The following is a 144179-nucleotide window of genomic DNA, read 5'->3' as shown; positions in this document are numbered from 1 at the left end:
GATCATAAGAATCTGATCTATCTTGATGCTGCCAAGCGCTTGAATGCCCGTCAAGCTAGGTGGGCACTTTTTTTTTCGCGGTTTAATTTTTCTGTTACTTACATCCCGGGTACCAAGAATGTAAAAGCTGATGCTTTATCTCGCAGTTTTTCTCCCATGGTTGGTACCGAGGAGGAGGAGAGCATTTTACAGGAAGGTGTTGTGATAGCAGCATTGGACTCCGTTTTGGAAGATGGGATTCTGAAAGCCCAGGAGGATGCCCCATCTAACACTCCCCATGGGAGGTTGTTTGTGCCTAGGAACTTTAGGAGAGATTTGTTTGTGGAGTGTCATGAGTCTCGGTTGGCAGGTCATCCAGGTATTTCGGAGACTAAGAGACTTGTAGGTCGCAGTTTTTGGTGGCCTGGGTGGCAGAAGGAAGTCATTAAGTGGGTGCGTCAATGTACTGTGTGTGCTAGATCTAAGTTTTCACATGCTCCTGCTGCGGGGTTGCTTTGCCCTCTGGAGGTTCCTAGTGCTCCTAGGATGCATCTTGCTATGGATTTTATTACTGACCTTCCTGCCTCTGAGGGTTTCACTGTTATCTGTGTGGTTGTGGACCGTTTTAGCAAGATGTGTCACTTGGTTCCCTTCATCAAACTGCCCTGCGCCAGGACACTCGCTAAGGCTTTTGTTAAAGAAATTGTCAGGCTCCATGGTGTTCCTACCGACATTGTTTCCGATAGAGGACCTCAGTTTGTGGCTCGTTTTTGGCGTGCCTTTTGTGACAGGTTGGGAGTCCATTTGTAATTTTCGTCTGGTTATCATCCTGAGTCTAATGGACAGACAGAAAGAAAGAACCAGGATGTTGAACAGTTTTTGCATTGTTTTGTGGCTGACAATCAAGAGGGGTGGTCTGAGTTTCTGCCACTGGCTGAATTTGCTCTTAACAACCATACATCCTCTTCTGCTGGGTGTTTCCTTTTTTTTGTTGTACTGGGAGACATCCGTCGTTTGGGTCATTCTCCAAATTGGTATCGGCTGTGCCAGAGGAGGAGAATTTTTCCGGTGATTTGGAGAGAGTTTGGACTGATGTACGTCGTAACCTTCAAGAGGATAACAAAAAAATCCAAGAGCTAATTTGACAGGAAACGTCAAGAGGTTTTTTTTACTGTTGGTGACATGGTTTGGTTGTCCTCTAGGAATCTGTGGTTGAGGATTCCTTCTAAGAAATTGGGCCCGAAGTTTGTAGGTCCGTTTAAGGTGCTTCAGGTAGTTAACCAATCTGCTGTTAGGTTGGAGGTTCCTACCTCCTGGAAGATTAATCCGGTGTTTCATGTTTCCTTATTGAAAAAAGCTGATGTTTCTGATAGGGACGCCACTGTCGCTGTTCCTCCGGTGGAGGAAGACGGTGAATATGAAATTTCTCGCATTCTTAATTCTAGATGGCATAGAGGGAGATTGCAGTATCTCGTCGCTTGGAAAGGTTTCGGTCCCGAGGATAACTCCTGGGTAAGGACGGATGATGTCTCTGCTCCTAGACTTGTAGGAGCGTTTAACAGGAGGTTTCTTGATAGACCTGGGCCTGGAGGATCCGGAGGATCCTCATAGAAGAGGGGGTACTGTTAGAACCCTCCTGTTAGTTTTTTCTATTTTGCTGGTCACATGACTTTTTGCCTATATAATCCAGCTCCGCCCTCCTGGCCTTGCTGGACTTCAGTGTTACATTTACTCTTAAGCTAGCCAGGTGCCTTGTACCTAACTCTGTAGTTTGCTTGGTCTTTTGACCATTAGTACTTCTGTTTGTTTGTTTGTTTGTTTGTTTGTCTTTGCTCTGCTACATTTTCTGCTAGGAGGTGTCCAACTATATCCCAGTCCTTAGTTCTTGTAGGGACCCCTCCCTTATATCTATAGGTCTGCGTTCAGACTAGCCGAGGACTTAGGCGGGTCTGTTCACAAGGAACAGGTCCCCCGCTGCATCGTAGGGAATCAGCTTAGTCCTATTGTAGGGACAGTTTTCCTTTCTTTCCTTAGTGTTTGTAGCAGTTCATAACAGTAAGTCCAGCCAAAAAATAAAACACTCTAAGGAAAAAAAAAATCCTGATTTCAGTATGGTGTCGGTTCAGGAGTTGGCTCAACGTCTGCAGGGACTGTCTTTGGAGGTGGCCGAGCTCCAGCAACACGTGAGTAGCTGTCCTGGAGCGCATTTTGTCGAACCGAAGGTAGGACTTCCAGATTTTTTTTATGGTAAACGGCAAGATTTTTTTTCCTTTAACAACGCTTGTTTATTATATTTTCGTTTAAGACCCAGATCCTCGGGGAATGAATCACAGCGCATTGGGTTTATAATGTCACTTTTGCGCAAAGAACCATAGGGATGGGCCTTTTCTCTACAACCTAATGATCCAGGCTTTAGATCTGTGGAAGATTTTTTTTCTGCTATGGGGTTGTTGTATGATGATCCTGATTGAGTCTCATATGCTGAAACTGAATTAAGATGTTTGAAGCAGGGATCAGGTGATGTGGAAAAGTATTGTACATACTTCAGAAGATGGTTGGCTGAAGTGGAATGGAATGACTCAGCATTAAAATGTTTGTTTCTTGATGGTCTAGGTGAAAGGGTTAAGGATCTGCTGATTGCCTTCCCAAAACCTGGAACCTTGCAGGAGGCAGTGCAATTAGCTATACGTGTGGACAGGAGACTGCATGCTAGGATTAATGAAGAGAAATCTACTGATATGGCGGCTTCTAGCTTTCAGAGAGTCTGTTCGGAGGGTGGAGAACCGATGGAGATTGGGGCGATGTCACCCCACTCTCAGGAAAAAGACCGCAGATTTGCTAAAGGATTGTGTTTTTATTGCGGTAAATCTGACCACTTTATTAAGAACTGTGTGCTTCGTTTGAACAAAGAAAAAAAAAAGAGGTCAGTTACGCCCGCATAGCGTGTTTAAACTCAAAAGGAGTATTTCTTTCTGGAAGCACCTCATTCCAGGAGGAGTTGATTGAATTTCGGGTATTTGTGGATTGTGGTTCTACACTCAATGTGATTGATGAGGGTTTTTTGGAAAAATTTAAATTAGAATCCAAACTTTTGTCATCTCCTATTTCTGTGGTTGCTGTTGATGGCTCTCCCTTGAAAGGTATTACTCACAAGGTTTTTGAATTTCCCCTCACCATTAATGGTATCCACCAAGAGAATTTGGATTTGGCGGTATTAAATAATTTGCCTGCTCCAGTGGTTTTGGGGTTACCTTGGTTAAAATTGCACAATCCTGTACTGGACTGGTCTACCAATGAAATTAAGTCTTGGAGTCCTAAGTGTTATGATAGATGTTGTAACGGTCGCATTGCTGCTGTGGAAAGAGGGGAATTACCTGTACCTATTCAGGATTTTTGGAAGGTTTTTTCTGAGGAGGAGTCGCAAGTTTTGCCTCCTCATAGGGACTATGATTGTACTATTGAGTTTGTCCCTGGAGCAACTCTTCCCAAGAGTTGCTTATTTAATCTTACTATCCCTGAGAGAAAGGCCTTGGAGGAATACATACAGACAAGCTTGGCCGCCGGTCACATTAGACCTTCTAAGTCACCTGTGGCTGTTGGATTTTTTTTTGTAAAAAAAAAGGACGGCGGTTTACGTCCATGTCTGGACTTTCGCGAAATTAATAAAATTACAGTACGCAATTCCTACCCACTGCCATTAATTCCTGACTTGTTCAACCAGTTAGTGGGGGCCAAGTGGTTCTCTAAGATTGATCTCCGGGGGGCATACAATTTGTTACGTATGAAGGAAGGTGATGAGTGGAAAACTGCTTTTAACACTCCAGTGGGTCTTTTTGAGAATCTGGTTATGCCCTTTGGTCTTACCAACGCACCAGCGTTTTTTCAGAACCTTATTAATGACATCCTAAGACCGTTGATCGGTAAGAATGTGGTGGTGTATTTGGATGACATTTTGATTTTTGCGCCGGATCTGGAGTCTCATTGGCAGAGCGTACGTGAGGTATTGCAGTTGTTAATCGACAATTCACTTTTTGCTAAGCTGGAGAAATGTGAGTTCGCTGTGCAGAGAATTAGTTTTTTGGGCTACATTATCTCCAGCGAGGGCTTTGAGATGGACGTGGTGAAGGTTCAGGCGGTGCAGAAATGGCCTAGGCCTATTGGTTTGAAACCAATACAGAGATTTTTGGGTTTCGCCAATTATTACAGAAAATTCATTAAGAATTTTTCTATAATTGTTAAGCCGCTGACCGATCTCACCAGGAAAGGTACGAATACGGTTCAGTGGACTGCTGAGGCTATTGAAGCTTTTGTGTATCTCAAGGAGAGGTTCAGTTCTGCCCCCATCCTTATGCAGCCTGATGAGACCAAGCCTTTTTTGGTCGAGGTTGATGCTTCTTCGGTGGGGGTCGGTGCTGTTTTGTCTCAGGAAAACAAGGATGGAGTACATCCCTGTGCTTTTTTTTCAAAAAAATTTTCTGAGACCGAACTTAATTACGATGTCGGTAATCGGGAATTGCTGGCGATTAAACTTGCATTTGAACATTGGCGTCATCTCTTGGAAGGTGCTAAATTTCCCATTCAGGTTTTTACTGATCATAAGAATCTGATCTATCTTGATGCTGCCAAGCGCTTGAATGCCCGTCAAGCTAGGTGGGCACTTTTTTTTTCGCGGTTTAATTTTTCTGTTACTTACATCCCGGGTACCAAGAATGTAAAAGCTGATGCTTTATCTCGCAGTTTTTCTCCCATGGTTGGTACCGAGGAGGAGGAGAGCATTTTACAGGAAGGTGTTGTGATAGCAGCATTGGACTCCGTTTTGGAAGATGGGATTCTGAAAGCCCAGGAGGATGCCCCATCTAACACTCCCCATGGGAGGTTGTTTGTGCCTAGGAACTTTAGGAGAGATTTGTTTGTGGAGTGTCATGAGTCTCGGTTGGCAGGTCATCCAGGTATTTCGGAGACTAAGAGACTTGTAGGTCGCAGTTTTTGGTGGCCTGGGTGGCAGAAGGAAGTCATTAAGTGGGTGCGTCAATGTACTGTGTGTGCTAGATCTAAGTTTTCACATGCTCCTGCTGCGGGGTTGCTTTGCCCTCTGGAGGTTCCTAGTGCTCCTAGGATGCATCGTGCTATGGATTTTATTACTGACCTTCCTGCCTCTGAGGGTTTCACTGTTATCTGTGTGGTTGTGGACCGTTTTAGCAAGATGTGTCACTTGGTTCCCTTCATCAAACTGCCCTGCGCCAGGACACTCGCTAAGGCTTTTGTTAAAGAAATTGTCAGGCTCCATGGTGTTCCTACCGACATTGTTTCCGATAGAGGACCTCAGTTTGTGGCTCGTTTTTGGCGTGCCTTTTGTGACAGGTTGGGAGTCCATTTGTAATTTTCGTCTGGTTATCATCCTGAGTCTAATGGACAGACAGAAAGAAAGAACCAGGATGTTGAACAGTTTTTGCATTGTTTTGTGGCTGACAATCAAGAGGGGTGGTCTGAGTTTCTGCCACTGGCTGAATTTGCTCTTAACAACCATACATCCTCTTCTGCTGGGTGTTTCCTTTTTTTTGTTGTACTGGGAGACATCCGTCGTTTGAGTCATTCTCCAAATTGGTATCGGCTGTGCCAGAGGAGGAGAATTTTTCCGGTGATTTGGAGAGAGTTTGGACTGATGTACGTCGTAACCTTCAAGAGGATAACAAAAAAATCCAAGAGCTAATTTGACAGGAAACGTCAAGAGGTTTTTTTTTACTGTTGGTGACATGGTTTGGTTGTCCTCTAGGAATCTGTGGTTGAGGATTCCTTCTAAGAAATTGGGCCCGAAGTTTGTAGGTCCGTTTAAGGTGCTTCAGGTAGTTAACCAATCTGCTGTTAGGTTGGAGGTTCCTACCTCCTGGAAGATTAATCCGGTGTTTCATGTTTCCTTATTGAAAAAAGCTGATGTTTCTGATAGGGACGCCACTGTCGCTGTTCCTCCGGTGGAGGAAGACGGTGAATATGAAATTTCTCGCATTCTTAATTCTAGATGGCATAGAGGGAGATTGCAGTATCTCGTCGCTTGGAAAGGTTTCGGTCCCGAGGATAACTCCTGGGTAAGGACGGATGATGTCTCTGCTCCTAGACTTGTAGGAGCGTTTAACAGGAGGTTTCTTGATAGACCTGGGCCTGGAGGATCCGGAGGATCCTCATAGAAGAGGGGGTACTGTTAGAACCCTCCTGTTAGTTTTTTCTATTTTGCTGGTCACATGACTTTTTGCCTATATAATCCAGCTCCGCCCTCCTGGCCTTGCTGGACTTCAGTGTTACATTTACTCTTAAGCTAGCCAGGTGCCTTGTACCTAACTCTGTAGTTTGCTTGGTCTTTTGACCATTAGTACTTCTGTTTGTTTGTTTGTTTGTTTGTCTTTGCTCTGCTACATTTTCTGCTAGGAGGTGTCCAACTATATCCCAGTCCTTAGTTCTTGTAGGGACCCCTCCCTTATATCTATAGGTCTGCGTTCAGACTAGCCGAGGACTTAGGCGGGTCTGTTCACAAGGAACAGGTCCCCCGCTGCATCGTAGGGAATCAGCTTAGTCCTATTGTAGGGACAGTTTTCCTTTCTTTCCTTAGTGTTTGTAGCAGTTCATAACAGTAAGTCCAGCCAAAAAATAAAACACTCTAAGGAAAAAAAAAATCCTGATTTCAGCATGGTGTCGGTTCAGGAGTTGGCTCAACGTCTGCAGGGACTGTCTTTGGAGGTGGCCGAGCTCCAGCAACACGTGAGTAGCTGTCCTGGAGCGCATTTTGTCGAACCGAAGGTAGGACTACCAGATTTTTTTTATGGTAAACGGCAAGATTTTTTTTCCTTTAACAGCGCTTGTTTATTATATTTTCGTTTAAGACCCAGATCCTCGGGGAATGAATCACAGCGCATTGGGTTTATAATGTCACTTTTGCGCAAAGAACCATAGGGATGGGCCTTTTCTCTACAACCTAATGATCCATGTTTTAGATCTGTGGAAGATTTTTTTTCTGCTATGGGGTTGTTGTATGATGATCCTGATTGAGTCTCATCTGCTGAAACTGAATTAAGATGTTTGAAGCAGGGATCAGGTGATGTGGAAAAGTATTGTACATACTTCAGAAGATGGTCGGCTGAAGTGGAATGGAATGACTCAGCATTAAAATGTTTGTTTCTTGATGGTCTAGGTGAAAGGGTTAAGGATCTGCTGATTGCCTTCCCAAAACCTGGAACCTTGCAGGAGGCAGTGCAATTAGCTATACGTGTGGACAGGAGACTGCATGCTAGGATTAATGAAGAGAAATCTACTGATATGGCAGCTCCTAGCTTTCAGAGGGTCTGTTCGGAGGGTGGAGAACCGATGGAGATTGGGGCGATGTCACCCCACTCTCAGGAAAAAGATCGCAGATTTGCTAAAGGATTGTGTTTTTATTGCGGTAAATCTGACCACTTTTTTAAGAACTGTGTGCTTCGTTTGAACAAAGAAAAAAAAGAGGTCAGTTACGCCCGCATAGCGTGTTTAAACTCAAAAGGAGTATTTCTTTCTGGAAGCACCTCATTCCAGGAGGAGTTGATTGAATTTCGGGTATTTGTGGATTGTGGTTCTACACTCAATGTGATTGATGAGGGTTTTTTGGAAAAATTTAAATTAGAATCCAAACTTTTGTCATCTCCTATTTCTGTGGTTGCTGTTGATGGCTCTCCCTTGAAAGGTATTACTCACAAGGTTTTTGAATTTCCCCTCACCATTAATGGTATCCACCAAGAGAATTTGGATTTGGCGGTATTAAATAATTTGCCTGCTCCAGTGGTTTTGGGGTTACCTTGGTTAAAATTGCACAATCCTGTACTGGACTGGTCTACCAATGAAATTAAGTCTTGGAGTCCTAAGTGTTATGATAGATGTTGTAACGGTCGCATTGCTGCTGTGGAAAGAGGGGAATTACCTGTACCTATTCAGGATTTTTGGAAGGTTTTTTCTGAGGAGGAGTCGCAAGTTTTGCCTCCTCATAGGGACTATGATTGTACTATTGAGTTTGTCCCTGGAGCAACTCTTCCCAAGAGTTGCTTATTTAATCTTACTATCCCTGAGAGAAAGGCCTTGGAGGAATACATACAGACAAGCTTGGCCGCCGGTCACATTAGACCTTCTAAGTCACCTGTGGCTGTTGGATTTTTTTTTGTAAAAAAAAAGGACGGCGGTTTACGTCCATGTCTGGACTTTCGCGAAATTAATAAAATTACAGTACGCAATTCCTACCCACTGCCATTAATTCCTGACTTGTTCAACCAGTTAGTGGGGGCCAAGTGGTTCTCTAAGATTGATCTCCGGGGGGCATACAATTTGTTACGTATGAAGGAAGGTGATGAGTGGAAAACTGCTTTTAACACTCCAGTGGGTCTTTTTGAGAATCTGGTTATGCCCTTTGGTCTTACCAACGCACCAGCGTTTTTTCAGAACCTTATTAATGACATCTTAAGACCATTGATCGGTAAGAATGTGGTGGTGTATTTGGATGACATTTTGATTTTTGCGCCGGATCTGGAGTCTCATTGGCAGAGCGTACGTGAGGTATTGCAGTTGTTAAGCGACAATTCACTTTTTGCTAAGCTGGAGAAATGTGAGTTCGCTGTGCAGAGAATTAGTTTTTTGGGCTACATTATCTCCAGCGAGGGCTTTGAGATGGACCCGGTGAAGATTCAGGCGGTGCAGGAATGGCCTAGGCCTATTGGTTTGAAACCAATACAGAGATTTTTGGGTTTCGCCAATTATTACAGAAAATTCATTAAGAATTTTTCTATAATTGTTAAGCCGCTGACCGATCTCACCAGGAAAGGTACAAATACGGTTCAGTGGACTGCTGAGGCTATTGAAGCTTTTGTGTATCTCAAGGAGAGGTTCAGTTCTGCCCCCATCCTTATGCAGCCTGATGAGACCAAGCCTTTTTTGGTCGAGGTTGATGCTTCTTCGGTGGGGGTCGGTGCTGTTTTGTCTCAGGAAAACAAGGATGGAGTACATCCCTGTGCTTTTTTTTCAAAAAAATTTTCTGAGACCGAACTTAATTACGATGTCGGTAATCGGGAATTGCTGGCGATTAAACTTGCATTTGAACATTGGCGTCATCTCTTGGAAGGTGCTAAATTTCCCATTCAGGTTTTTACTGATCATAAGAATCTGATCTATCTTGATGCTGCCAAGCGCTTGAATGCCCGTCAAGCTAGGTGGGCACTTTTTTTTTCGCGGTTTAATTTTTCTGTTACTTACATCCCGGGTACCAAGAATGTAAAAGCTGATGCTTTATCTCGCAGTTTTTCTCCCATGGTTGGTACCGAGGAGGAGGAGAGCATTTTACAGGAAGGTGTTGTGATAGCAGCATTGGACTCCGTTTTGGAAGATGGGATTCTGAAAGCCCAGGAGGATGCCCCATCTAACACTCCCCATGGGAGGTTGTTTGTGCCTTGGAACTTTAGGAGAGATTTGTTTGTGGTGTGACACCCCAGGGGTCTGGTTGCCACAGTGATAGAGATATTACGTCTGAGAGCAGGTGGGAGGTCCTTTGGTCAGGGATCCTGTGCATGCCACACCTCCTGCCCAGTCTTGGGAGGGGAAGGACTTCCCCTATATAAACCTGGGGCTGAGGCAGGGTGGGGGGTTCTGAGAGGAGAAGACAGGGAGCAGAGCTGCTCTATGGGCTCTGCTCCACAGGCAGGCCCTGTCCAGGGGCCTGAGCCTGGAGTCAAGGAGAGTAGAGACAAGAAACAGTCACAGGAAGAAACAGCAGAAGCTCAGTGGGAGCAATACTACTACAAGTCAGGGGCTGGCAGCTGCAGAGCTCGCCCTGACTGAGAAGCTTTCTTACCGGACCCGGCGTCCGAGGCTCTGGGGACTAACTCTTACCCAGCAGCAGAAGCCGACCGGCAGGGGATTTCAGGTCCTCTGGCCAAGAAGCCCGAAGGCACGGTCACACGCGTGGGACCAGCACCGCCATCGTGGAGTGGAAGCCATTAGAAGGCCCCGAGTCACCGGCCATACAGGTGAGCACCACACGGTACACTCAGGGACGTGGGCTACTTATATCCGCTTCTAGCAAGGTAGCCAGAAGAGTACAGTCAGTTTGGGAGGCCTACAACTCCGCCTGGCCAGGGGCGATCCCATCTGCTCAAGGACCGACCAGGCCCCGTTCGCTAGCAAGTACTCCGGGAGGGTCTATCGTTGTTACCAGTAAAGACCCTGAATTACACCGCACCGTCTCTGAGTGGTTCCTGCTACCCCCATCATCCACGTCGGCTGCCCTGAGGCCATACCCCTCCCGTTGGGGGTTATACCATCCCCGCTGCACCATCCATCCACCGGCCTCAGCGGACTGTCCTGCAGCGGCAGCTCCATAAGCTGCATTCAACGGGTGGCGTAGTCGTACTACATCTACTGACGTCCAGTTTGACTCCCTGGGCACGGACCGGGTCACCGCCACGAGACTACAACCCTCAAGAGATCCGGCTCCGGGTAAGCTCCCGCGTGCGCAACGCAGCGCGACACAGGCCCAGGGGCGCGTCAATTTTGGCGTAGTCGGCAGGATTTCGTGCCCGCAACCACCGGGTACTGTGTGCCTGAAAAAGAGACTTTTCAAACTTACCTGTGGTGAAGATTCCCGCCATCCGCCGCCATCTTCAGCCTTCTTTCCGCCATCGGTGAAGTTTCCCGCCATCCGGCGCCATCTTCTGCCTTCTTCCCGCCATCCGTGGAGTTTTCCCGCCATTGGACGCCATCTTGAGGACGCCGCGCGGGAAGAAGAGGGGCGTGGACTCTGAAAGCGCGCGAGAACTGAAGCCCCGCCTCACGTCCGGACGTTGCGTAGGGTCCTGGAAGGAGCCCAGCAGACGCCGACGTCACAGGAGCGCGACGGAAGGTCCTCAACCCTGACGATCCACTGCGGAGCCGCGGCCTACGGAACAGGATCATCGCAAGGTAGGCCACGGTCCACTAGGGGGGAGGAGGACACCAGGAACGGACAGCAAGATGGCGAACCGGCAGCAGACTAAGCTGCCCAGCATCGGCAGCGCCCCAGCCGTCGCGGGCCCCGACCAGCACCAGGAGAAGACGCGTGACGCAGGAGCGGTCGCGGGAGCAGGTAAGAGGAGTCTCTCTGTCCCGGACGCTGCCAGCGTCAGCCTGCTCCCGGGCCCCCTGGTGGAGCCGCTGACCCCGGGCGCTGCGAACACCGACCTGCTCCAGCCCCCGCAACAAGCCCTGCGGCCGAGCCCTCCAGCCCTGGGCACCGCCACCACCAGCCCGCGCCCAGGCCCAAAGTCGCACTCTCTGACCCCGGGCGTCATCAACGGCGACCCTCTCCAGGCCCGGTCGCAAGGCCTAGTGAACCAGGGCGCCGCTGTTCCAACAGTGCCCTCTACTTCCAAAGCACCCCCGGCCTGGTCGCAAGGCCGAGTACCCCCGGGCGCTGCCGCCCCTACGGCGCCCTCAACCTCCACAGTGCCACCCCTGGGCGCAGATCTTTTCGCACAACATGCCAGCCCGGACGGGCACCGCGGACGTGATCTCTATCCGGGTGATGTGGTTACCTTCACCCGGCATAAGGGTGCCAAAGGACTGTACGCCCTCCATGTACACCGTCTGACTGAGGAGGAGCTGCAGTACTACCAATACGAGGAAGGCCAAGAGGACCCGGACGGGTCTGAAGCCTACACACAAGAAGGAGCAGGAGGATGCCGTTACTGAAGTACGGTAAAGTGGAACTGTACATAGTTACCCGTAGGGGTACTTGTGTTGCTAATTAAAATATGGTCCCCGTTGGGACAAGTGTGAACTGTTCCCGTGTGTCCCCTATCCTTAACCAGGCTGAGGACTGTGAGCAGCCATCCCATCTCCCCACAGGCTGAGGACTGTGAGCAGCCAATCCTTATCCCCACTGGCCGAGGACTGAGAGCGGCCATATCTTGTAAATATTATGTGTTTCCAGTTATTTATAGGAGTCCTTGGTGGATTTACCGGGAATCCTTTGTACAGTTAGTGGAGCGTAACCCAGGATGGACTAAAAGACTGTTAAGGACTCGGGGTAGGACAGACCCCTACCTGGTTACGTCTCCCTGTTTTGGTGAAATGGACACCTTGCTTTTCAAAACTGCACCCGGTTGCGGACACGCCGTAACCATCTTATGTGTTTTTCTTATTGTATTGTTATTGTTATACCTTGTTATGTTTTTCTAAAAAAATATGTTTAGTCCCGGAGTACTAAATTTCACTAGGGGGGATGTGACACCCCAGGGGTCTGGTTGCCACAGTGATAGAGATATTACGTCTGAGAGCAGGTGGGAGGTCCTTTGGTCAGGGATCCTGTGCATGCCACACCTCCTGCCCAGTCTTGGGAGGGGAAGGACTTCCCCTATATAAACCTGGGGCTGAGGCAGGGTGGGGGGTTCTGAGAGGAGAAGACAGGGAGCAGAGCTGCTCTATGGGCTCTGCTCCACAGGCAGGCCCTGTCCAGGGGCCTGAGCCTGGAGTCAAGGAGAGTAGAGACAAGAAACAGTCACAGGAAGAAACAGCAGAAGCTCAGTGGGAGCAATACTACTACAAGTCAGGGGCTGGCAGCTGCAGAGCTCGCCCTGACTGAGAAGCTTTCTTACCGGACCCGGCGTCCGAGGCTCTGGGGACTAACTCTTACCCAGCAGCAGAAGCCGACCGGCAGGGGATTTCAGGTCCTCTGGCCAAGAAGCCCGAAGGCACGGTCACACGCGTGGGACCAGCACCGCCATCGTGGAGCGGAAGCCATTAGAAGGCCCCGAGTCACCGGCCATACGGGTGAGCACCACACGGTACACTCAGGGATGTGGGCTACTTATATCCGCTTCTAGCAAGGTAGCCAGAAGAGTACAGTCAGTTTGGGAGGCCTACAACTCCGCCTGGCCAGGGGAGATCCCATCTGCTCAAGGACCGACCAGGCCCCGTTCGCTAGCAAGTACTCCGGGAGGGTCTATCGTTGTTACCAGTAAAGACCCTGAATTACACCGCACCGTCTCTGAGTGGTTCCTGCTACCCCCATCATCCACGTCGGCTGCCCTGAGGCCATACCCCTCCCGTTGGGGGTTATACCATCCCCGCTGCACCATCCATCCACCGGCCTCAGCGGACTGTCCTACAGCGGCAGCTCCATAAGCTGCATTCAACGGGTGGCGTAGTCGTACTACATCTACTGCCGTCCAGTTTGACTCCCTGGGCACGGACCGGGTCACCGCCACGAGACTACAACCCTCAAGAGATCCGGCTCCGGGTAAGCTCCCGCGTGCGCAACGCAGCGCGACACAGGCCCAGGGGCGCGTCAGTGGAGTGTCATGAGTCTTGGTTGGCAGGTCATCCAGGTATTTCGGAGACTAAGAGACTTGTAGGTCGCAGTTTTTGGTGGCCTGGGTGGCAGAAGGAAGTCATTAAGTGGGTGCGTCAATGTACTGTGTGTGCTAGATCTAAGTTTTCACATGCTCCTGCTGCAGGGTTGCTTTGCCCTCTGGAGGTTCCTAGTGCTCCTTGGACGCATCTTGCTATGGATTTTATTACTGACCTTCCTGCCTCTGAGGGTTTCACTGTTATCTGTGTGGTTGTGGACCGTTTTAGCAAGATGTGTCACTTGGTTCCCTTCATCAAACTGCCCTGCGCCAGGACACTCGCTAAGGCTTTTGTTAAAGAAATTGTCTGGCTCCATGGTGTTCCTACCGACATTGTTTCCGATAGAGGACCTCAGTTTGTGGCTCGTTTTTGGCGTGCCTTTTGTGACAGGTTGGGAGTCCATTTGTAATTTTCGTCTGGTTATCATCCTGAGTCTAATGGACAGACAGAAAGAAATAACCATGATGTTGTACTGGGAGACATCCGTCGTTTGGGTCATTCTCCAAATTGGTGTCGGCTGTGCCAGAGGAGGAGAATTTTTCCGGTGATTTGGAGAGAGTTTGGACTGATGTACGTCGTAACCTTCAAGAGGATAACAAAAAAATCCAAGAGGTAATTTGACAGGAAACGTCAAGAGGTTTTTTTTACTGTTGGTGACATGGTTTGGTTGTCCTCTAGGAATCTGCAGTTGAGGATTCCTTCTAAGAAATTGGGCCCGAAGTTTGTAGGTCCGTTTAAGGTGCTTCAGGTAGTTAACCAATCTGCTGTTAGGTTGGAGGTTCCTACCTCCTGGAAGATTAATCCGGTGTTTCATGTTTCCTTATTGAAAAAAGCTGATGTTTCTGATAGGGACGCCACTGTCGCTGTTCCTCCGGTGGAGGAAGACGGTGAATATGAAATTTCTCGCATTCTTAATTCTAGATGGCATAGAGGGAGATTGCAGTATCTCGTCGCTTGGAAAGGTTTCGGTCCCGAGGATAACTCCTGGGTAAGGACGGATGATGTCTCTGCTCCTAGACTTGTAGGAGCGTTTCACAGGAGGTTTCCTGATAGACCTGGGCCTGGAGGATCCGGAGGATCCTCATAGAAGAGGGGGTACTGTTAGAACCTTCCTGTTAGTTTTTTCTATTTTGCTGGTCACATGACTTTTTGCCTATATAATCCAGCTCCGCCCTCCTGGCCTTGCTGGACTTCAGTGTTACATTTACTCTTAAGCTAGCCAGGTGCCTTGTACCTAACTCTGTAGTTTGCTTGGTCTTTTGACCATTAGTACTTCTGTTTGTTTGTTTGTTTGTCTTTGCTCTGCTACATTTTCTGCTAGGAGGTGTCCAACTATATGCCACTCCTTAGTTCTTGTAGGGACCCCTCCTTTATATCTATAGGTCTGCTTTCAGACTAGCCGAGGACTTAGGCGGGTCTGTTCACAAGGAACAGGTCCCCCGCTGCATCGTAGGGAATCAGCTAAGTCCTATTGTAGTGCCAGTTTTCCTTCCTTTCCTTAGTGTTTGTAGCAGTTCATAACAGTTATGATGGAACGGCTCCCCACAGGTGGAGCAGGCCTCAGGGCAGTGTAGAGGTGTAGAAAGATGGTGGAAACAGGAGAGAGACAGCAGGACGGTCCCAGAGGAAGTACAGGCACACACACAAGGGAAAACTTCAATACCTTTACTGGTGGCGATGCAATTACGGTCCAGGGCACTCAGAGCGAAGGGTACATTTCTGGACTCTCCCCAGTGAGCGGGTGTAAGGCCTCCTGATCTGTGTCTTTTACTCTCTAAGCTTCGAGCCTGCCTGGAGCTAGGCCTGGCTTTCTTACTGCTTGCTTCTTGTACCTACTGACCTGGCGGTAGGGTTTTCTCCTGGTTCCCACTATTCCTGGTCGCTGGAGCCTTAGTGGTACCTAACCCTGTTTCTGTGGTCAGCGGTTGGTTAACCTGGGACTTGTAGTTTTCCAGGGATTCCGGTTGTTCCTACGGGTCATAAAGATCCCTGTAGGCGTGGACCCGGTGTCCGGTATAGAAATCGGGGTGAGCTTACTATGCTCCTCTGCCCCCTTAGTTCCACTTGCCTTCGGCCGCTCGGGGCCCTCACTAGGCTTCAGGACTGCTGGAGGCCTAGCTTGCCTCACACAGCAGCCTGCGTGCAGCTACATCCTGTCTCTCTGCAGACTGAACACTGACTGAGCTGCCTGGCCCCACCTTCCCTTTATTTATCCCTATCAGGGCTCCCTCTGCTGGTATGAGGTGGAAGGTGGAGGTGTTTGCATGTAGTGAGGGCCTCTTGTGGAGAAATCCATCTATGCACCCTTCTAGGTTCTGTGGCACCAATGCGCAGCAGGGGCACCACATTATCTAAATGCCACTGTCAGTGATTGCCAAGGTAAATACTTAAAACAGCAGCAATCAAGGCGAGCTCTGATCACTGCTGTTACAGGCAGACTCCGGCGATGAATCACAGCCGACATCTGCCCGGTAAGGTGAAGGCCCAGCTCCTGATCCCGCTCCATAAAAGCACAACCCTAAGGTGACAGTTAAGGTTAGCAAATTTCACTTGTCTGTTCCTAAATATGGAAAGACAAATGGAATTCCCTAACACATGTGAAAGAGCCGTAATAGATTTAGTAAATGTGCCCCAAGTATGTGAATGTTATTACACACCACAATGCACCATTACATACACGCATCTTACAAAATTACATATAATTTCAGATACGCAAACATGCACAAACACGCAGACGCGCACAAACACGCCAGTACATGAATACATCATCTGAACCACCATCTGTATCTGGTACATCAATTGTAATGTGAAGTCAACCCCATATACCTTTGTATAGTATGAACCTACAACTGCCAGAATGTAATTAACAATAGAGATACTGGGAGTTGTTGATACCAGTCATCATCAGGCTGTGGACCATACAAGAACCACAGTACTGATCAGATGCAGGCAGGATGACAAACATTTACACCCAGGTATCTTACCTGAGAACTATTCTCTGATTAGAGTCGTTCTCTTTCTTTTCGTCTCCATCTTGTCCAGTCTCCAAGATGACTTTTCCCATCTACAGCTCGTCTCTGCAGACTTCCATCTTGTCCAGTCTTCTGCAACACATCCCCACACGATGCCCTTAAAGATAACAGTGTCATTATAATGCTCCTGAATAAAAATATCAGCCCTACACTGAGCCCCTGAATAAACTTAACTCTCACAATGCTCGCTGCACAAAATATGTCCCACACTCTACTCCTCTTATGGTACATGCCCTCCACACAGCCCCCTCCTTACCATACTGGGCCACCTCTTCATACTGTCCTCTCACACGGTGACTCCCCCTATACTGCCAAGTCTCTATACTGTGCCCCTTCATCACACTCCCCCTCCTCAGCATACTGTTCCCTCCTTGCTGTGCCCTCACACTGTCCCCACCATACTGCCACATCTCTATACCTTCCCTCACACTACCTAGTCTCTGTTCTGTGTCACCTCACAATTTTCTCCCTCCATACTGTCTCCTCACACCATTCCCCTACTCTCCATACTGTTTGCTCATACATCCCCCTTCCCCATTCTGTTCCCGCACCCATTCCCACCCCTCTCCTCGTTCACCATACTGTTTCTTCACTCATCTCCTCATACTGTCTCCTAAAATTTCTCTCCCATCTTTCCCCAAATATAATAAATCTCACACTACCTAGTCTCTGTCCTGTGTCAGGTCACAATTTTTTCCCTCCATACTGTCTCCTCACACCATTCCCCTACTCTTCATACTGTTTCCTCATACATCCCCCTTCCCCATTCTGTTCCTGCACGTATTCCCACCCCTCTCCTCGTTCACCATACTGTTTCTTCACACATCTCCTCATACTGTCTCCTAAAATTTCTCTCCCATCTTTCCCCAAAATATAATAAATCTTCGGAAGAGCACACAGACATGCACAAAGACACACACAAACATGCAGAAATGTGCTTACACACACAAAAACATTCACACATACAGACACACACTAAGGCCTCTTTCACACGTCAGTATGTCCGGTACGTCTGATGACAGTTTCCACACATACCGTAGACACTGACACATGTAGACCCATTCAAGTGAACTATGTCATTCCAATGTGTTTCCATGGACCGTGTGTCAATGGGCAAAACACACTGACATGTCTGTGTTTTACCTGCTGCATGGTCCACAAAATGTCCCACACTAATGACACAAGAATGAGATCAGTACCGGCGCCTGGGAATCAGTGTACAGGTAGCGCTGTTCCCAAGCGCCGGGTGCCAATGCTGCCCTCATCATTGTTCCCTGCCATCGCTGCAATCAGCACTATCAGGGACAATGATGAGAGTAGTTGTGCCTGCTACTGCAGTGTCCAACTGTAAAAATAAAATAAAAAAAATCCTTATACTCACCTAAGTCTCTCTCGCTGTAATCCATGCGACCAATCACACCGAGGAGTCGGGGAGAAAGAAGCGCTGCAGCGAGCGGGCGAGCTGCTCTCAGTGAGTGACAGGACACTGCTCACTTAGCGCAGCTCCGGGGCTCAGTCACTGCTGGAGTCATTCTCCCCGGCTCCTCTGCTGAGCGGTCGCATGGATTGAAGCGGGGGACACTTACGACAGGTGAGTATAAGGATTTTTTTATTTTATTCTTATTTTTACACCAGGACACTGCGGGAGCAGACACTACTACTCTCATCATGGTCCCTGTTAAAGCTGATTGCAGCTCTGGCAGGGAACCATGATGAGGGCAGTGTTTAGCACCTGGCGCTTGGGAACAGCATGAACTGTACACTGATTCCAAGGCGCCGGTACGTGTACGTGTACTCCCGATGCAGTACACGGGCGGCATATGGTTGTCACACAGGTGCACACGGACATCTCCGATACTGGTTTCTCCAGTACTGGAAATATCAGGATGTGTGAAAGAGCCCTAATATACACACACGCAGATACACACACTCACAGAAATGGGGACACGTATACATACCTGTATACACTCATGTATACACAATCAGCCAAGCGCACACAGAAATGCACATGCAGTCATGTACTCTGAGACAATCACATACACAAAAATGACACATGCACACACGCAGGGAAGCACGCACACATGTGTGAAGATATATACACATGTAGACACGCACACGTAGACACACAGACAAGCAGACACTCAAAGACATACATGCGCAGAAATGCACATGCTAACACGGATGCATGTGCAGAAATGCTGTGCAGACACGCAAAGACATACACACACAGAAATGCACACGTAAACACAGACACATGCATGCAGACACATGCACAGAAATACATAAGCAGACACACACAGGTACATACATAAAAATTCATACAAACACACACAAATATTACCCTACCTTGGCTTGTCTCCAGTGCGGCCCATATACTTTGTTGAAGTGCTCCTACAGCGGGAGACTGCAGCGCTGCGTGGTGAGTGACGTCACTTTTATCAGACGTGGCTGCGCCCGCGGCTGCTAAGTGTGACGCTGCCGTGCAGCCGCTGCTCTCCGGCTCTCCTGCTCCCTGGCCCCGCCCGCCACTGTCCTGGGCATCGTGGTGGTTAAAGGGCCCGCCGCCACTATGTTCCCACCCACCCTTTTTTTTTTAATTCGACACTTACTCCTACTCTCCTCTTCAAGGTCCCACCGGGGATTTCCCCGGCACCCCGCTAGGCCAGTCCGGCCCTGGTATGATGTTCCCCACAGCTCACCCACACTCAGTATGATGTCCCTCAAAGCCCACTCCCCACTCAGTATAATGTTCCCCACTACCTCCCACTCAGCAAGATGTTCTCCACAGCACAGCCCTCAGTCCCCACTGCTACTGACGTTAAAAAAAAAAACATTACTCACCTTGCTCCCATTCTCCCCGGCATACTGCTTTGTTCTAAGCAGTGCAAGTACTGAGGCACTGATCTTGTGAAGTCATCGCACGTGCAGTGCACTGCAGCTAAGCCAGTTATGCAGACAACATCAAATACTAATATATACAGTTGAAACCAGAAGTTTAAATACACTATATAAGAAGACACATATGCACGTTTTTCTCAATATCTGACATGACATCAGAATAAATCTTTCACGTTTTAGGTCAATTAGGAATACCATTATTTTTAATATTTGCCAGATGCCAAAATAATGAGAGAGAGAATGTTTTAAGGCATTTTTATTACTTACTGCAAATTCAAAAGTTTACATACATTTCATTAGTATTTGGTACCATTGCCCTTAAACTGAAAGACTTGGGTCAAACGTTTGGGATACCCTTCCACAAGCTTCTCACAATAGTTGGTCGTAATTTGGGCCCATTCCTCCTGACAAAACTGGTGTAACTGATCCAGGTTTGTAGGTCGCCTTGTTCGCACTACTCTTAACTTAAGTTCTGCGGTAGAGCAGGGAGCTTGCTGTTCTGTAGATTGCAGGTCGGCCTATAGAACGGCAGGGTGATTCAGTGGGTAAGACTCTGACGTCCTGTGAGTACCCCAATGCAATGACATCAGCAGGTTGTTCCACCCACGCTTTGGTGGTGGATTCATCAGGATCCTGGATTAGGTGAGTATATGATGTTTTTATTTTCATTTTAATTAGTGCTTGAAGTGTCGGGAAATCATATCATAAAGTATGGGGGAGCTGTATACTATGTGGGGACTACTGTGGTGGGCCCTCATACAGTGTGGGAGCTATTGTGAGGACCAGGATCAGCGTCAGCACCCGGCACCCCCGGGCAAAGGCCGAGGCCCTGAGCAAGTGTGGGGGGGGGGCACTCGCAGTCGGGAACCCCGGTGCTTGATGGGGCCTGTGAATCGAGAGAGCGCGATGCTCCCCTGCTGTGCTCAGGGCCCCCGCACTTATACTTACCTCTCCTCGATCCTCCACAGGTCCAGTGTCTTCTGACACTGTGACATGTCAGGGACAGAGGGAGCGATGACATCAGTCAAGTGCGCTCTCTGCTCTGACAGTGCACAGAGCCGGAAGACGCTGAGGAGTCCTGGCCTGCCACCAGCAAGGAGAGGTGAGTATTTGATTTTTTTTTTAAATGTATAGATTCTGTATGGAGCATAATATGGGGCCCATTCTGTATGGAGCATAATATGGGGCCTATTCTGTATTGAGCATAATATGCAGCCCATTCTCTATGGAGCATAATATGGGGCCCATTCTCTATGGAGCATTATATGGAGCCCATTCTATATGGAGCATAATATGGGGCCCTTTCTCTATGGAGCATAATATGGAGCCCATTCTCTATGGAGCATTATATGGGTCCCATACTATATGGAGTAATATATGGGGCCCATACTGTATGGAGCTATATATGGGGCCCATTCTCTATGGAGCATTATATGGGGTCCATTATTCTGTATGGAGCATTATATGGGGCCCATTATTCTGTATGGGGCATTATATGGGGCCCATTATTCTGTATGGAGTATTATATGGGGTCCATTATTCTGTATGGAGCATTATATGGGGTTCATTATACTGTATGGAGCAATATATGGGGCCCATTATATACTATATGGGGCTCATTATTCTGTATGGAGCATTATGTTGGGTCCATTATCCTGTATGGAGCATTATATAGGGTTCATTACTCTGTATGGAGCATTAAATGGGGCACATTATACTGTATGAAGGACTATGTGGTGCCCATAATACTGTATGGAGGTCGATGTTGTGCCCAAAATACTATATGGAGGACTATACTGTCCGGTCTAAAATGAAAACATTTGAATCGCCGGTTTCTGAGCTGTTGTAGAATTTACAATAGATATCACTCATGTAAGAAGTAAATGAAATCTTTGGTATTGTACTATCCAGGGCCGCTCCAGGTTTTGGTGGGCCCTGGGCGAAAGAGTCTCAGTGGGCCACTTTAACACAAACCACGATTCATAATGCACAGATACCGCAGAGAAATATATCTATAGTACAAGGCCAAAGATTTCACTTCTTACATTACATGAGTGATATCTATTGTAGATTCTACAATAGCTAAGAAACCAGAGAATCCTCGCAACGCACAGTGCAAACCGGACAGTATAGTCCTCCATACCGTATTATGGGCCCCATATATTGCTCCATACAGAATAATGGACCCCATATAACACTCCATGCAGAATACTGGTCCCCATATAATGCTCCATACAGGATACTGACCCCCATATAACGCTCCATAGAGGATACTGGCCCCCTTATAATGCCCCATACAGAATACTGGCCCCCACATAATGCCCCATGCAGGCTGTGCCCCCACATAATGCCCCATGCAGGATGTCACTTCCCCCCATATAATGCCCCATGCAGGCTGTGCCCCCACATAATGCCCCATGCAGGATGTCACTTCCCCCCCATATAATGCCCCCTGCAGGATGTCACCCCACCCCCCATATAATGCCCCATGCAGAATGTCACCTATCTCCCCCATATAATGCCCCATGCAGGATGTCACTCCCCCCCATATAATGCCACATGCAGGATGTCACTTCCCCCCCATATAATGCCCCCTGCAGGATGTCACCTCTTCCCCCATATAATGCCCCATGCTGGATGTCACTCCCCGCCCCTATATAATTCCCCATGCAGGATGTCACTTGTTCCCCCCCTCCCCATATAATGCCCCATGCAGGATGTCACTTGTTCCACCCTCCTCCCCATATAATGCCCCATGCAGGATGTCACTTGTGCCCCCCTCCCCATATAATGCCCCATGCAGGATCTCACTTGTTCCACCCTCCTCCCCATATAATGCCCTATGCCTCCATGCATATAAAAAAAAATCAAATACTCACCTCACTTCTCACATGCTGCCACTGCTCCGGACTCCTCAGCCGCGTCGCCGGCATCTTCCCACTCTGCGATTTGATGGCTCAGGAGAGAGCGCTGTGTAAAGACTTCACCGCGCCTTCTGACCTGAGACGTCACAGTGCAGCAGCCGCGGAAAACACCGGACCTGCTGAGGAGGCATGGGGAGAGGTAAGTATTGTGCCGGGGCCGTGAGCAAGCGGGGGAGGGGGACGCTGGCATCGACGCCGCAACGCTCACGGGTCCCATATCGTGGCGGGGTGCCCAATGGTGAGTGGGCCCCCTGCCTGCTCAGGGCCCCGACACTTGCCCGGGTGCGCCGGGTGCCGACGCTGGGCCTGGTACTATCCCTATATTTCTCTGTCATCTGTGCATAATGAATCGTGGTATGTGTTAAAGGGGCTCACTGAAACACTTTCGCCCAGGGCCCACAAAAACCTGGAGCCGGCAATGGTGGGGACCCTCATACAGTGTGAACATATGACTGCAGTTACTTTTTAAGTGCAGAATCAAAGCTTTTCTGTACTATAAAAAAACACATTAAAAACGCTCCTTCAAATCTGCACCAAAAAATAATCAAATAAAGGCATAAAATGCCGTAACAGTGCAATAACCAGAGAAGATTATTATTATTATTGTGTAGATTGGTGCGGGCACCTGAAGAAAAGAAAAAAACACAGTATTTATGCAACGTGTGAACACAGCCTTACAGACACCAAAAAGCAACATGTCATATAGTGAAGCTTACATAAAAATGTGAAAGTTCTGGCTGCTACGTCTATGAATAAATAACCAAAAAATAAATCCAAAAGGTCCCAACTAGAGATGAGCATTACGCAATGATGACATCGCACCGGCGCTGGATAATCCTGCTCTTCTTTCTTGACATGAGTACACTGCAATAACACATCTGCAATCGTGCACACTCCTGCAGCCTACTCACATTGCACATATCAGACCCTCACACTCAGACACTAATCTGCCCCCTATCTCACCTGTGACAACCGTTTTCAAGCCCGTCTGCCACCCTTTGTAGTGGCAATCCTTGCCCTTTCTTCAGTGGTAGACACAGACAAAATATAGTCCCTATACAAGAACAGTATATGGGATGGGGACCCTTTGTTGTCCAATTGTTCATCCTAATGCACAATTCCACTTGTTTTGGAGGTGGAAGTGGCCCCTTTACTTCTTGGGTCAATATGTAGCTGCACAGGTTGCACCAATGGGATGTCCACCCCTGCCTCTCTATGTGACAGCACCACTCTCTTCCAGGTGTGTTAGTGTTCCCCACCTGGGAAAACTACAATAACAGAAGTACAAGATGGAGCTTTCTTCTGATTTCCTTTGGCCCATACTATAGCTCAGTATGGGTATGTTAATCTCTTTTTTTTCAATGTAAAATTCTGCACACCCCTTTAAGCCTTTATGCACAGGTTGATCGATGAGCATGGTAGCATGGATCAGACACAGTATAGGCACAGAGTGGGTATGACAGGATTGGGCAGGAAGGTGTCAATAATATTATGCTCAAGGAAAGAAAGGTCTGGATAGGTGGAGGATATAGTCTGTGGGTCAGGTAGTAGAACAGAATATATATATATGTATATATATATATATATATATTACAGTTGTGCTCAAAAGTTTACATACCCCGGCAGAATTTTTCCTTTTTTGGCCTTGTTTCAGATAATATCAATGATAACAAAAAAACTTTTTCTCCACTCATGGTTATTGGTTGGGTGAAGCCATTTATTGCCAAACTACTGTGTTTTCTCTTTTTAAATCTTAATGGCAACCAAAAATATCTAAATGACCCTGATCAAAAGTTCACATACCCTGGTGATTTTGGCCTGATAACATGCACAGAATTTGACACAAATGGGTTTGAATGGCTACTAAAGGTAACATCCTCACCTGTGACCTGTTTGCTTGTATTTAGAGTGTGTGCATAAAAGCTGAGTGAGTTACTGGGATCCAAACAGACTCTTGCATCTTTCATCCAGCCACTGACATTTCTGGATTGTGAGTCATGGGGAAAGCAAAAGAATTGTCAACGAATCTACGGGAAAAGGTAGGTGAACTGTGTAACACAGGAAAGGGATACAAAAAAATATCCAAGGAATTGATAATGCCAGTCAGCAGCGTTCAAACTGTGATTAACAAATGGAAAATCAGGGGCTCTGTAAAAACAAAAACCACGGTCAGGTAGACCAACAAAGATTTTGGCCACAACTGCCAGGAAAATTGTTTGGGATGCAAAGAAAAACCCACAAATAACATCAGCTGAAATTCAGGACTCTCTGAAAATTAATGGTGTGGCTGTTTCAAGATGCACAATAAGGAAGGACTTAAAGAAAAATGAGCTGCATGGTCGAGTCGCCAGAAGAAAGCCATTACTGCACAAATGCCAGAAAGTATCTCGCCTACAATACGCCAAACAGTACAGAGACAAGCCTCAAAATTTCTGGAACAAGGTAATTTGAAGTGATGACACCAAAATTTTACTTTTTGGCGACAATCATAAACGTTACATTTGGAGAGAGGTCAACAAGGCCTATGATGAAAGGAACACCATTCCTATAGTAAAGCATGGAGGTGGATCGCTGATGTTTTGGGGATGTGTGAGCTACAAAGACACAGGAAACTTGGTAAATGTTAAAGGAAAGATTAATGCAGCACGTTATCAGCAAATACTGGAGGCAAATTTGCACTCATCAGCCCGGAAGCTGCGCAAGGGATGTACTTGGAGGTTCCAACATGACAACGATCCAAACCACAAGGCCAAGTCAACCTGTCATTGGCTACAGCAGAACAAAGTGAAGGTTCTGGAGTGGCCATCTCAGTCTGCTGACCTCAATATCATTGAGCCACTCTGGGGAGATCTCAAGCACGCAGTTCATGCTAGACAGCCCAGGAATTTACAGGAACTGGAGGCTTTTTTCCAAGAAGAATGGGCAGCTTTACCATCTGAGAAAATAAAGAACCTCATCCACAACTACGACGAAAGACTTCAATATGTCAGTGATGTTAGAGGGGGACTATATACGGTATTAAGAACTGGGGTATGTGAACTTTTGATCAGGGTCATTTGGATGTTTTTGGTTGTCATTAAGATTTAAAAAGAGAAAACAGAGTAGTTTGACAATAAATAGCTTCACCCAACCATTAGCCATGAATGGAGAAGAAGTTTTTTTGTTATCATTCATATTCTCTGAAACAAGGCCAAGAAAGGAAAAATTCTGCCGGGGTATGTAAACTTTTGAGCACAACTGTATATGTTTGGTGTGAGATGTTCCAGTTCTCAGTTGTAAAGAAAAGTGTGTCCCACCTCCGCTCCCTCACTTGTAAAATCTGAGGGATTATATGGGTGGTGAGACTTTAGGAGTCCTTGGGGAGTTATTTAGTTATGTTTGGAAAAAAATAATTACATTATAAAGATATAAAAATAAATAAATAAATGATAAGCGGCATGTGGATATATATGATGTCTTCTCTAGGTTTCGAGAATTGTAACACGGGTACAGGAAGGCGCTCCTTTACATAATATCTCACTTACCAATTTGATCAATTAATTACATTATGGTTAAAACCTGATGGGTGATGTTCTGGTGCTGTGGAACAGGAGCCATTGTCCGCCTCTGAAGCTCTGAAGCTAGTTGGTGCTTTTACCGGGTACTGGTGGAGGCTAATATTGCATTTATCTGAGTATGTTGTCTGTATATGTAGAAATGTACACCTGATTTTTCGGATTGTGGCATTGATGGCGGTGCTGTCATTGGCAAGGAATCTACATACAGGGTACTGTTAGAACCTATATAAAAATATCCGACAAATAGGACTTTGATGTAAATAAAAGAGACCTTTATTATAACAAGTAGGGTACATGATGATACAAAAAAGGAGCACACACACATAATACTGACATGATAAAACAAACGGTTGATAGTAGTATACAATCAGGATATCAGAGCTCAATGTCAATGGAAACACTATAATGACGGGATCCTTGGTAACTACCACTAAAACCTGCTACATTGGCAGGGTATCAATCCCGAATAACTACCACTGAAACCTGCTATGCTAACAGGGTATTAGTCTCAGATACTGTACACTTATAGCCAATTAGGCACAACCAGGGATATAGCCAGTAGTCTCTGTCTCTATCAGGAATAAGTACCATTTAAAAATAGAACTAATTATTGATACGTTGCATTAATTGCTTGTAATATCCATAAACCTAATTGTACAAGATTATATAATATTCAAATGGTTCATACCTGGTTTATGAATCATATGCGTTGTCTAGTTGTTCTAAGATCACTGGTCTAAGGATGTGACTCGCCCCCTGGGCCTAGCATACACGTGTGTGGGATACCCGGAGTCAGGTCTCTGGGGGTTGTAGTCTCCGTGGCGGTGACCCGGTCCCGTGGCTCAGGGTGGTCAGGCCAATGGCGGTATTTTGTGGGGGTTTTAGGTTAATTGTCCGACTACGCCACCCGTGGATTGCGGTCAGTGCGGACCGCCGCTGCAAGGCAGACCGCTGGGGCTAATGGTGTATGCAGCTGAGGTAGTGTGATTCCCCATGGGAAGAGTGCAGCCCCAGGGCAGTGTAGTTGATGGTGGGGGTGATAGTGCACGGGAGTCCCAGCACTAGTAGTGCTGGTGCGGCGATGAGCAGGAACGACTCAGAGTCTTTGCAGTGCAGTCCAGGGTCTTTACTGGTGATATGAAGGCAGACCCTCCCGGGAGTACTGGCTAGCATAAGGGGCCTGGTCAGTCTGCGAGCAAACAGGAGTTCCCCTGGCCAGGTGGAGTTGTAGACCTCCCCGTCTATCTGCACTCTTTCTGGCTACCTTGCTGTAAGCGGGTAGAAGTAGCCCATGTCCCTGAGTATACCGTGTGGTGCTCACCCGTATGGCTGGTGACTTGGGGCCTTCTGTTAGCCTCCGCTCCTGGATGGCGGTGCTGGTCCCTTCCTTGTGACTGAGCCTCCGGGCTTCTATGGCCAGAGGACCTGGAATCCCCTGCCGGCTGGTTTCTGCTGCTGGGTGGATATCAGTCCCCACAGCCTCGGACTCCGGTGTCCAGTTATCAGATTCTTCTGCCAGGGCGAGCTATATCTCTGCTTAGCTTCCAGCCCCTGTTCTTCTGCTCCTAGCTCCTACAGAGCTCCTGCTGTAACTTTCCCTCTCCAGGCTCTGACTCTACTAATCCCGCCCCAGACCGAGTTTATAAGGGCAGATCCCTCCCCTCCCAGGTCTGGGCAAGAAGGTGTTGCATTCTTAAGGGCTCCTGACCAGAGAAACCTCCCACTTGCTCTCAGACGTAATATTTCTATTACTGTGGTAACCAGACCCCTGGGGTGCCACATTCCCCCCTAGTAAATTTTAGTACTCCGGGACTAAACACATTTTTAAGAAAACACAAATACAGGGTATGCACAATAATACAATAACATATTTACAAGAAGCTTTAGTCTTTAGAGGTCATTGTTAGAACCTTGCTCTTAGGTTTTTTCCTTTGCTGGTCACATGACCTTGTTGGCCTATTTAATCCTGCTCCGTCCTTCTGGCTTTGCTGGACTTCATTGTATAACTACTTTCTAGCTAGCCTGTGCTCTGTATCTAACTCTGTTAGTTTGCTTGGTCTACGGACCTCTGTGTTCTATATATTTTGTTTGTTCGTCTGTCTGCTACTATTTCTGTTAGGAGGTGTCCATTTTCCTCCCAGTCCTTAGTACTTGTAGGGATTCCTTCCCCACATCTATAGGTCTCCGTACAGACTAGCTTAGGACTTTAGCAGGTCTGATCGCAGGATCAGGTCCCCTGTTACATCGTAGGGATAAAGCTGAGTTCTATCGTAGGGACAGATCTCCTCTCTTTCCTTAGCTCTGGTAGCAGAACATAACAGTAAGTCCAGGCCGCAAATTCTCTAAGGAAAGATTTTTCTGTTCCATCATGGTGTCGGTTCTGGATTTGGCTAAACACCTGCAGGGACTCTCTCTGGAGGTGACCGAGCTCCGTCAGCACGTGAGTAACTGTCCTGGAGCACATTTCTTGGAGCCTAAGGTACGTTTGCCGGATTTATTTTTTGGTGAACACCGAGAATTTTTTTCATTTAAAAATGCTTGCTTATTGTATTTTCGTTTGAGACCCAAGTCCTCTGGGGATGAATCCCAGCGCATAGGGTTCATAATGTCACTTTTGCGCAAAGAACCTCAGGAGTGGGCCTTTTCTTTGCAACCTAGTGATTCATGCTTCAGATCAGTGGATAGTTTTTTTTCTGCTTTGGGGCTATTATATGATGATCCTGACCGTGTCTCATCAGCTGAGACTGAGTTAAGACGTTTGAGACAGGGATCATGTAATGTGGAAAAATATTGTACTCATTTCCGTCGATGGTCTACTCAAACAGGGTGGAACGATTCTGCTCTGAAAAGTCTGTTTCTTGCTGGGCTCAGTGAAAGGGTTAAAGACCTGCTAATTGCTTATCCTACACCTGAAGATTTGCAACAGGCTATGCAATTAGCTATACGGGTGGATAGGAGACTGCGTGCAAGGGTTAATGAGAGCAAATCCTCTGCTATGTCAGTTTCTGGTTATGAGAATGTGTGTACTAACAGTGGTGAACCGATGGAGATTGGATCGGTGGCACTTCGCTCTCAAGAAAAAGACCGTAGATTTTCTGAAGGCTTGTGCTTCTATTGCGGAAAATCTGGTCATTTGATTAAAGGCTGTGAGCTTCGTATGAAGAAAGAAAAAAAAATGGTCAGTCATGCCCGTATTGCCTGTTTAAATTCCAAGGGTGTATTTTTAGCTGCTTCCACGATTGCTCAGGAAAAATTAATGGAATTTCGGGTGTTTGTTGATTGTGGGTCTACTCTGAATGTAATTGATGGGGGATTCTTGGAAAGACTCAATTTAAAACCCGAACCTTTATCATCCCCCATTGCTGTGGTTTCTGTGGATGGTTCCCCTTTGAAGAATATTACTCTCAAGGTCTGTGAATTTCCTCTCACTATTAATGGTGTTCACGATGAGAAATTGGATTTGGTAGTTTTGAATAACTTGCCTTCTCCAGTAATATTGATATTGCCCTGGTTAAAATTTCACAATCCTGTACTGGATTGGTCTACCAGTGAAATTAAATCCTGGAGCCATAAATGTTATGACAAGTGTTGTAACGGGCGTATTGCAGCTTTGGATAGGGGAGAATTGCCTGTTCCTATTCAGGATTTTTGGAGAGTTTTTTCTGAGAAGTAATCGCAGGTTTTGCCTCCCCATAGAGACTATGATTGTTCTATTGAATTTGTCCCTGGAGCGACTCTTCCTAAAAGTCGTTTATTTAACCTTACTATTCCTGAGAGGAAGGCTTTGGAGGAATACATACAGACAAGCTTGGCCGCCGGTCACATTAGGCCCTCTAAGTCTCCTGTGGCGGTTGGATTTTTTTTTGTAAAAAAAAAGGACAGCGGTTTACGTCCTTGTCTGGATTTTCGTGAGATTAACAAAATTACTGTACGCAATCCTTACCGACTGCCATTCATTCCTGATCTGTTTAACCAGTTAATGGGGGCCAAGTGGTTCTCTAAAATTGACCTTAAGGGGGCATACAATCTGTTGCGCATGAAGGAGGGTGACGAATGGAAGACTGCTTTTAACACTCCTGTGGGTCATTTTGAGAATCTGGTTATGCCTTTTGGTCTTACTAATGCTCCTGCATTTTTTCTGAATCTTATTAATGACATCCTTAGACCTTTGATAGGCAAAAATGTGGTTGTGTATTTGGATGACATTTTGATTTATTCGCCGGATCTGGAGTCTCATTGGCGGAGCGTACGTGAGGTATTACAGTTATTAATGGACAATTCGCTTTTTGCTAAGCTGGAGAAATGTGAGTTCGCTGTACAGAGAATTAGTTTTTTGGGTTACATTATCTCCAGCGAAGGTTTTGAGATGGACCCGGTTAAAGTTCAAGCTGTACAGGAATGGCCTAGGCCTATTGGTTTGAAATCGATACAGAGGTTTTTAGGTTTCGCCAATTATTACAGAAAATTCATAAAAATTTTTTCTAGTATTGTCAAACCTCTGACCGATCTCACCAGGAAAGGTGCTGATGCGGTTCAGTGGTCTTCTGAGGCCATTGAAGCTTTTGTGTATCTCAAGGAGAGGTTCACCTCTGCTCCCATCCTTATGCAGCCTGATGTGACTAAGCCGTTTTTGGTTGAGGTGGATGCTTCCTCTGTGGGGGTTGGCGCAGTATTGTCTCAGGATAACGGGGATGGATTACATCCCTGTGCCTTTTTTTCAAAAAAATTTTCGGAGACTGAACTGAATTACGATATTGGTAATCGGGAATTATTGGCTATTAAACTCGCATTTGAACACTGGCGCCACTTCTTGGAAGGTGCGGAATTTCCCGTTCAGGTTCTTACGGATCATAAAAATCTGATATATCTTGATGCTGCCAAGCGCCTGAATGCCCGTCAGGCTAGGTGGGCACTGTTTTTCTCGCGGTTTAATTTCTCCGTTACTTACATCCCTGGTACTAAGAATGTTAAGGCGGATGCCTTGTCTCGCAGTTTTTCTCCCATAGTCGGTGCTGAGAAAGAGGAGAACATTTTACAAGAAGGTGTTGTGATAGCTGCTTTGGACTCCGTTTTGGAAGATGAGATTCTTAAAGCACAGGAGAATGCCCCATCTAACACTCCTCATGGGAGGTTGGTTGTGCCTGGGACCTTTAGGAGAGATTTGTTTGTTGAGTGTCACGAATCTCAGTTGGCAGGTCATCCCGGAATCTCTGAGACCAAGAGACTGGTGGGTCGCAGTTTTTGGTGGCCTGGATGGCAGAAGGAAGTCATTAAGTGGGTGCGTCAATGTACTATATGTGCTAGATCTAAGTCCTCACATACTCCTGCTGCGGGGTTGCTTTGTCCTTTGGAGGTTCCCAGTGCTCCTTGGACACATTTGGCTATGGACTTTATAACTGACCTTCCCCCCTCTGAGGGTTTTACTGTCATCTGGGTGGTCGTGGACCGTTTTAGCAAGATGTGTCACTTGGTTCCCTTCATCAAACTGCCCTGCGCTAAAACTCTCGCTAAGGCCTTTGTCAAGGAAATTGTCAGACTTCATGGCGTTCCTACTGACATTGTTTCTGATAGGGGTCCTCAGTTCGTGGCTCGTTTTTGGCGTGCCTTTTGTGACAGGTTGGGAGTTCATTTGTCGTTCTCGTCCGGATATCATCCTGAATCTAATGGCCAGACAGAAAGGAAAAACCAGGATGTTGAGCAGTTCTTGCGTTGTTTTGTGCCAGACAATCAAGAGGGGTGGTCTGAGTTTCTGCCACTTGCTGAATTTGCTCTGAACAATCATACATCTTCTTCTGCTGGTTGTTCGCTTTTTTTTTGTTGTTCTGGGAGACATCCGTCGTTTGGGTCGTTCTCCAAGTTGGGATCTGCCGTGCCTGAGGAGGAGAATTTTTCCGGTGATTTGGAGAGAGTTTGGACGGATGTGCGTGGTAATCTTCAGGAGGCCAACAGAAAATCTAAAGACTACTTTGATAGGAAACGACAGGAGGTTTTGTTCGCTGTTGGTGACATGGTTTGGTTGTCCTCTAGGAATCTGCGGTTGAGGATTCCTTCTAAGAAATTGGGTCCCAAGTTTGTAGGGCCCTTTAAGGTGCTTCAGGTTGTCAACCAATCTGCTGTTAGGTTGGAGGTTCCTGCCTCCTGGAGAATTAATCCGGTATTTCATGTCTCTCTGTTGAAAAAAGCTGTTGTATCGGATTGTGACGCCTCTGCCTCTGTTCCTCCGGTGGTGGAGGACGGGGAATATGAAATTTCTCGCATCCTTAACTCTAGACGGTATAGAGGTAGTTTGCAGTATCTTGTGGCCTGGAAAGGTTTCGGACCCGAGGATAACTCTTGGGTGAGGTCGGATGATGTTTCCGCGTCCAGACTTATCAGAGCGTTTCACAGGAGATTTCCTGATAAGCCTGGTCCTAGGGGATCCGGAGGATCCTCTTAGAAGGGGGGGTACTGTTAGAACCTTGCTCTTAGGTTTTTTCCTTTGCTGGTCACATGACCTTGTTGGCCTATTTAATCCTGCTCCGCCCTTCTGGCTTTGCTGGACTTCATTGTATAACTACTTTCTAGCTAGCCTGTGCTCTGTATCTAACTCTGTTAGTTTGCTTGGTCTACGGACCTCTGTGTTCTATATATTTTGTTTGTTCGTCTGTCTGCTACTATTTCTGTTAGGAGGTGTCCATTTTCCTCCCAGTCCTTAGTACTTGTAGGGATTCCTTCCCCACATCTATAGGTCTCCGTACAGACTAGCTTAGGACTTTAGCAGGTCTGATCGCAGGATCAGGTCCCCTGTTACATCGTAGGGATAAAGCTGAGTTCTATCGTAGGGACAGATCTCCTCTCTTTCCTTAGCTCTGGTAGCAGAACATAACAGTCACGGCGTGTCCGTAACCGGGTGTCCATGTCACCCAACAAGGTGAAGTTTTGGCACAGAGTAGGGGACCTGTCCAAAGCAAACCCCAAGCGTTGGCCCTGGGCGTGGCTGCAAGGCTGAGGCTAGCTACTTTGGGCCACAAGGAGGCCACACCAGACAGGTTTTTTCTTCCGCGGCCATCTTCGCAAGAGGCACCAAGGTGCAACTATCTACAATGTAGTTCCGGTTACTCAGCGTCCATAACCTGTCAGTCCAAATAAACCTGCAGGGTAACTAGAGAAACATAATCAATGAACAGGCAACAAAAACATAAACCTTTTTCAACATTGGCAATTTACAAGTATTACAGTTTAGATTCTCCAGCGAGTGGGCATCTGTCCTCTAGTGCTCCTGGTGGACCTACGTAACCCACTATCTGGTTCTGCACTACAGGGTGTTTGAGGTGTCACGGGTAAGCTGGGCAGCTGTCTGCGTACTTTGTGGCTCACTAGGGGCACGGCAGGCTCACTACTAGCAGAGGATTGATTCTCCTGGGCTGCTGGTGTGGATTCTTCTGCCTCCTGGGCCGGCTGCTCTTCCAGCTCTACCTGTTCCTCTGTAGGCCCTTGAGGGGCTGGCTGGAGAAAGGTGAGGACAGGTACCACGATAGCGTTGTTTACTTGTGTCCAATACCGGCGAAAGTCTCCGAGTACGGTGCTGATCATTTCTTCCCTTTCCTCTGCGGGTTGGGGATTTTCTTGATCTTCTTCAGGGCTTTGCAGCTACTCGGGACACTTCTTCAGGTGGTCTCTGGAGACAATGACTGTGGTCTCTCCTCCATACTTACTGATGACACAGACTTTTGGGTTCTCATGGCTTGAGGGCAGTACGTGTATGGGTCCTTCTCCCACTGGTCGTCCAACTTATGGAGCCGCCTCTTTCTCTTCAAGACCCCCTCTCCAGGTACCAGGGGAACAGCGGGAGCATACTGGTTATAAGCCTTCTCTTGCCTTTCTCTTGCTTGAGGCAGACTTCGCTCGACGCTCTCCTGTACTTTCCGATACTGCTGCTGCCATTCTGTATCCCAGTCTGCCTCTGGCGAGGTGTCCTCAGGTGTCAGGACTCCCATATCCAGGTCAATAGGCAGCTTACCAGGTCTTGCTCTCATTAGGTAAGCTGGGGTACAGTTGGTGGTTGCCTATGGGGATGTGATTGTACAAGTCCACCAAATCAGGCAGTTTTTCAGGCCACAGACTGCGTTCTTCCAGGGGCAACGTTTTTAGCAAGTCTATCACCACCTGGTTCATTTTCTCACATAGTTCGTTGGTCTGAGGGTGATAGGGCGTTGTTCTTATCTTCTTGCAGCCATACAGGTTGCAGAACTCCTGGAAGACCTCCGCTTCAAAGGCTGGTCCTTGGTCCGTCAACACTTGCTCCGGATACCCGTGTGGATGGCAGAAATGCTACTGGAAGGCTCTAGCTGCTGTTTGAGCCATTAAGTCCTTGACAGGGACCACCACCAGGAACCGGGAGTAGTGATCTACGATTGTGAGGGCGTAGACATACCCAGATTTGCTTGGAGACAGTTTCACATGGTCCAGGGCTACCAGTTCCAGTGGCTGCCTGGTGATGATGGGCTGCAGGGGAGTCTTCTGGCTGGCACGGTCCTTTCTTCTTAGGTTGCACGGGCCACAGTCTCTGCACCACCTCTCGATGGCTCCTCTCATGCCTACCCAGTAGAACCGTTCACGCAACAAGAACTCCAGCTTCTTCCATCCGAAGTGTCCTGCTCCGTTGTGGTATGCCTCCAGAACCATAGCCGCATCTCGTCTTGGGACCACTACCTGCCAGGTCAGCTCATGTGTTCGAGAGTTGACCATTCTCTGGCACAGCTTCTCCCTGTAGAGAAACAGCTTACTTTTCTCCTTCCACAGTTGCTTGGTCTCCTCCGGAGCGTCTGGATCAAGACGGGCATCAGCCTGTGTCAGCATTTCCTTCACCAGACGGACTGCGGGATCACTGTCTTGTGTCTCTGCCCAGCTGTAGTGGGGTAAGGGATTGAACGTAGCAGAGCGCCTGTCCCTCACACGGTGGGAATACAGGGTAATCCCATGACTGTGGAACGCAGGGAGTTCGATTTCTTCCAGTTCTTCTGGATCTTCCCCGACGTCCGGTAAGTTTAGCATTCTGGACAGGGCATCCGCGTTGGCATTTGAGCGTCCCGCCCGATATTTGATGGTGAATTCATAGTTGGACAGGCGGGCCATCCATCTCTGCTCCAGGGCACCAAGTTTTGCAGTGTCCAGGTGTGTCAACGGGTTGTTATCCGTGTACACGGTGAACTTGGAAGAGACAAGGTAATGCTTGAAACATTCGGTCACTGCCCACACCACTGCCAGGAACTCTAGCTTTAATGAGCTGTAATTCTCAGGGTTTCTCTCTGTGGGCCTTAGTTTTCGGCTGGCATAAGCGATTACCCATTCTTTCCCCTGCTGGATCTGGGACAGTACGGCTCCTAGCCCGATGTTGCTCCCGTCCGTGTGGAGGATAAAGGGCTGGCTGTAGTCAGGGTACGCCAGGATTTCATCCCCCGTGAGGGCCATCTTCAGCTGGCAGAAGGACTCCTCTTCCAGCTTTTCCCATCTGAAGGGCTGCTTCTGGTTTTTGGCCTTCCTGGATTGGCCTATCAGGAGGTCCTGCATAGGGGCTGCCATTTTGGTGAAACCGGGAATGAATCTTCGGTAGTAGCCTACCAACCCGAGGAACTGCCGCACTTCCTTTATGCTGTAGAGTCTTGGCCAGTCCTTAATCATGGTGATCTTATCGGGGTCAGGAGCCACTCCGTCAGCACTCACCACGTGTCCCAGGAACTGCACCTTTGGTTTCAGGAGGTGAAACTTGGAGGGTTTCACCTTTAGGCCGTAGCTTGTCAGGGCGTCAAACACTTCTGCCAGGTGTTTCAGATGGTCCTCGTAGGTTTTGGAATAAACGATGACATCGTCCAGGTATAACAGGACCGTCTCGAAATTCCGGTGTCCCAGAGAGCATTTCATCAACCTCTGGAAGGTTCCTGGTGCTTTGCAGAGCCCAAACGGCATACAGTTGAATTCGCTGAGACCCATCAGGGTGGTGAATGCAGTCTTCTCCTTGTCCGCCTCTGCTACAGGAACCTGCCAGTACCCGCTAGTAAGATCCAAAGTGGAGAAGAAGTTAGCAGATTTTAATGCAGCTAAAGATTCTTCTATTCTAGGTAACGGGTACGCATCTTTGTGTGTGATACGGTTGACCTTTCTGTAGTCTACACACATTCTCATGGTGTTGTCCTTCTTTTTCACTAGAACTAGTGGAGCTGCCCAGGGGCTACAGCTGTCCCTGATTACCCCAGCCTCCTTCATGTCCCGTAACATCCCCTTTGCATGCTGATAGTGTGCAGGGGGTACAGGTCGGTATCTTTCCTTTATGGGTGGATGGTCTCCTGTGGGGATGTGATGTTCTACCCCCTTTACTCGCCCGAAGTCTAGCGGGTGTTTACTAAAGACCCTCTCGTACTCCTGAATCACCCGGTAGACTCCCTGTTTTTGGTGTGAGGGAGTGGAGTCAGTACCCAAATGCAGTTGCTGACACCAGTCCTCCATTTGTTTCTTAGAGCCGTTACCTTCCTCTGGTTGAGATGGAGGCAAGGGTTCTACGGCCTTTACAGAATTTTGGTTTATGGTGAACAATTTGGCTAGCGTGGCATACCGGGGCAGGTATACTTCTCTCTCCCTGATATTTATGATGCGGACGGGCACCCTCCCATGGCGTACATCGACCACCCCCCGTGCTGTCAAAATGGTGGGCCTACTGTCTGAGTAGACGGGTTCTACCATTGCTTGGTAGTCTCTACCTCTTAGACCAATAGCTGCCTGGCACCAGATCATCATCTCACTTTTCGGGGGCATGGCAATAGGGAACGGGTCACACATTCTCACGCTACCTATCTCACCACCAGATACTTCCACTTGTTGCCGCTTCATCAGTGCCCGGATCTCTTTTTGGAGCACACGCTGCTGGCTGGAGCTGGCGTTCTTGGCCACCTGCTGTAAAATGAGAATCACCTCTGCAAGACAATTTTCAATCACGTTAGTTCCCAAGGTTATTTTAGGGTGACTCTCATGATGGTCAATGTCCACAATGATCAGTCCTTGTGCCGCCAGTTCGACTTTACCGATCTTAATGGTCACCTCCTTGAATCCCACCTGTGGCACGGGCTGACCATTGCTGGCGATGATACTCAAGTTGTCATCTGGGTAGCGGGTTATGTTCGAGTCATTCCAGTACCGCTTAAAGAGCACGTACGGGATGGTAGTCACCTGTGACCCAGTGTCCAGTAGGGCACTCATAGGAATGCCATCCAGTACCACAGACAAGACCGGACGTCCCCCTACGTATTTATCACGCCAGTTCGATGGGCCTTATGATCTTATGCCTGGGGGTTGGCCCTCTACCCCAGGTTGTGCCCGTTTAAATGACAGTACCTTGCCATATGTCCGGGTTGATTGCAGCGGCGGCAGATGGGTTGTCCGTCCTCGTTGTATCTGTCGCTGGGTCTTCCTCTGGACGATGGTATCCTCCTCTGTCGGTGCCACGGGACGTCCTCCGGACTGGTGGTCAGCTTGATCCTTCCTGGAGGAGAGACCTGTAAAGACTGCACAGTTCGGGTTAGCGCGGCTACGCTTTTGGTTAACTCTTGGACCTGATGGTGCAGGTCTGTAGCCGGGTTGTTATCCAAAGCCTGCGCACCAGCTCCTACAGACTCTGTAGACAAGGGCGCCGCGTCCTGGTGATAGGTAATAGCAGGGCGCCGGTGGGTTACAGCGCTACCCGGTGCCGTTTGTCGGAGCACCCGGATGGCCCTGTCTTTGAACTTTGCAAAGTCCAAACCAGGGTTCTGCAAGGCCATTGCACGTAACTGGGTTCGGTGGGCATTGGACAGCAGACCCTTAATGAATTGCTCAGTTAACAGTTCATCTGCATTCCGCACACTGTCAGGGTCTGCCTGTTTAATGGCTCCCAGGGCCTCTTGCAAGTTCAAAGCATAGTCTCTTATACTGTTTTGGGCCCGCTGCTTGCACCCATAAAATTTCATTTTGATCTCTGCTGAGGTGCGGGTATCAAAAGTGTCTCTCAGACGGGTTAAGATTTCTTTTAGAGTCTCCTTGTCCCGGACTGACCAGGACTTTACTTCATGTTGGGCTGCCCCGGTTAGCTGGCCTACCAATATGCTCACTTTTTGTTCTTCTGTCAGGGGTTATACCTTAAACAGGCTGTACAGTCTCTCTTTAAAGTCGCTTAGGGTATGCGACTCCCCTGAGTACTGGGGCAGCCAGGCCGCTCCGGGGATATAGGGCATTGTAAATGGCATTACTGCGGCAGCGGCCGCGCTGGTGGTAGAGGGTCCCTCCGTGTCCGTCATCTTCCTCCCCCCTAGTTAAGTGTGGCCTACCTTCTGCTGCTTCTTCTCCGTAGGCCGCGGCTCCGCAGACGATCGTCAGGGTGGAGGACCTTGCGTCGCGCTCTGGTGACGTCAGCGTCGCTCTCTCTCCCTTCCAGGACCTTGCGCAGCGTCGATGCATGGGGCGGAGCTTCAGGTCTCGCGCGCTTTAGGCGTCCATGCCCCTCTTCGTCCCGCGCGGCGTCCTGAACATGGCATCCGATGGCGGGAAAACGAATTCGGATGGCGGGAAAACAGCCGAAGATGGCGGGAACCGACTGAAGATGGCGGGAAACGGCTCCGGATGGCGGGAACCGACTGAAGATGGCGGGAGACGACTCCGGATGGCGGGAACCGACTGAAGATGGCGGGAGACCGCTCCGGATGGCGGGGACCTTCACCACGGCAGGTATGACAGTCTTTTGAAGGCGCGCAGTACCCGGTGGTTGCGGGCACGAAATCCTGCCGACTACGCCAATGCTGACTCGCCCCCCTGGGCCGAGGGGCACCCGGAACCGGGCTTCTGGGGGTTGTAGTATCCGTGGCAGTGACCCGGTCCCGTGGCTCAGGGTAGTCAGGCCAATGGCGGTATTTTGTGGGGGGTTTTAGGTTAATTGTCCGACTACGCCACCCGTGGATTGCGGTCAGTGCGGACCGCCGCTGCAATGCAGACCGCTGGGGCTAATGGTGTATGCAGCTGAGGTAGTGTGACTCCCCACGGGAAGAGTGCAGCCCCAGGGCAGTGTAGTTGATGGTGGGGGTGATAGTGCACGGGAGTCCCAGCACTAGTAGTGCTGGTGCGGCGATGAAGCAGGAACGACTCAGAGTCTTTGCAGTGCAGTTCAGGGTCTTTACTGGTGATATTAAGGCAGACCCTCCTGGGACTACTGGCTAGCATAAGGGGCCTGGTCAGTCTGCGAGCAAACAGGAGTTCCCCTGGCCAGGTGGAGTTGTAGGCCTCCCCGTCTATCCGCACTCTTTCTGGCTACCTTGCTGTAAGCGGGTAGAAGTAGCCCACGTCCCTGAGTATACCGTGTGGTGCTCACCCGTATGGCTGGTGACTTGGGGCCTTCTGTTAGCCTCCGCTCCTGGATGGCGGTGCTGGTCCCTTCCTTGTGACTGAGCCTCCGGGCTTCTATGGCCAGAGGACCTGGAATCCCCTGCCGGCTGGTTTCTGCTGCTGGGTGAATATCAGTCCCCACAGCCTCGGACTCCGGTGTCCGGTTATCAGATTCTTCTGCCAGGGCGAGCTATATCTCTGCTTAGCTTCCAGCCCCTGGTCTTCTGCTCCTAGCTCCTACAGAGCTCCTGCTGTAACTTTCCCTCTCCAGGCTCTGACTCTCTAATCCCGCCCCAGACCCAGTTTATAAGGGCAGATTCCTCCCCTCCCAGGTCTGGACAGGAAGGTGTTGCATGCTTAAGGGCTCCTGACCAGAGAAACCTCCCACTTGCTCTCAGACGTAATATTTCTATTACTGTGGCAACCAGACCCCTGGGGTGCCACAGATGCACTAAAATGCGCGTCGGGGAGAGCACCACACCAACAACAGGACCATTGAATCCAGAGCCACTCTCAATATATGCATGACCTTAGACTAGTGATCTTAGAACAACTAGACAACGCATATGTTTCATAAACCAGGTATAAACCATTTGAATATTATATAATCGTGTACAATTAGGTTTATGGATATTACAAGCAATTAATGCAATGTATCAATAATTAGTTCTATTTTTACATGGTACTTATTCCTGATAGAGACAGAGACTACTGGCTATATCCCTGGTTGTGCCTAATTGGCTATAAGTGTACAGTATCTGAGACTAATACCCTGTTAGCATAGCAGGTTTCAGTGGTAGTTATTCGGGATTGATACCCTGCCAATGTAGCAGGTTTTAGTGGTAGTTACCAAGGATCCCGTCATTAGAGTGTTTCCATTGACATTGAGCTCTGATATCCTGTTTGTATACTACTATCAACCGTATGTTTTAGCATGTCAGTATCATGTGTGTGTGCTCCTTTTTTGTATCACCATGTACACTACTTGTTATAATAAAGGTCTCTTTTATTTACATCAAAGACCTATTTGCCGGATATTTTTATATAGGTTCTAATTCTGTTCCGATTGGTCGATCCAATCTAGTTAGCAGATATACATATTTCCACTATGTTGATGTTTATGACTATTAAGACTGTATGTAAATGGAAATGTATATCATCTGCGTGCCCTCTGCAATTTTTTCGTAATCACTACAGGGTACTGTATTTTATACTTTTTTTTTAATTAATTCTCATATTTTACATGTTGAATACATCATTCAATAAAGCTCTGATCAGACACCTTTCCAATTAAGAAGCTGTATGTAGTAAAGTATTGTTATTTTAAGGGAAGGTGGGTGGTTAGGTGGGTTTTAGTAACCCCTAAATATCTGTCCTTATAATGTCTTGAGCATTCTCCATCTTTGTGACACTTAATGTGATCATCCAATGTCCTTTCCTGCATCCTTTGCTTGTATTCACTGATGATGTCATAGAGAGGTGATGACACAATTGCTTAGAACATTCAGCTCTCTACATTCCAATTACTTGTGCAGTTGATGTCATTGTGGTAAAGCATAAAGATGTGGAAGAGGTGACAGGGCACAGGTAATTACTATCATTAATTTATTAATTAGAATACATACTAATTCTAGGCCAGCAAGTTAAACTAATGTAATTGTAACATACCTGGCGGCGTCCTTGCATAGTGGTCCATCTCCCACTGTGCAAGAGCGCGCACTTGATCTCCAGTCCAGAATGTCTCTCTGGCTTCCCTCCATGCTGTCTGTTTGTGTCTGTTTCTGCTGCTTAAGGGCGGCGCCCGATCACTTCCTGCTTTTTGTACCTGCTGTGGGTCACACCCCTTGTGCGTCCTCAGCCTATTGCTGTCTGTCACCTGGTATATAACCCAGCTGCGGCAATCAATCCCTGCCTGAGCATAGTGTTTCATTCAGTGTGTGCTTGCACTCTGTAGGTGCCAGGTCCCGTTCTTTGTCTCCTGCCTTGCGGTATCAGTTCCCGTGTCTGAACTGAGTCCTGTCTATGTCTCCTGCCTTGCGGTATCAGTTCCCGTGTCTGAACTGAGTCCTGTCTATGTCTCCTGCCTTGCGGTATCAGTTCCCGTGTCTGAACTGAGTCCTGTCTGTGTTCTCTTGTCTGCCTATCCTGGAGGCTGTATTTCCAGGCCTGTCTGAACACGCTCCTAGCCTGTTCCTCCCGCCTTCTAGGGGCCGATTACCTAGACCCGTTCCTGTATCTTGTCTGTCCTGTCTGAACACGCTCCTAGCCTGTTCCTCCCGCCTTCTAGGGGCTGATTACCTAGACCCGCTCCTGTATCTTGTCTGTCCTGTCTGAACACGCTCCTTGCCTGTTCGTCCCGCCTCTCTGGGGGCCGTATTCCCAGACCCGCTCCTGTATTCCGCTGCAGTGTCGGTCTCCTCCGTACACTCAGTTCCAGTCTGAACTCTCTCCTATCCTTTACCTGTTTTGCCTCTATGTCCGTTCCCTTCCTTTTTCTGCAGAGTCTGAACTCGTACCTAACTCCTGCTTGTTGTCTCTGTACTCCCGTTTGTGAGTTTTTGGTCCACTCGCTACTTCACTGCAAGTATCCTGTGGGTATCTGGCTCTGCCTTTCTCTTCCTGTCTGTTCCGTGTGAACAGAGCCCTGTCCCCTCTGCTCTGCCTTGCTTACCGCTCCGGCGGTTCTTGTCTGCTCCTACTCCTTTGTTCACCGCTCCGGCGGTTCTAGCCTGCTCTGACTCCTTTGCTCACCGCTCCGGCGGTTCTAGCCTGCTCTGACTCCTTTGCTCACCGCTCCGGCGGTTCTAGCCTGCTCTGACTCCTTTGCTCACCGCTCCGGCGGTTCTAGCCTGCTCTGACTCCTTTTCTCGCTGCTCCGGCAGCCTTGCTCCGCTCTGACCCTTTTGCTCGCTGCTCCGGCAGTCTCGCTCCGCTCTTATCCTTTTGCTCACTGCTCCGGCAGTCTTGCTCCACTCTTGCTCACCGCTCCAGACGGCCTCGTCCTGCTTTACTCTTGCTCACTGCTCCGGCAGTCTCGCTCAGCTCTGACCCTTTGTTCACCGCTCCTGGCGGCCTTGTCCTGCTCTACTCTTGCTCACCGCTCCAGGCGGCCTTGTCCTGCCCTGTTCTCGCTCACCTCTCTGGGAGGTCTCACTCTGCTGTGTTTGTCCGCCACATCTGTGGTTCTGTTCCTGAGTCCCAGTGTGTACTGGGTCCTATCCCGCCTGTGTTCCTACCTGCTAGTGCCTCCCTGTCTGCACTCTAGCTGTGCTTGCCTGTACCCCCCTGCCTGCATACCCGCCTGCCTGCATACCAGTCGTGCCTGCCTATACCCACCAGTCTGTGTGCCAGCCTACCAGTCTGTTCCTGTATTCCCCTGTGTGGGTCAACAGCTGTGTCCGGGGTCTGTCCTGGAGTAGCACCTGGTCCCTCTGCTCGGTTCCTCCTTGGTGCACTGGCGTCGTATGCCGTCGTGCGACCCTGGTCGGATCGGGTGAATACCTAGTTACGCCCCTCCAGGCATTCACTCTCCGGCACGGTCCAGTGGAATCACTACAATCACACGCACACGCCGCTCAGCCCGGGCGTGTGCATTACAGTAATTAGCGACACATATCCCCCAAAATGGCCTTGGGTCAGATTACACCCAAATATCATAATTCATTTTATACCATAGAAAAGGTGATAACTTCCTGATTGCTGGGGATCCAACCACTAGGACCCTCATCGATCAATAACGCAAAGCGGAGGTCCAGCATGTAAACCTCTGCTCCATTCATTGTCTACGGGACTGCCTGAGATACCGTTGAATTAATTTATCTCCAGCAGTCCCTTAGAGAATGAATGGAGCTGCGGTGCACAAGCTTGACCTCCTGTCTGTTCGGACATTGCAGAGCTGTGATGTTAAGATTAAGTGAGGGTCCCACTGACCAGGAAGTTCAAAAATCAGTACTGCCATTATCAATATGATGGTGCCACCAATAAAGTGTCCGGAGCGAGTAGACTTTTTGGTTGATTTTGAAAAAACACTACTTTTTTGTCGCAGACACATTTGATACATGGCGACCACAAGGCTTTATTCTGTGTTTCAGCAACCCACACAGTGCATGATATCATGACTGCTCCTGTGTTCCCATAGCTCCTCTAACATGTCCTGCTCTTTCTGGTATTATTATGGTGACACGAGGCCTCATCACAGCCAATCACATATTTTACCAGTGTCAGAAACGTTAAAGGTAAAATCTGACCAAATTTATGTAAAAGTACTGCCAGACCTTGGGATGATTTTTTTCTTTTAATCATTTTCTTTAAAAAATTGATAATTCTTTTTATTTTCCAAATTTACTTTAAAATTAAATAAGTTTCACTTTATTGAAAATTAAAATTTAGAGAGTTACTGGATATTAGTAAATTGCTGGTGAGGTAAAAGCAGGCTGGATGCCAGCAACATACCACATCGTCCCCAGATTCCTTTTATGATGTCATAGAGGCGTGACATCATATTATGTTAGAACGTGGTGCTGTAGAGTCACAGTTCAGATCATTGCCGTCACAGGAAGCACACACCGACAGGAGGAGGGAAAGAGGACAAGGTGACACAGAAGAGGTAATTCAATCCTATCGATCACAATAGATTTTAGTTCCAGGTCTCCATGTTCTGTAAAATCTCCATATTATAGATTACACGTGTCAAACTCCGGCCCGTGGGTCATATCTGGCCCGCAGGGTGGTTATATTTGGCCTGTAACACCAGAACCGCCACCGCTATATTGGGCCATTATTCTGTATGGAGGACTATGAGGCCCATTAGTCCGTATGGAGGACTATTTGGGGCCCATTATACTGTATACTGGTTGTTCCACGACTATGGGGGGCCCATTATTCTGTATGGAGGACTATGTGAGGCCCATTATTCTGTATGGAGGACTATGTGGGGCCCATTATACTATATGGAGGACTATGTGGGGCCCATTATACTGTATGGAGGACTATGTGAGGCCCATTATTCTGTATGGAGGACTATGTGGGGCCCATTATACTGTATACTGCTTGACCCGCGACTTTGTCCAAGTTTTTCACTTTGGCCCTCTGTGTGTTTAAGTTTGACATCCCTGTTATAAATACATCCAGTAAGATGGAAGTGGGAGGCCATTTGTCATATTTCTTTATATACAGTATAATCCCTAACTACTAAACTGGATATTTGTGTATCTGTATACATATTAGCCTTCATATTGCTAGCAATATATAATATTTTGCACAAGAACACGATTTATGAAAAAAAAGAGTCTTGCCTCATATCAAGGAATAATTTTTCCCATCAACATAGCTGTATGAGGACATAGTTTTTGCAGAATTGAAACAAGTTTAAATTGGCATAGTATGATGTGATATGAAGCAGGAAACATTTGGCTTAAGCAGGAGTACTTATGTTTTTTGTGCAGTTTCAAGATGGGTGGGGTCTTCCAATGCAAAGTGGTACTTACCATCAATACCCACCCCTGCCCTCCCGGCATCACACTTTCAACTGTATCAGCATCCTGCATGCCAATACAGTTGAATGCAATGACAGAAGAGGGAGCTGTCCGTTATATTACATGGAAGGCTACGTGGGGCCCATTATACTATATGGGAGGCTATGTGGTGCCCGATATTCTACAATACAAGGCTTTGTGGGGCCCATTATACTACATGAAATGTTATGTGGGGCCCATTATACAACATGAAAGGCTATATGGGGTCCATTATACTATATGGAGGGTTACGTGGGGGCAATATTCTATATGAAGGACTACGTTGGAGCCATTATACTATTTGTAGGGCTATGTGGGGCCCATTATACTATATGGAGGGCTATGTGGGGCCATTATAATATTTGGAGAGCTATGTGGGGGCCATTATACTATACAGAGGGCTATGTGTGGGCCATAATATTGTTTTCAGGGCTGTGAGGGGGGCAATTATACTGTTAGCAGGGCTATGTGGAGGGGATTATACTTTCTGGAGGGCTAGTGGAGGCCATTATACTGTATACGAGCGATTATACAATATGGAGGTTTGTGTAGACTGTGTTGGGGCCGGTATATTGTTTGGAGGCCTATGTGGGAGGCCATCATTCTACAGTTAGCATGGCTATTAGGGGGTCATTATACTGTCTTGAGGGCTAGTGGAGGCCATTATACTGTATATGAGCAATTAAGCAATGTGGAGGTTTGTGTGGGGTCCATCATACTGTATGGAGGGTTGTGTGGGGGCCATTATACTGTATGGAGGACTATGCGGGGCCATTATTCTGTTTGCAGGGCTATGTGAGGACCATTATACTGTGTGGGAGCCTTGTGAGGGCCATTATACTATATGGAGGGCTATGTTGGGGCCATGATACTCTATAGACGGCTATTTGTGGGCCATAATACTGTTTGCAGGGTTATGTGGGGGACCATTATAATGTTTGTATGGCTGTGTAGGGGCCAATATAATGTTTGAAGTGATAGTGGGCGCTATTATACTGTATACAAGCAATTATACAGTGTGGACCTTTGTGTGGGGTTCATCATACTGTTTTGAGGGTTGTGTGGGGGCTAAGATACTGTTTGGAGAACTATGTGATGGGCAATTATTTTGTTTGCAAGGCTATGCGAGGGCCATTATACTGTTTGGAGGGCGTTGTTGGGAATATTATACTTTTGGAGGGCTAGTATGGTCCATCATACTGTGTGGAGGGTTGTGTGGGGGTCATTATGCTGTTTAGAGGGCTGTGTGGGGGCCATCATACTGTGTGGATGGTCGTGCGTGTTGGGGCCATCATACTGTGTGGAGGGCCATTATACTGTATGGATGGCTGGGTGGGGCCCATCATATTGTGCCTAGGGCTGTGTTGGGGCCATCCTACTATGTGGAGTATTGTGTTGGGGCCATCTTACTGTGTGGAGGGGTGTGGGATCATTATTCTGTATGGAGGGCTGTGTTGGGATCACAGTTGAGGCATCATACTGTCTTGGGGGTCATCATGCTTTGTCAGGAAAGGAAGGGACAGCAGGGTTATTATACTGTGCATGAGGAGGGTACTGTGGAGGAATTCACTGTGGGGGGCGCACTCTGTATTTGGTGGGGGGCACTTTTGCTGGTTTCATACTTTATGGTGGAATCTAGGGGCTTTAATAAGAAGAAAATACATTTGGAAGGGCTGCAAAGTTGTAAGATATGCTCTTCTGTGATACCACCAATTTTTTTTTTGTGGAGTGAAGGGACTATTAAAACTTCTGCTATGGGGCTCAGTGATTAATATGTATGCCCCTGATTAATGGAATCTTACCCTTTATTATGATCTGACATAATTCCCTTTCAGCAGAGTTAATTAAATGAGGATAATTTGAAACATGAAGAAAAAAGGGGGTTGAAAAACAATTATATATAATCACTGCAGAAATAAATTGACTATGCAATGGGTCTTTAGAATAATAAAGGTAATAAATAGGAAAAGAAAGGTTAATATAGCACTTTTCTACTTTTTATTTACTTATTTTTTCACTTTTCTTTTTTTTTCTCTCTCACTCCTCATTTTTAAAAGGGTAAATTGGGGGTAGGTTGTAAACTATAATAAAAATATTAAAAATGTCACATAATACTACAAAAACTACACATAAAAAAACAATAAGAATTATATTTGAATAAATTAGAATTCACATAAACACCTACTACTGTATTGTAACAAGAGTAAAACAATATTCCTCTATTGCTTTTTTTTTCGTTTCATTTTTATTGTAAACATATTGTCACAACTACTACTTTTTACAGATTACTTTTTCCATCATACTCTTTGGTGTGTATAGCATGTAGCAGGAACATATTATCACTCTTTTGAATATTTACAGGTGACTGACGCCCTTTGACATGGTGGGATTTGAAATATTTCCCTGTGGACTCCAAGAAAAGAATGTGGAAAGTCACATAACAGGTAATTAATATTCATATTAATTACTGATAATAGTCAGTCTAGGCATAAGTTCTAGACCTGCGGAGGTGTGACAACACCTTTCTGATACATGAGAATATACTGTTAGTGGTTTACATATGTATATTTTCTATACACAACTCCTAGTATAACACAACCATATCTTAGGTAGAGACATAAGGAACATTTCTTTTCCTTATCCTCTGTCTTCTAAAGTGAGGAATCCCTTATTCTGTTTCATAGAATAGCCTTGTAATCAGCAGTGTAACAATCAATACCGCGATTACAAGAGACTGACCATAGAATTAAGACTACACTGTGGACTGAGTGACCACAGCATTTACACTAGTCTAAGGATTGACTGGATGACAGCAATCACTGGAAAAGGACATCATACTTTGAAGTATAGAAGGAAGAAAGCAAAGAGGAAGACCAGCAGCCAATCCAAAGGATTGATACAATCAAGATAACGGTGGAGAAGACCCTAGTGAACCTATGTAGTCTTTCACAAAATTGATCTTCCTAAAGATCGTTAATTCATCCAGCCGTCATGGCTCGAGTTTCAACCGAAGGCCGTTAATAATAAAAAATGGGCTGACTTACCACAGGATTCACACTAGGTGTGGACTGCCTGACTACAGCATTCACACTAGTTGTGGACTGCCTGATCGTATTTACAGTAGACTGTTGGCCAACCTCTGTCTTCTAAAGTGAGGAATGCCCTATTCTATATCATAGAATAGCCTTGTAATTAGCGGTGTAACAATCAATACCGCGATTACAAGAGATTGACCACACTATTAAAATTACACTTTGGACTGAATGACCACAACATTTAAAAGGACTGACAGTCCACAGCGTTTGAATTAGTTGTGGACTGACTGACAACAGCATTTACACTAGTCTAAGGATTGAATGGAAGACAGAAATCAATGGAAAAGGACATCATACTTTGAAGTATAGACGGAAGAAAGCAAAGAGCAAGACCAGAAACCAATCCAATGGATTGATACTATCAAGATAATGGTGAAGAAGACCCTAGTGGACCTATCTAGTCTTGCACAAGATTGATATTCCTAAAGAACGTTAATTCATCAAGTCGTCATGGCTCGAGTTTCAACCGAAGGCCATTAATAATAAAGAATGGACTGAGTGACTGACCACAGCATATACACTAGATGTGGACTGCCTGACCACATTTCTAGTAGACTGTGAACTGATTGAGCATAAAATTTAAAATAGACTGTGGATTGTTTGACTACAATTTTTATAATAAAATGCAGACCAACTGACCACAGTCTATATTTGAAATAAGTAACTTTGGCCCTAGAGTGTTATACTTTTGGTGTGTATAGCATGTAGCAGGATCATATTATCACTCTTTTGAATATTTACAGGTGACTGACGCCCATTGACATGGTGGGATTTCAAATGTTTCCTTGTGGACTCCAAGAAAAGAATGTGGAAAGTCACATAACAGGTAATTAATATTCATATTAATTACTGATAATAGTCAGTCTAGGCATAAGTTCTAGACCTGGGGAGGTTTCACAACACCTTTCTGATACATGAGAATATACTGTTAATGGTTTACATATGTATATTTTCTATACACAACTCCTAGTATAACACAACCATATCTTAGGTAGAGACATAAGGAACATTTCTTTTCCTTATCCTCTGTCTTCTAAAGTGAGGAAACCCTTATTCTGTTTCATAGAATAGCCTTGTAATCAGTGGTGTAACAATCAATACCGCGATTACAAGAGACTGACCATAGAATTAAGACTACACTGTAGACCAATTGACCACAAAATTTACGAGGACTGACAGTCCACAGCATTTAAATTGGGTGTGGACTGACTGACAACAGCATTTGCACTAATCTATGAATTGACTTGAAGACCGCAATTACTGGAAAGGTTCATCATACTCGGAAGAATACAAGGAAGAAGGCTAAGAGGAAGACCAGCAAACAATCCAATGGATTGACACTACCAAGATAATGGTGAAGAAAACCCTAGTGGACCTATCTAGTCTTGCACAAAATTGTTCTTCCCAAAGATCATTAATTCATCCAGTCGTCATGGCTATAGTTTCAACTGAAGGCCTTTAATAATAAAAAATGGACTGACTAACCACAGCATTCACACTAGTTGTCGACTGCCTGATCATTTTTACAGTAGACTGTGGGCCAACCTCTGTCTTCTAAAATGAGGAATCCCCTATTCTATTTCATAGAATAGCCTTGTATTCAGCGGTGTAACAATCAATACCGCGATTACAAAAGACTAACCACACTGTTAAGACTACACTGTGGACTGAATGACCACAGCATTTAAATGGAATGACAGTCCACAGCGTTTGTATTAGTTGTGGACTGACTTACAACAGCATCTACACTAGTCTAAGGATTGACTGATAGAGAGCAATCACTGGAAAAGAACATCATACTTTGAAGTATAGAAGAAGAAAGCAAAGAGGAAGACCATCAGCCAATCCAAAGGATTGACACTATCAAGATAATGGTGAAGAAGACCCTAGTGGACCTATTTAGTCTTTCATAAAATTGATCTTCCTAAAGATCGTTATTTCATCCAGTCGTCATGGCTCGAGTTTTAACCAAAGGCCGTTAATAATAAAAAATGGGCTGACTGCCCACAGCATTCACACTAGGTGTGGACTGCCTGACTACAGCATTCACACTAGGTGTCGACTGCTTGAGCACATTTACAGTAGACTAGACTGTGGGCCAACCTCTGTCTTCTAAAGTGAGGAATCACCTATCCTATTTCATAGAATAGCCTTGTAATCAGCGGTGCAACAATCAATACCGCGATTACAAGAAACTGACCACAGTATTAAAATTACACTGTGGACTGAATGATCACAACATTTAAAAGGACTGACAGTCCACAGCGTTTGAATTAGTTGTGGACTGACTGACAATAGCATTTACAATAGTCTAAGGATTGACTGGAAGACAGCAATCACTGGACAAGGACATCATACTTTGAAGTATAGAAGGAAGAAAGTTTGTGGCCCTCCCAGACAAATGGGGTTACTCGGAGCCGGGTCAGTGTAGGTGTCTCGGGGGTTGAAGTCGTGGCCTGGACTCAGTCCATGCCCAGGGCGGTCACATAAAAGATTTTTAATGGGCTTTCAGGGTTGAGTGGTAATTTTACGACTACGCCACCTACGGTTTCCGGTGATAGACACCAGCGCTGCTTCAGTCCACTGAGGCCGGTGTTAAAGGGGCAGCTTAGATGGGACGGCTCCCCGCAGGCGGAGCAGGCCTCAGGGCAGTGTGAGGAAGGATGGTGGGTGCAGTGCCGCGCAGGAAATAACAGGCTGAAGCGGGGTGTGAAGTCATCCAGGGTTTTTACTCACATTAAGATGTACTTTAGCTGCAAAGCTTCCCTCTGCTCCTTGCGGTGTACCGTAGCCACCAGGAAGGGGGGTCCAGCACTTTCCAGGTAGATCAGGAGCACCTGTCGAGACCCCTCTGGTATGTGTTCCTCTCCTTGGTGAGTTCTCCCACTAAGTCTTCTCCTGACTGTATGTATGGTTAGAACTAGGTGTAGGGCCAGGTCCCACTGGATAAACGCAGGTAGAGAGGTACAGGTGGCGTATGCCGCTCCGTCCGTATCCCTCCTGGGATCCACTTAGCCTCCGGGCTTTTCTGACTGAGATGTGAAGTAACAGAGTCAGATATAGGGGGCCGGTCACCCCTCTTGCAGCAGGAGTCCCTCTGACTAGGCCAGAATAAGAAATACAGGTGGTCGTGTGCCGCTCTGTTCGTATCCTCATGGGATCCTTTTGCCTGTGGAGCTTGTCTCCTCTGCTCCCCTTCAGGCCTTCTTAGGTAGGGACCTTGACCGGGTAGAGGTGGTGGTTAACTCTGACCCGCTCCTCGTCTCAAGGCCAGAGAACGAGGACCGTGTATCTTCAATAGGCTGCAGGTTCTAACAGAAGGCCACAATCAGCGATGAAGATCTCAATCAAAGACCTTGAACCTAAGATGGCTGTAGATTAAATATTGTTATGCACACGCCCGGGCTGAGCGGCGTGTGCGTGTGATTGTAGTGATTCCACTGGACCATGAACCGGAGAGTGCCTGGAGGGGCGTGACTAAGTATCTGGCCGATCCGACCAAGATGGCACGACGGCATACGACGCCAGTGCACCAGGGAGAAACCGGGCAGAGGGACCAGGTGCTACTCCAGGTCAAACTCCGGACACGGGGGTTGACCCACACAGGGATTACTGGATCAGGCTGGTTAGGCTGGCGCACAGACTGGAGGGTATAGGCAGGCACGACTGGTATGCAGGCAGGCGGGTAAAGGCAAGCGCAGCTAGAGTGCAGACAGGGAGGCACTAGCAGGTAGGAACACAGGCGGGATAGGACCCAGTACACACTGGGACTCAGGAACAATACAGGTAGAGGGGTACAGGCAAGCACAGCTAGAGTGCAGACAGGGAGGCACTAGCAGGTAGGAACACAGGCGGGATAGGACCCAGTACACACTGGGACTCTGGAACAGGCAGGTTAGGCTGGCACAGACTGGTGGATATAAGCAAACATGGCAGGTATGCAGATGGGTGGATACAGGCGAGTATGCAGGCAGGGAGGTACTGGCCGAAAGGACGGGCTGGAGCACAGAAAGGTTAAGACCCAGTACAGACTGGGTCACAGAACCGCAGATGCGGTAGACAACCACAGCAGAGAGGGAACGCCCGAAGCGGTGGGCAAGAACAGAGCAGGACGGGGCTGCAGGAGCAGCGGGCAGAAGCAGGGCAGGACAGGACTGCCGGAGCAGCGGGCAGAAGCAGGGCAGGACAGGACTGCCGGAGCAGCGGGCAGAAGCAGGGCAGGACAGGACTGCCGGAGCAGCGGGCAGAAGCAGGGCAGGACAGGACTGCCGGAGCAGCGGGCAGAAGCAGGGCAGGACAGGACTGCCGGAGCAGCGGGCAGAAGCAGGGCAGGACAGGACTGCCGGAGCAGCGGGCAGAAGCAGGGCAGGACAGGACTGCCGGAGCAGCGGGCAGAAGCAGGGCAGGACAGGACGCCAGGAGCAGTGAGCAAAGGGTCAGAGCTGAGCGAGACTGCCGGAGCAGTGAGCAAGAGTAAAGCAGGACGAGACCGCCTGGAGTAGTGAGCAAGAGTGGAGCAAGACTGCCGGAGCAGTGAGCAAAAGGATAAGAGCGGAGCGAGACTGCCGGAGCAGTGAGCAAAGGAGTCAGAGCAGGCTAGAACCGCCGGAGCGGTGAGCAAAGGAGTCAGAGCAGGCTAGGCTGAGTAGGGGGGACAGGGCTCTGTTCACACGGAACAGACAGGAAGGGAAAGGCAGAGCCAGACACCCACAGGGTACTTGCAGTGAAGTAGCGAGTGGACCACAAACTCACAAACGGGAGTACAGAGACAACAAGCAGGAGTTAGGTACGAGTTCAGACTCTGCAGAAAAAGGAAGGGAACGGACATAGAGGCAAAACAGGTAAAGGATAGGAGAGAGTTCAGACTGGAACTGAGTGTACGGAGGAGACCGACACTGCAGCGGAATACAGGAGCGGGTCTGGGAATACGGCCCCCAGAGAGGCAGGACGAACAGGCAAGGAGCGTGTTCAGACAGGACAGACAAGATACAGGAGCGGGTCTAGGTAATCGGCCCCTAGAAGGCGGGAGGAACAGGCTAGGAGCGTGTTCAGACAGGTCAAACAAGATACAGGAACGGGTCTAGGAAATCGGCCCCTAGAAGGCAGGAGGAACAGGCTAGGAGCGTGTTCAGACAGGCCTGGAAATACAGCCTCCAGGATAGGCAGACAAGAGAACACAGAACGGGACCTGGCACCTTCAGAGTGCAAGCACACACTGAATGAAACACTATGCTCAGGCAGGAATAGATGGGCGCAGCTGAGCTATATACCAGGTGACAGACAGCAATAGGCTGAGGACGCACAAGAGGTGTGACCCCCAGCAGGTACAAAAAGCAGGAAGTGATCGGGCGCCGCCCTTAAGCAGCAGAAACAGACACAAACAGACAGCATGGAGGGAAGCCAGAGAGACATTCTGGACAGGAGATCAAGTGCGCGCTCTTGCACAGTGGGAGATGGACCACCATGCAAGGACGCCGCCAGGTATGTTACAAATATGAATGAAAAAGTGTAACCTAAAGTGTGTCCTCCACCCTCACCCACTACATGGTTCCCCCTTTCATCTTTCATCCCCCTTTTCATTCACATGGTCCATCTCAAAACCCTCACTGGAGATAATGTAGCCCAAAAAACTAATTCTCTGTACAGTGAACTCACATTTCTCCAGCTTAGCAAAAAGCGAATTGTCAATCAATAACTGTAATACCTCACGTACGCTCTGCCAATGAGACTCCAGATCAGGCGAATAAATCAAAATGTCATCCAAATACACAACCACATTTTTGCCGATCAAAGGTCTAAGGATGTCATTAATAAGATTCTGAAAAAATGCTGGTGCATTGGTAAGACCAAAAGGTATCACCAGATTCTCAAAATGACCCACAGGAGTGTTAAAAGCAGTTTTCCATTCATCACCCTCCTTCATGCGCAACAAATTGTATGCCCCCCGGAGATCAATTTTAGAGAACCATTTGGCCCCCACTAACTGGTTAAACAAATCAGGAATCAATGGCAGTGGGTAGGGATTGCGTACAGTAATTTTATTAATCTCGCGAAAGTCCAGACAAGGACCTAAACCGCCGTCCTTTTTTTTAACAAAAAAAAATCCAACAGCCACAGGAGACTTAGAGGGTCTGATATGACCGGCGGCCAAGCTCGTCTGTATGTATTCCTCCAAAGCCTTTCTCTCAGGAATAGTAAGATTAAATAAACGACTTTTAGGGAGAGTCACTCCAGGGACAAATTCAATGGTACAATCATAGTCTCTATGAGGAGGCAAAATTTGCGACTTGCACGCAGTCTCCTGTCCACCCCTATAGCTAATTGCATTGCCTCCTGCAAGTTTCCAGGTGTAAGATAAGCAGTCAGCAGATCCTTAACCCTTTCACCTAGCCCTGCAAGAAACAAACTTTTCAGAGCAGAATCGTTCCACCCCACCTGAGCAGACCACCGATGGAAGTGAGTACAATAATTTTCCACATTACCTGATCCCTGCCTCAAATGTCTCAATTCCATCTCAGCTGATGAGACACGATCAGGATCATCATACAACAACCCCAAAGCAGAAAAAAAACTATCCACTGATCTAAAGCACGAATCACTTGGTTGGAGAGAAAAGGCCCATCCCTGTGGTTTCTTGCGCAAAAGTGACATTATGAACCCTATGCGCTGTGATTCATCACCAGAGGATCTGGGTCTTAAATGAAAATACAATAAACAAGCATTTTTAAAGGAAAAAAAATCTTGTTGTTCACCAAAAAATAAATCAGGCAAACGTACCTTTGGCTCTACAAAATGCGCTCCAGCACAGCTACTCACGTGTTGTTGGAGCTCGGACACCTCCAGAGAGAGTCCCTGCAAGCGTTGAGCCAAATCCTGAACCGACACCATGATGGAAACTGGAGGTCTTTCCTTAGAGAAATTTTTGGGCTGGACTTACTGTTATGATCTGCTACAAGCATTAAGGAAAGACAGGAGATCTGTCCCTGCAATAGAACTAAGCTTGATCCCTACGATGTAACGGGGAACCTGATCCTGCGATCAGACACGCTAAAGTCCTAAGCTAGTCTGTACGAAGACCTATAGATCCCTACAAGAACTAGGGACTGGGAGTAAGATGGACACCTCCTAGCAGGGTCATTATCCTCCATTTGGTCTGGGGAGGTTAAGGACTCTGCCGTGTGAATAGAGTTATTATTTACAGTGTAAAGTTTGGCAACAGTGGCATAACGTGGTAATCTGACCTCGTCTTCCCCATAGTTGAGAAGACGGACGGGCACCCTACCATTGCGTACATCTACTACCCCCCTGGCAGTTAAGAGTGTAGGTCTGTGCTCTGAGCTAAGGGGTTCTACTACCGCCTGGTAGCTCTGTCCTTTAAGACCTATTGCTGCTCTACACCTGATAAGCATTTCACTCATTGGGGGAATCACAATGGGTATGGGGTCTGTTACCCGCACATTACCAATCTCATCACCGGTCAGCTTCACTTGCTGCTGGTACATCAGGGCTTGGATCTCCTTCTGGATCGCTCTCTTCTGCCCTGGTCTGGCAATGTCAGCGAGCTGTTGGAGTAAAAACACAACCTCCTCCAAACAGTTACCAACAATGTTAGTGCCTAGTACCACCTTCAGTCCATTTTCCTAATTGACAGTCTTCACTACAATGAGTCCCTGGTCCTATAACTCCACTCTCCCCACTTTTACTGCTACATTCTTAACCCCAAGTAGGTCAAGAGGGAGGCCGTTAGAGGCATATACTGAAAAGTCTGGGTTTGGGGGTTGGAGACTGTCCATAGACCACTATTTGCTATAGAGGATATCAGGTATGATTGTTACCTGGGATCCGGTGGCAGGTATCGCAATGCCGTCCAGTATGATGGATAGGAAAGGTTTTCCTCCCACGAACCTGCGGTGCCAGTCTCAGGGGCCTGCTGAGTCTTTTCCTGGGTGTTGGCCCTCGGACCCAGGGTTTGCTTGTTTAAAGGACACTGGTGCACTGTGTGACCTGCCTTCTGGCAGCGGTGGCACACGAACTCTTGGTGAGGATGGCGCTGGTTGTTGGTCCTTCCTGGGGGCGTCGTTGTCCTCCTCCGGTGTGGCGATGTCCTCCTCCGGGGTGGCGACGTCCTCCTTCTCCTCCGGTTCATCCAGGGGACATCCTCAGGGCACTCGGCTATCAGAATCTTTCCCTCCGTCTCTGGCTCCGTCCGTAGTTGCAGGGCACTCATTACAGTGGCCAGGTTTTTGGTCAGCTGGCGCACTTCTGAGCGCAGACAGTCCAGCTCAGTAGGGGGCGCTGCCTGCACTTTGGCTTCAGCAGCCAGCAGGGAAAAGGTGGATGCTGCTGGCATTAGAGTGGCCCCACCCTGGTAACGCTGGATAGACGTATCTGCTGTCTCCAGGGGTTGCAGTCCCTTCATAGCCATATCCTTAAGGGTGTCAAAGGTAGCATCTGGATGATCCAAGGAGCACCAAAGCACAGTCCTGCTCTCCGCTTGGGACCTCAGCCCCCGGACAAATTGTTCTTTTAGCATTTTACTCTCATTAGTTATGATTGGGCTAATCTGTTTTAGAGCTCGCAGGGCCCCTTGTAAACGGCAGGCATAGTCCCGAACGCTGTCCTCCGGTTTCTGAGAGCATTGGTAGAACCTCATCCGGAGGTCTGCCTCAGTGCGGTCCTCAAAGGCAGTCTGTAACTTTTTGAAAATTGCGGACACTGATTCCTGGTCTGCGGCCGACCAAGTCTCTACTTCTCTCTCCGCAGCCCAAGTCAATTGTCCCACAACAACTGCAGCTCTTTGTTTGCCCGTCACAGAATACATGTTCAGGATGCTGCTTATTTTGCGCTTGAATCCAGACAGGGTGTCTGGCTTGCCGCTGTACTGGGGGAGCCACTTTGCTCCTGGCATGTATGGTAAAGTCAATGGTACGATAGGGGCTACAGGCCCTGGTGATGGAGCGGCTGCTCCGGCTTGCGCGGCGGCGGCCGCGGGGGCATCATCGGGGTTGTCAGCCTGGGCCACGAGGTCGGGTTGTTGCTGCAACATCTTGGTGCCCCCCTAGTGAACCGTGGCCTACCTTCCTTCTGTAGGCCGTAGCTCCGCAGGTGACGGTCTTCTGGTAGGACCTTGCGTCGCTTACATTCCACGTCAGAGCGTTCGCTGGGGCTTCCTGCCAGGACCTGACGATGCGTCAGTGCGTGGGGCGTGTCCTTGACTTTGCGCTCTTCCAGCGGTTACGCCCCTCTTCTTCCCGCGCAGCGACCCGAAAGATGGCGGCCAGTGGCGGGAAACTTCAGAAAATGGCGGGAAAAGCTTCACCACTGTGAGTTTTACAGTATCTTAAGGCGCACAGTACCCGGTGGCAACGGGCACGCAAACCTGTTCGTGATGCCAGTTAGAGAGATGTGGCACCCAGGGAATGGGGACTACTGAGCACCCGGGCCTTAATGCCTGGTTTTGGGGGATGTCGCGGTGGTCGGCTCCCGGGCCCGTACCCTGGGGTCTCTCTTAAAAAGGGGAAAATGAAATGTCAAAGTTGGTGACGCCACCTGTGGTGTCTGGTGAGGATCACCAGCGCTGCGGCAGTCCACTGAGGCCGGTGTTACGGCAGCGTTGATGGTGTAGCTCCCCAGAGGTGGAGCTAGGCCTCAGGGCAGTGATGTTTCACGAGGTGCACGATATGGCGGTGACCCAGCCGGGTCCAAGGAAGGACAGGGGACACACACACGGTTTGCTTCTGTACCTTTTACTGGTGGAAATACAGGTACCATCCGGAGCACTGTAGGGTGAGGGGTGCACTGCAAGACTCTCCCCAGTGAGCAGGTGTAGGGCCTCCTGTTTCTTCGCCGCTTAGTATTAGTCTCTGGCCTGCCTGGAGCTAGGCCCAACTTAGTCTCTGTTCTGCACCGGCTGATCCTGTGGTAGGACCTTCTGTTGGAGTACACACTCCCTGGTATATGGGGCCTCGGTAACTCCTGACCCTGGTATAACAGTCAGCGCTTGGTATTCCTGGGACGTGTAGTTCGCCAGGGGTTCTGGTTGTCTTCTGCTGGGTGTAAAGAATCCCTGCAGACTTAGACCCGGTGTCCGGTATATGGTTTCTGGGGTGAGCTGGTACAGCTCCTCTGCCCCCAATGCAACTCACTCCTCTAGCCTTTGGCCTACTCTGGGCTCTCGCTTGGCTACACACACTGGCAGTTAGCTGGCTGTCTCTTCTGCTGCTCTCTGAGCATCAGCAACGCTCCTAGCTCACTTAACTCGAGCTGCTTGAGTCTGACTGAGCTCCACTGCAGACTGACCTCTTGCTCTGTGTCTCACTCTGCAAGAACTGTCTGTGGACTCCAGACTGTTCTGTCTCCACTCACTTTCTAAGGAGAACTAACTAACAGACTGACTCTGCCTAGCTCCACCCTCCGTATTTATATCCCTATCCGGGCTCCCTCTAGTGGTCTGAGGTAGGGTGGATGTGTGTGTATGCTCTGAGGGCCTCTTGTGGAGAAATCCTGAAATGCATCCCTCCAGGATCTGTGGCTCCATGCACAGCAGGGCGTCACATAAGGATTGACTGGAAGACAGCAATCACTGGAAAAGGACATCATACTTTGAAGTATAGAAGGAAGAAAGCAAAGAGCAACACCAGCAACCAATCCAATGGATTGATACAATCAAGATAATGGTGAAGAAGACCCTAGTGGACCGATCTAGTCTTTCACAAAATTGATCTTCCTAAAGATCGTTAATTCATCCAGTCGACATGGCTCGAATTTAAACCGAAGGCCGTTTATAATAAAAAATGAGCTGACTGACCACAGCATTCACACTAGTTGTGGACTGCCTGACTACAGCATTCACACTAGGTGTGGACTGCTTGACCACATTTACAGTAGACTAGACTGTGGGCCAACCTCTGTCTTCTAAAGTGAGGAATCCCCTATCCTATTTCATAGAATAGCCTTGTAATCAGTGGTGTAACAATCAATACCGCGATTACAAGAGATTGACCACACTATTAAAATTACACTGTGGACTGAATGACCACAACATTTAAAAGGACTGACAGTCCACAGCTTTTGAATTAGTTGTGGACTGACTAACAACAGCATTTACACTAGTCTAAGGATTGAATTGAAGACAGCAATCAATGGAAAAGGACATCATACTTTGAAGTATAGAAGGAAGAATGCAAGGAGCAAGACCAGCAACCAATCTAATGGATTGATACTATCTTGGTGAAGAAGACCCTTGTGGACCTATCTAGTCTTGCACAAGATTGATCTTCCTAAAGATCATTAATTCATCAAGTCGTCATGGCTCGAGTTTCAGCCGAAGGCCATTAATTATAAAGAATGGACTGACTGACTGACCACAGCATATACACTAGATGTGGACTGCCTGACGACATTTACAGTAGACTGTGAACCGATTGAACATAAAGTTTAAAATAGACTGTGGACTGTCTGACTACAATTTTCATAATAAAATGCAGACCGACTGACCACAGTCTTTATCTTTGAAATAAGTAATTTTGGCCCTAGAGCGTTATACTTTTTGGTGTGTATAGCATGTAGCAGGAACATATTATCACTCTTTTGAATATTTACAGGTGACTGACGCCCTTTGACATGGTGGGATTTGAAATGTTTCCTTGTGGACTCCAAGAAAAGAATGTGGAAAGTCACATAACAGGTAATTAATATTCATATTAATTACTGATAATAGTCAGTCTAGGCATAAATTTTAGACCTGCGGAGGTGTGACAACACCTTTCTGATACATGAGAATATACTGTTAGTGGTTTACATATGTATATTTTCTATACACAACTCCTAGTTTAACACATCCCCTATTCTATTTTATAGAATAGCCTTGTAATCAGCAGTGTAACAATCAATACCGCGATTACAAGTGATTGACCACACTATTAAAATTACACTGTGGACTGAATGACCACAGCATTTAAAAGGACTGACAGTCCACAGCGTTTGAATTAGTTGTGGACTGACTGACAACAGCATTTACACTAGTCTATGGATTGAATGGAAGACAGCAATCATTGGAAAATGACATCATACTTTGAAGTATAGAAGGAAGAAGGAAAAGAGGAAGACCAGCAACCAATCCAAAGGATTGATACTATCAAGATAATGGTGAAGAAAACCCTAGTGGACCTATCTAGTCTTGCACAAAATTGATCTTCCCAAAGATCATTAATTCATCCAGTCGTCATTGCTAGAGTTTAAACCGAAGGCCGTTAATAATAAAAAATGGACTGTCTGACCACAGCATTCACAGTAGGTGTGGACTGACTGACAACAGCATTTACACTAGTCTATGGATTGACTTGAAGACAGCAATTACAGGAAAGGGACATCATACTCGGAAGAATAAAAGGAAGAAGGAAAAGAGGAAGACCAGCAACCAATCCAAAGGATTGACACTATCAAGATAACGGTGGAGAAGACCCTAGTGAACCTATGTAGTCTTTCACAAAATTGATCTTCCTAAAGATCGTTAATTCATCCAGTCGTCATGGCTCGAGTTTCAACTGAAGGCCGTTAATAATAAAAAATGGACTGTCTGACCACAGCATTCACATTAGGTGTGCATTGCTTGACAACATTTACAGTAGACTAGACTGTGGGCAAACCTCTGTCTTCTAAAGTGAGGAATCCTCTATTCTATTTCATAGAATAGCCTTGTAATTAGCGGTGTAACAATCAATACCACGATCACAAGAGATTGACCACACTATTAAAATTACACTGTGGACTTAGTGACCACAATATTTAAAAGGACTGACAGTCCACAGCGTTTGAATTATTTGTGGACTGACTAACAACAGCATTTACACTAGTCTAAGGATTGAATGGAAGACAGCAATCAATGGAAAAGGAAATCATACTTTGAAGTATAGAAGGAAGAAAGTGTCGCACCCCCGTGGGCCTTACTGTTTTGGGGACAGTATATATCTATATCATGGTGGCTAGCCCAGGGCGGACAGTGCACAAAAATGGGTAACGATTATTAATAAAAGTTCTGAGAATTTCGTGACGCCACCTGTGGTGTCTGGTGAAGGTCACCAGCGCTGCAACAGTCCACTGAGGCAGGTGACAAGGCATCTAAAGATGGTACAGCTCCCCACAGGTGGAGCGGGCCTCAGGGCAGTGTAGATAGATAGATGGTGGGTGCGCTGGGCATTGTGGTGCAGGTAGAGATATAATGGAGCGGCCGGAGTAACGGACAGAGACAGGGGGTTTTGCTTCATTACCTTTACTGGTATAGCTTGTAGATATGGTCCAGGGTACTCTATGTGAATGCTGCACTTTTGGACTTCTCCCTAGGGAGCGGGTATAAGGCCTCCTGATCCGTGTCTGCCTCTGTGTAAGCTTCTGGCCAGCCTGCAACTGTGCCTAGCTTATGTGTCTTGCTTTTTCTCTACCTACAAAAGACAAAAAATATATCTCATACCCTACCATCATTATATATAAATGTAAAGCAAAGTTGCATATGAAATATAGGGTACTTAGTGAACTTTTTTTGATCAAAAAAAGTATACAAGCCGTCCCACCAGCGACAAGGTGACCCTAAATTGGGACGGTCCTACACTATGCATTACTTCAACTTTGATATACAGTAAGGTTTTTAATATAGACAGTGTAGGACCATCCCAATTTAGGGTCACCTTGTCGCTGGTGGGACGGCTTGTATTCTTTTTTTGATCAAAAATAGTTCACTAAGTACCCTATATTTCATATGCAACTTTGCTTTACATTTATATATAATGATGGTAGGGCATGAGATACATTTTTTGTCTTTTGTAGGTTTTGCATCTTTTTGCTAGTGTGAACATGCTCCTATTTCTTGCATATGTACCATCTTAGACCTCAGTTCACATTGTTTGGTTCTTTTTCTCTACCTGTTGCTCTGAAGTAGGACCTCCGGTTGGTAACCACTTTCCCTGGACGTCGGGGCCTTCGTGGTTCCTGGTCCTGTATGTGTCTAGCTTCGGGTTCGCCAGGGACTTGTAGTCCTCCTGGGATTCCGGTTAACCCTACTGGGTGTAAAGGGTCCCTGTAGGCTCGGACCTGGTGTCCGGTGTATATACTGGGGTGAGCCTGGTATGCTCCTCTGCTCCCTTTATGACTCATTTCTTCCTCTCGCCTTCGGCCACACTCGTGGCCCTCACTATTCTTCAGTACTGCTGGAGGCCTAGCTTGCCTCACACAGCAGCCTGCGTGCTCCTCTCTGAACACTAACTGTACTGAAAGCTATTCTATTCTGAGCTGCCTGGCTGGACTGAAGCATTTTTGCAAAAAACAAGTTAAACAACAATAATAACAATTACATTAATATTTACAATAATAACAATATGGTTACAGCAAGTCCCGTAACCTAGTGTCCTTTTTACCAAAAGTACATTGTAGCATGAGGGACCCGTTCGCAAACCCTCCTTGCAGGCCCTGGGCGTGGCTGCAGGGCATAAGTGATCCAGTTGATGGACCACGTCTTCCACCACGCCAAACGGGTTTTTGTTCAGTGGTCTGTAACAAGGCACTCCGGGGAGTGCAATTATGTACATGAATAGTTTTTGGGCTGCTCACAGACCTCAGCCACAGTCCTTTTATATATACCCTTACAGGTGACTAAATACAATAGAAAAGTGTCCATATCACCTAAATTGTCCATCACCAAGGCAAAACAAAACAATGATTAAATACATGGCAATTTCACAGTTATAATATACCCCAGGGGCAACTATTTATACTGCAGGTTTTTCTGCTTATTCGCTAAACCTAACAGGGGCCTGGCCTTTGGTGCTACGTGAGGATATACGTAGTACGGGAGTGTGGATGGTATCTGTGTTTGTTACCCTGTCAGTTCTATGTGTGGGTCGGTTGTAATACTGCCTTAACCTCTCCATGGGACTGGCAAGTGTACCATTGGCTGGGCCTTCTTGCTCTGCTCCAACCGGGGATCCTTCTTCCCGAGATTCTTCTTGAGCAGGCTCTTCTGGAGCACTTATAGGTTCTTCTTGCTGTGGAGGGTCTTGTGGCTGTTGGAATAAGGGGATTACAGTTATTATTACTGCTCCTCCTATTTGGGGCCAATCTGCCAGGAAATCTCCTAATTCAGTGTGTATCACTGCTTCTTTAGGCTCTTCCGGTTCAGTGAGAGGCACTTCCCCCTGGGGCTTTAGCAGACCTGGACACAACTTCAGGTGGTCTCTTGATACCATTGCCGTCGTTCTTCCTCCGTCCTTGGTAATTAGACAGGTCTTCCTGCTATCAAATCTTGACTTTAACACAGTGTAGGGTTCTCTCTCCCAATGGTCATCAAGTTTATGGTTCCTTCTCTTTCTTTTTAACACCACTTCTCCTGGTGTGAAGGGTTCAGCTGGTGCACTTTTATTGTAGTGAGCTTCCTTCTTATCTCTTACCCTATTCAGACTGTCTTCGACACAGGCCTGTACTCTTCTGTACTGCTCCTGTCTGGTCGTGTCCCTGTCCTCAGTGGACATATCTGCTTCTGGTTCTACTATACCAAGCTCCAGGTCCATGGGCAACTTTCTGGGTCTTGCTCACATGAGATATGCTGGAGTACAATTGGTGTAACTCACAGGTATTTGGTTGTACAGATCTACCAGGTCAGGTAGCTTGTCTGGCCACTGATTTCTCTCCTCTAATGGTAAGGTCTTCAGCAGGTCGATGACGATGTTATTCATCTTTTTACAGAGACCGTTGGTTTGGGGGTGGTACAGTGTAGTCCAGATCTTTTTACACCCGTACAGATGACAGAACTCCTTGAACAATTCGGCTTCAAAGGCTGAGCCTTGATCTGTCAGCACCTGCTCCGGGTTTCCATGGGGTCTGCAGAAGTACGCCTGAAACGTCTTTGCAGCAGTTTCTGCCGTCAGATCCTTGACGGGGGCGACCACCAGGAACTGGGAGTAGTGATCCACCATGGTCAGGGCATAGGAGTATCCTGACCTGCTGGGTGACAGCTTGACATGATCCAGGGCCACGATCTCCAAGGGCCGAGGTGTCTTAATGGGTTGCAGGGGTGGCTTCTGGCTGCTGTAGTCTTTCCTTCTGAGGCTACAGGGTCCACAGTCTCAGCACCATCTCTCTATGGAGCTCCGCATTCCTACCCAGTAAAACCGACCTTTTAGCAGGGTTTCTAGCTTCTTCCAGCCAAAGTGCCCCGCTTGATCGTGGTAGGCCTCCAACACCATCTGGATGTCTGTCCTGGGCACTACGATCTGCCACACCATCTCATGGATCCTCGGGTTGAAGTAACTTCGGCACAGCTTCTCCCTATAGATGAATAGCCGGCTTCTCTCACCCCACAGTTGCTTGGCTTGTAGAGACGCTTCCCTCTCCAGGGAGGAACCTTCCTGGGTTATCAGTTCCTTGATACGGCTGACAACCGGGTCGCTGTCCTGGGTCTCTTTCCAGCAGTGGTGAGGCAAAGGGTTTAGCGTCTTACCGCGATGCCTCCTGGAGGCTCGGTGCTCGTGGACCATTCCATTACTGTGAAAGGCAGGTAGCTCAATCTCTTTCATCCACTTTTTCTTCAGTGTCCGACTGGTGAGGCATCCAGGACAGGGCATCGGCGTTGGCGTACTTGCGGCGTGCCCGGTACTTAATAGTGAATTGGTAGTTTCACAGCCGAGCCATCCATTGTTGTTCCATGGCTCCTAACTTGGCTGTTTCCAGATGAGTCAAGGGGTTATTGTCTGTGTAGGCAGTGAACTTATTGGAGGCTAGGTAGTGCTTGAACCGCTCAGTGATGGCCCAGACCAGGGCCAGGAACTCCAACTTGAAGCTGCTATAGTTCTCTGGGTTCCTCTCGGTCGGGCGGAGCTTCCTGCTTGCATAGGCGATCACCTTTTCTTGGCCATTCTGCTTCTGACTTAACAGAGCTCCTAATCCCTCGTTGCTGGCATCAGTGGACAGCAGGAATGGTTGGCTGTAGTCAGGGTAGGCTAGGATCTCTTCGCCGGTCAGGATCTCCTTCATTACCTTCAAGGAATCAGCTTGCTCCGTACCCCACTGGAACGGGGGGTTTCTGCCTCTCCCAGACTGTACTATCAGGAGATCTTGCAAAGGAGCCACTTTCTTGGTATAGTCCTTCACAAACCTCCGGTAATACCCGACTAGTCCCAGGAACTGACGTACCTCCTTGAGGCTCTTCGGCAACGGCCATTTCTGGATGGCTGTGACCTTCTCCGGGTCTGGTGCTACTCCCTCTGGACTAACGATGTGCCCCAAGTACTATACCTTTCGCTTGAGCAGGTGGCACTTTGAGGGCTTCAGCTTCATCCCATACCGGGACAGTGACTCAAATACCTCTGCCAGGTGCTTCAAGTGGTCCTCATACGTTCTAGAGAACACTATCACGTCATCCAGGTATATTAGTACAGTCTCGAAGTTGGGGTGTCCTAGGCACCACTCCATCAACCTCTGGAACATTCCGGGGGCGTTGCAGAGTCCAAACGGCATACTGTTGAACTCGCAGAGTCCCATAAGGGTGGTGAAGGCCGTCTTCTCCCGATCCTCCTCAGCAACAGCTACTTGCCAGTACCCACTAGTGAGGTCAAGGGTGGAGAAGTACTTTGCCGACTTTAAGGCAGCCAGGGATTCCTCTATACGTGTTAAAGGGTATGCATTTTTATGTGTAATGCGATTTACTTGTCTGTAATCTACACACATTCTCATGCTCCCGTCCTTTTTCCTGGCTAGAACTAGGGGAGCTGCCCAGGGACTACAACTATCCCTTACTACCCCTGCCTTCTTCATGTCGTGCAACATCTCTTTCGCCTTCTGGTAGTGTGCTGGTGGTATAGGCCTGTAACGTTCTTTGATGGGTGGATGGTCACCTGTGGGTATATGGTGTTGTACCCCTTTAATCCTCCCAAAGTCAAGTGGATGTTTACTGAATACCTGCTCGTATTCCTGAACCACACGGTGTACACCCTGCTTCTGATGGGCAGGAGTGGTGTCTGTCCCAACATGGAGCTGTTGACACCAATCCTCCACCTGGGTTCCCGTGTCATTATCCTCCACTTGGTCTGGTGATGTTAAGGACTCCGCCGTGTGTATGGAGTTATTATCTACTGTGTACAGTTTGGCAACAGTGGCATAGCGTGGTAATCTAATCTCGTCCTCCCCGTAGATTAGAAGGCATAAGGGCACCCTCCCATTGCGTACATCCACTACCTCTCTGGCAGTCAAGAGTGTAGGTCTATGTTCTGAGCTAAGGGGCTCTACTACCGCCTGGTAGCTCCGTTCTTTGAGACCTATTGCTGCTCTACACCAAATTAGCATTTCACTCATTGGGAGAATCACAATGGGTATCGGGTCTGTCACCCGTACATTACCAATTTCACCACCTGATAGTTTTACCTGTTGCTGGTACATAAGGTCTCGGATCTCTTTCTGGAGCACCTTCCTATGCCCTGGTCTGGCGGTGTCAGCCATCTGTTGGAGCAAGAACAACACTTCTTCCAAACAGTTACTAACAATATTTGTGCCAAGTACCATATACAAGTCTGTATCATCAGGATTAGTCTCTACTACAATTAGTCCCTGGTCCCTCTGTTCCACTTTTCCCACCTTTACTGCCACATCCTTAACCCCGACTAGGTTAAGGGGAAGGCTATTGGAGGCATACACGGAAAGGTTTGGAGCTGGCGGGCTCAGTTCATCTATGGACCAGAACCTTTTGTAGAGGACATCAGGCATAATGGTTACCTGAGATCCTGTGTCCAGCAGGGCAGGGGTCGCGATGCTCTCCAGCACAATGGAGAGTAAAGGTCTTCCTCCCACAAACCAGCGGTACCAGTTTGTTGGGCCTGGTTGGTCTACTCCTGGGTTTCGGTAGTCGGACCCAGGGTTTTCTCGTTTAAAGGACACCTCCACGTGGTGTGGCCTGCTTTATGGCAGCGGTAGCAGATGAAGTCCTCTGGCGGGCGGCGTTGGTCGTTGGTCCTTCCACTGGGTGGCGTTGTCCCCCTCCGGGGTGGTGTTGTCCTCCTTCTTCTTCTCATCCAGGGGACGTCCTCAGGGCTGTCCGCTAGTGACATCTTTCCTTCCGGCTCAGGCTCCGTCCGCAGCTGCAGGGTGCTCATGACAGTGGCCAGGGTTTTACTTAGCTGGCGCACCTCAGAGTGTAGCCTGTCCAGCTCGCTAGGGGCACTGTTTGCATCCTTGTTTCAGCGGTTAGTGAAGGAGTGGTGGGTGCTGCTGGCACTGGGGTGGCCTCACCCTGGTAACGCTGGATAGCAGTGTCTGTGTTTTCCAGGGGCTGCAGTTCCTTTATAGCCATGTCCTTAAGCGTGTCAAAGGTGGCATCTGGATGATCTAAGGCCCACCACCGTACAGTTCTGCTCTCTTCTTGGGACTTTAACCCCCGGATGAGCTGTTCCATCAGCATTTTATTTTCATCATGGATGCTGGCTGGACAAATCTGTTTCAGGGACTGCAGGGCCTCCTATAAGTGCCAGGCATAGTCCCGGATACTGTCCTCAGGTTTTTGGACACAATGGTAGAACCTCATCCGGAGATCTGTTTCAGTGCGGTTATCAAAAGCAGTTTGCAGTCTTTTAAAGATGGTGGACACTGATTCTTGGTCTGCGGCTGGCCAGGTTTCAACTTCTTGCTTAGCGGCACCAGTCAATTGTCCTAACACTACAGCGGCTCTCTGCTTGCCAGTCATAGAATACATGTCCAGTATGCCACATATCTTCCTCTTGAACCCGGACAGGGTGTCCGGTTTGCCGTTATACTGGGGGAACCACTTCGCTCCCGGGATATACGGCAGGGCCATAGGTATGACAGGGGTGACAGGCCCTGCGGGTGGAGCGGCCGCTTCAGCCTGCTCAGCGCCAAGCGCAAGTGGGACATCGGGGCGGATAACCGGTATTCCAGCACTCTACTGGGCTTCTGACATCATTGCGCCCCCTAGTGAACGGGAGCCTACCTTCTGAAGTTTTCTTTTGGGTAGGCCACAGCTCCGCGAGCGACGGTCTTCTTTAAGGACCTTGCGTCGCTTGCTTCTGACATCAGGGCGTCCTCTGGCTCCTTCCAGGACCTGACGCTTCCTGGTACGACGTCAGGGGCGGGGCATGTCCTCGACTTCGCGCACTTCCAGCGGTTACGCCCCTCTTCTTCCCGCACGGCGACCCGAAAATGGCGGATAATGGCGGGAAACCACGGCAATTGGCGGGAAAAACTTCACCACGGTATGATTTACAGTCTTTTAAGGCGCACAGTACCCGGTGGCAACGGGAACGCAATCCTGTTCGTGATGCCAGTTGGGATGTCACTCCCCCGTGGGCTTTACTGTTTTGGGGACAGTATATATCTATATCACGGTGGCTGGCCCAGGGCGGACAGTGCACAAAAAGGGGTAGCGATTATTAATAAAAGTTCTGAGAATTTCGTGACGCCACCTGTGGTGTCTGGTGAAGGTCACCAGCGCTGCAGCAGTCCACTGAGGCAGGTGACAAGGCAGCTAAAGATGGTACAGCTCCCCACAGGTGGAGCGGGCCTCAGGGCAGTGTAGATAGATAGATGGTGGGTGCGCTGGGCGTTGTGGTACAGGTAGAGATATAATGGGGCGGCCGGAGTAACGGACAGAGACAGGGGTTTTGCTTCATTACCTTTACTGGTACAGCTGGTAGATATGGTCCAGGGTACTCTAGGTGAAGGGCGCACTTTTGGACTTCTCCCCAGGGAGCGGGTATAAGGCCTCCTGATCCGTGTCTGCCTCTATGTAAGCTTCTGGTCAGCCTGCAACTGTGCCTAGCTTATAGGTCTTGCTTTTTCTCTACCTGTTGCTCTGAAGTAGGACCTCCGGTTGGTAACCACTTTCCGTGGACGTCGGGGCCTTCGTGGTTCCTGGTCCTGTATGTGTCTAGCTTCATTTTCACAAGGGATTTGTAGTCCTCCTGGGATTCCGGTTAACCCTACTGGGTGTAAAGGGTCCCTGTAGGCTCGGACCCGGTGTCCGGTGTATATACTGGGGTGAGCCTGGTAAGCTCCTCTGCCCCCTTTATGACTCCTTTCTTCCTCTCGCCTTCGGCCACTCTCGGGGCCCTCACTAGGCTTCAGTAATGATGGAGGCCTAGCTTGCCTCACACAGCAGCCTGCGTGCTCCTCTCCGAAAACTAACTGTACTGAAAACTATTCTATTCTGAGCTGCCTGGCTCCACCTTCCCTATATATATCCCTAACAGGGCTCCCTCTGCTGGTATGAGGTCAAAGGTAGAGATATTTGCATGTAGTGATGGCCTCTTGTGGAGAAATCCGTCCATGCAGCCTTCTGGGTTCTGTGGCACCTTGCGCAGCAGGGCACCACAAAAGCAAAGCGAAGACCAGCAACCAATCCAATGGATTGATACTATCAAGATAATGGTGAAGAAGACCCTAGTGGACTGATCTAGTCTTGCACAAGATTGATCTTCCTAAAGATCGTTAATTCATCAAGTCATCATGGCTCGAGTTTCAACCGAAGGCCATTAATTATAAAGAATGGACTGACTGACTGACCACAGCATATACACTAGATGTGGACTGCCAGAACACATTTACAGTAGACTGTGAACCGATTGAGCATAAAATTTAAAATAGACTGTGGACTGTCTGACTACAATTTTTATAATAAAATGCAGACCGACTGACCACAGTCTTTATCTTTGTAATAAGTAATTTTGGCCCTACAGTGTTATACTTTTTGGTGTGTATAGCATGTAGCAGGAACATATTATCACTCTTTTGAATATTTACAGGTGACTGACGCCCATTGACATGGTAGGATTTCAAATGTTTCCTTGTGGACTCCAAGAAAAGAATGTGGAAAGTCACATAACAGGTAATTAATATTCATATTAATTACTGATAATAGTCAGTCTAGGCATAAGTTCTAGATCTGCGGAGGTGTGACAACACCTTTCTGATATATATGAGAATATACTGTTAGTGGTTTACATATGTATATTTTCTATACACAACTCCTAGTATAACACAACCATATCTTAGGAGGAGGCATAAGGAACATTTCTTTTGCTTATCCTCTGTCTTCTAAAGTGAGGAATCCCTTATTCCGTTTCATAGAATAGCCTTGTAATCAGTGGTGTAACAATCAATACCGCGATTACAAGAGACTGACCACATTATGAAGACTACACTGTGGACTGATTGACCACAAAATTTACGAGGATTGACAGTCCACAGCATTTAAATTAGGTGTGGACTGACTGACAACAGCATTTACACTAGTCTATGGATTGATTGGAAGACAGCAATTACTTTAAAGGGACATCATACTCGGAAGAATAGAAGGAAGAAGACAAAGTGGAAGACCAGCAACCAATCCAATGGATTGACACTATCAAGATAATGGTGAAGAAAACCCTAGTGGACCTATCTAGTCTTGCACAAAATTGATCTTCTCAAAGATCGTTAATTCATCCAGTCATCATGGCTAGAGTTTCAACCGAAGGCCGTTAATAATAAAAAATGGACTCACTGACCACAGCATTCACACTAGTTGTGGACTGCCTGATCATATTTGCAGTAGACTGTGGGCCAACCTCTGTCTTCTAAAGTGAGGAATCCCTTATTCTGTTTCATAGAACAGCCTTGTAATCAGCGGTGTAACATTCAATACCGCGATTACAAGAGATAGACCACACTATTAAAATTACACTGTGGACTGAATGACCACAACATTTAAAAGGACTGATAGTCCACAGCATTTGAAATAGTTTTGGACTGACTAACAACAGCATTTACACTAGTCTAAGGATTGAATGGAAGACAGCAATCAATGGAAAAGGACATCATACTTTGAAGAATAGAAGGAATAAAGCAAAGAGCAAGACCAGCAACCAATCCAAAGGATTGACACTATCAATATAATGGTGAAGAAGACCCTAGTGGACCTATCTAGTCTTGCACAAAATTGATCTTCCCAAAGATCGTTAATTCATCCAGTCATCATGGCTAGAGTTTCAACCGAAGGCCGTTAATAATAAAAAATGGACTCACTGACCACAGCATTCACACTAGTTGTGGACTGCCTGATCATATTTGCAGTAGACTGTGGGCCAACCTCTGTCTTCTAAAGTGAGGAATCCCTTATTCTGTTTCATAGAACAGCCTTGTAATCAGCGGTGTAACATTCAATACCGCGATTACAAGAGATAGACCACACTATTAAAATTACACTGTGGACTGAATGACCACAACATTTAAAAGGACTGATAGTCCACAGCATTTGAAATAGTTTTGGACTGACTAACAACAGCATTTACACTAGTCTAAGGATTGAATGGAAGACAGCAATCAATGGAAAAGGACATCATACTTTGAAGAATAGAAGGAATAAAGCAAAGAGCAAGACCAGCAACCAATCCAAAGGATTGACACTATCAATATAATGGTGAAGAAGACCCTAGTGGATCTATCTAGTCTTGCACAAAATTGATCTTCCCAAAGATCGTTAATTCATCCAGTCGTCATTGCTAGAGTTTCAACCGAAGGCCGTTAATAAAAAAAAATCGACTGACTGACCACAGCATTCACACTAGTTGTGGACTGCATGATCATATTTACAGTAGACTAGACTGTGGACCAACCTCTGTCTTCTAAAGTGAGAAATTCCCTATTCTATTTCATAGAATAGCCTTGTGATCAGCGGTGTAACAATCAATACCGCAATTACAAGAGACTGACCACACTATTAAGACTAGACTGTGGACTTGAATGACCACAGCATTTAAAAGGACTGACAGTCCACAGCATTTGAATTAGTTGTGGACTGACTGACAGCAGCATTTACACTAGTCTAAGGATTGACTAGAAGACAGCAATCACTGGAAAAGGACATCATACTTTGAAGTATAGACGGAAGAAAGCAAAGAGGAAGACCAGCAGCCAATCCAAAGGATTGACACTATCAAGATAACGGTGGAGAAGACCCTAGTGGACTTATGTAGTCTTTCACAAAATTGAGCTTCCTAAAGATCGTTAATTCATCCAGTCGTCATGGCTCGAATTTCAACTGAAGGCCGTTAATAATAAAAAATGGGCTGACTGACCACAGCATTCACACTAGGTGTGGACTGCCTGACTACAGCATTCACACTAGGTGTGGACTGCTTGACCACATTTACAGTAGACTAGACTGTGGGGAAACCTCTGTCTTCTAAAGTGAGGAATCCCCTATCCTATTTCATAGAATAGCCTGATAATCAGCGGTGTAACAATCAATACAGCGATTACTAGAGATTGACAACACTATTAAAATTACACTGTGGACTGAGTGACCACAACATTTAAAAGGACTGACAGTCCAGAGCATTTGAATTAGTTGTGGACTGACTGACAACAGCATTTACACTAGTCTAAGGATTGAATGGAAGACAGCAATCAATGGATACGGACATCAAACTTTGAAGTATAGAAGGAAGAAAGCAAAGATAATGGTGAAGAAGACCCTAGTGGACCCATCTAGTCTTGCACAAGATTGATCTTCCTAAAGATCATTAATTCATCAAGTCATCATGCCTCGAGTTTCAACTGAAGGCCATTAATTATAACGGATGGACTCACTGACTAACCACAGCATATACACTAGATGTGGACTGCCTGACCACATTTACAGTAGACTGTGAACCTATTGAGCATAAAATTTAAAATAAACTGTGGACTGTCTGACTACAATTTTTATAATAAAATGCAGACCGTCTGACCACAGTGTTTATCTTTGAAATAAGTAATTTTGGCCCTAGAGTGTTATACTTTTTGGTGTGTATAGCATGTAGCAGGAACATATTATCACTCTTTTGAATATTTACAGGTGACTGACGCCCATTGACATGGTGGGATTTGAAATGTTTCCTTGTGGACTCCAAGAAAAGAATGTGGAAAGTCATATAACAGGTAATTAATATTCATATTAATTACTGATAATAGTCAGTCTAGGCATAAGTTCTAGACCTGCGGAGGTTGGACAACACCTTTCTGATACATGAGAATATACTGTAAGTGGTTTACATATGTATATTTTCTATACACAACTCGTAGTATAACACAACCATATCTTAGGTAGAGACATAAGGAACATTTCTTTTCCTTATCCTCTGTCTTCTAAAGTGAGGAATCCCTTATTCTGTTTCATAGAATAGCCTTGTAATTAGCGGTATAACAATCAATACCGGGATTACAAGAGACTGACCACAGCATTAAGACTACACTGTGGACAAATTGACCACAAGATTTACGAGGACTGGCAGTCCACAGCATTTAAATTAGGTGTGGACTGACTAACAACATCATTTACACTAGTCTATGGATTGACTTGAAGACAGCAATAACTTGAAAGGGACATCATACTCGGAAGAATTGAAGGAAGAAGGCAAAGAGGAAGAACAGCAACCAATCCAAAGGATTGACACTATCAAGATAATGGTGAAGAAAACCCTAGTGGACCTATCTAGCCTTGCACAAAATTGATCTTCCCAAAGATCGTTAATTCATCCAGTCGTCATTGCTAGAGTTTCAACCGAAGGCCGATAATAATAAAACATGGACTGACTGACCACAGCATTCACACTAGTTGTGGACTGCCTGACTACAGCATTCACACTAGGTGTGGACTCCCTGATCATATTTACAGTAGACTATGGGGCAACCTCTGTGTTCTAAAGTGAGAAATCCCCTATTCTATTTCATAGAATATCCTTGTAATCAGCGGTGTAACAATCAATGCCGTGATTACAAGAGACTAACCACACTATTAAGACTACACTGTGGACTGAATGACCACAGCATTTAAAAGGACTGACAGCATTTGAATTAGTTGTGGACTGACTGACAACAGCATTTACACTAGTCTAAGCATTGACTAGAAGACAGCAATCACTGGAAAAGGACATCACACTTTGAAGAATAGAAGGAAGAACGCAAAGAGGAAGACCAGCAGCCAATCCAAAGGATTAACACTATCAAGATAAAGGTGGAGAAGATCCTAGTGGACCTATATAGTCTTTCACAAAATTGATCTTCCTAAAGATCGTTAATTCATCCAGTCGTCATGGCTCGAGTTTCAACCAAAGGCCGTCAATAATAAAAAATGGGCTGACTGACCACAGCATTCACACTAGGTGTGGACTGCCTGACTACAACATTCAAACTAGGTGTGGACTGCTTGACCACATTTACAGTAGACTAGACTGTGGGCCAACCACTGTCTTCTAAAGTGAGGAATCCCCTATCCTTTCATAGAATAGCCTTTGAATTGATGCGCCCAGGGGATGGGGACGGCTCGGCACCCGGGCCTTGCTGTTAGTTTTGGGGGATGCCGCGGTGGGCAGCTCCCGAGGCCGTACCCTGGGGTCACTCTATAAAAGGAAGAAGGAATGGTGGGAAAAGGTGTATGGGAAATGATAAAATTTGTGACGCCACCCGTGGTGTCTGGTGAGGATCACCAGCGCTGCTACAGTCCTCTGAGGCCGGTGGTCCGGCAGCTTAGTTGTTGCGGCTCCTCACAGGTGGAGCGGGGCCTCAGGCCAGGATAGGAGAAAGGATGCAGGACAGAGGGAACCCGGCCGCGTCAGAAGAAGAATAGGCACACACACGACAGTTCACTGTATGGTGAAGGGTGCATTTCAGGACTCTCCCCAGTGAGCGGGTGTTGGGCCTTCTGTTTCTTGCCTTTTCCTAGTAAGTTTATGACCTGCCTGGAGCTAGGCCTAACTTGGTCTCTGTCTTGCAGCGGCTGACCTGGTGCTAGGGCCTTCTATTGGAGTTCACACTCCCTGGAATTTTGGGCCTCAGTGACTCCTGACCCTGGTATATCAGTCAGCTTTAGGTGTTCCTGGGACATATAGTTCTCCAGGGGTTCCGGTGGTTTCTGCTGGTCCTAGAGATCCTTGCAGACGCGGACCCATTGTTCGGTATGTGGTCTTGGGGTGAGCTGGCTAAGCTCCTCTGCCCCCTATGTATCTCGCTACTCCACTTGCCTTCGGCCGCTCGGGGCCCTCACTAGGCTTCACATTGGCAGTAGGCCTCGCTACTCTTCACCGCTCTTATGGCGTCGGTGCGCCGTTGGCTCACTAGTCTGAGCTCTCTCTAGACTGAGCTCCACTGCAGGCTGACCTCTCTCAGGCTCATCTACTGCAGGAACTGACTGCCTAGCTCCACCATCCCTTTTTATATCCCTATCCGGGCTCCCTCTGGTGGTTTGAGGTGGATGGGGGAGATGTGTGAATGCTATGAGGGCCTCTTGTGGAGGAATCCGTCCATGCACCCCTCTAGGATCTGTGGCACCAATGCGCAACAGGGGCGCCACATTCCCCCCTAGCAAAGCTCAGTACTGCCGTACTGAAGTACTTTTTATAACAACAATAATAACAATCTTCCCTTTATGGGAGGCAATTTGGCTTGAACATTGCATATAAAACATTATAAAGAACAAATATATGTATACAATTTAATAAGCAACCCCAGAATCCAAGTCTCTTGTGGTGAGGTTCCCAGACAGGATGTCCATCTCACAGGGCAGAATACTTGGTAGCTTGAGAGACCTGTCCCAAGCACTCCACGTAGGCCCTGGGGTGGCTGCAGGGCATGGAGATCCTGAGTTGTACCTCCGTTAGTGCCACACCAGACAGGTTTTCCTTCTGAGGTAACCTAAAGGGGCACTCCAGGGAGTGCAATTATTTACAAGAGATAGTTTTTGAGCTGCACATAGTCCTCAGCCACAAAGTTCTTTTATGTACCCTGACGTGTAGTTAGAGGTAAACAAGAAAAGTGTCCATTTCAGTAAAATTGTCCATTATAAGGCAAAACACAAGTTAATATATACATATACATGAAAATACACAATATAATACAATACAATACAATAACCCAGGGGCAACTATCTACACTGTCAGAGTTTCCTTCTTACTCTCTGTATCTGAGAGGGGTCTGACCTTTGGTACAACGTGTGGACCTGCGTGGTACTGGGATACGTGAGGCACTAGTATTTGCACTACCTCCCATTCTGTCAGTACTAGGTGTGGAGGGGCTACAAGACTGCCTTGGCCTCTCTGCGGGACTGGCAAGTATACCATTAGCTGGGCCTTCTTGCTCTGCTCCAGCCGGGGATGCTTCTTCCGGGGACTCTTCTTGACAAGGCTCTTCTGGGGCACCTACAGGTTCTTCTTGCTGTGGGTAGACGGTGATTACAGGTATGAATACTGATCCTCCTAGTTGAGGCCAATCTGCCGGGAAATCTCCTAAGTCAGTATGGAGTACTGCTTCTTTAGGCTCCTCCGGTACGGTGAGAGGCATTTCCTCCTGGTGTTTTAGCAGACCTGGACACAACTTCAGACGGTCCCTGGATACTGTTGCATTCATTCTTCCTCCATCTCTACTAGTTAGGTAGGTCTTCCTATTATCAAACCTGGAGTTTAACACAGTGTAGGGTTCTCTCTCCCACTGGTCATCAAGTTTGTGGTTTCTCCTTTTTCTTTTTAACACCACTTCTCCTGGTGTGAAGGGTTCTGCGGGCGCACTTTTATTGTAGTGGGCTTCCTGCTTGTCCCTCACCCGAGTGAGACTGTCTTCGACACAGGCCTGTACTCTCCTGTACTGCTCCTGCCTGGTCGTGTCTCAGTCCTCAGTGGACATATCTGCTTCTGGTTCTACTACACCAAGCTCCAGGTCCATGGGCAACTTCCCAGGTCTTGCACGCATGAGATATGCCGGAGTACAATTGGTGGAACTCACAGGTATGTGGTTGTACAAATCTACAAAGATCAGGTAGTAGGTCTGGCCACTGATTTCTCTCCTCTAGTGGTATGGTTTTCAGCAGGTCGATGATGAAGTTATTCATCTTTTCACAGAGACCGTTGGTTTGGGGGTGGTACGGTGTAGTCCGGATCTTTTTACACCCGTACAAATGGCAGAACTCCTTGAACAATTCGGCCTCAAAGGCAGAGCCTTGGTCTGTCAGCACCTGCTCCGGGTACCCATGGGGCCTGCAGAAGTACGCCTGAAACGTCTTCGCCGCAGTTTCTGCCATCAGATCCTTGACGGGAGTGACCACCAGGAACCGGGAGTAGTGATCCACCATGGTCAGGGCATAGGAATATCTTGACCTGCTGGGTGACAGCTTGACATGAACCAGGGCCACGATCTCCAAGAGATGAGTTGTCTTGGTAGGTTTCAGGGGTGCCTTCTGGCTGCTGTAGCCTTTTCTTCTGAGGCTACAGGGTCCACAATTACGGCACAACCTCTCAATGGAACTGCGCATTCCTACCCAATAAAACCGACACTTCAGCAGGGTTTCTAGCTTCTTCCAGCCAAAGTGCCCCGCCTGATTGTGGTAGGCCTCCAACACCATCTGGATGTCTGCCTTGGGCACCACTATCTGCCATACCATCTTATGGGTTTTGGGGTTGACGTACCTCCGGCACAGCTTCTCTCTATAGATGAACAGCCGGCTCTTCTCATTCCACAGCTGCTTGGCTTGGAGAGACGCTTCCTTCTCCAGGGAGGAACCTTCCTGGGTTATCAGTTCTTTGATACGGCTGACAACCGGGTCGCTGTCCTGGGTCTCCTTCCAGCTGTGGTGGGGCAGGGGGTTTAACATTTTACCGCGAGGCCTCCTGGAGGCTCTTTGCTCGTGGACCATCCCATTCTGTTGAAAAGCAGGTAGTTCAATCTCCTCCAGGTCATCCACTTCTTCTTCAGTGTCTGACTGGTGAGGCATCCTGGACAGGGCATCGGCGTTGGCGTTCTTGCGGCCCGCCCGTTACTTAATAGTGAATTGATAGTTTGAAAGCCGTGCCATCCATCGTTGTTCCATGGCTCCCAGCTTGGCTGTTTCCAGATGAGTCAAGGGGTTGTTATCAGTGAAGGCAGTGAACTTACTGGAGGCTAGGTAGTGCTTGAACCGCTCGGTGATGGCCCAGACCAGGGCCAGGAACTCTAACTTGAAGCTGCTATAGTTCTCCGGGTACCTCTCCGTCGGGTGGAGCTTCCTGCTTGCATAGGCGATCACCTTCTCTTTGCCATTCTGCTTCTGACTCAGTACAGCTCCTAATCCTTCATTGCTGGCATCAGTGTACAGCAGGAACGGTTGGCTGTAGTCAGGGTAGGCTAGGATCTCTTCGCTGGTCAGGATCTCCTTCATCACCTTAAAGGATTCAGCTTGCTCCTTACCCCACTGGAACGGGGGATTTCTGCCTCTGGGGCACTGTCCCACCAGGAGGTCTTGCAGAGGCGCCGCTTTCTTAGTATAGTCCTTCACAAACCTCCGGTAGTATCCAACTAGTCCCAGGAACTGACGTACCTCCTTGAGGCTCTTCGGCTCTGGCCATTTCTGGATGGCAGTGACCTTCTCCAGGTCTGGTGCTACTCCCTCTGGACTGACAATGTGCCCCAGGTACTGTACCTTTCTCTTGAGCAGCTTCATCCCATACCGGGAAAGTGACTCAAATACCTCCGCCAGGTGCTTCAAGTGGTCCTCATACGTTTTGGAGTACACTATCACGTCGTCCAGGTATAGTAGTACAGTCTCGAAGTTGCGGTGTCCCAGGCAGCACTCCATCAATCTTTGGAACGTTCCGGGGGCGTTGCAGAGTCCAAAAGGCATACTATTGAACTCGCAGATTCCCATCGGAGTGGTGAAGGCCGTCTTGTCCCGATCCTCCTCAGCAGCAGCTACTTGCCAGTCCCCACTAGTGAGGTCAAGGGTGGAGAAGTAGTTTGCAGACTTTAAGGCAGCCAGGGATTCATCTATACGTGGTAAAGGTTATGCATCTTTATGTGTAATGCGATTTACTTGTCTGTAATCTACACACATGCTCATGCTTCCGTCCTTTTTCCTGACTAGAACTAGCCTTCTTCATGTCGTGCAACATCTCCTTCTCCTTCTGGTAGTGTGCTGGTGGTATAGGCCTGTAACCTTCTTTGATGGGTTGATGGTCACCAGTCAGGATATGGTGTTGAACCCCCTTAATCCTCCCAAAGTCAAGTGGGTACTTACTGAATACCTGCTCATATTCCTGAACCACCCGGTGTACACCCTGCTTCTCATGGGCAGGAGTGGTGTCTGTCCCAACATGGAGCTGTTGACACCAATCCTCCACCTGGGTTCCCGGGTCATTATCCTCCACTTGGTCTGGTGAGGTTAAGGACTCCGCCGTGTGTATGAAGTTGTTATTTACTGTGTACAGTTTGGCAACAGTAGCGTAGCGTGGTAATCTAACCTCGTCCTCCCCATAGTTTAGGAGGCGTATAGGCACCCTCCCATTGCGTACATCCACTACCCCTCTAGCAGTCAAGAGTGTAGGCCTATGTTCCGAGCTAAGGGGCTCTACTACTGCCTGGTAATTCCGTCCTTTGAGACCTATTGCTGCACTACACCAAATCAGCATTTCACTCATAGGGGGAATCACAATGGGTACCGGGTCTGTTACCCGTACATTACCAATTTCGCCACCTGTTAGCTTTACCTGTTGCTGGTACATAAGGGCTCGGATCTCTTTCTGCAGTGCCCTTCTCTGCCCTGGTCTGGCAGTGTCAGCTATCTGTTGGAGCAAGAACACAACTTCTCCCAAACAGTTACTAACAATGTTAGTGCCAAGCACCATATACAAGTTTGTATCATCAGGATTAGTCTCTACTACAATTATTCCCTGGTCCTTTAGTTCCACCAGGTTAAGGGGGAGGCCGTTTGAGGCATAAACGGAAAGTTTTGGAGCTGGTGGGCTTAGGTCATCTATGGACCAGAACCTTTTGTAGAGGACATCAGGCATGATGGTTTCCTGAGATCATGTGTCCAGCAGAGCGGATGTCGCGATGCCATCCAGCACAACGGACAGGAAAGGTCTTCCTCCCACGAACCTGCTGTACCAGTCTGATGGGCCTGGGGAGTCTACTCCGGGGTGTCGGCCCTCGGCCCCAGGGTTTTCTCGTTTAAAGGATAGCTCTGGATGGTGTGACCTGATTTGTGTCAGCGGTGGCAGACAGGGTCACTTATCCTCCCAGGGGGTGGCATTGTCCTCCTCCTCCTTCTCATCCAGGGGACATCCTCAGGGCTGTCGGCTAGCAGGATCCTTCCTTCCTCCTCAGGCTCCGTCCGCAGCTGCAGGCCACTCAGTACAGTGGTCAGGGTTTTGCTCAACTGACTCACTTCAGAGCGCAGGCTGTCCAGCTCACTAGGGGACGTTGCTTGCACCTTGGCTTCAGCAGCCACCGGGGAAAAGGTGGACGCTGCAGGCACTGGGGTGGCCCCACCCTGGTAACATTGGATAGCAGTTGTTTCCAGGGGCTGCAGTCCTTTTATAGCCATGTCCTTAAGGGTGTCAAAGGTGGCATCTGGATGATCCATGGGCTACCAACGCACAGTCCTGCTCTCCTTTTGAGACCTCAGTCCCTGGATAAACTGTTCCTTCAGCATTTTATTTTCATCTTTGATGCTTGTTGGACTAACCTGTTTCAGAGCTCGCAGGGCCCCTTGTAAACGCCAGACATAGTACTGAACACTGTCCTCCGGTTGCTGAGAGCAGTTGTAGAACCTCATCCGGAGGTCTGTCTCAGTACGATTCTCAAAGACAGTCTGTAACTTTTTAAAGATTGCGGACACTGACGCCTGGTCTGCGGCCGACCAGGTCTCTACTTCTCGCTCCGCAGCACCAGTCAATTGTCCCAATACAACAGCGGCTCTTTGCTTGCCTGTCATAGAGTACATGTCCAGTATACCGCATATTTTCCTTTTAAATCCAGACAGGGTATCTGGTTTGCCGCTGTACTGGGGGAGCCACTACGCTCCAGGAATGTACGGTAGGGCCATGGGTATGACAGGGGTTACAAGCCCTGCTGGTGGAGCGGCTGCTCCGGCCTGCTTGGCGCCGAGCGCGGGTTGAACATCAGGGCGGTTAACCGGTACTCCGGCGTTGTGCTGTCCTTCGGACATTCTGGCGCCCCCCTAGCGAACCGTGGCCTACCTGCTTTTCTTTTCTTCCGGTAGGCCGCAGCTCCGCAGGTGACGGTCTTCTTCAGGACCTTGCGTCGCTTGCGTCCTACGTCAGAGCGCTCACCGGCGCTCCTTCCAGGACCTGGCGCTTCCTGGTTTGACTTCGAGGCGTGGGGCGTGTCCGGGGCTTTGCGCGCTTTTGCAGGTACGCCTCTCCGTTTCCCGCGGACACGCCCTTCTCACCGCTCGGCGGCCCAACAATGGCGGCGATCTTCGCCACAGTTAAATACACAGTTTTTGATTAAAGGCGCACAGTACCTGGTGGCAACGGGCACAATACTCCGTCGTTGCAGCGGGCACGGAATCCTGTTCGTGACGCCAGGAAGAGATGATGCACCCAGGGGATGGGGACGACTCGGCGCCCGGGCCTTGCTGTTAGTTTTGGGGGGATGTCGTGGTGGCCAGCTCCCGAGGCCATACCCTGGGTTCACTCTTTAAAAGGAAGAAGGAATGGTGGGAAAAGGTGTATTGGAAAGGGGAAAGTTCGTGACGCCACCCGTGGTGTCTGGTAAGGATCACCAGCGCTGCTACAGTCCTCTGAGGCCGGTGGTCCGGCAGCTTAGTTGTTGCGGCTCCCCACAGGTGGAGGGGGCCTCAGGGCAGCGTAGGAGAAAGGATGCAGGACAGAGGGGACCCAGCCGGGTCAGAAGAAGAATAGGCACACACACGACAGTTGACTTCAGTACCTTTACTGGTGGTATTTCAGGTACGATTCAGGGCACTGTAGAGTGAAGGGTGCATTTCAGGACTCTCCCCAGTGAGCGGGTGTGGGGCCTCCTGTTTCTTGCCTTTTCCTAGTAAGTTTATGACCTGCCTGGAGCTAGGCCTAACTTGGTCTCTGTCTTGCACTGGCTGACCTGGTGGTAGGGCCTTCTGTTGGAGTTCACACTCCCTGGAATTTCGGGCCTCAGTGACTCCTGACCCTCGTATATCAGTCAGCTTTAGGTGTTCCTGGGACATATAGTTCTCCAGGGGTTTCGGGGGTTTCTGCTGGTCCTAGAGATCCTTGAAGACGCGGACCCGGTGTCTGGCATATGGTCTTGGGGTGAGCTGGCTAAGCTCCTCTGCCCCCTATGTAGCTCGCTACTCCACTTGCCTTCGGCCGCTCGGGTCTTTCACTAGGCTTCACACTGACAGTAGACCTCGCTACTCTTCACTGCTCTTATGGCGTCGGCACGCCATTGACTCACTAGTTTGAGCTCTCTCTAGACTGAGCTCCACTGCAGGCTGACCTCTTTCAGGCTCATCTACTGCAGGAACTGACTGCCTAGCTCGACCTTCCCTTTTTATATCCCTATCCAGGCTGCCTCTGGTGGTCTGAGGTGGAAGGTGGAGGTGTGTGAATGCTATGAGGGCCTCTTGTGGAGGAATCCGTCCATGCACCCCTCTAGGATCTGTGGCACCAATGCGCAACAGGGGCACCACATTATCAGCGGTGTAACAATCAATACCGCGATTACAAGAGATTGACCACACTAATAAAATTACACTGTGGACTGAATGACCATAACATTTAAAAGGACTGACAGTCCACAGCGTTTGAATTAGTTGTGGACTGACTAACAACAGCATTTACACTAGTCTAAGGATTGAATGGAAGACAGCAATCAATGGAAAAGGACATCATACTTTGAAGTATAGAAGGAAGAAAGCAAAGAGAAAGACCAGCAACCAGTCCAATGGATTGATACGATCAAGATAATGGTGAAGAAGACCCTAGTGGACCGATCTAGTCTTGCAAAAGATTGATCTTCATAAAGATCATTAATTCATCAAGTCGTCATGGCTTCAACCAAAGGCCTTTAATTCTAAAGAATGGACTGACTGACCACAGCATATACATTAGATGTGGACTGACAGACCACATTTACAGTAGACTGTGAACCGATTGAGCATAAAATTTAAAATAGACTGTGGACTGTCTGACTACAATTTTTATAATAAAATGCAGACCGACTGACCACAGTCTTTATCTTTCAAATAAGTAATTTTGGCCCTAGAGTGTTATACTTTTTGGTGTGTATAGCATGTAGCAGGAACATATTATCACTATTTTGAATATTTACAGGTGACTGACGCCCATTGACATGGTGGGATTTGAAATGTTTCCTTGTGGACTCCAAGAAAAAATGTGGAAAGTCACATAACAGGTAATTAATATTCATATTAATTACTGATAATAGTCAGTCTAGGCATAAGTTCTAGACCTGCGGAGGTTTGACAACACCTTTCTGATTCATGAGAATATACTGTTAGTGGTTTACATATGTTTATTTTCTATACACAACTCCTAGTATAACACAACCATATCTTAGGTAGAGACATAAGGAACATTTCTTTTCCTTATCCTCTGTGTTCTAAAGTGAGGAATCCCTTATTCTGTTTCATAGAATAGCCTTGTAATCAGCAGTGTAACAATCAATACCACGATTACAAGAGACTGACCAAAGTATTAAGACAACACTGTGGACCAATTGACCACAAAATTTACGAGGACTCACAGTTCACAACATTTAAATTAGGTGTGGACTGACTGACAACAGCATTTACACTAGTCTATGGATTGAATGGAAGATAGCAATTACTGGAAAGGGACATCATACTCGGAAGAATAGAAGGAAGAAGGCAAAGAGGAAGACCAGCAACCAATCCAAAGGATTGACACTATCAAGATAATGGTGAAAAAAACCATAGTGGACCTATCTAGTCTTGCACAAAATTCATCTTATCAAAGATCGTTAATTCATCCACACGTCATCACTAGAGTTTCAACCGAAGGCCGTTAATAATAAAAAATGGACTGACTGACCACAGCATTCACACTAGTTGTGGACTGCCTGATCATATTTACAGTAGACTGTGGGCCAACCTCGGTCTTCTACAGTGAGGAATCCCCTATTCTATTTCATGGAATAGCCTTGTAATCAGCGGTGTAACAATCAATACCGCGATTACAAGACACTGACCACACTATTAAGACTACACTGTGGACTGAATGACCACAGCATTTAAAAGGACTGACAGTCCACAGCGTTTGATTTAATTGTGGACTGACTGACAACAGCATTTACACTAGTCTAAGGATTGACTGGAAGACCGCAATCTCTGGAAAAGGACATCATACTTTGAAGTATAGAAGGAAGAAAGCAAAGAGGAAGACCAGCAGCCAATCCAAAGTATTGACACTATCAAGATAATGGTGAAGAAAACCCTAGTGGACCTATCTAGTCTTGCACAAAATTGATCTTCCCAAAGATCTTTAATTCATCCAGTCGTCATGGCTCGAGTTTTAAACGAAGGCCATTAATTATAAAGAATGGACTGACTGACTGACCACAGCATATACACTAGATGTGCCGTACTGTTTGGGGACAGTATATATATCTATCATGGTGGCTGGCCCACGGCGGACAGTGCACAAAAGGGTTCGCGATTATTAATAAAGATCGGAGAAATTCGTGCCGCCACCTGTGGTGTCTGGTGATGGTCACCAGCGCTGCAGCTGTCCTCTGAGGCAGGTGACAAGGCAGCTAAAGATGGTACAGCTCCCCACAGGTGGAGCGGGCCTCAGGGCAGTGTAGATAGATAGATGGTGAGTGCGCTTGGCGTTGTTGTGCAGGTAGAGAACGCAGCAGGAGTAACGGACAGAGACAGGGGGTTTTGCTTCGTTACCTTTACTGGTACAGCTGGTAGATACGTTCCAGGTTCCTCTAGGTGAAGGGCGCACTTTTGGACTTCTTCCCAGGGAGTGAGTATAAGGCCTCCTGATCCCTGTCTGCCTCTGTGTAAGCTCCTGACCTGCCTGGAGCTAGGCCTGGCTTCTATGCTAGATCTCTCCTTCACCTGCTGACTTGGTAGTAGAACTTTCTTTTGGCAATCACTCTCCCTGGACGCTGGGGCCTTCATGATCCCTAGTCCTGTATATGAGTTCAGCTTGGTGTTCCTGGGACCTGTAGTTCTCCAGGGGTTCCGGTTGGCCCTACTGGGTGTGAAGGGTCCCTGTAAGCTCAGACCCGGTGTCCGGTGTATATACTGGGGTGAGCCTGGTATGCTCCTCTGCCCTCTTTATCACTCCTTTCTTCCACTCGCCTTCAGCCACGCTCGGGGCCCTCACTAGGCTTCAGTATTGCTGGAGGCCTAGCTTGCCTCACACAGCAGCCTGCGTGCTCCTCTCACTCTGAGCACTCACTGTAAACTTATCTCAAAACTGACTGTGCTGCCTGGCTCCACCTTCCCTTTATATATCCCTATCAGGGCTCCCTGGGCTGGCATGAGGTGGAAGGTGGAGGTGTGTGCATGTAGTGAGGGCATCTTGTGGAGAAATCCGTCCGTGCAGCCTTCTGGGTTCTGTGGCACCATGCGCAGCAGGGCGCCACATTCCCCCCTAGTAAAACTCAGTACTCCTGGACTGAAGCATTTTTGCAAAAACAAGTTAAACAATAATAACAACAATTACTATAATATTTACAATAATAACAATTTTGTTACAGCAAGTCCCGTAACCTGTAGTCCTTTTCACCAAAAGTACATGGTGGCATGAGGGACCCATCCGCAAACCCTCCATGTAGGCCCTGGGCGTGGCTGCAGGGCTTAAGTGATCCAGGTGATGAACCACATCTTCCGACACGCCAAACAGTTTTTTTTTTCAATAGTCAGCAACAAGACACTCCAGGGAGTGCAATTATGTACCTGAATAGTTTTTGGGCTGCTCACAGTCCTCAGCCACAGAGTCCTTTCATATATACCCTTACGGGTGACTAAATACAATAGAAAAGTGTCCATATCACGTAAATTGTCCATCAGCAAGGCAAAACACAACAATGATTAAATACATGGCAATTTCCCAAGTATAATATACCCCAGGGGCAACTATTTATACTGTAGGTTTTTCTGCTTACTGTAGGTTTTTCTGCTTACTCGCTAAACCTAACAGGGGCCTGGCCTTTGGTGCTACGTGTAGAGCTACGTAGTACGGGAGTGTGGATTGTATCTGTATTTGCTACTCTGTCAGCTTTATGTGTGGGTAGGTTGTAATACTGCCTTAACCTTTCCATGGGACTGGCAAGTATACCATTGGCTGGGCCTTCTTGCTCTGCTCCAACCGGAGATCCTTCTTCCGGGGATTCTTCTTGAGCAGGCTCTTCTGGAGCACTTATAGGTTCTTCTTGCTGTGGAGGGTCTTCTGGCGGTTGGAAGAAGGGGATCACAGGTATTAACAACGCTCCTCCTATTTGGGGCCAATCTGCCGGGAAATCTCCTAATTCAGTGTGTATCACTGCTTCTTTGAGCCTCTCCAGTTCAGTGAGAGGCACTTCCTCCTGAGGCTTTAGCAGACCTGGACACAACTTGAGGTGGTCTCTTGATACCATTGCAGTTGTTCTTCTTCTGTCCTTGGTAATTAGACAGGTCTTCCTGCTATCGAATCTTGACTGTAACACAGTGTAGGGTTCTCTCTCCCACTGGTCATCAAGTTTATGGTTCCTTCTCTTCCTCTTTAACACCACTTCTCCTGGTGTGAAGGGTTCTGCTGGTGCACTTTTATTGTAGAGAGCTTCCTGCCTGTCTCTTACCCTATTCAGACTGTCTGGTCGTTTCCCAGTCCTCAGTAGACATATCTGCTTCGGGTTCTACTACACCAAGCTCCAGGTCCATGGGCAACTTCCCGGGTCTTGCTCGCATGAGATAAGCTGGAGTACAATTGGTGGAACTCACAGGTATGTGGTTGTACAGATCTACCAAGTCAAGTAGTAGGTCTGGCCACTGATTTCTCTCCTCTAGTGGTAAGATCTTCAGCAGGTCGATGACAATGTTATTCATCTTTTCACAGAGACCGTTGGTTTGGGGGCAGTACGGTGTAGTCCGGATCTTTTTACAGCCGTGCAGATGACAGAACTCTTTGAACAGTTCGGCTTCAAAGGCTGAGCCTTGATCTGTCATCACCTGCTCTGGGTCTCCATGGGGCCTGCAGAAGTACGCCTGAAACGTCTTCGCCGCAGTTTCTGCCATCAGATCCTTGACGGGGGTGACCACCAGGAACCGGGAGTAGTGATCCACCATGGTCAGGGCATAGGAGTATCCTGACCTGCTGGGTGACAGCTTGACATGATCCAGGTCCATGATAACTAAGGGCCGATATGTCTTCATGGGTTGCAGGGGTGCCTTCTGGCTGCTGTAGTCTTTTCTTTTGAGGCTACAGGGTCCACAGTCTCGGCACCATCTCTCTATGGAGCTCCGCATTCCAACCCAGTAAAACCGACCTTTTAGCAGGGTTTCTAGCTACTTCCTGCCAAAGTGCCCAGCTTGATCGTGGTAGGCCTCCAACACCATCTGGATGTCCGTCCTGGGCACTACAATCTGCCACACCATCTCATGGGTCCTCGGGTTGACGTACCTTCGGCACAGCTTCTCCCTATAGATGAACAGCCGGCTTCTCTCACCACACAGCTGCTTGGCTTGTAGAGACGCTTCCTTCTCCAGGGAGGAACCTTCCTGGGTTATCAGTTCTTTAATACGGCTGACAACCGGGTCGCTGTCCTGGGTCTCTTTCCAGTTGTGGTGAGGCAGAGAGTTTAGCGTCTTACCGCGATGCCTCCTGGAGGCTCGGTGCTCGTGGACCATTCCATTACGGTGAAAGGCAAGTAGCTCAATCTCTTCCAGGTCATCAACTTCTTCTTCAGTGTCCGACTGGTGAGGCATCCTGGACAGGGCATTCGCGTTGGCATTTTTGCCGGCTGCCCGGTACTTAATAGTGAATTGACAGTTTGACAACTGAGCCATCCATCGTTGTTCCATGGCTTCTAGCTTGCCTGTCTCCATATGAGTCAAGGGGTTATTGTCTGTGTAGGCAGTGAACTTATTGGAGGCTAGGTAGTGCTTGAACCGCTCAGTGATAGCCCAGACCAGGGCCAGGAACTCCAACTTGAAGCTGCTATAGTTCTCTGGGTTCCTCTCGGTCGGGCGGAGCTTCCTGCTTCCATAGGCGATCACCTTTTCTTGGCCATTCTGCTTCTGACTTAACACAGATCCTAATCCCTCGTTGATGGCATCTGTGTACAGTAGGAACGGTTGGCTTTAGTCAGGGTAGGCTTGGATCTCTTCGCCGGTCAGGATCTCCTTCATCACCTTAAAGGATTCAGCTTGCTCCGTACCCCACTGGACGGGAGGGTTTCTGCCTCTCCCGGACTGTCCTACCAGAAGATCTTGCAAAGGCGCCGCTTTCTTGGTATAGTCCTTCACAAACCTCCGGTAATACGCGACTAGTCCCAGGAACTGACGCACCTCCTTGAGGCTCTTCCGCTCCGGCCATTTCTGGATGGCAGTGACCTTCTCCGGGTCTGGTGCTACTCCTTCTGGACTGACGATGTGCCCCAGGTACTGTACCTTTCTCTTAAGCAGGTGGCACTTTGAGGGCTTCAGCTTCATCCCATACCGGGACAGCGACTCAAATACCTCTGCCAGGTGCTTCAAGTGGTCCTCATACGTTCTGGAGTACACTATCACATCCAGGTATAGTAGTACAGTCTCGAAGTTGCGGTGTCCCAGGCAGCACTCCATCAATCTCTGGAACGTTTCGGGGGCGTTGCAGAGTCCGAACGGCATACTGTTGAACTCGCAGAGTCCCATCGGGGTGGTGAAGGCCGTCTTCTCCCGATCCTCCTCAGCAACAGCTACTTGCCAGTACCCACTAGTGAGGTCAAGGGTGGAGAAGTAATTTGCAGACTTTAAGGCAGCCAGGGATTCCTCTATACGTGGCAAAGGGTATGCATCTTTATGTGTAATGTGATTTACTTGTCTGTAATCTACACACATTGTCATGCTTCCATCCTTTTTCCTGACTAGAACTAGCGGAGCTGCCCAGGGACAACAACTATCGCTTACTACCCCGGCCTTCTTCATGTCGTGCAGCATCTCCTTCGCCTTCTGGTAGTGTGCTGGTGGTATAGGCCTGTATCGTTCTTTGATGGGTGTATGGTCACCTGTGGGGATGTGATGTTGTACCCCTTTAATCCTCCCAAAGTCAAGTGGGTGTTTACTGAACACCTGCTCGTATTCCTGAACCACCCGGTCTGTCCCAACATGGAGCTGTTGACACCAATCCTCCACCTGGGTTCCCGGGTCATTATCCTCCACTTGGTCTGGTGAGGTTAAGGACTCCGCCGTGTGTATGGAGTTGTTATCTACTGTGTACAGTAGGCATAGCATGGTAATCTAATCTCGTCCTCCTCATAGTTTAGGAGGAGTACGGGCACCCTCCAATTGCGTACATCCACTACCCCTCTAGCAGTCAAGAGTGTAGGTCTATGTTCTGAGCTAAGGGGCTCTACTACCGCCTGGTAGCTCCATCCTTTGAGACCTATTGCTGCTCTACACCAAATAAGCATTTCACTCATTGGGGGAATCACAATGGGTATCAGGTCTGTCACCCATACATTACCAATTTCACCACCTGATAGTTTTACCTGTTGCTGGTACATAAGGGCTCGAATCTCTTTCTGGAGCACCCTCCTCTGCCCTGGTCTGGCGGTGTCAGCCATTTGTTGGAGCAAGAGCAACACTTCTCCCAAACAGTTACTAACAATATTTGTGCCAAGTACCATATACAAGTCTGTATCATCAGGATTAGTCTCTACTACAATTAGTCCCTGGTACTTCAGTTCCACTCTTCCCACCTTTACTGACACATCCTTAACCCCGACTAGTTTAAGGGGAAGGCCATTGGAGGCATACACGGAAAGATTTGGAGCTGGCGGGCTCAGTTCGTCTATGGACCAGAACCTTTTGTAGAGGACATCAGGCATAATGGTTACCTGAGATCCTGTGTCCAGTAGGGCATGGGTTGCAATGCCGTCCAGCACAATGGACAGGAAAGGTCTTCCTCCCACGATCCGGCGGTACCAGTTTGTTGGGCCTGGTTGGCCTACTCCTGGGTGTCGGCCCGAGGCCCCAGGGTTTTCTCGTTTAAAGGACACCTCCGCGTGGTGTGGCCTGCTTTATGGCAGCGGTAGCAGATGAAGTCTTCTGGAGGGCGGCGTTGGTCGTTGGTCCTCCCACGGGGTGGCATTGTCCCCCTCCGGGGTGGTGTTTTCCTCCTTCTTCTTCTCATCCAGGGGATATCCTCAGGGCTGTCGGCTAGCAAGATCCTTCCTTCCGGCTCAGGCTCCGTTTGCAACTTCAGGGTGCTCATGACAGTGGCCAGGGTTTTACTTAGCTGGAGCACTTCAGAGCGTAGGCTGTCCAGCTCGCTAGGGTGCACTGTTTGCAACCTTGTTTCAACCGTTAATGAAGGAGTGGTGGGTGCTGCAGGAACTGGGGTGGCCCCACCCTGGTAACTCTGGATAGCAGTGTCTGTGGTTTCCAGGGGCTGCAGTCCCTTTATAGCCATGTCCGTAAGGGTGGCAAAGGTGGCATCTGGATGGTCTAAGGCCCACCACCGTACAGTTCTGCTCTTCTCTTGGGACTTTAACCCCCGGATGAACTGTTCCATCAGCATTTTATTTTCATCATTGATGCTGGCTGGACTAACCTGTTTCTGGGTCCGCAGGGCCTCCTGTAAGCGCCAGGCATAGTCCCGGACACTGTCCTCAGGTTTTTGGACACAATGGTAGAACCTCATCCGGAGATCTGTTTCAGTGCGGTTTTCAAACGCGGTTTGCAGTCTTTTAAAAATGGTGGACACTGATTCTCGGTCTGCGGCTGTCCAGGTTTCAACTTCTTGCCCAGTGGCACCAGTCAATTGTCCTAACACTACAGCGGCTCTCTGCTTGCCGGTCATAGAGTACATGTCCAGTATGCTTCATATTTTCCTCTTCTCGTGCTTCTAGCGGTTATGCCCCTCTTCTTCCCGCGCAGCGACCCGAAAATGGCGGATAATGGCGGGAAACAACGCAAGTTGGCGGGAAAACTTCACCACACAAATATTTATAGTCTTTTAAAGGCGCACAGTACCCGGTGGCAACGGGCACGCCATCCTGTTTGTGATGCCAGTTGGGATGTCTCGCCCCCGTGGGCCTTACTGTTTGGGGACAGTATATATATCTATCACGGTGGCTGGCCCAGGGCGGACAGTGCACAAAAAGGGTAGCGATTATTAATAAAGTTTGGAGAAATTCGTGACGCCACCTGTGGTGTCTGATGAAGGTCACCAGCGCTGCAGCAGTCCTCTGAGGCAGGTGACAAGGCAGCTAAAGATGGTACAGCTCCCCACAGGTGGAACGGGCCTCAGGGCAGTGTAGATAGATAGATAGTAGGTGCACTGGGCGTTGTTGTGCAGGTAGATAACGCAGCAAGAGTAACGGACAGAGACAGGGGGTTTTGCTTCATTACCTTTACTGGTACAGCTTGTAGATATGGTCCAGGGTACTCTAGGTGAAGGGTGCACTTTTGGACATCTCCCCAGGGAGCGGGTATAAGGCCTCCTGATCCCTGTCTGCCTCTGTGTAAGCTCCTGACCTGCCTGGAGCTAGTCCTGGCTTCTATGCAAGATCTTTCCTTCAACTGCTGACTTGGTAGTAAGATTTTTTTTTGGTAATCACTCTCCCTGGACGCTGGGGCCTTCGTGATCCCTAGTCCTGTATATGAGTTCAGCTTGGTGTTCCTGTGAGCTGTAGTTCTCCAGGGGTTCCGGTTGGCCCTACTGGGTGTGAAGGGTCCCTGTAGGCTCGGACTCGGTGTCCGGTGTATATACTGGGGTGAGCCTGGTGTTCCCCTCTGCTCCCTTTATCACTCCTTTCTTCCACTCGCCTTCGGCCACGCTCAGGGCCCTCACTAGGGTTCAGTACTGCTGGAGGCCTAGCTTGCCTAACACAGCAGCCTGCGTGCTCCTCTCACTCTGAGCACTCACTGTAAACTTATCTCAAAACTGACTGAGCTGCCTGGCTCCATCTTCCCTTTATATATCCCTATCAGGGCTCCCTGTGCTGGTATGAGGTGGAAGATGGAGGTGTGTGCATGTAGTGAGGGCCTCTTGTGGAGAAATCCATCCGTGCAGCCTTCTGGGTTCTGTGGCACCTTGCGCAGCAGGGCGCCACAACTGCCAGACCACATTTACAGTAGACTGTGAACCGATTGAGCATAAAATTTAAAATAGACTGTGGACTGTCTGACTACAATTTTTATAATAAAATGCAGACTATGAAATAAGTAATTTTGGCCCTAAAGTGTTATACTTTTTGGTGTGTATAGCATGTAGCAGGAGCATATTATCACTCTTTTGAATATTTACAGGTGACTGACGCCCATTGACATGGTGGGATTTGAAATTTTTCCTTGTGGACTCCAAGAAAAGAATGTGGAAAGTCACATAACAGGTAATTAATATTCATATTAATTACTGATAATAGTCAGTCTAAGCATAAGTTCTAGACCTGCGGAGGTGTGACAACACCTTTCTGATACATGAGAATATACTGTTAGTGGTTTACATATGTATATTTTCTATACACAACTTCTAGTATAACACAACCATATCTTAGGTAGAGACATAAGGAACATTTCTTTTCCTTATCCTCTGTATTCTAAAGTGAGGAATCCCTTATTCTGTTTCATAGAATAGGCTTGTAATCAGCGGTGTAACTATCAATACTGCGATTACAAGAGACTGACCACAGTATTAAGAATACACTGTGTACCAATTGACCACAAAATTTACGAGGACTGATAGTCCACAGCATTTAAATTAGATGTGGACTGACTGACAACAGCATTTACACTACTCTATGGATTGACTGGAAGACAGCAATTACTGGAAAGGGAAATCATACTCGGAACAATAGAAGAAAGTAGGCAAAGAGGAAGACCAGCAACCAATCCAAAGGATTGACACTATCAAGATAATGGTGAAGAAAACCCTAGTGGACCTATCTAGTCTTGCACAAAATTGATCTTCCCAAAGATCATTAATTCATCCAGTGGTCATTGCTAGAGTTTCAACCGTTAATAATAAAAAATGGACTGACTAACCACAGCATTCACACTAGTTGTGGACTGCCTGATCATATTTACAGTAGACTGTGGGCCAACCTCTGTCTTCTAAAGTGAGGAATCCCCTATCCTATTTCATAGAATAGCCTTGTAATCAGCGGTATAACAATCAATATCGTGATTACAAGAGATTGACCACACTATTAAAATTACACTGTGGACTGAATGACCACAACATTTAAAAGGACTGACAGTCCACAGCGTTTGAATTAGTTGTGGACTGACTAACAAGAGCCTTTACACTAGTCTAAGGATTGAATGGAGGATAGCAATCAATGGAAAAGGACATCATACTTTGAAGTATAGAAGGAAGAAAGCAAAACGCAAGACCAACAACCAATCCAATAGACTGATACTATCAAGATAATGGTGAAGAAGACCCTAGTGGACCTATCTAGTCTTGCACAAGATTGATCTTCATAAAGATCATTTATTCATCAAGTCGTCATGGCTCGAGTTTCAACCGAAGGCCATTAATTATAAAGAATGGACTGACTGACTTACCACAGCATATACACTAGATGTGGACTGCCTGACCACATTTACAGTAGACTGTGAACCGATTGAGCATAAAATTTAAAATAGACTGTGGACTGTCTGACTACAATTTTTATAATAAAATGCAGACTAACTGACCACAGTCTTTATCTTTGAAATAAGTAATTTTGGCCATAGAGAGTTATACTTTTTGGTGTGTATAGCATGTAGCAGGAACATATTATTACTCTTTTGTATATTTACAGGTGACTGACACCCATTGACATGGTGGAATTTGAAATGTTTCCTTGTGAAAAGAATGTGGAAAGTCACATAACAGGTAATTAATATTCATATTAATTACTGATAATAGTCAGTCTAGGCATAAGTTCTAGACCTGTGGAGGTTTGACAACACATTTCTGATACATGAGAATATACTGTTAGTGGTTTACATATGTATATTTTCTATACACAACTCCTAGTATAACACAACCATATCTTAGGTAGAGACATAAGGAACATTTCTTTTGCTTATCCTCTGTATTCTAATGTGAGGAATCCCTTATTCTGTTTCATAGAATAGCCTTGTAATCAGCGGTGTAACAATCAATACCGCGATTACAAGAGACTGACCACAGTATTAAGACTACACTGTGGATGAATTGACCACAAAATTTAAGAGGACTGACAGTCCACAGCATTTAAATTAGGTGTGGACTGACTGACAACAGGATTTACACTAGTCTATGGATTGACTGGAAGACAGCAATTACTGGAAAGGGACATCATACTTGGAAGAATAGAAGGAAGAAGGCAAAGAGGAAGACCAGCAACTAATCCAAAGGATTGACACTATCAAGATAATGGTGAAGAAATCCCTAGTGGACCTATCTAGTCTTGCACAAAATTGATCTTCCCAAAGATCATTAATTCATCCAGTCGTCATTGCTAGAGTTTCAACCGAAAGCCGTTATTAATAAAAAATGGACTGACTGACCACAGCATTCACACTAGGTGTGGACTACCTGACTACAGCATTCACACTAGGTGTGGACTGCTTTACCACATTTACAGTAGACTAGATTGTGGGCCAACCTCTGACTTCTAAAGTGAGGAATCCCCTATTCTATTTCATAGAATAGCCTTGTAATCAGCGATGTAACAATCAATACCGCGATTACTAGAGATTACCCACACTATTAAGAATACACTGTGAACTGAATGATCACAGCATTTAAATGGACTGACAGTCCACAGCGTTTGAAATAGTTGTGGACTGACTGACAACAGCATTTACACTAGTCTAAGGATTGACTGGAAGACAGCAATCAGTGGAAAAGGACATCACACTTTGAAGTATAGAAGGAAGAAAGCAAAGAGGAAGACCAGCAGCCAATCCAAAGGATTTACACTATGAAGATAACGGTGGAGAAGACCCTAGTGGACCTATGTACTCTTTCACAAAATTGATCTTCCTAAAGATCGTTAATTCATACAGTCGTCATGGCTCGAGTTTCAACCGAAGGCCGTCAATTATAAAAAATGGGCTGACTGACCACAGCATTCACACTAGGTGTGGACTGCTTGACCACATTTACAGTAGACTAGACTGTCGGCCAACCTCTGTCTTCTAAAGTGAGGAATCCCCTATCCTATTTCATAGAATAGCCCTGTAATTGACGCGCCCAGGGGAAGGGGACGACTCGACGTCTGGGCCTTGCTGTTAGTTTTCGGGGATGCCGTGGTGGCCGGCTCCCGAGGCCGTACCCTGGGGTCACTCTTTAAAAGGAAGAAGGAATGGTGGGAAAAGGTGTATGGGAAAGGGGAAAGTTCGTGACACCACCCGTGGTGTCTGGTAAGGATCACCAGCACTGCTACAGTCCTCTGAGGCCAGTGGTCCGGCATCTTAGTTGTTGCGGCTCCCCACAGGTGAAGCGGGGCCTCAGGGCAGCATAGGAGAAAGGGGGACCCAGCCGGGTCAGAAGAAGAATAGGCACACACACGACAGTTCATTCAGTACCTTTACTGGTGGTGTTTCAGGCACGATCCAGGGCACTGTAGAGTGAAGGGTGCATTTCAGGACTCTCCCCAGTGAGCGGGTGTGGGGCCTCCTGTTTCTTGCCTTTTCCTAGTAAGTTTATGACATGCCTGGAGCTAGGCCTAACTTGGTCTCTGTCTTGCACCGGCTGACCTGGTGGTAGGGCCTTCTGTTGGAGTTCACACTCCCTGGAATTTCGGGCCTCAGTGACTCCTGACCCTGGTATATCAGTCAGCTTTTGGTGTTCCTGGGACATATAGTTCTCCAGGGGTTCCGGTGGTTTCTGCTGGTCCTAGAGATCCTTGCAGACGTGGACCCGGTGTCCGGTATATGGTCTTGGGGTGAGCTGGCTAAGCTCCTCTGCCCCCTATGTAGCTCGCTACTCCACTTGCCTTCGGCCGCTCGGGGCCCTCACTAGGCTTCACACTGGCAGTAGGCCTCGCTACTCTTCACCGCTCTTATGGCATCGGCGCACCGTTGGCTCACTAGTCTGAGCTCTCTCTAGACTGAGCTCCACTGCAGGCTGACCTTTCTCAGGCTCATCTACTGCAGGAACTGACTGCCTAGCTCCACCTTCCCTTTTTATATCCCTATCAGGGCTCCCTCTGGTGGTCTGAGATGGAAGGTGGAGGTGTGTGAATGCTATGAGGGCCTCTTGTGGAGGAATCCATCCATGCACCCCTGTAGGATCTGTAGCACCAATGCGCAACAGGGGCACCACATTATCAGCGGTGTAACAATCAATACCGCGATTACAAGAGATTGACCACAGTATTAAGACTACACTGTGGATGAATTGACCACAAAATTTAAGAGGACTGACAGTCCACAAGATTTAAATTAGGTGTGGACTGACTGAAAACAGCATTTACACTAGTCTATGGATTGACTGAAAGACAGCAATTTCTGGAAAGGGACATCATACTTGGAAGAATAGAAGGAAGAAGGCAAAGAGGAAGACAAGCAACCAATCCAAAGGATTAACACTATCAAGATAATGGTGAAGAAAACCCTAGTGGACCTATCTAGTCTTGCACAAAATTGATCTTCCCAAAGATCGTTCGTTCATCCAGTCGTCATTGCTAGAGTTTAAACCGAAGGTCGTTAATAATAAAAATGGACTGACTGACCACTGACCACAGCATTCACACTAATTGTGGACTGCCTGATCATATTTACAGTAGACTGTGGGCCAACCTCTGTCTTCTAAAGTGAGGAATCCCCTATTCTATTTCATAGAATAGCATTCTAATCAGTGGTGTAACAATACCGCGATTACAAGAGACTAACCACACTATTAAGACTACACTGTGGACGGAATGACCACAGCATTTAAAGGACTGACAGTCCACAGTGTTTGAATTAGTTGTGGACTGACTGACAACAGCATTTACACTAGTCTAAGGATTGACTGGAAGACAGCAATCATTTGAAAAGGACATCATACTTTGAAGTATAGAAGGAATAAAGCAAAGAGGAAGACCAGCAGCCAATCCAAAGAATTGACACTATCAAGATAACGCTGGAGAAGACCCTAGTGGACCTATGTAGTCTTTCACAAAATTGATCTTCCTAAATATCGTTAATTCATCCAGTCGTCATGGCTCGAGTTTCAACCGAACACCGTTAATAATAAAAAATGGGCTGACTGACCACAGGATTCACACTAGGTGTGGACTGCCTGACTACAGCATTCACACTAGGTGTGAACTGCTTGACCACATTTACAGTAGACTAGACTGTGGGCCAACCTCTGTCTTCTAAAGTGAGGAATTCCCTATCCTATTTCATAGAATAGCCTTGTAATCAGCGGTGTAACAATCAAAACCGCGATTACAAGAGACTTACCAAGGTATTAAGACTATACTGTGGACCAATTGACCACAAAATTTACGAGGACTGACAGTCCGCAGCATTTAAATTAGGTGTGGACTGACTGACAACAGCATTTACACTAGTCTAAGGATTGACTGGAAGACAGCAATCACTGGAAAAAGGCATCATGCTTTGAAGTATAGAAGGAAGAAAGCAAAGAGGAAGACCAGCAGCCAATCCAAATGATTGACACTATCAAGATAACGGTGGAGAAGACCCTAGTGGACCTATGTAGTCTTTCACAACATTGATCTTCCTAAAGATCGTTATTTCATCCAGTCGTCATGGCTCGAGTTTCAAGCGAAGGCCGTTAATAACAAAAAAAGGGCTAACTGACCACAGCATTCACACTAGGTGTGGACTGGCTGACTACAGAATTCACATTAGGTGTGGACTGCTTGACCACCTTTACAGCAGATTAGACTGTGGGCCAACCTCTGCCTTTTAAAGGGAGGAATCCCCTATTCTATTTCATATAATAGCCTTGTAATTAGCGGTGTAACAATCAATACCGCAATTACAAGAGACTGACCATACTATTTACTATTAAAATTACACTGTGGACTGAATGACCACAACATTTAAAAGGACTGAAAGTCCACAGCGTTTGAATTAGTTGTGGACTGACCGACAACAGCATTTACACTAGTCTAAAGATTGACTGGAAGACAGCAATCACTGGATAAGGACATCATACTTTGAAGTATAGAAGGAAGAAAGCAAAGAGGAAGACCAGCCGCCAATCCAAAGGATTGATACTATCAAGATAACGGTGGAGAAGACCATAGTGGACCCATGTAGTCTTTCACAAAATTGATCTTCCTAAAGATCGTTAATTCATCCAGTTATCATGGCTCGAATTTCAACCGAAGGCCTTTAATAATAAAAAATGGGCTGACTGACACAGCATTCGCACTAGGTGTGGACTGCATGACTACAGCATTCACACTAGGTGTGGACTGCATGACTACAGCATTCATACTTGGTGTGGACTGCTTGACCACATTTACAGTAGACTAGACTGTGGGCCATCCTCTGTCTTCTGAAGTGAGGAATCACCTATCCTATTTCATAGAATAGGCTTGTAATCAGCGGTGTAACAATCAATACTGCGATTACAAGAGATTGACTACACTATTAAAATTACACTGTGGACTGAATGACCACAACATTTAAAAGGCCTGACAGTCCACAGCGTTTGAATTAGTTGTGGACTGACTAACAACAGCATTTACACTAGTCTAAGGATTGACTGGAAGACAGCAATCAATGGAAAAGGACATCATACTTTGAAGTATAGAAGGAAGAAAGCAAAGAGGAAGACTAGCAGCCAATCCAAAGGATTGACACTATCAAGATAATGGTGGAGAAGACCCTAGTGGAACCATCTAGTCTTGCAAAAGATTGATCTTCGTAAAGATCATTAATTCATCAAGTCGCCATGGTTCGAGTTTCAACCGAAGGCCATTAATTATAAAGAATGGACTGACTGACTACAGCATATACACTAGATGTGGACTGCCTGACCACATTTACAGTAGACTGTGAACCGATTGAGCATAAAATGTAAAATAGACTGTGGACTGTCTGACTACAATTTTTATGATAAAATGCAGACCGAGTGACCACAGTCTTTATCTTTGAAATAAGTAATTTTGGCCCTAGAGTGTTTTACTTTTTGGTGTGTATAGCATGTAGCAGGAACATATTATCACTCTTTTGAATATTTACAGGTGACTGACGCCCTTTGACATGGTGGGATTTGAAATGTTTCCTTGTGGACTCCAAGAAAATAATGTGGAAAGTCATATAACAGGTAATTAATATTCATATTAATTACTGATAATAGTCAGTCTAGGCATAAGTTCTAGACCTGCGGAGGTGTGACAACACCTTTCTGATACATGAGAATATACTGTTAGTGGTTTACATATGTATATTTTCTATACACAACTCCTAGTATAACACAACCATATCTTAGGTAGAGACATAAGGAACATTTCTATTCCCTATCCTCTGTATTCTAAAGTGAGGAATCCCTTATTCTGTTTCATAGAATTGCCTTGTAATCAGCGGTGTAGCAATTCATACCGCGATTACAAGAGACTGACCACAGTATTAAGACTACACTGTGGACGAATTGACCACAAAATTTAAGAGGACTGATAGTCCACAGCATTTAAATTAGGTGTGGACTGACTGACAACAACATTTACACTAGTCTATGGATTGACTGAAAGACAGCAATTACTGGAAAGGGACATCATACTTGGAACAATTGAAGGAAGAAGGCAAAGAGGAAGACCAACAACCAATCCAAAATATTGACACTATCAAGATAATGGTGAAGAAAACACTAGTGGACCTATCTAGTCTTGCACAAAATTGAACTTCCCAAAGATCGTTCGTTCATCCAGTCGTCATTGCTAGAGTTTAAACCGAAGGTCGTTAATAATAAAAAATGGACTGACTGAGCACAGCATTCACACTAGTTGTGGACTGCCTGATCATATTTACAGTAGACTGAGGGCCAACCTCGGTCTTCCAAAGTGAGGAATCCCCTATTCTATTTCATAGAATAGCCTTGTAATCAGCGGTGTAACAATCAATACCGCGATTACAAGACACTGACCACACTATTAAGACTACACTGTGGACTGAATGACCACAGCATTTAAAAGAACTGACAGTCCACAGCGTTTGAATTAGTTGTGGACTGACTGACAACGGCATTTACTCTAGTCTAAGGATTGACTGGAAGACAGCAATCACTGGAAAAGGACATCATACTTTGAAGTATAGAAGGAAGAAAGCCAAGAGCAAGACCATCAGCCAATCCAAAGGATTGACACTTTCAAGATAACGGTGGAGATGACCCTAGAGGACCTACAGTATGTAGTCTTTCACAAAATTGATCTTCCTAAAGATCATTAATTCATCCAGTCTTCATAGCTCGAATTTAAACTGAAGGCTGTTAATAATAAAAAATGGGCTGACTGACCACAGCATTCACACTAGGTGTGGACTGTTTGACCACATTTATAGTAGACTAGACTGTGGGCAAACCTCTGTCTTCTAAAGTGAGGAATCCCCTATCCTATTTCATGGAATAGCCTTGTTATCAGCGGTGTAACAATCAATACCGCGATTAAACGAGATTGACCACACTCATAAAATTACACTGTGGACTGAATGACCACAACATTTAAAACGACTGACAGTCCACAGCTTTTGAATTAGTTGTGGACTGACTAATAACAGCATTTACACTAGTCTAAGGATTGACTGGAAGACAGCAATCAATGGAAAAGGACATCATACTTTGAAGTATAGAAGGAAGAAAGCAAAGAGGAAGACCAGCACCCAATCAAATGGATTGATACTATCAAGATAATGGTGAAGAAGACCCTAGTGGACCGATCTAGTCTTGCACAAGATTGATCTTCCTAAAGATCGTTAATTCATCAAGTCGTCATGGCTCGAGTTTCAACCGAAGACCATTAATAATAAAGAATGGACTGAGTGACTGACCACAGCATATACACTAGATGTGGACTGCCTGACCACATTTACAGTAGACTATGAACCGATTGAGCATAAAATTTAAAATAGACAGAAGATCAATAAACAGAACTCAAGGCACAGCGCACTAACCTCACACTAGCTGAATGTACGTCTGGCAGAGATCTGGACAAACAGCTCAGTTAAGTAGCCAGGCATTCAACTGGGATAATGAACACCTGAAGATAGCCAGTGCCTCCCAGTCTCAGGTTGGACAGCCGAGCTGTCAATCACCACACTAACAGCTATTGCACGCCCATGTAGCAGATTGGATGGTCGAGCTGTCCATCACAGTACTGACAGCTCCAGCATGCCCCTGAACAAGATTGGACAGCTGAGCTGTCAGTAACTGCATCCCAGACACAGTGAGTGGTGGAACCGTGAAAATTATCCAAGCATGCTCAGGTGTTATCCGAGTATATTAGCTCTGCTAATATGCTCGAGTTCCTGTGGTAGCATGTTTTGTGGCTGTAGGCAGACACAACACATGCCGGAATTGCCTGTTTGTTAGGTAATCCCTACATGTGTTGCATCTGTCTACCGCAGCGAAACATGCTATCGAAGAGACTCGAGCGTATTAGCAGAGCACTACAAGATATTCGGATAACACCCAAGCATGCTTGGATAACACCTTATCTGACCATGCATACTCAGCACTACTGGCAACTAGTGATGATCGAGCATGCTCGTTGCTCGAGATTTATGAGCATGCCCTATTATCTTCAGCGTGCTCGGGGGTTAAGTTTTCGTCGCTGTTTTTCCAGCATTCCTCACATGTATTAAAGCTGTGAAACAGTCGCAAATCATGTTCACAGAGTGACGAAAACTTAACCCCCGAGCACGCTGAAGATAATAGGTGCTCGCCCGAGCATGCTCGTAAATCTCGAGCAACGAGCATGCTCGATCATCACTACTCGCAACTCATCAGCAAACTGCAACTGCGTCACAGGGTGCTGAAGGAAGAAGGTGAGTGCATGCGCAGGCCATCGTGCTATTGACGCGCCCCCAGGGCCGTAGGGTACTCGGCAGCCGGGCCTTCAGATGCTTGTGGGAAATCAAGGTGGCTGGCCCGGTCCGTGGCCCAGGGCGGTCAACAAAATGGGGAATGATTATATTTATAGAGGTTTTAGAATAATTCGTGACACCACCTGTGGATTCTGTTAAGAGGTTAGCAGTGCTGCGACAGTCCACTGAGGCTGATGTTAGGGGCAGCTATGATGGAACTGCTCCCCACAGGTGGAGCAGGCCTCAGGGCAGTGTAGAGGTGTAGAAAAATGGTGGAAACAGGAGAGAGACGGCAGGACGGTCCCAGAGGAAGTACAGGCACACACACAAGGGCAAACTTCAATACCTTTACTGGTGGCGATGCAATTACGGTCCAGGGCACTCAGAGCGAAGGGTACATTTCTGGACTCTCCCCAGTGAGCGGGTGTAAGGCCTCCTGATCTGTGTCTTTTACTCTCTAAGCTTCGGGCCTGCCTGAAGCTAGGCCTGGCTTGCTTACTGCTTCCTTCTTGTACCTACTGACCTGGCGGTAGGGTATTCTCCAGGGTCCCACTATTCCTGGTCGCTGGAGCCTTAGTGGTACCTAACCCTGTTTCTGTGGTCAGCGGTTGGTTAACCTGGGACTTGTAGTTCTCCAGGGATTCCGGTTGTTCCTACGGGTCATAAAGATCCCTGTAGGCGTGGACCCGGTGTCCGGTATAGAAATCGGGGTGAGCTTACTATGCTCCTCTGCCCCCTTAGTTCCACTTGCCTTCGGCCCCTCGGGGCCCTCACTAGGCTTCAGGGCTGCTGGAGGCCTAGCTTGCCTCACACAGCAGCCTGCGTGCAGCTACATCCTGTCTCTCTGCAGACTGAACACTGACTGAGCTGCCTGGCTCCACCTTCCCTTTATATATCCCTATCAGGGCTCCCTCTGCTGGTATGAGGTGGAAGGTGGAGGTGTTTGCATGTAGTGAGGGCCTCTTGTGGAGAAATCCATCTATGCACCCTTCTAGTTTCTGTGGCACCAATGCGCAGCAGGGGCACCACATTATCTAAATGCCACTGTCAGTGATTAACAAGGTAAATACTTAAAACAGCAGCAATCAAGGCAAGCTCTGATCACTGCTGTTACAGGCAGACTCCGGCGATGAATCACAGCCGACATCTGCCCGGTATGGTGAAGGCTCAGCTCCTGATCCCGCTCCATAAAAGCACAACCCTAAGGTGACAGTTAAGGTTAGCAAATTTCACTTGTCTGTTCCTAAATATGGAAAGACAAATGGAATTCCCTATCACATGTGAAAGAGCCGTAATAGATTTAGTAAATGTGCCCCAAGTATGTGAATGTTATTACACACCACAATGCACCATTACATACACACATCTTACAAAAATACATATAATTTCAGATACGCAAACATGCACAAACATGCAGACGCTCACAAACACGCCAGTACATGAATACATCATCTGAACCACCATCTGTATCTGGTACATCAATTGTAATGTGAAGTCAACCCCATATACCTTTGTATAGTATGAACCTACAACTGCCAGAATGTAATTAACAATAGAGATACTGGGAGTTGTTGATACCAGTCATCATCAGGCTGTGGACCATACAAGAACCACAGTACTGATGAGATGCAGGCAGGATGACAAACATTTACATCCAGGTATCTTACCTGAGACCTATTCTCTGATTAGAGTCGTTCTCTTTCTGTTCGTCTCCATCTTGTCCAGTCTCCATGATGACTTTTCCCATCTACAGCTCGTCTCTGCAGACTTACATCTTGTCCAGTCTTCTGCAACACATCCCCACCCGATGCCCTTAAAGATAGCAGTGTCATTATAATGCTCCTGAATAAAAATATCAGCCCTACACTAAGCCCCTGAATAAACTTAACTCTCACAATGCTCGCTGCACAAAATATGTCCCACACTCTACTCCTTTTATGGTACATGCCCTCCGCACAGCCCCCTCCTTACCATACTGGGCCACCTCTTCATACTGTCCTCTCACACGGTGACTCCCCCTATACTGCCCAGTCTCTATACTGTGCCCTTTCATCACACTCCCCCTCCTCAGCATACTGTTCCCTCCTTGCTGTGCCCTCACACTGTCCCCACCATACTGCCACATCTCTATACCTTCCCTCACACTACCTAATCTCTGTTCTGTGTCACCTCACAATTTTCTCCCTCCATACTGTCTCCTCACACCATTCCCCTACTCTCCATACTGTTTGCTCATACATCTCCCTTCCCCATTCTGTTCCCGCACCCATTCCCACCCCTCTCCTCGTTCACCATACTGTTTCTTCACACATCTCCTCATACTGTTTCCTAAAATTTCTCTCCCATCTTTCCCCAAATATAATAAATCTCACACTACCTAGTCTCTGTCCTGTGTCACCTCACAATTTTTTCCCTCCATACTGTCTCCTCACACCATTCCCCTACTCTTCCTACTGTTTCCTCATACATCCCCCTTCCCCATTCTGTTCCTGCACCCATTCCCACCCCTCTCCTCGTTCACCATACTGTTTCTTCACACATCTCCTCATACTGTCTTCTAAAATTTCTCTCCCATCTTTCCCCAAGTATAATAAATCTTCGCAAGAGCACACAGACATGCACAAAGACACACACAAACATGCAGAAGCGTGCTTACACACACAAAAACATTCACACATACAGACACACACTAAGGCCTCTTTCACACGTCAGTATGTCCGGTACGTCTGATGACAGTTTCCACACGTACGGGAGACACTGACACATGTAGACCCATTCAAGTGAACTATGTCATTCCAATGTGTTTCCACGGACCGTGTGTCAATGGGCAAAAACACACTGACATGTCTGTGTTTTACCTGCTGCACGGTCCACAAAATGTCCCACACTAATGACACATGGAGGAGATCAGTACCGGCGCCTGGGAATCAGTGTACAGGTAGCGCTGTTCCCAAGCGCCGGGTGCCAATGCTGCCCTCATCATTGTTCCCTGCCATCGCTGCAATCAGCACTATCAGGGACAATGATGAGAGTAGTTGTGCTTGCTACTGCAGTGTCCAACTGTAAAAATAAAATTAAAAAAATCCTTATACTCTCCTAAGTCTCTCTCGCTGTAATCCATGTGACCAATCACACCGAGGAGTCGGGGAGAAAGAAGCGCTGCAGTGAGCGGGCAAGCTGTTCTCAGTGAGTGACAGGACACTGCTCACTTAGCGCAACTCCGGGGCTCAGTCACTGCTGGAGTCATTCTCCCTGGCTCCTCTGCTGAGCGGTCGCATGGATTGCAGCGGGGGACACTTACGACAGGTGAGTATAAGAATTTTTTTATTTTATTCTTATTTTTACACCAGGACACTGCGGGAGCAGACACTACTACTCTCATCATGGTCCCTGTTGATGCTGATTGCAGCTCTGGCAGGGAACCATGATGAGGGCAGTGTTTAGCACCTGGCGCTTGGGAACAGCATGAACTGTATACTGATTCCAAGGCGCCGGTACGTGTACGTGTACTCCCGATGCAGTACACGGGCGGCATATGGTTGTCACACAGGTGCACACGGACATCTCCGATACTGGTTTCTCCAGTACTGGAAATATCAGGACGTGTGAAAGAGCCCTAATATACACACACGCAGATACACGCACTCACAGAAATGGGGACACGTATACGCACACAGAAATGCACATGCAGTCATGTACTCTCAGACAATCACATACACAAAAATGACACATGCACACACGCAGGGAAGCACACACACATGTGTGAAGATATATACACATGTAGACACGCACACGTAGACACACAGACAAGCAGACACTCAAAGACATACATGCGCAGAAATGCACATGCTAACACGGATGCACGTGCAGAAATGCTGTGCAGACACGCAAAGACATACACACACAGAAATGCACACGTAAACACAGACACATGCATGGAGACACATGCACAGAAATACATAAGCAGACAGACACAGGTACATACATAAAAATTCATACAAACACACACAAATATTACCCTACCTTGGCTTGTCTCCAGTGCGGCCCATATACTTTGCTCCTACAGCGGGAGACTGCAGCGCTGCGTGGTGAGTGACGTCACTTTTAGCAGACGTGGCTGCGCACGCGGCTGCTAAGTGTGACGCTGCCGTGCAGCCGCTGCTCTCCGGCTCTCCTGCTCCCTGGCCCCGCCCGCCACTGTCCTGGGCATCGTGGTGGTTAAAGGGCCCGCCGCCACTATGTTCCCACCCCCCCCTTTTTTTTAAAATTTGACGCTTACTCCTACTCTCCTCTTCAAGAACCCACCGGGGATTTCCCCGGCACCCCGCTAGGCCAGTCCGGCCCTGGTATGATGTTCCCCACAGCTCACCCACACTCAGTATGATGTCCCTCAAAGCCCACTCCCCACTCAGTATAATGTTCCCCACTACCTCCCACTCAGCAAGATGTTCTCCACAGCACAGCCCTCAGTCCCCACTGCTACTGACGTAAAAAAAAAAAACATTACTCACCTTGCTCCCATTCTCCCCGGCATACTGCTTTGTTCTAAGCAGTGCAAGTACTGAGGCACTGATCTTGTGAAGTCATCGCACGTGCAGTGCACTGCAGCTAAGCCAGTTATGCAGACAACATCAAATACTAATATATACAGTTGAAACCAGAAGTTTAAATACACTATATAAGAAGACACATATGCGTGTTTTTCTCAATATCTGACATGACATCAGAATAAATCTTTCACGTTTTAGGTCAATTAGGAATACCATTATTTTTAATATTTGCCAAATGCCAAAATAATGAGAGAGAGAGAATGTTTTAAGGCATTTTTATTACTTACTGCAAATTCAAAAGTTTACATACATTTCATTAGTATTTGGTACCATTGCCCTTAAACTGAAAGACTTGGGTCAAACGTTTGGGATACCCTTCCACAAGCTTCTCACAATAGTTGGTCGTAATTTGGGCCCATTCCTCCTGACAAAACTGGTGTAACTGATCCAGGTTTGTAGGTCGCCTTGTTCGCACTACTCTTAACTTAAGTTCTGCGGTAGAGCAGGGAGCTTGCTGTTCTGTAGATTGCAGGTCGACCTTTAGATCGGCAGGGTGATTCAGTGGGTAAGACTCTGACGTCCTGTGAGTACGCCAATGCAATAACATCAGCAGGTTGTTCCACCCACGCTTTGGTGGTGGACTCGTCAGGATCCTGGATTAGGTGAGTATATGATGTTTTTTTTTTCATTTTAATTAGTGCTTGAAGTGTCGGGAAATCATATCATAAAGTATGGGGGACCTTTATACTATGTGGGGACTACTGTGGTGGGCCCTCATACAGTGTGGGAGCTATTGTGAGGACCAGAATCAGCGTCAGCACCCGGCACCCCCGGGCAAGGGGCGAGGCCCTGAGCAAGTGTGGGGGGGGGGCACTCGCAGTCGGGAACCCCGGCACTTGATGGGGCCTGTGAATCGAGAGAGTGCGATGCCAGCGCCTGCGAGTGGGCTCCCCTGCTGTGCTCAGGGCCTCCGCACTTATACTTACCTCTCCTCGATCCTCCACAGGTCCAGTGTCTTCTGACACTGTGACATGTCAGGGACAGAGGGAGCGATGACATCAGTCAAGTGCGCTCTCTGCTCTGACAGTGCACAGAGCCGGAAGACGCTGAGGAGTTCTGGCCTGCCACCAGCAAGGAGAGGTGAGTATTTGATTTTTTTTTTAAATGTATAGATTCTGTATGGAGCATAATATGGGGCCCATTCTGTATGGAGCATAATATGGGGCCTATTCTGTATTGAGCATAATATGCAGCCCATTCTCTATGGAGCATAATATGGGGCCCATTCTCTATAGAGCATTATATGGAGCCCATTCTATATGGAACATAATATGGGGCCCTTTCTCTATGGAGCATAATATGGAGCCCATTCTCTATGGAGCATTATATGGGTCCCATACTGTATGGAGTAATATATGGGGCCCATACTGTATGGAGCTATATATGGGGCCCATTCTCTATGGAGCATTATATGGGGCCCATTATTCTGTATGGATCATTATATGGGGTCCATTATTCTGTATGGAGCATTATATGGGGCCCATTATTCTGTATGGAGTATTATATGGGGTCCATTATTCTGTATGGAGCATTATATGGGGTTCATTATACTTTATGGAGCAATATATCTGACTCATTATTCTGTATGGAGCACTATATGGGGTCCATTATTCTGTATGGAGCAATATATGGGGCCCATTATATACTATATGGGGCTCATTATTCTGTATGGAGCATTATATTGGGTCCATTATCCTGTATGGATCATTATATAGGGTTCATTATTCTGTATGGAGCATTACATGGGGCACATTATACTGTATGAAGGACTATGTGGTGCCCATAATACTGTATGGAGGTCGATGTGGTGCCCAAAATACTATATGGAGGACTATACTGTCCGGTCTAAAATGAAAACATTTGAATCGCCAGTTTCTGAGCTGTTGTAGAATTTACAATAGATATCACTCATGTAAGAAGTAAGTGAAATCTTTGGTATTGTACTATCCAGGGCCGCTCCAGGTTTTGGTGGGCCCTGGGCGAAAGAGTCTCAGTGGGCCACTTTAACACAAACCACGATTCATAATGCACAGATACCGCAGAGAAATATATCTATAGTACAAGGCCAAAGATTTCACTTCTTACATTACATGAGTGATATCTATTGTAGATTCTACAATACCTAAGAAACCAGAGAATCCTCGCAACGCACAGTGCAAACCGGACAGTATAGTCCTCCATACCGTATTATGAGCCCCATATATTGCTCCATACAGAATAATGGACCCCATATAACACTCCATGCAGAATACTGGTCCCCATATAATGCTCCATACAGGATACTGACCCCCATATAACGCTCCATAGAGGATACTGGCCCCCTTATAATGCCCCATACAGAATACTGGCCCCCACATAATGCCCCATGCAGGCTGTGCCCCCACATAATGCCCCATGCAGGATGTCACTTCCCCCCCATATAATGACCCCTGCAGGATGTCACCCCACCCCCCATATAATGCCCCATGCAGAATGTCATCTATCTCCCCCATATAATGCCCCATGCAGGATGTCACTCCCCCCCCATATAATGCCCCATGCAGGATGTCACTTCCCCCCCATATAATGCCCCCTGCAGGATGTCACCTCTCCCCCCATATAATGCCCCTTGCTGGATGTCACTCCCCGCCCCTATATAATTCCCCATGCAGGATGTCACTTGTTCCCCCCCTCCCCATATAATGCCCCATGCAGGATGTCACTTGTTCCACCCTCCTCCCCATATAATGCCCCATGCAGGATGTCACTTGTTCCCCCCCAAATAATGCCCCATGCAGGATGTCACTTGTCCCCCCCTCCCCATATAATGCTCCATGCAGGATCTCACTTGTTCCACCCTCCTCCCCATATAATGCCCTATGCCTCCATGCATATAAAAAAAAATCAAATACTCACCTCACTTCTCACATGCTGCCACTGCTCCGGACTCCTCAGCCGCGTCGCCGGCATCTTCCCACTCTGCGCTTTGATGGCTCAGGAGAGAGCGCTGTGTAAAGACTTCACCGCGCCTTCTGACCTGAGACGTCACAGTGCAGCAGCCGCCGAAAACACCGGACCTGCTGAGGAGGCACGGGGAGAGGTAAGTATTGTGCCGGGGCCGTGAGCAAGCGGGGGAGGGGGACGGGCGCTGGCATCGACACCGCAACGCTCACGGGTCCCATATCGTGGCGGGGTGCCCAATGGTGAGTGGGCCCCCTGCCTGCTCAGGGCCCCGACACTTGCCCGGGTGCGCCGGGTGCCGACGCCGGGCCTGGTACTATCCCTATATTTCTCTGTTATCTGTGCATAATGAATCGTGGTATGTGTTAAAGGGGCTCACTGAAACACTTTTGCCCAGGGCCCACAAAAACCTGGAGCCGGCAATGGTGGGGACCCTCATACAGTGTGAACATATGAAAGACTGCAGTTACTTTTTAAGTGCAGAATCAAAGCTTTTCTGTACTATAAAAAAACACATTAAAAACGCTCCTTCAAATCTGCACCAAAAAATCATCAAATAAAGGCATAAAATGCCGTAACAGTGCAATAACCAGAGAAGATTATTATTATTATTGTGTAGATTGGTGCGGACACCTGAAGAAAAGAAAAAAACACAGTATTTATGCAACGTGTGAACACAGCCTTACAGACACCAAAAAGCAACATGTCATATAGTGAAGCTTAAATAAAAATGTGAAAGTTCTGGCTGCTACGTCTATGAATAAATAACCAAAAAATAAATCCAAAAGGTCCCAACTAGAGATGAGCATTACGCAATGATGACATCGCACCGGCGCTGGATAATCCTGCTCTTCTTTCTTGACATGAGTACACTGCAATAACACATCTGCAATCGTGCACACTCCTGCAGCCTACTCACATTGCACATATCAGACCCTCACACTCAGACACTAATCTGCCCCCTATCTCACCTGTGACAACCGTTTTCAAGCCCGTCTGCCACCCTTTGTAGTGGCAATCCTTGCCCTTTCTTCAGTGGTAGACACAGACAAAATATAGTCCCTATACAAGAACAGTATATGGGATGGGGACCCTTTGTTGTCCAATTGTTCATCCTAATGCACAATTCCACTTGTTTTGGAGGTGGAAGTGGCCCCTTTACTTCTTGGGTCAATATGTAGCTGCACAGGTTGCACCAATGGGATGTCCACCCCTGCCTCTCTATGTGACAGCACCACTCTCTTCCAGGTGTGTTAGTGTTCCCCACCTGGGAAAACTACAATAACAGAAGTACAAGTGTAGCACCCTGAGGATTCGGCTGCTACAGGGGTATTGCACCTCAACCCAGAGGTGTGGTATTCCACTCCCGGGTAAGGATGGAGTGTGGAACTGAGCTCAGTTAGCTGCATGCACTACACACATCCCATTTCCGGGGAACAGACCGATGGTACTCCCACTAGAGAAATGTGCAGGTACGACAGTGTCTGTTCCTGGCTGGAGTGGGAGGGGGGTGGAACATCCCAGTAGTGTAGGGGCAGATAGGGGGAGCAGCCTGGGTAAAGCTAGGAGCTCATTGGGTGCTGGTCACCTGAGCTCACACATAGAGGGAGTATATAAGGTGGGCACCATCTTAGATCAGGGTCAGTCAGTTGTCAGTCAGCCAGTCAGACAGTCTGTCTGAGAGCCTGAGAAGCAGAGCAGAGGAGAAGGAAGAGAGACCCAGAGGCGCAGAGGGGACCCCAAGATCCCAGAATAAGGACAAAAGGGTGAAGGGTCGGCAAAAGGGTACCGGATCCCAAGCTGGCAGAGGCTACAGCACACCTTAGCCAGGAACCGGAGGTCGTGGGCAGGATCTGCCACGACCCTCACCAAATCCACTAGAAAGGCATACCAAGCATAGGGTCAGGGAGCCCAGAGGAGGCTTGACCACCAAGAGACCCGAGGGAGCCGGCCAAAAGTGGATCCCTGGTGGGAACGGCCAGAAGAAGGGAGGGTCAGAAAGGAGCTCAGGACCATACTCAAGAATTGCCCGGGAGTTGACCGAGTCCAGGACCTGGTGGACGCAGCACGGCTTGGGTGGTCACTGCTGTACACAGTGACCCGAGCAACATCAGTAAGTAAAACCCTGGAACTGCATTTTATGCCTCTGAGTCTCCTTGCTGCACCTTCACAACCACCATGCTCCACGGCTGACCCCCTGAGGCTATACCCCTCCCGTTGGGGGTTATACTACCAAAGCTGCACACATACCAACAGCCTCAGCGGACCCTGCTGCAGCGGCGGCCTTTTGACCGCAAATCAACGGGTGGCGTAGTCGACACAAAGAACTCTAATAACATCTGTAGGACTGCCACACACTGAGTTTGACACCCTGGGCACGGACCGGGTCACAGCTACTCGGAGACTACAACCCCCATCTGATCCGGCTCCGGGTATCCCTAACAGCACTGGCCCAGGGGGCGCGTCACAAGATGGAGCTTTCTTCTGATTTCCTTTGGCCCATACTATAGCTCAGTATGGGTATTTTAATCTCTTTTTTTCAATGTAAAATTCTGCACAACCCTTTAAGCCTTTATGCACAGGTTGATCGATGAGCATGGTAGCATGGATCAGACACAGTATAGGCACAGAGTGGGTATGACCGGATTGGGCAGGAAGGTGTCAATGATATTATGCTCAAGGAAAGAAAGGTCTGGATGGGTGGAGGATATAGTCTGTGGGTCGGGTAGTAGAACAGAATATATATATATGTATATATATACAGTACAGACCAAAAGTTTGGACACACCTTCTCATTTAAAGATTTTTCTGTATTTTCATGACTATGAAAATTGTACATTCACACTGAAGGCATCAAAACTATGAATTAACACATGTGGAATTATATACTTAACAAAAAAGTGTGAAACAACTGAAAATATGTCTTATATTCTAGGTTCTTCAAAGTAGCCACCTTTTGCTTTGATGACTGCTTTGCACACTCTGGGCATTCTCTTGATGAGCTTCAAGAGGTAGTCACCGCAAATGGTCTTCCAACAATCTTGAAGGAGTTCCCAGAGATGCTTTGCACTTGTTGGCACTTTTGCCTTCACTCTGCGGTCCAGCTCACCCCAAACATCTCGATTGGGTTCAGGTCTGGTGACTGTGGAGGCCAGGTCATCTGGCGTAGCACCCCATCACTCTCCTTCTTGGTCAAATAGTCCTTACACAGCCTGGAGGTGTGTTTGGGGTCATTGTCCTGTTGAAAAATAAATGATGGTCCAACTAAGCGCAAACCGGATGGAATAGCATGTCGCTGCAAGATGCTGTCGTAGCCATGCTGGTTCAGTATGCCTTCAATTTTGAATAAACAGTGTCACCAGCAAAGCACCCCACACCATCACACCTCCTCCTCCATGCTTCATGGTGGGAACCAGGCATGTAGAGTCCATCCATTCACCTTTTCTGCATCGCACAAAGACACGGTGGTTAGAACCAAAGATATCAAATTTGGACTCATCAGACCAAAGCACCGATTTCCACTGGTCTAATGTCCATTCTTTGTGCTCTTTAGCCCAAACAAGTCTCTTCTGCTTGTTGCCTGTCCTTAGCAGTGGTTTCCTAGCAACTTTTTTACCATGAAGGCCTGCTGCACAAAGTCTCCTCTTAACAGTTGTTGAAGAGATGTGTCTGCTGCTAGAACTCTGTGTGTCATTGATCTGGTCTCTAATCTGAGCTGCTGTTAACCTGCGATTTCTGAAGCTGGTGAATCGGATAAACTTATCCTCAGGAGCAGAGGTGACTCTTGGTCTTCCTTTCCTGGGGCGGTCCTCAAGTGAGCCAGTTTCTTTGTAGCGCTTGATTGTTTTTGCCACTGCACTTGGGGACACTTTCAAAGTTTTCCCAATTTTTCGCACTGACTGACCTTCATTTCTTAAAGTAATGATGGCCACTCGTTTTTCTTTACTTAGCTGCTTTTTTCTTGCCATAATACAAGTTCTAACAGTCTATTCAGTAGGACTATCAGCTGTGTATCCACCAGACTTCTGCACAACACAACTGATGGTCCCAACCCCATTTATAAGGCAAGAAATCCCACTTATTAAACCTGACAGGGCACACCTGTGAAGTGAAAACCATTTCCGGTCACTGCCTCTTGAAGCTCATCTAGAGAATGCCAAGAGTGTGCAAAGCAGTCATCAAAGCAAAAGGTGGCTACTTTGAAGAACCTAGAATATAAGATATATTTTCAGTTGTTTCACACTTTTTTGTTAAGTATATAATTCCACATGTGTTAAATCATAGTTTTGATGCCTTCAGTGTGAATGTACAATTTTCATAGTCATGAAAATACAGAAAAATCTTTAAATGAGAAGGTGTGTCCAAACTTTTGGTCTGTACTGTATATATTACAGTTGTGCTCAAAAGTTTACATACGCCGGCAGAATTTTTCCTTTTTTGGCCTTGTTTCAGATAATATCAATGATAACAAAAAAACTTTTTCTCCACTCATGGTTATTGGTTGGGTGAAGCCATTTATTGCCAAACTACTGTGTTTTCTCTTTTTAAATCTTAATGACAACCAAAAATATCTAAATGACCCTGATCAAAAGTTCACATACCCTGGTGATTTTGGCCTGATAACATGCACAGAATTTGACACAAATGGGTTTGAATGGCTACTAAAGGTAACATCCTCACCTGTGACCTGTTTGCTTGTATTTAGAGTGTGTGCATAAAAGCTGAGTGAGTTACTGGGATCCAAACAGACTCTTGCATCTTTCATCCAGCCACTGACATTTCTGGATTGTGAGTCATGGGGAAAGCAAAAGAATTGTCAACGAATCTACGGGAAAAGGTAGGTGAACTGTGTAACACAGGAAAGGGATACAAAAAAATATCCAAGGAATTGATAATGCCAGTCAGCAGCGTTCAAACTGTGATTAACAAATGGAAAATCAGGGGCTCTGTAAAAACAAAAACAACGGTCAGGTAGACCAACAAAGATTTTGGCCACAACTGCCAGGAAAATTGTTTGGGATGCAAAGAAAAACCCACAAATAACATCAGCTGAAATTCAGGATTCTCTGAAAATTAATGGTGTGGCTGTTTCAAGATGCACAATAAGGAAGGACTTAAAGAAAAATGAGCTGCATGGTCGAGTCGCCAGAAGAAAGCCATTACTGCACAAATGCCACAAAGTATCTCGCCTACAATATGCCAAACAGCACAGAGACAAGCCTCAAAATTTCTGGAACAAGGTAATTTGGAGTGATGACACCAAAATTTAACTTTTTGGCGACAATCATAAACGGTACATTTGGAGAGAGGTCAACAAGGCCTATGATGAAAGGAACACCATTCCTATAGTAAAGCATGGAGGTGGATCGCTGATGTTTTAGGGATGTGTGAGCTACAAAGACACAGGAAACTTGGTAAATGTTAAAGGAAAGATTAATGCAGCACATTATCAGCAAATACTGGAGGCAAATTTGCACTCATCAGCCCGGAAGCTGCGCAAGGGATGTACTTGGAGGTTCCAACATGACAACGATCCAAACCATAAGGCCAAGTCGACCTGTCATTGGCTACAGCAGAACAAAGTGAAGGTTCTGGAGTGGCCATCTCAGTCTCCTGACCTCAATATCATTGAGCCTCTCTGGGGAGATCTCAAGCGCGCAGTTCATGCTAGACAGCCCAGGAATTTACAGGAACTGGAGGCTTTTTTCCAAGAAGAATGGGCAGCTTTACCATCTGAGAAAATAAAGAACCTCATCCCCAACTACGACGAAAGACTTCAATATGTCAGTGATGTTAGAGGGGGACTATATACGGTATTAAGAACTGGGGTATGTGAACTTTTGATCAGGGTCATTTGGATGTTTTTGGTTGTCATTAAGATTTAAAAAGAGAAAACAGAGTAGTTTGACAATAAATAGCTTCACCCAACCATTAACCATGAGTGGAGAAAAAGTTTTTTTGTTATCATTCATATTCTCTGAAACAAGGCCAAGAAAGGAAAAATTCTGCCGGGGTATGTAAACTTTTGAGCACAACTGTATATGTTTGGTGTGAGATGTTCCAGTTCTCAGTTGTAAAGAAAAGTGTGTCCCACCTCCGCTCCCTCACTTGTAAAATCTGAGGGATTATATGGGTGGTGAGACTTTAGGAGTCCTTGGGGAGTTATTTAGTTATGTTTGGAAAAAAATAATTACATTATAAAGATATAAAAATAAATAAATAAATGAGAAGCGACATGTGGATATATATGATGTCTTCTCTAGGTTTCGAGAATTGTAACACGGGTACAGGAAGGCGCTCCTTTACATAATATCTCACTTACTAATTTGATCAATTAATTACATTATGGTTAAAACCTGATGGGTGATGTTCTGGTGCCGTGGAACAGGAGCCATTGTCCGCCTCTGAAGCTCTGAAGCTAGTTGGTGCTTTTACCGGGTACTGGTGGAGGCTAAGATTACATTTATCTGAGTATGTTGTCCGTATATGTAGAAATGTACACCTGATTTTTCGGATTGTGGCATTGATGGCGGTGCTGTCATTGGCAAGGAATCTACATACAGGGTACTGTTAGAACCTATATAAAAATATCCGAGAAACAGGTCTTTGATGTAAATAAAAGAGACCTTTATTATAACAAGTAGGGTACATGGTGATACAAAAAAGGAGCACACACACATAATACTGACATGTTAAAACATACGGTTGATAGTAGTATACAATCAGGATATCAGAGCTCAATGTCAATGGAAACACTCTAATGACGGGATCCTTGGTAACTACCACTAAAACCTGCTACATTGGCAGGGTATCAATCCCGAATAACTACCACTGAAACCTGCTATGCTAACAGGGTATTAGTCTCAGATACTGTACACTTACAGCCAATTAGGCACAACCAGGGATATAGCCAGTAGTCTCTGTCTCTATCAGGAATAAGTACCATTTAAAAATAGAACTAATTATTGATACATTGCATTAATTGCTTATAATATCCATAAACCTAATTGTGAATGATTATATAATATTCAAATGGTTCATACCTGGTTTATGAAGCATATGCATTGTCTAGTTGTTCTAAGATCACTGGTCTAAGGATGCACTAAAACGCGCGTCGGGGTGAGCACCACACCAACAACAGGACCATTGAATCCAGAGCCACTCTCCATATATGCATGCCCTTAGACCAGTGATCTTAGAACAACTAGACAACGCATATGTTTCATAAACCAGGCATGAACCATTTGAATATTATATAATCATGTACAATTAGATGTATGGATATTACAAGCAATTAATGCAATGTATCAATAATTAGTTCTATTTTTACATGGTACTTATTCCTGATAGAGACAGAGACTACTGGCTATATCCCTGGTTGTGCCTAATTGGCTATAAGTGTACAGTATCTGAGACTAATACCCTGTTAGCATAGCAGGTTTCAGTGGTAGTTATTTGGGATTGATACCCTGCCAATGTAGCAGGTTTTAGTGGTAGTTATCAAGGATCCCGTCATTAGAGTGTTTCCATTGACATTGAGCTCTGATATCCTGTTTGTATACTACTATTTGTCGGATATTTCTATATAGGTTCTAATTCTGTTCCGATTCGTCGATCCAATCTAGTTAGCAGATATACATATTTCCACTATGTTGATGTTTATGACTATTAAGACTGTATGTAAATGGAAATGTATATCATCTGCGTGCCCTCTGCAATTTTTTCGTAATCACTACAGGGTACTGTATTTTATACTTTTTTTTAAATTAATTCTCATATTTTACATGTTGAATACATCATTCAATAAAGCTCTGATCAGACACCTTTCCAATTAAGAAGCTGTATGTAGTGAAGTATTGTTATTTTAAGGGAAGGTGGGTGGTTAGGTGGGTTTTATTAACCCCTAAGTATCTGTCCTTATAATGTCTTGAGCATTCTCCATCTTTATGACACTTAATGTGATCATCCAATGTCCTTTCCTGCATCCTTTGCTTGTACTCACTGATGATGTCATAGAGAGGTGATGACACAATTACTTAGAACATTCAGCTCTCTACATTCCAATTACTTGTGCAGTTGATGTCATTGTGGTAAAGCATAAAGATGTGGAAGAGGTGACAGGGCACAGGTAATTACTATCATTAATTTATTAATTAGAATACATACTAATTCTAGGCCAGCAAGTTAAACTAATGTAATTAGCGACACATATCCCCCAAAATGGCATTGGGTCAGATTGCACCCAAATATCATAATTCATTTTATACCATAGAAAAGGTGATAACTTCCTGATTGCTGGAGATCCAACCACTAGGACCCTCATCGATCAATAAAGCAAAGCGGAGGTCCAGCATGTAAACCTCTGCTCCATTCATTGTCTACGGGACTGCCTGAGATACCGTTGAATTAATTTATCTCCAGCTGTCCCTTAGAGAATGAATGGAGCTGCGGTGCACAAGCTTGACCTCCTGTCTGTTCGGACATTGCAGAGCTGTGATGTTAAGATTAAGTGAGGGTCCCACTGACCAGGAAGTTCAAAAATCAGTACTGCCATTATCAATATGATGGTGCCACCAATAAAGTGTCCGGAGCGAGTAGACTTTTTGGTTGATTTTGAAAAACCACTACTTTTTTGTCGCAGACACATTTGATACATGGCGACCACAAGGCTTTATTCTGTGTTTCAGCAACCCACACAGTGCATGATATCATGACTGCTCCTGTGTTCCCATAGCTCCTCTAACATGTCCTGCTCTTTCTGGTATTATTATGGTGACACGAGGCCTCATCACAGCCAATCACATATTTTACCAGTGTCAGAAACGTTAAAGGTAAAATCTGACCAAATTTATGTAAAAATACTGCCAGACCTTGGGATGATTTTTTTCTTTTAATCATTTTCTTTAAAAATTGATAATTCTTTTTATTTTCCAAATTTACTTTAAAATTAAATAAGTTTCACTTTATTGAAAATTAAAATTTAGAGAGTTACTGGAGATTAGTAAATTGCTGGTAAGGTAAAAGCAGGCTGGATGCCAGCAACATACCACATCGTCCCCAGATTCCTTTGCTCATCTTCTTTTATGATGTCATAGAGGCGTGACATCATATTATGTTAGAACGTGGTGCTGTAGAGTCACAGTTCAGATCATTGCCGTCACAGGAAGCACACACCGACAGGAGGAGGGAAAGAGGACAAGGTGACACAGAAGAGGTAATTCAATCCTATCGATCACAATAGATTTTAGTTCCAGGTCTCCATGTTCTGTAAAATCTCCATATTATAGATTACACGTGTCAAACTCCGGCCCGTGGGTCATATCTGGCCCGCAGGGTGGTTATATTTGGCCTGTAACACCAGAACCGCCACCGCTATATTGGGCCATTATTCTGTATGGAGGACTATGAGGCCCATTAGTCTGTATGGAGGACTATTTGGGGCCCATTATACTGTATACTGGTTTTCCCACGACTATGTGGGGCCATTATTCTGTATGGAGGACTATGTGGACCCATTATACTGTACGGAGGACTATGTGGGGCCCATTATACTGTACGGAGGACTATGTGGGGCCCATTATTCTGTATGGAGGACTATGTGAGGCCCATTATTCTGTATGGAGGACTATGTGAGGCCCATTATTCTGTATGGAGGACTATGTGGGGCCCATTATTCTGTATGGAGGACTATGTGGGGCCCATTATACTGTATACTGCTTGACCCGCGACTTTGTCCAAGTTTTTCACTTTGGCCCTCTGTGTGTTTAAGTTTGACATCCCTGTTATAAATACATCCAGTAAGATGGAAGTGGGAGGCCATTTGTCATATTTCTTTATATACAGTATAATCCCTAACTACTAAACTGGATATTTGTGTATCTGTATACATATTAGCCTTCATATTGCTAGCAATATATAATATTTTGCACAAGAACACGATTTATGAAAAAAAAGAGTCTTGCCTCATATCAAGGAATAATTTTTCCCATCAACATAGCTGTATGAGGACATAGTTTTTGCAGAATTGAAACAAGTTTAAATTGGCATAGTATGATGTGATATGAAGCAGGAAACATTTGGCTTAAGCAGGAGTACTTATGTTTTTTGTGTAGTTTCAAGATGGGTGGGGTCTTCCAACGCAAAGTGGTACTTACCATCAATACCCACCCCTGCCCTCCCGGCATCACACTTTCAACTGTATCAGCATCCTGCATGCCAATACAGTTGAATGCAATGACAGAAGAGGGAGCTGTCCGTTATATTACATGGAAGGCTACGTGGGACCTATTATACTATATGGGAGGCTATGTGGTGCCCGTTATTCTACAATACAAGGCTTTGTGGGGTCCATTATACTACATGAAATGTTATGTGGGGCCCATTATACAACATGAAAGGCTATATGGGGTCCATTATACTATATGGAGGGTTACGTGGGGGCAATATTCTATATGAAGGACTACGTGGGAGCCATTATACTATTTGTAGGGCTATGTGGGGCCCATTATACTATATGGAGGGCTATGTGGGGGCCATTATAATATTTGGAGAGCTATGTGGGGGCCATTATACTATACAGAGGGCTATGTGTGGGCCATAATATTGTTTTCAGGGCTGTGAGGGGGGCAATTATACTGATAGCAGGGCTATGTGGGGGGGATTATACTGTCTGGAGGGCTAGTGGAGGCCATTATACTGTATACGAGCGATTATACAATGTGGAGGTTTGTGTGGGGTCCATCATACTGTATGGAGGGTTGTGTGGGGGCCATTATACTGTATGGAGGACTATGTGGGGCCATTATTCTGTTTGCAGGGCTATGTGAGGACCATTATACTGTGTGGGAGCCTTGTGAGGGCCATTATACTATATGGAGGGCTATGTTGGGGCCATGATACTCTATAGACGGCTATTTGTGGGCCATAATACTGTTTGCAGGGCTATGTGGGGGACCATTATAATGTTTGTATGGCTGTGTAGGGGCCAATATAATGTTTGAAGTGATAGCGGGCGCTATTATACTGTATACAAGCAATTATACAGTGTGGACCTTTGTGTGGGGTTCATCATACTGTTTTGAGGGTTTTGTGGGGGCTAAGATACTGTTTGGAGAACTATGTGATGGGCAATTATTTTGTTTGCAAGGCTATGCGAGGGCCATTATACTGTTTGGAGGGCGTTGTTGGGAATATTATACTTTTGGAGGGCTAGTATGGTCCATCATACTGTGTGGAGGGTTGTGTGGGGGTCATTATGCTGTTTAGAGGGCTGTGTGGGGGCCATCATACTGTGTGGATGGTCGTGCGTGTTGGGGCCATCATACTGTGTGGAGGGCCATTATACTGTATGGATGGCTGGGTGGGGCCCATCATATTGTGCCTAGGGCTGTGTTGGGGCCATCCTACTATGTGGAGTAGTGTGTTGGGGCCATCTTACTGTGTGGAGGGGTGTGGGATCATTATTCTGTATGGAGGGCTGTGTTGGGATCACAGTTGAGGCATCATACTGTCTTGGGGGTCATCATGCTTTGTCAGGAAAGGAAGGGACAGCAGGGTTATTATACTGTGCATGAGGAGGGTACTGTGGAGGAATTCACTGTGGGGGTATCACTCTGTATTTGGTGGGGGGCACTTTTGCTGGTTTCATACTTTATGGTGGAATCTGGGGGCTTCAATGAGAAGAAAATAAATTTGGAAGGGCTGCAAAGTTGTAAGATATGCTCTTCTGTGATACCACCAATTTTTTTTTTTGTGGAGTGAGGGGACTATTAAAACTTCTGCTATGGGGCTCAGTGATTAATATGTATGCCCCGGATAAATGGAATCTTACCCTTTATTATGATCTGACATAATTCCCTTTCAGCAGAGTTAATTAAATGAGGATAATTTGAAACATGAAGAAAAAAGGGGGTTGAAAAACAATTATATATAATCACTGCAGAAATAAATTGACTATGCAATGGGTCTTTAGAATAGTAAAGGTAATAAATAGGAAAAGAAAGGTTAATATAGCACTTTTCTACTTTTTATTTACTTATTTTTTCACTTTTTCTTTTTATTTCTCTCTCACTCCTCATTTTTAAAAGGGTAAATTGGGGATAGGTTGTAAACTATAATAAAAATATTAAAAATGTCACATAATACTACAAAAACTACACATAAAAAAACAATAAGAATTATATTTGAATAAATTAGAATTCACATAAACACCTACTACTGTATTGTAACAAGAGTAAAACAATATTCCTCTATTGCTTTTTTTTTCGTTTCATTTTTATTGTAAACATATTGTCACAGCTACGACTTTTTCCATCATACTCTTTGGTGTGTATAGCATGTAGCAGGAACATATTATCACTCTTTTGAATATTTACAGGTGACTGACGCCCTTTGACATGGTGGGATCTGAAATGTTTCCTTGTGGACTCCAAGAAAAGAATGTGGAAAGTCACATAACAGGTAATTAATATTCATATTAATTACTGATAATAGTCAGTCTAGGCATAAGTTCTAGACCTGTGGAGGTGTGACAACACCTTTCTGATACATGAGAATATACTGTTAGTGGTTTACATATGTATATTTTCTATACACAACTCCTAGTATAACACAACTATATCTTAGGTTGAGACATAAGGAACATTTCTTTTCATTATCTTCTGTATTCTAAAGTGAGGAATCCCTTATTCTGTTTCATAGAAAAGCTTTGTAATCAGTAGTGTAACAATCAATACCGCGATTACAAGAGACTGACCATAGAATTAAGACTACACTGTGGACCAATTGACCACAAAATTTACGAGGACTGACAGTCCACAGCATATAAATTAGGTGTGGACTGACTGACCACAGCATTCACACTAGCTGGGGGCTGCCTGATCATATTTACAGTAGCCTGTGGTCCAACCTCTGTCTTGTAAATTGAGGAAGCCCCTATTCTATTTCATAGAATAGCCTTGTAATCAGCGGTGTAACAATCAATACCGCTATTACAAGACACTGACAATACTATTAAGACTACACTGTGGACTGAATGACCACAGTATTTAAAAGGACTGACAGTCCACAGCGTTTGAATTTGTTATGGACTGTCTCGCCCCCAAGTCCTTGGGGTACTCGGCAGCCGGGCCTCTGGCTGCTTGCTGGGGATATCACCGTGGCTGGCCCCGTCCGTGACTCAGGGCGGTCACTAAAAGAAGGGGGAATATTTATAGGGGATTTGTCGTGACGCCACCTGTGGTGTCTGGTGAGGATCACCAGCACTGTGACAGTCCTCTGAGGCAGGTGTTAGGGCAGCTTGAGATGGAACGGCTCCCCACAGGTGGAGCAGGCTCAGGGCAGTGTAGGGAATGTACTGGATGGTGTTGCAGGGGAGAGACGGCAGGTCGGTCCCGGAGGAAGGATGGACACTCACACAGGGGTAAGCTTCAGTACCTTTACTGGTGATGCTGCAGGCACGGTCCAGGGTACTCCAGGTGAAGGGCGCACTTCTGGACTCTCCCCAGTGAGCGGGTATAGGGCCTCCTGATCCGTTGCTTTACTCTCTAGGCTTCTGGCCTGCATGGAACTAGGCCTAGCTTGGTTACTGACCTGGTGGTAGGTCTTCTCTTTGGAGATCACTCTTCCAGGACGCTGGGACCTCTGTGACTCCTGGCTCTGGTATTACAATCAGCATTAGGTGGACCTGGGACCTGTAGTTCTCCAGGGGTTCCGGTGGTTCCTACTGGGTATAAGGAGTCCCTGTAGGCGCGGACCCGGTGTCCGGTATATATATCGGGGTGAGCTTACTATGCTCCTCTGCCCCCTGAGTTCCACTCTCCTTTTCTCCTCGCCGTCGACCACACTCAGGGCCCTCACTACTTGGCAGCTGGCGTGCTGCGTCTTCACCGCTCTCTGAGCGTCGGCACGCTCTCTGCTCACTCAGAGCTGTGTTCCTCTCTGAACACTCACTAAACACTGATCACTAACTGAGCTGCCTAGCTCCACCTTCCCTATATATGTCCCTAACGGGCTCCCTCTGCTGGTCTGAGGTGGAAGGTGGAGGTGTATGAATGTAGTGAGGGCCTCTTGTGGAGAAGTCCATCCATGCACTCTTGTGGGTTCTGTGGCACCAATGCGCAGCAGGGGCGCCACATTCCCCCCTAGTAAAACTCAGTACTCCTGAACTGAAGCAATTTTCAAAACTGGTTAACAATAACTCTTCCCTTTATGGGAGGCACATCTATTGAACGTTACGGGTGTAAAAACATAATAAATATATACAGATATAGAGCGTCCTCAGAGTCTTACAAGTTAATGGTGTCCATCTCACCGGTGAAAGAACATGAGGCACATAAAGGACCCGCCTGAAAACCCTCAACGTAGGCCCTGGGCGTGGCTACAGGGCATAGGTGATCCAGGTTCTGGACCACGTCTTCGGCCACGCCAAACGGGTTTTTGTTCTGTGGTCAACTAAGGGTCACTCCAGGGAGTGCAACTACATACATAAGAGTTTTTTGGGCTGCTCACAGTCCTCAGTCACTGAGTCCTTTATATATACACCCTTACGGGTAACTAATGTTAATATAAATTGTCCATTGTAAGGCAAAACACATCAATAATTAAATACATGAAAATCACACAAGAATAACATACCCCAGGGGCAACTATTTATAATATCAGAGTATTCCTTTCTATTCTCTGCATCTGACAGGGGTCTGACCTTGCGTACTCCATGTTGACCTACGTAGTACTGTGATGCGTGTGGTACTGGTGTTTGTACTACCTCCAAATCTGTCAGTTCTGGGTGTGAAGGGGGTGCAAGACTGCCTTAACCTCTCTGCGGGACTGGCAAGTGTACCATTTGCTGGGCCTTCTTGCTCTGCTCCAACCGGGGATCCTTCTTCCCGGGATTCTTCCTGAGCAGGTTCTTCTGGGGCACTTACAGGTTCTACTTGCTGTGGAGGGTCTTCTGGCTGTTGGTAAAAGTGGATCACAGGTATTATCACTGCTCCTCCTAGTTGGGGCCAATCTGCCGGGAAATCTCCTAATTCAGTATGTATCACTGCTTCTTTAGGCTCCTCCGGTACGATGAGAGGCACTTCTTCCTGGGGCTTTAGCAGACCTGGACACAACTTCAGATGGTCTCTAGATACCGTTGCAGTCGTTCTTCCTCCGTCCTTGGTGATTAAACAGGTCTTCCTGTTATCAAATCTTGAATTTAACACAGTGTAGGGTTCCCTCTCCCACTGGTCATCAAGTTTGTGGTTTCTCCTTTTTCTTTTTAGCACAACTTCTCCAGGTGCTAAGGGTTCTGCTGGCGCACTTTTGTTGTACTGTGCTTCCTGCTTGTCTCTTACCCTATTCAGACTGTCTTCAACACAGGCTTGTACTCTCCTGTACTGTTCCTGTCGCGTCGTGTCCCAGTCCTCAGTGGACATATCTGCTTCGGGTTCTACTACACCAAGCTCCAGGTCCATGGACTACTTTCCGGATCTTGCTCACATGAGATATGCTGGAGTACAATTGGTGGAACTCACAGGTATGAGGTTGTACAGATCTACAAGGTCAGGTAGCTTGTCTGGCCACTGGTTTCTTTCTTCTAGCGGTAAGGTCTTCAACAGGTCGATGACAATGTTATTCATCTTTTCGCACAACCCATTGGTTTGGGGGTGGTACGGTGTATTCCGGATCTTCTTACACTCGTACAGATGGCAGAACTCCTTGAGCAATTGGGCCTCGAAGGCAGTGCCTTGATCTGTCAGCACCTGCTCCGGGTATCCATGGGGCCTGCAGAAGTACGCCTGAAACGTCTTCACCGCAGTTTCTGGCGTCAGATCCTTGACAGGGCGACCACCAGGAACCGGGAGTAGAGATCCACCATGGTCAGGGCATAGGAATATCCTAACCTGCTGGGTGACTGCTTGACATGATTCAGGGCCACGATCTCCAAGGGTCGAGTTGTCTTGATGGGTTGCAGGGGTGCCTTATGAGTGCTGTAGTCTTTTCTTCTGAGGCTACAATGTCCACAATCCCTGCACCATCTCTCTATGGAACTGCGCATTCCAACAAAATAAAACCGACCTTTCAGCAAGGTTTTTAGCTTCTTCCAGCCAAAGTGCCCCGCTTGATCATGGTAGGCCTCCAACACCATCTGGATGTCCGTCCTAGGCACCACGATCTGCTATACCATCTCATGGGTCCTCGGGTTGACGTACCTTCGGCACAGCTTCTCTCTATAGATAAACAGCCGGATTCTCTCATTCCACAGTTGCTTGGATTGCGGAGATGCGTCCTTCTCCAGGGAGGAACCTTCCTGGGTTATCAGTTCTTTGATACGGCTGACAACCGAGTCGCTGTCCTGGTTCTCCTTCCAGCTGTGATGAGGCAAAGGGTTTAACGTGTTACCGCGATGCCTCGTGGAGGCTCGTGGACCATTCCATTACGGTGGAAGGCAGGTAGCTCAATCTCCTCCAGGTCATCCACTTCTTCTTCAGTGTCCGACTGGTTAGGCATCCTGGACAGGGCATCGGCATTGGCATTCTTGCGGCCTGCCCGGTACTTAATGGTGAACTGTTAGTTTGACATCCGAGCTATCCATCGTTGTTCCATGGCTCCTAACTTGGCTGTTTCTAGATGAGTCAAGGGGTTATTATCAGTGTAGGCAGTGAACTTACTGGAGGCTAGGTAGTGCTTGAACCGCTCGGTGATGGCCCAGACCAGGGCCAGGAACTCCAACTTGAAGCTGCTATAGTTCTCTGGGTTCCTCTCGGTCGGGTGGAGCTTCCTGCTTGCATAGGCGATCACCTTCTCTCGACCATTCTGCTTCTGACTTAACACAGCTCCTAATCCCTCGTTGCTGTCATCAGTGTACAGCAGGAACGGTTGGCTATAGTCAGGGTGCGATAGGATCTCTTCGCCGGTCAGGATCCCCTTCATCACCTCAAAGGATTCAGCTTGCTCCTTACCCCACTGGAACAGGGGGTTTCTGCCTCTCCCGGACTGTCCTACCAGGAGATCTTGCAAAGGCGCCGCTTTCTTGGTATAATCCTTCACAAACCTCCGGTAATACCCGACTAGTCCCAGGAACTGATGTACCTCCTTGAGGCTCTTCGCCTCCGGCGATTTCTGGATGGCAGTAACCTTCTCCGGGTCCGGTGCTACTCCTTCTGGACTGATGATGTGCCCCAGGTACTGTAACTTTCGCTTGAGCAGGTGGCACTTGGAGGGCTTCAGCTTCATCCCATACCGGGACAGCGACTCAAATACCTCTGCCAGGTGCTTCAAATGGTCCTCGTACGTTTTGTAGTACACTATCACGTCATCCAGGTATCGCAATACAGTCTCGAAGTTGCGGTGTCCCAGGCAGCACTCCATCAATCTCTGGAACGTTCTGGGGGCGTTGCAGAGTCCGAACGGCATACTGTTGAACTCGCAGAGTCCCATCGGGGTAGTAAAGGCCGTCTTATCCCAATCCTCCTCAGCAACAGCTACTTGCCAGTACCCACTAGTAAGGTCAAGGGTGGAGAAGTAATTTGCAGACTTTAATGCAGCCAGGGATTACTCTATACGGGGCAAAGGGTATGCATCTTTGTGTGTTATGCGATTTACCTGTCTGTAATCTACACACATTCTCATGCTTCCATCCTTTTTCCTGACTAGGACCAGGGGAGCTGCCCAGGGACTACAGCTATCCCTTACTACCCCTGCCTTCTTCATGTCGTGCAACATCTCCTTCGCCTTCTGGTAGTGTGCTTGTAGTATGAGCCTGTAACGTTCTTTGATGGGTGGATGGTCCCCTGTGGGTATATGGTGTTGTACCCCTTTAATCCTTCCAAAGTCAAGTGGGTACTTACTGAATACCTGCTTGTATTCCTGAACCACCCGGTGTACACCCTGCTTCTGATGGGCAGGAGTGGTGTCTCTCCCAACATGGAGCTGTTGACACCAATCCTCCACCTGGGTTCCCAGTTCATTATCCTCCACTTGGTCTGGTGAGGTTAAGGACTCCACCGTGTGTATAGAGTTGTTATCTACTGTGTACAGTTTGGCAACAGTGGCGTAGCGTGGTAATCTAATCTCGCCCTCCCCATAGTTTAGGAGGCGTACGGACACCCTCCCATTGCGTACATCCACTACCCCTCTGGCAGTCAAGAGTGTAGGTCTATGCTCCGAGTTAAGGGGCTCTACTACCGCCTGGTAGCTCCGTCCTTTGAGACCTATTGCTGCTCTACACCAAATCAGCATCTCACTCATCGGGGGGATCACAATGGGTATCGGGTCTGTCACCCGTACATTACTAATTTCACCACCTGATAGCTTTACCTGTTGCTGGTACATAAGGGCTCGGATCTCTTTCTGGAGCACCCTCCTCTGCCTTGGTCTGGCAGTGTCAGCCATCTGTTGGAGCAAGAACAACACTTCTCCCAAACAGTTACTAACAATATTTGTGCCAAGTACCATATACAAGTCTGTATCATCAGGATTAGTCTCTACTACAATTAGTCCCTGGTCCTTCAGTTTCACTCTTCCCACCTTTACTGCCACATCCTTAACCCCGACTAGGTTAAAGGGGAGGCCATTAGAGGCATACACGGAAAGGTTTGGATCTGGCGGGTGAAGTTCGTCTAGGGACCAGAACCTTTTGTAGAGGACATCAGGCATGATGGTTACCTGAGATCCTGTGTCCAGCAGGGCAGGTGTCACGATGCCATCCAGCACAATTGACAGGAAAGGTCTTCCTCCCTCGAACCGGCGGTACCAGTTTTATGGGCCTGGTTGGTCTACTCCTGGGTGTCGGCCCTCGGCCCCAGGGTTTCCTCGTTTAAATTGCAGGTCCGCGTGGTGTGGCCTGCTTTATGGCAGCGGTAGCAGATGAAGTCTTCTGGAGGGCGCCGTCGTTGGTCCTTTCACTGGGTGGCGTTGTCCTCCTCCGGGGTGGCGTTGTCCTCCTATATGGTGGAGTTGTCCTCCTTCTTCTTCTCATCCAGGGGACATCCTCAGGGCTGTCGGCTAGCAGGATCCTTCCTTCCGGCTCAGGCTCCGTCTGTAGCTGCAGGGTGCTCATGACAGTGGCCAGGGTTTTACTTAACTGGCGCACTTCAGAGCATAAGCTGTCCAGCTCGCTAGGGGGCACTGTTTGCATCCTTGTTTCAGCCGTCAATGAAGGAGCGGTGGGTGCTGCGGGCACTGGGGTGGCCCCACCCTGGTAACGCTGGATAGCAGTGTCTGTTGTTTCCAGGGGCTGCAGCCCCTTTATAGCCATGTCCTTAAGGGTGTCAAAGGTGGCATCTGGATGGTCTAAGGCCCACCACCGTACAGTTCTGCTCTCTTCCTGGGACTTCAACCCCCGGATGAATTGTTCCGTCAGCATTTTATTTTCTTCATGGATGCTGGCTGGATTAACCTGTTTCAGGGCCCACAGGGCCTCCTGTAAGCGCCATGCATAGTCCCGGATACTGTCCTCAGATTTCTGGACACACTGGTAGAACCTCATCCGGAGATCTGTCTCAGTGCGGTTTTCAAACGCTGTTTGCAATCTTTTAAAGATGATGGACACTGATTCTTGGTCTGCGCCTGGCCAGGTATCAACTTCTCGGTCAGCGACACAAGTCAATTGTCCTAAAACTACAGCGGCTCTCTGCTTTCCAGTCATAGAATACATATCCAGTATGCCGCATATTTTCCTCTTCAATCCGGACAGTGTGTCTGGCTTACCATTATACTGGGGGAACCACTTCGCTCCAGGGATATATGGCAGGACCATAGGTATCAACGGAGTTACGACCCCTGCTGATGGAGCCACCGCTCCGGCCTGTGCGGCGCCGGGGCGCAGATTGAGTCTCAAGAGCGCTAACCGGCGCTGGGGCGGCTTGCTGGTCATCCGCCATTGTTGCGCCCCCCTAGTGAACCGGAGCCTACCTTCTTCACTTTCTTTTCAGGTAGGTCGCAGCTCCACGGACAGCGGTGTTCTTCCAGGACCTTGCGTCGCTCGCGTCTGACGTCAGGGCGTCCTCTGGCTCCTCCCAGGACCTGACGCTTCCTGGTACGACGTCAGGGGCGCGGTGTGTCCTCAACTTTGCGCGCTTCTAGAAGTTACGCCTCCCAGGTTCCCGCGGTTATGCCCTTCTTCTTCCCGCGCTGCAGCGCGATAATGGCGGCGTTCCTCACCGCAGTTTAACACACAGTTCAGTTCAATAAAGGCGCACAGTACCCGGTGGCAATGGGCATGGAATCCTGTTCGTGATGCCAGAAGCTGACTCGCCCCCAGGGCCATGGGGTGCTCGGCAGCCGGGCCTCTGGCTGCTTGCTGGGGATATCACGGTGGCTGGCCCGGTCCGTTGCCCAGGGCAGTCACTAAAAGAAGGGGGAATATTTATAGGGGATTTGTTGTGATGCCACCTGTGGTGTCTGGTGAGGATCACCAGCGCTGCGACAGTCCTCTGAGGCAGGTGTTAGGGCAGCTTGAGATTGAACGGCTCCCCACAGGTGGAGCAGGCCTCAGGACAGTGAAGGGGATGTACTGGATGGTGGTGCAGGGGAGAGACGGCAGGTCGGTCCCGGAGGAAGGATGGACACTCACACAGGGCTAAGCTTCAGTACCTTTACTGGTGATGCTGCAGGCATGGTCCAGGGTACTCCAGGTGAAGGGCGCACTTCTGGACTCTCCCCAGTGAGCGGGTATAGGGCCTCATGATCCGTTGCTTTACTCTCTAGGCTTCTGGCCTGCATGGAACTAGGCCTAGCTCGGTTACTGTCTCTCTTAGCACCTGCTGACCTGGTGGTAGGGCCTTCTCTTTGGAGATCACTTTCCCTGGCCGCTGGGACCTATGTGACTCCTGACTCTGGTATTACAATCAGCATTAGGTGGACCTGGGACCTGTAGTTCTCCAGGGGTTCAGGTGGTTCCTACTGGGTATAAGTAATCCCTGTAGGCGCGAACCCGGTGTCCGGTATATATATCGGGGTGAGCTTACTATGCTCCTCTGCCCCCTGAGTTCCACTCTCCTTTTCTCCTCGCCGTCGACCACACTCGGGGCCCTCACTACTTGGCAGGTGGCGTGCTGCGTCTTCACCGCTCTCTGAGCGTCGGCACGCTCTCTGCTCACTCAGAGCTGTGTTCCTCTCTGAACACTCACTAAACACTGATCACTAACTGAGCTGCCTAGCTCCACCTACCCTATATATGTCCCTAACGGGCTCCCTCTGCTGGTCTGAGGTGGAAGGTGGAGGTGTATGAATGTAGTGAGGGCCTCTTGTGGAGAAGTCCATTCATGCACCCTTCTGGGTTCTGTGGCACCAATGCGCAGCAGGGCGCCACATGGACTGACTGACCACAGCATTCACATTAGGTGTGGACTGTCTGACTACAACATTCACACTAGGTGTGGACTGCTTGACCACATTTACAGTACACAAGACTGTGGGCCAAACTCTGTCTTCTAAAGTGAGGAATCCCATAATCTATTTCATAGAATAGCCTTGTAATTAGCGGTGTAACAATCAATACCACGATTATAAGGCACTGATCAAACTATTAAGACTACACTGTGGACTGAATGACCACAGCATTTAAAAGGACTGACAGTCCACAGCTTTTGAATTAGTTGTGGACTGACTGACAACAGCATTTACACTAGTCTAAGGATTGACTGGAAGACAGCAATCACTGGAAAAAGACATCATACTTTGAAGTATAGAAGGAAGAAAGCAAAGAGGAAGACCAGCAGCCAATCCAAAGGATTGACACTATCAAGATAATGGTGAAGAAGACCATAGTGAACCGATCTAGTCTTGCACAAGACTGATCTTCCTAAAGATCATTAATTCATCAAGTCGTCATGGCTCGAGTTTCAACCGAAGGCCGTTAATAATAAAGAATGGACTGCCTGACCACATTTACAGTAGACTGTGAACCGATTGAGCATAAAATTTAAAATAGACTGTGGACTGTCTGACTACAATTTTTATAATAAAATGCTGACCGACTGACCACAGTCTTTATATTTGAAATAAGTAATTTTGGCCCTAGAGTGTTATACTTTTTGGTGTGTATAGCATGTAGCAGGAACATATTATCACTCTTTTGAATATTTACAGGTGACTGATGCCCATTGACATGGTGGGATTTGAAATGTTTCCTTGTGGACTCCAAGAAAAGAATGTGGAAAGTCACATAACAGGTAATTAATATTCATTTTAATTACTGATAATAGTCAGTCTAGGCATAAGTTCTAGACCTGCGGAGGTGTGACAACACCTTTCTGATACATGAGAATATAATGGTGATGGTTTACATATGTATATTTTCTATACACAATTCCTAGTATAACACAACCATATCTTAGGTAGAGACATAAGGAACATTTCTTTTCCTTATCCTATGTCTTCTAAAGTGAGGATACCGTTATTCTGTTTCATAGAATAGCCTTGTAATCAGCGGTGTAACAATCAATACTGCGATTACAAGAGACTGACCATAGAATTAAGACTACACTGTGGACCAATTGACCACAAAATTTACGAGGACTGACAGTCCACAGCATTTAAATTAGGTGTGGACTGACTGACAACAGCATTTACACTAGTCTATGGATTGACTGGAAGACAACAATTACTGGAAAGGGACATCATACTCGGAAGAATAGAAGGAAGAAGGCAAAGAGGAAGACCAGCAACCAATCCAAAGGATTGACCCTATCAAGATAATGGTGAAGGAAATCCAATGTACCCATCTAGTCTTGCGCAAAATTGATCTTCCCAAAGATCGCTAATTCATCCAGTCTTCATGGCTAGAGTTTCAACCGAAGGCCGTTAATAATAAAAAATGGACTGACTGACCACAGCATTCACACTAGTTGTGGACTGCCTGATCATATTTACAGTAGACTGTGGGCCAACCTCTGGCTACTAAAGTGAGGAATCCCCTATTCTATTTTGTGGAATAGCCTTGTAATCAGCCGTGTAACAATCAATACCGCGATTACAAGACACTGACCACACTATTAAGACTACACTGTGGACTGAATGACCACAACATTTAAAAGGACTGACAGTCCACAGCGTTTGAATTATTTGTGGACTGACTGACAACAGCATTTACACTAGTCTAAGGATTGAATGGAAGACAGCAATCACTGGAAAAGGACATCATAGTTTGAAGTATAGTAGGAAGAAAACAAAGAGGAAGACCAGCAACCAATCCAATGGATTGATACTATCCAGATAATGGTGAAGAAGACCCTAGTGGACGGATCTAGTCTTGCACAAAATTGATCTTTCTAAAGATCGTTAATTCATCCAGTCGTCATGGCTCAAGTTTCAATCGAAGGCCGTTAATAATAAAAAATGGGCTGACTGACCACAGCATTCACACTAGGTGTGGACTGCCTGACTACAGTATTCACACTAGGTGTGTATTGCTTGACCACATTTACAGTAGACTAGACTGTGGGCCAACCTCTGTCTTCTAAAGTGAGGAATCCCCTATCCTATTTCATAGAATAGCCTTGTAATTAGCGGTGTAACAATCAATACCGCGATTACAAGAGACTAACCACACTATTAAGACTACACTGTGGACTGAATGACCACAGCATTTAAAAGGACTGACAGTCCACAGTGCTTGAATTAGTTGTGGACTGACTGACAACAGCATTTACACTAGTCTACGTGTGGCGCCCAGGGGATAGGGACTTCTCGGCTCCCGGGCCTTAATGCCTGGTCTTGGGGGATGTCGCGGTGGTCGGCTCCCGGGCCCGTACCCTGGGGTCTCTCTTAAAAAGGGGAAAATGAAATGTCAAAGTTGGTGACTCCACCTGTGATGTCTGGTGAGGATCACCAGCGCTGTGGCAGTCCACTGAGGCCTGTGTTACGGCAGTGTTGATGGTGTAGCTCCCCACAGGTGGAGCTAGGCCTCAGGGCAGTGATGTTTCACGAGGTGCACGATATGGCGGTGACCTACCCAGGTCCAAGGCAGGACAGGGGACACACACACGGTTTGCTTCTGTACCTTTTACTGGTGGAAATGCAGGTACCACCCGGAGCACTGTAGGGTGTGGGATGCACTGCAGGACTCTCCCCAGTGAGCAGGTGTAGGGCCTCCTGTTTCTTCGCCGCTTAGTGTTAGTCTCTGGCCTGCCTGGAGCTAGGCCTAACTTATTCTCTGTTCTGCACCGGCTGATCCTCTGGTAGGGCCTTCTGTTGGAGTACACACTCCCTGGTATATGGGGCCTCAGTAACTCCTGACCCTGATATAACAGTCAGCGTTTGGTATTCCTGGGACATGTAGTTCGCCAGGGGTTCTGGTTGTCTTCTGCTGGGTGTGAAGAATCCCTGCAGACTCGGACCCGGTGTCCGGTATATGGTTTCTGGGGTGAGCTGGTAAAGCTCCTCAGCCCCCAATGCTACTCACTCCTCTAGCCTTTGGCCTACTCTGGGCCCTCGCTTGGCTACACACACTGGCAGTTAGCTGGCTGTCTCTTCTGCTGCTCTCTGAGCGTCAGAAACGCTCCTAGCTTACTTAACTCGAGCTGCTTGAGTCTGACTGAGCTCCACTGCAGACTGACCTGTTTCTCTGTGTCTCACTCTGCAGGAACTGGCTGTGGACTCCAGACTGTTTTGTCTCCACTCACTTCCTGAGGAGAACTAACTAACAGACTGACTCTGCCTAGCTCCACCCTCCGTATTTATATCCCTATCCGGGCTCCCTCTGGTGGTCTGAGGTAGGGTGGAGGTGTGTGTATGCTCTGAGGGCCTCTTGTGGAGAAATCCTGAAATGCACCCCTCCAGGATCTGTGGCTCCATGCACAGCAGGGCGTCACATTCCCCCCTAGTTGAACTCAGCTCTCCCGGGCTGAAGCACATTTTGTAACAACAACAATAACAAGCTTCCCTTTATGGGAGGTTAGGACACTTGAACGTTGCATAACCAGATCATGGATAAATATACATATATAGTTCAATAAACAGTAGGCAATGAGCAACCAGAAAGTCCAAGTCTCTTCCGGAGAGGTTGCTCAAAGGGGCACTCCAGGGAGCGCAAATATTTACAGCGCAAAGTCTTTGGGCTGCACATAGTCCTCAGCCACAGAGTTCTTAGATACCCAAGTGGGTAATGGGAAGCAAATAAGTAAAGTGTCCGTTTCACTTGGATTGTCCATTAGAGGGGCAAAATATAAGTTAAAGGCCTGTAAAAGGCAATAAATACATAGCAATACATACACAGGATAATGCAATAATATACTGTATTATACAATACAATACAATACCCCAGGGGTAACTATCTACATCTGTCAGGGTTTAACTATTTTACTTAGTGTACCTGACAGGGAGTTGACCTTTCGTGCTACGTGTAGATCTGCGTAGTGCGGTGGTCTGTGTAGTGTCAGTGTTTCTCTCAGCTACCCTGTTTGTTCTACTAGCGATGGTATTGAAAAACTGCCTTAACCTAGCTACTGGGCTGGCAAGTTCACCATTGGCTAGGCCTTCTTGCTCTGCTTCTGCCGGGGATCCTTCTTCCTGAGCAGGCTCTTCTGTGACACTAGCCTCTTCTGCAGCACTTACAGGTTCAACTTGCTGTGGAGGGTCTTCTGGCTGTTGGAAGAATTGGAGTACTGGAATTATGACTGCTCCTCCGATTTGAGGCCAATCTGCTAAGAAGTCTTCTAAATCAGTATGTATTACTGCTTCATCAGGTTACTCCGGGAAATGAGAGGCACTTCTTCTTGGGGTTTTAGCAGATCTGGAAACAACTTCAGATGGTCCCTAGATACTGTTGCAGTTGTTCTTCCTCCATCTTTGCTGATCAGACACGTCTTCCTGTTGTCAAACCTTGAATTCAACACAGTGTAGGGTTCTCTTTCCCACTGGTCATCAAGCTTGTGGTTCCTCCACTTCCTTTTCAATACCACTTCTCCTGGTGTGAAGGGTTCTGCTGGTGCACTTCTGTTGTATTGTACTTCTTGTTTATCCCTCACCCGAGTGAGACTGTCTTCGACACAGGCTTGTACTCTTCTGTACTGCTCCTGTCTGGTCGTGTCCCAGTCCTCAGTGGTCACATCAGCTTCAGGTTCTACAACACCAAGCTCCATGTCCATGGGCAACTTCCCAGGTCTTGCCCTCATTAGATATGCTGGAGTGCAGTTGGTGGAACTTACTGGTATATGATTGTACAGGTCTACTAGGTCAGGTAGTAGGTCTGGCCACTGGTTTCTCTCCTCAAGTGGTATGGTCTTCAGCAGGTCGATGATGATGTTATTCATCTTTTCACAGAGACCGTTAGTTTGGGGGTGGTACGGCGTAGTCCTGATCTTTTTACACCTGTACAGATGGCAGAACTCTTTGAACAATTCAGCCTCAAAGGCCAGGCCTTGGTCAGTCATTACCTGCTCAGGGTATCCATGGGGTCTGCAGAAGTACGCTTGGAACATCTTCGCTGCTGTCTCTGCTGTCAGGTCTTTGACAGGGGCGACCACCAGGAACCTGGAGTAGTGATCCACCATGGTCAGGGCATAGGTATATCCTGACTGGCTGGGTGACAACTTGACTTGGTCCAGGGCCACGATCTCTAGGGGTCGAGTCGTCTTGATGGGTTGGAGGGGCGCCTTCTGGCTGCTGTAGTCTTTTCTTCTTAGGCTACAGGGTCCACAGTCTCTGCACCACCTCTCAATGGAGCTGCACATTCCCACCCAGTAGAATCTACACTTCAACAGGGTCTCTAGCTTTTTCCAGCCAAAGTGCCCCGCCTGATCGTGGTAGGCCTCCAACACCATCTGGATGTCCGTCTTGGGGACCGCTATCTGCCATACCATCTCGTGGGTCTTGGGATTGACGTACCTCCGGCAAAACTTTTCATGGTAGATAAACAGCCGGCTTCTCTCATTTCACAGCTGCTTTGCTTGGAGAGACACATCCTTCTCCAGGGAGGAACCTTCTTGGGTTATCAGCTCCTTGATACGGCTGACAACCGGGTCGCTATCCTGGGTCTCCTTCCAGCTGTGGTGAGGCAGGGGGTTTAACGTCTTACCGCGTTGCCTCCTGGAGGCTCGTAGCTCGTGGATCATCCCATTCCGGTGGAAGGCAGGTAGTTCAATATCTTCCAGGTCATCCACTTCTTCTTCTGTGTCTGACTGGTGAGGCATCCTGGACAGGGCATCGGCATTGGCGTTCTTGCGGCCCGCCCGGTACTTAATTGTGAACTGGTAGTTTAACAGCCAAGCCATCCATCGTTGTTCCATGGCTCCCAGCTTGGCTGTTTCAAGATGAGTTAAGGGGTTATTGTCAGTGTAGGCAGTGAACTTGCTGGAGGCTAGGTAGTGCTTGAACCTTTCTGTGATGGCCCAGACCAAGGCCAGGAACTCTAACTTGAAGCTGCTATAGTTCTCTGGGTTCCTCTCGGTCGGGCGGAGCTTCCTGCTTGCATACGCGATGACTTTCTCCTGGCCATTCTGCTTCTGACTTAGGACAGCTCCCAACCCTTCATTGCTGGCATCAGTATACAGCAGGAATGGTTGGCTGTAGTCAGGGTAGGCTAGGATCTCATCACCTGTCAGGATCTCCTTCATTTCTTGAAATAATTCAGCCTGTTCTTTACCCCAGTGGAATTGGGGATTTCAGCCTTGGGGGACTGTCCTACCAGGAGGTCTTGGAGAGGCGCTGCTTTCTTAGTGTAATCTTTTACAAACCTCCGGTAGTATCCTACTAGTCCCAGGAACTGACGCACCTACTTGAGGTTCTTCGGCTCCGGCCATTTCTGGATGGCAGTGACCTTCTCCGGGTCTGGTGCTACTCCCTCCGGACTGACGATGTGCCCCAGGTACTGTACCTTTCTCTTGAGCAGGTGGCACTTTGAGGGCTTCAACTTCATCCCATACCGGGACAGTGACTCAAAAACCTCCGCCAGGTGCTTCAAGTGGTCCTCATACGTTTTGGAGTACACAATCACATCATCCAGGTATAGTAACACGGTCTCGAAGTTGCGGTGTCCCAGGCAGCACTCCATCAATCTCTGGAACGTTCCGGGGATATTGCAGAGTCCAAACGGCATACTGTTGAACTCGCAGAGTCCCATCGGGGTGGTGAAGGCCGTCTTCTCCCGATCCTCCTCAGCCACAGCTACTTGCCAGTCAGTACCCACTAGTGAGGTCAAGGGTGGAAAAGTAATTTGCAGACTTCAAGGCAGCCAGGGATTCCTCAATACGTGGTAAAGGGTATGCATCTTTATGTGTAATGCGATTTACTTGTCTGTAATCTACACACATTCTCATGCTTCCATCCTTCTTCCTGACTAGGACTAGGGGAGCTGCCCAGGGACTACAACTATCCCTTACTACCCATTCCTTCTTCATGTCATGCAACATCTCCTTAGCTTTCTGGTAGTGTGCTGGAGGTATAGGCCTGTACCGTTCCTTGATGGGGGGAAGGTTGCCTGTGGGGATGTGATGTTGTACCCCCTTAATCCTCCCAAAGTCAAGTGGGTGTTGTTATGATCTGCTACAAGCACTAAGGAAAGACAGGAGATCTGTCCCTACAATAGAACTAAGCTTGATCCCTACGATGTAACGGGGAACCTGATCCTGTGATCAGACCAGCTAAAGTCCTAAGCTAGTCTGTACGAAGACCTATAGATGTGAGGAAGGGATCCCTGCAAGAACTAGGGACTGGGAGTAAGATGGACACCTCCTAGCAGAAATTGTAGCAGAAAAGGACAAACAAACAACATAGAAAATAGAGGTCAAGAGACCTAGCTAAACTGACGGAGTAAGGTAACAAAGCCCCAGGCTAGCTTAAGAGTTGAAATTACAATGAAGTCCAGCAAGGCCAGAAGGGCGGAGCAGGATTAAATAGGCAAAAAATATCATGTGACCAGCAAACTAGAAATAACCTAACAGGAGAGTTCTAACAGTACCCCCTCTTCTATGAGGATCCTCCGGATCCCCTAGGCCCAGGCTTATCAGGAATCCTCCTGTGAAACGCTCTGACAAGTCTGGAAGCAGAAACATCATCCACCCTCACCCATGAGTTATCATCGGGACCGAAACCCTTCCAAGCGACGAGATACTGCAAACTCCCTCTATACCGTCTAGAATTAAGGATGCGGGAAATTTCATATTCCCCGTCCTCCACCACCGGAGGAACAGTGGCAGTGGCATCTCTATCAGATACATCAGCTAACATGGAACACCGGATTAATCTTCCAGGAGGTGGGAATCTCCAACCTAACAGCAGATTGGTTAACTACCTGAAGCACCTTAAAGGGCCCTACAAACTTGGGACCCAATTTTTTAGAAGGAATCCTCAACCGCAGATTCTTAGAGGACCACCAAACCATGTCACCAGCCGTAAACAAAACCTCTTGACGTTTCCTGTCAAAGTACCTCTTAGATTTTTTGTTAGCCTCCTGCAGATTACCACGCACATCCGTCCAAACTCTTTCCAAATCACCGGAAAAACTCTCCTCCTCAGGCACAGCTGATACCAACTTAGAGAATGACCCAAAAGACGGATGTCTCCCAGAACAACAAAAAAAAGGCTAACACCCAGCAGAAGAGGATGTATGGTTGTTAAGAGCAAATTCAGCAAGCGGCAGAAACTCAGACCACCCTTCTTGATTGTCTGCCACAAAACAACGCAAGAACTGCTCAACATCCTGGTTCTTCCTTTCTGTCTGGCCATTAGACTCAGGATGATATCCAGATGAAAATGACAAATGAACTCCCAACCTGTCACAAAAGGCACGCCAAAAACGAGCCACGAACTGAGGTCCCCTATCAGAAACAATGTCAGTAGGAAGACCATGGAGTCTGACAATCTCCTTGACAAAAGCTTTAGCGAGTGTCTTAGCGCAGGGCAGTTTGATGAAGGGAACCAAGTGACACATCTTGCTAAAACGGTCCACGACCACCCAGATGACCGTGAAGCCCTCAGAGGGGGGAAGGTCAGTAATAAAGTCCATAGCCAGATGTGTCCAAGGTGCACTAGGAACCTCCAGAGGGCAAAGCAACCCCGCAGCAGGAGCATGCGACGACTTAGCTCTAACACACACAGTACATTGACGCACCCACTTAATGACTTCCTTCTGCCATCCAGGCCACCAAAAACTGCGACCCACAAGTCTCTTGGTCTCAGAAATTCCTGGATGACCTGCCAACCGAGACTCTCAACAAATAAATCTCTCCTAAAGGTCCTAGGCACAAACAACCTCCCATGGGGAGTGTTAGATGGGGCATTCTCCTGTGCTTCAAGAATCTCATCTTCCAAAATGGAGTCCAATGCAGCAATCACAACACCTTCTTGTAAAATGCTCTCCTCCTCCTCAGCACCGACCATGGGAGAAAAGCTGCGAGACAAAGCATCAGCTTTAACATTCTTGGTACCCGGGAAGTAAGTAACGGAAAAATTAAACCGCGAAAAAAAAAGTGCCCACCTAGCCTGACGGGCATTCAAGCGCTTGGCAGCATCAAGATAGATCAGATTTTTATGATCAGTGAAACCTGAATGGGAAATTCAGCACCTTCCAAGAGATGACGCCAGTGTTCAAATGCGAGTTTAATAGCCAGCAATTCCCGATTACCAATATCGTAATTAAGTTCCGTCTCAGAAAATTTTTTTGAAAAAAAGGCACAGGGATGTACTCCATCCTTGATTTCCTGAGACAACACCGCACCGACCCCCACAGAAGAAGCATCAACCTCAACCAAAAACGGCTTAGTCACATCAGGCTGCATAAGGATGGGGGCAGAGCTGAACCTCTCCGTTAGAAACACAAAAGCTTCAATGGCCTCAGTAGTCCACTGAACCGTATTAGCACCTTTCCTGGTGAGATCGGTCAGTGGTTTAACAATAATAGAAAATTTTTTAATGAATTTTCTGTATTAATTGGCGAAACCCAAAAACCTCTGTATCGATTTCAAACCAATAGGCCTAGGCCATTCCTGCACAGCTTGAACTTTCACCGGGTCCATCTCAAAACCCTCACTGGAGATAATGTAGCCCAAAAAACTAATTCTCTGTACAGCGAACTCACATTACTCCAGCTTAGCAAAAAGCGAATTGTCAATCAATAACTGTAATACCTCACGTACGCTCTGCCAATGAGACTCCAGATCAGGCGAATAAATCAAAATGTCATCCAAATACACAACCACATTTTTGCCAATCAAAGGTCTAAGGATGTCATTAATAAGATTCTGAAAAAATGCTGGTGCATTGGTAAAACCAAAAGGCATCACCAGATTCTCAAAATGACCCACAGGAGTGTTAAGAGCAGTTTTCCATTCATCAACCTCCTTCATGCGCAACAAATTGTATGCCCCCCGGAGATCAATTTTAGAGAACCATTTGGCCCCCACTAACTGGTTAAACAAATCAGGAATCAATGGCAGTGGGTAGGGATTGCGTACAATAATTTTATTAATCTTGCGAAAGTACAGACAAGGACCTAAATCGCCGTCCATTTTTTTAACAAAAAAAAATCCAATAGCCACAGGTGACTTAGAGGGTCTGATATGACCGGCGGCCAAGCTCGTCTGTATGTATTCCTCCAAAGCCTTTCTCTCAGGAATAGTAAGATTAAATAAACGACTTTTAGGGAGAGTCACTCCAGGGACAAATTCAATGGTACAATCATAGTCTCTATGAGGAGGCAAAATTTGCGACTTGCATGCAGTCTCCTGTCCACCCCTATAGCTAATTGCATTGCCTCCTGCAAGTTTCCAGGTGTAGGATAAGCAATCAGCAGATCCTTAACCCTTTCTCCTAGCCCTGCAAGAAACAAACTTTTCAGAGCAGAATCGTTCCACCCCACCTGAGCAGACCACCGACGGAAGTGAGTACAATAATTTTCCACATTACCTGATCCCTGCCTCAAATGTCTCAATTCCGTCTCAGCTGATGAGACGCGATCAGGATCATCATACAACAACCCCAAAGCAGAAAAAAAACCATCCACTGATCTAAAGCACGAATCACTAGGTTGCAGAGAAAAGGCCCATCCCTGTGGTTCCTTGCGCAAAAGTGGCATTATGAACCCTATGCGCTGTGATTCATCACCAGAGGATCTGGGTCTTAAATGAAAATACAATAAACAAGCATTTTTAAAGGAAAAAAAATCTTGTTGTTCACCAAAAAATAAATCAGGCAAACGTACCTTTGGCTCTACAAAATGCGCTCCAGCACAGCTACTCGCATGTTGTTGGAGCTCGGCCACCTCCAGAGAGAGTCCCTGCAAGCGTTGAGCCAAATCCTGAACCGACACCATGATGGAAACTAGAGGTCTTTCCTTAGAGAAATTTTTGGGCTGGACTTACTGTTATGATCTGCTACAAGCACTAAGGAAAGACAGGAGATCTGTCCCTACAATAGAACTAAGCTTGATCCCTACGATGTAACGGGGAACCTGATCCTGAGATCAGACCCGCTAAAGTCCTAAGCTAGTCTGTACGAAGACCTATAGATGTGAGGAAGGGATCCCTACAAGAACTAGGGACTGGGAGTAAGATGGACACCTCCTACCATAAATTGTAGCAGAAAAGGACAAACAAACAACATAGAAAATAGAGGTCAAGAGACCTAGCTAAACTGACGGAGTAAGGTAACAAAGCACCAGGCTAGCTTAAGAGTTGAAATTACAATGAAGTCCAGCAAGGCCAGAAGGGCGGAGCAGGATTAAATAGGCAAAATAGGTCATGTGACCAGCAAACTAGAAAAAACCTAACAGGAGAGTTCTAACAGGTGTTTGCTGAATACCTGCGCGTATTCCTGAACCACCCAGTGCACTCCCTGTTTCTGGTGGGCTGGAGTGGTGTCTGTCCCAATATGGATCTGCTGACACCAGTCCTCCACCTGGGTTGCAGGGTCATTATCCTCCATTTGGTCTGGGGAGGTTAAGGACTCCGCCGTGTGAATAGAGTTATTATTTACAGTGTAAAGTTTGGCAACAGTGGCATAACGTGGTAATCTGACCTCGTCTTCCCCATAGTTGAGAAGACGGACGGGCACCCTACCATTGCGTATATCTACTACCCCCCTGGCAGTTAAGAGTGTAGGTCTGTGCTCTGAGCTAAGGGGTTCTACTAACGCCTGGTAGCTCTGTCCTTTAAGACCTATTGCTGCTCTACACCAGATAAGCATTTCACTCATTGGGGGAATCACAATGGGTATGGGGTCTGTTACCCGCACATTACCAATCTCACCACCGGTCAGCTTCACTTGCTGCTGGTACATCAGGGCTCGGATCTCCTTCTGGATCGCTCTCTTCTGCCCTGGTCTGGCAACGTCAGCGAGCTATTGGAGTAAAAACACAACCTCCTCCAAACAGTTACCAACAATGTTAGTGCCTAGTACCACCTTCAGTCCATTTTCCTCATTGACAGTCTTCACTACAATGAGTCCCTGGTCCTTTAACTCCACTCTCCCCACTTTTACTGCTACATTCTTAACCCCAAGTAGGTCAAGAGGGAGGCCGTTAGAGGCATATACTGAAAAGTCTGGGTTTGGGGGTTGGAGACTGTCCATAGACCACTATTTGCTATAGAGGATATCAGGTATGATTGTTACCTGGGATCCGGTGGCAGGTATCGCAATGCCGTCCAGTATGATGGATAGGAAAGGTCTTCCTCCCACGAACCTGCGGTGCCAGTTTCAGGGGCCTGCTGAGTCTATTCCTGGGTGTTGGCCCTCGGATCCAGGGTTTGCTTGTTTAAAGGACACTGGTGCACTGTGTGACCTGCCTTCTGGCAGCGGTGGCACACGAACTCTTAGTGAGGATGGCGCTGGTTGTTGGTCCTTCCTGGGGGAGTCGTTGTCCTCCTCCGGGGTGGCGAAGTCCTCCTCCGGGGTGGCGACGTCCTCCTTCTCCTCCGGTTCATCCAGAGGACATCCTCAGGGCAGTCGGCTAGCAGGATCTTTCCCTCCATCTCTGGCTCCGTCCGTAGTTGCAGGGCACTCATTACAGTGGCCAGGTTTTTGGTCAGCTGGCGCACTTCTGGGCGCAGACAGTCCAGATCAGTAGGGGGCGCTGCCTGCACTTTGGCTTCAGCAGCCAGCGGGGAAAAGGTGGATGCTGCTGGCATTAGAGTGGCCCCACCCTGGTAACGCTGGATAGATGTATCTGCTGTCTCCAGGGGTTGCAGTCCCTTCATAGCTATATCCTTAAGGGTGTCAAAGGTAGCATCTGGATGATCCAAGGACCACCAAAGCACAGTCCTGCTCTCCACTTGGGACCTCAGCCCCCGGACAAATTGTTCTTTTAGCATTTTACTCTCATTAGTTATGCTAATTGGACTAATCTGTTTTAGAGCTCGCAGGGCCCCTTGTAAACGGCAGGCATAGTCCCGAACGCTGTCCTCCGGTTTCTGAGAGCATTGGTAGAACCTCATCCGGAGGTCTGCCTCAGTGCGGTCCTCAAAGGCAGTCTGTAACTTTTTGAAAATTGCGGACACTGATTCCTGGTCTGCGGCCGACCAAGTCTCTACTTCTCTCTCCGCAGCCCAAGTCAATTGTCCCACAACAACTGCAGCTCTTTGTTTGCCCGTCATAGAATACATGTTCAGGATGCTGCTTATTTTGCGCTTGAATCCAGACAGGGTGTCTGGCTTGCCGCTGTACTGGGGGAGCCACTTTGCTCCTGGCATGTATGGTAAAGTCAATGGTACGATAGGGGCTACAGGCCCTGGTGATGGAGCGGCTTCTCCGTCTTGCGCGGCAGCGGCCGCGGGGGCATCATCGGGGTTGTCAGCCTGGGCCACGAGGTCGGGTTGTTGCTGCAACATCTTGGTGCCCCCCTAGTGAACCGTGGCCTACCTTCCTTCTGTACGCCGTAGCTCCGCAGGTGACGGTCTTCTGGTAGGACCTTGCGTCACTTACATTCCACGTCAGAGCGTTCGCTGGGGCTTCCTGCCAGGACCTGACGCTG

The sequence above is a fragment of the Phyllobates terribilis genome, unplaced genomic scaffold, assembly GCF_046119375.1.
Source record: "Phyllobates terribilis strain yellow unplaced genomic scaffold, ASM4611937v1 Scaffold_4__5_contigs__length_816908805, whole genome shotgun sequence".
Classification (NCBI taxonomy): domain Eukaryota; kingdom Metazoa; phylum Chordata; class Amphibia; order Anura; family Dendrobatidae; genus Phyllobates; species Phyllobates terribilis.
This window is presented reverse-complemented; position numbering follows the sequence as displayed.